At 45.8% G+C, this 144,179-nt stretch overlaps 5 protein-coding genes across 6 annotated transcripts in view; all 5 read right to left on the bottom strand.

Moving 5' to 3' along the window:
• The window catches only part of LOC119164453 (uncharacterized), a 105,416-nt gene extending 85,840 nt beyond the window's left edge, over positions 1–19,576 (bottom strand). For both annotated transcript variants that reach the window (XM_037416642.2, XM_075871766.1), the window contains exon 1: positions 18,567–19,576. The gene's annotated coding sequence lies outside the window, so the exon portion shown is untranslated. The remainder of the gene's footprint in view (positions 1–18,566) is intronic.
• Positions 19,577–22,695: 3,119 nt separating this feature from the next.
• Positions 22,696–52,007, bottom strand: LOC119165408 (transmembrane protein tincar). The gene is made up of 5 exons (XM_075871765.1): positions 51,387–52,007; positions 29,122–29,529; positions 27,852–28,126; positions 26,129–26,569; positions 22,696–25,172 (listed from the first exon to the last, which is right to left on the bottom strand). Exons 1-5 carry the CDS (start codon positions 51,982–51,984, stop codon positions 25,026–25,028), a joined length of 1,869 nt encoding a protein of 622 aa, XP_075727880.1. The 5' UTR covers positions 51,985–52,007; the 3' UTR covers positions 22,696–25,025.
• Positions 52,008–59,855: 7,848 nt separating this feature from the next.
• On the bottom strand, positions 59,856–66,489 carry LOC119164452 (uncharacterized). Its single transcript, XM_037416641.2, has 2 exons — positions 64,819–66,489; positions 59,856–61,387 (listed from the first exon to the last, which is right to left on the bottom strand). The coding sequence occupies exons 1-2, from the start codon at positions 65,414–65,416 to the stop codon at positions 60,060–60,062; spliced, it is 1,926 nt and encodes a 641-aa protein (XP_037272538.2). The 5' UTR covers positions 65,417–66,489; the 3' UTR covers positions 59,856–60,059.
• Positions 66,490–69,767: 3,278 nt separating this feature from the next.
• Positions 69,768–138,440, bottom strand: LOC119165407 (ubiquitin-like modifier-activating enzyme 1). Its single transcript, XM_075871764.1, has 25 exons — positions 138,375–138,440; positions 134,843–135,011; positions 133,391–133,525; positions 131,912–132,018; positions 129,287–129,377; positions 128,325–128,457; positions 126,654–126,751; positions 123,720–123,866; positions 119,734–119,904; positions 117,264–117,368; positions 114,758–114,838; positions 113,547–113,699; positions 109,420–109,585; positions 103,805–104,001; positions 102,265–102,329; positions 100,235–100,283; positions 98,342–98,488; positions 96,742–96,816; positions 94,869–95,061; positions 93,446–93,714; positions 91,831–91,935; positions 89,180–89,263; positions 88,297–88,397; positions 85,313–85,485; positions 69,768–69,857 (listed from the first exon to the last, which is right to left on the bottom strand). The coding sequence occupies exons 1-24, from the start codon at positions 138,437–138,439 to the stop codon at positions 85,344–85,346; spliced, it is 3,048 nt and encodes a 1,015-aa protein (XP_075727879.1). The 5' UTR covers position 138,440; the 3' UTR covers positions 69,768–69,857; positions 85,313–85,343.
• Positions 72,123–79,515, bottom strand: LOC142769011 (uncharacterized). Its single transcript, XM_075871763.1, has 2 exons — positions 78,219–79,515; positions 72,123–74,739 (listed from the first exon to the last, which is right to left on the bottom strand). Exons 1-2 carry the CDS (start codon positions 78,814–78,816, stop codon positions 73,412–73,414), a joined length of 1,926 nt encoding a protein of 641 aa, XP_075727878.1. The 5' UTR covers positions 78,817–79,515; the 3' UTR covers positions 72,123–73,411.
• Positions 138,441–144,179: the final 5,739 nt, after the last annotated feature.

Genomic DNA, 144,179 nt, shown 5'->3' with positions numbered 1-144,179 from the left:
ACACGCATGTCCGGATTATCCTGTTTTCACCAGTCATATACCTTCGTCCTCAATTGACGTCACGTAACACAAGACTTGGTATATGTGGAGCTAAAAACACAGCCGCGATTGCATCATGAAGGGTCTAATATACTCCAACATAACGCCGACGCACGCGCACGCTGTGCACAGCGACGCTATGATAGGAAAACTCGAGCACTCTATATTCTGACGCCAAGCGCGACCGACGCGACCAGCGTACGTCGACACGGCCCGACAGCAACCACCGCGAAATACGACATGCTCCATTTCGCGCCGATGTTTCACCAAGACAGCACTGCGTCTGCCTCTTTTCGTGACGGAGGGATGCCGCACGCGCTGAAACGTGCATGCGCCTAAGCAACGCAGCGTGGTGCGGCTGCGAGTGTATGGCAGCACCTGCGCTTGGCGTGGCAACGCTGGCGTGATGTGACGAAATGAACGTCGGCGTGCACGTGCACTGGCTCACGTCAATTTGTATTGGCGCCTTGACTGTGGCATGTAGTCATGTTCTCACATGAGACGCATCTCATAAGTATCATGCTTACACCAGTCACATACCTTCGTCATCCATTGTCGTCACGTAATACCAAATTTAGCATTGTCGTCACGTAATACCAAACTAGCGATACGGCCGTGAGCGCATCATGAGTGTGGCATGTAGCCATGTTGTTACGTAACACGCAAGTCGTGATTCTCATGTTTGGATGTGTCATTTACCCACGTCGACCGTTCGCGTCACATAATACCGAATATGGTGCTTGTGAAGCTAGCGAAACGACCGCGAGCGCATCATGAGCGAAGCATGTAGTCATGTTCTTACATGTACCGCATCTCATGTTTATCATGTTTGCACCAGTCCCATACCTTTGTCATCCATTCAGGTCCCGTAATACCGAATTTGGTATAAATGAAGCTAGCGGAACAACCACCAGCGCACCATGAGCGTGGAATGTAGTGATGTTGTCACATGACACGCATCTCATGATTATCAAGTTTGGACCAGTCATATTCATTCGTCATCCATTTACGTACCGTAATACAAAATTTGGTATATGTGACGCGAGCAAAATGGCTGCGAGCGCAACATGAGCATGACATGTCATGTTGCTGCATGATACTCAAATCATGATTTTCATGTTAGGGTCTGTCGCTTGCGTTCGCCATGCGATCATGGCCTAGCATACCAGTTTTTCAACATGTCATGTTAACGAAACCACCGCAAGATCAGCAGGACCATGAAATGTATATTATGACATTCACGACATACATGGCATGATGTTATGTTTTGACTAGTAAAATACGGTCGTCCTACAGTCATGCCATGTCAAGTTATGCCATGCCAAGTTTGGTACTGATACCGTTATGGAAACGGAAAGAAGAGCTAAAAGTCGTAGGTGGCTAGATAGACATATATAGATAGATACACATATATAGATAGACATACATGCATGCATGCATGCATGCGTACATACATACATACATACATACATACCTACATACCTACCTACCTACCTACCTACCTACCTACCTACCTACCTACCTACCTACCTACCTACCTACCTACCTACCTACCTACCTACATGCCTACCTACATGCCTACCTACATGCCTACCTACATACCTACATACATACCTACCTACCTACCTACCTACCTACCTACCTACCTACCTACCTACCTACCTACCTACCTACCTACCTACCTACCTACCTACATACATACATACATACATACATACATACATACATACATACATACATACATACATACATACATACATACATACATACATACATACATACATACATACATACATACATACATACATACATACATACATACATACATACATACATACATACATACATACATACATACATACATACATACATACATACATACATACATACATACATACATACATACATACATACATACATACATACATACATACATACATACATACATACATACATACATACATACATACATACATACATACATACATACATACATACATACATACATACATAGATACATAGATAGATAGATAGATAGATAGATAGATAGATAGATAGATAGATAGATAGATAGATAGATAGATAGATTTGTGGGGTTTAACGTCCCAAAACTACCATATGATTATGAGAGACGCCGTAGTGAAGGGCTCCGGAAATTTTGACCACCTGGGGTTCTTTAACGTGCACCCAAATCTGAGTACACGGGCCTACAACATTTCCGTCTCCATCAGAAATTAGATAGGTAGATAGATACGCTCAAAGTCACCGAAGTACGCTAAGAAATGGTTCGCTTTTAGAAGAAGCATTCACTGCGCCTTGGAACGCTGCATCAGATCGCATGTGCCCCCTGCCTCAGCACCGCAAGCACAAAGGAAGTCTTCCTGGCATTACGACCAGTTCCATAGTATTCCCAATACGCATTTTATGCGGCAGTTGACCTACAGAAACGCCGTCTCGTAGTTGCATGCGTATCACACGAGTTGTCGATTCGACTCGGTAAGAATATTGCTACGATACTGAGGGGACGCGTGGAAGCAGAGGAGAATGAGGTTGGTGCTAGCGGTGATCTACCTCATCCCTGGACTCTGGCCTTCATCATCTCTCGTAAATAAAGGCATCTCACCGTGACAATATTGGTGGAAGGTGCGGGGTACAGCGCAGTGATCCCAGGCGAACGATCACAGAAGCGCTACCGCAAGAACTACGCCGAAGCCACCGACTGGCTGGTCTACCATCGCTCTCTATGGATCCGGTTGCTGACGGCGACACCACACACTCTTCTTCTGGCGCTACGTGGCCCCGACACATGCTACCACGAAGCTTCTCTGGGAGGGTTGGAGAAGATGTCGACGAATAACCACGAAGAAACAATAACAACCTGGGAAGCGTTTGAGAATGAAATAGCGAGCTGCTCCGGGGAACCATTGGTGAAGATGAAGTGTGCTGAGCAAACTTTGATGCAGCGTGCTCAAGTCCCCGGTGAAACATGCACAACGTATATTGAAGAGATTCTGAAATTGTGCCAGTCTGTAGACCCACGCATGCAAGAAGTTGACAAGGTAGGGCATCTCCTCAAAGGGGTTGCTGAGGATGTCTACAGTTTCCTCATTGGCAAGGACACCTTGGCGTCTGTAGCGGGCGTAATTCAACACTGCCGCACGTTTCAGACCCTGAAGGCTAGGCGCATTACTCCCAAATTTAGTAGACTTGCCAACGTCGCCACCATTGCAAGTGTCAACGTCCCTCCAACATCATCCTGCGATCTTGCCTTGATGATCAGGCAAATCGTACGCGAGGAACTTGGACGACGTGATGTTATTAACCCGCCCAGGGCACATGCTAGCAACGCCTGGCCGCCATACGATGCAATGTGTGCTGCCGTTTATGCCGCGCTATATGATGTGCCCCAATCAAGAGCACCACAGCCCCAACCGACAACTTACATCATCACCGTGGTTTCCAGAACGCCTCCCGCCAACCAGCTACAATGGTGTCTTGGTGGGACGATCATGGGTACATGGCGCCTCGTGGAAGGTTTGGCGACGTGCGTGAGGCCTCTGTGTGCTAAAGCAGTTTCTGAAGATTCAAAGTCGAGCGTGTTATTTTCTCTTGGCGTTTCTCTTTCTTTTGGAGCTCTTTGTGAAGCTAGAATATTGGTTCACGTGACATGAATAGGCCGCATACCATCGAATCATCAATATACGTGTAATATCAGTTGGGATTGTTTTCTACGAGGTTTTGCCGAGCATTCACCCCTCCCCCTTCCTCCTTTCTTCATCGCGTCACACATTATCACGCGCGAAGAACTTTTTGATTTCGCTGCATTTTGTGACTTTCCGATTGCACAAGCGGAAATGAGAGAGAGAGTAGCCCACAAGCTCTAAATCCTGATTAGCTGGCTCAACGCTAAGTGCTCGCATATTGCACACGCGCTTTATGAAGACGTAGTGTCGAAGAAATACAGCGTGAAAAAATGGTAGTGAAGGGATTGTAGCGGAGTCCAATGGAAAACAATACCGAAGGAAGAGGCTGCGTATTATTTTTTTTTCCAACGGACGAATTCATTATAGCTAAGACGTCGCAGCTCTCCATAAAAAAAACGCCGGCCCCATTTCAGTGGTTTTTGTATACATTTTCATTGCTAGAAGAGTGTTATGAACCGTCTCTAAATGCTTTGATCTTCGTTGTCATGTTCCGTGTAAAGTTCAGCTAAAGAACTTTAGCACGCACACTGTATGCTCTTCCCGCCCAAAAAATCTCGCGAGCGCAAGCAAGCAACAGTGCTGACGCATAGATGAAACAAGCTCTCCAACTCTATCTCATGGAGAGCACATGCGCTAACCTAATTCCACCTCTGATGCTTGCCGTCTATTGCCACCTAACCGGAAAAGAAGTCATGCCAGTCTTTTGTTGGACGAATGAGCGTTAGGAGATACTCAGGTAGGAAACCTCGTGGCTATATATCCGCAACTGTGAACTCTTATTGTACGGGCGTGGTTGGACTACTAGCGTGCTCGCAATCATCAACAGGCTGGTGTAGCAAATGGCTGGTGTGCCTTTCTACACGAACAAACACAGCTCTTTTCCCGGGAGCAGCCGTATTCACATACACCAGCGTTTCGTAGTTTCGGTAGATCACATAAAAAAACTTAGTTACAGCCTAACGCACCTAAAACTTAGCCTGCTCTCCTCGAAGACCTCAGATCAAAACAGTTTTGAATTTTCCTAATGTTGCTGACACTCCCGTACTGGACGGTTTAGCCACATCGTTCGGGAAAATTTAATGCTGTAGCAAATTTTGTGATGCAAATGCGCTCCTTCGTAAGTCTCGTAGCATTTTTCTTGAATGCGTAATAAAGCATGTGCTTCATAATAGTATATATGGAACCCAAGACACCCATGCACGGTGCTTTAAAAATATAATTCATTGCACTCGTAGCATAAAACGCTTACGTGAAAACTGTCATTCCAAGTGCAATGATAATGATTTTTTTATTTAATGCATTCGAAAACAAACTCGTAGCTAAAAATAAAGAAGCTAGGAACTATTATTTTAGCAATGCCTTCGCTACACTTATGAAAAAATCTCAGCATATCAACATAGTAAATGATGATCAGTGGGGTGAACCGTTCGTGCATCCGTCCATAGACTTTTGGTGCTTATTGTCACGACATCCTGCCCGCTTTGAAATAACGCGACCATCACCACCCGCACTGGACATGCACGCACATTGGAACGAGCCCCTCGTAGGTGCATGCCGAGCGTTCGGTGCTTCTCGCGGAGAGTAAAGAAGTCGGCTGAACTACGTCTTTGGTACTCGACTAACACGCAGCTCTACGACAGCAATCACTTTCAGCTTTAGGCACATGTTCGCCCCCTTTAATAAAAACGTTTATTGTAATAGGCCTGGTGCTTCGACGTCGCTACATTATCATTACCAAATAGATTGTATAATATTGTAGAATACCTAAATGCCCACAATATACAATCACAGCACGGCTTACGTGCTGCATATTCTACTGTTAAAAAGTCATTTCAATTTACGCACGAAATTGCTTCTTCTCGCAACGACCGAAGACAGGTTTACACCATATTAATTGGCTTTTCGAAGGTCCTTGACATGGTTTGCCATGCTACACTTCTGAGCTGGTTAATTGGACAGCAGATTATTCACTGTCGTGCTCAAAACTGGTCACGTTTAACCATGCCAAGTCATCTGACGTGCGGTCTGTTTCGCACTTAGGGGAAATCTCGGAGCGCATCTCATCACGATGCAGCCAGCGCTGCAGCCGCGCGCGGGCAGGAGTTCGTGCATGCGCAGAGAGAAAGAGAAAGAGAGAGAGAAAACTTTATTTGCGCATAACGCGGAGCATTCCAAAAGGTCGGGCCCCTATTCCAGGGCTCCGCTGGTCCTAGCCATCACCTCTACCCGTTGGACCAGCCAGCGCAGATCAACAATGGCCGAGCAGGACAGCAGTGCCTCCCATTGTTCCTTTGTGTTGTTCATGTTGTGGTGTTCTCCATTGTGATGCGTACCCTCCCACGTGATGTGAAACAGTTGGTGTGGCCCCACACCACGGACATATATCTTTGTATGCTGTGGGGTAGAATACATGCAACCTCCGCAAGTTCGTGTATGTGTTCGGATTTTGCGTAGTGCCACCGATTCCATTGCTGTGAGTTTCTTATGCGGTGCTGGATACAGTTTTCTATTGTCCCCGTACTACTGGAGAATTGTACCAAAGTTAGGGTCTAGGGGCGTTGAATCCTCTATTGCTGTGTGCAAGGAAGCTCAGTGATTTGTGAAGCCTCGAGCCGCCTCATCTGCAAACTGATTCCCGATGACGCCCTCGTGCCCTGGCGCCCAGATAATGGTTTGGGTGTATTCAATCGGCAAGTCTTTTTGAGCTTCAGTTAGAATTCGGAAGGCCTTCATACATATTCTACCTTTATCGTAATTTCTACATGCAGCCTTCGATTCTGTGAATATTGTCATTGGGGCTTTTCGCTCCCTGCCCTCCTTGATTGCCAGCGCGATCGCTATCTCCTCCGCTTCTGTGATAGAGGCTTGGGCTATGGAGGCACAACTTGTGACGTTTCCTTTTTGGTCTGTGACCACGGCCACCATGTTCTTCGCATTTGCCTGAATGGTGCAGCATCAGTAATTCTCGCCGTATTCAAATATTTTGTCTTTTTATCTATGCAAGCGGCTCTTGCTTTACGTCTTCCAGCACGTAAATCGTGCATGCGCAGATGCTCAAAAAAAAAAAAAACGTGGTGTAGGACCGCATCGTCTACGACGGTGGTGCGCGCTGGCCGCATTGTGTGCAGCCTGCCGAAGTAAAGAAGCATACTCACATAACGAGTGGACACTCCCGTAGGGCCCTGCGGCCCAGCTACTGCGCTGCTTTCAGCGCCGCGAGTGGCTGGTCAGACCCGATATTGTATTTTGTATTAAGAAAATAACAAAACTTTTTTTCAGACAGTGGTACTGAACCCGTACCCTCCGTAAACGAATGTCCTTACCACTAGGCTACAAATCCATCCGTGCTGAAATGAAAAACATCTACAGCACATCTAAACAACATGAATTTATACCCTTTGCGCAAAATAAATGCAGAAAAAATACACCTTCCTGTCAAAATTTACTGTTTTTTGTGGTCAAGCATTAGGCGTCTTTAGTGAGACACGTTTTAAAGCGGATGTGGAAAATTGTACAAATCAATAAAGTTTCTTCTTTGGAAAAATTTGATGCCAAACTTATGTTTTTATTGACCTCCTGAGGCTGCTATTATATGCCATGACAGAAGAGCGGATGGATGGATGGATGGATGGATGTGGCCGTACCCTTTAAATCGGGCGGCGGCTAACGCCACCTAGCCGTGATACTTAGTGAACTAACCATTACATTTATCTTTTTTTTTCCTTTAAATAATGAAGTTGAGGATTCGTACTCGGTTCAATTTTCACTCGTGCCTTGACTTTAGCCACCAATCAGATAACCTCCTTCTAGTTAAGTCTACCCGCTTAAAGTCTATTTTGCCCTCGCTGTCCCTAAATCCCAGTGCTTTGAAAAACTCTGCGCCATCATCCTGAACTATAGGGCGAAGCCCTTTACAGAACATTATCAAGTGTTCGGCAGTTTCTTCTTCCTCTCCACACGCACTGCATACTGTGTCGACCCCATCGTATTTGGCCCGATATGTCTTGGTTCGCAGTACTCCCGTCCTGGCCTCAAACAGTAGAGAACTACCCCGAGTATTATCATAGATCCTTTCCTTGGCAATTTCCTGCTTAAAAGTTCGATAGATCTCTAGTGCGGACTTCTTAATCATGCCCATTCTCCACATGTCAGTCTCCGTTTCCTTCACTTTTTTCTTAACCGATAGTTCCTTTTGGTTTGGCCACCTGCTGTTTTCTAAGTATTTACCAGTCAACTTCCTGGTTCGCTTCCTCCATTTTGTATCGACATTCTTCATGTACAAGTAGCTGAAAACCTTCCTAGCCCAACGCTCTTCCCCCATTTCTCTCAATCGCTTCTCAAATTTCATCTTGCTGCTAGCTTCCCTGCCCTCAAATGATGTCCATCCCATATCACCTTGTACTCCCTGATTTGGTGTATTCCCGTGAGCTCCTAAAGCAAGCCTACCTATTCCACGTTGCTTAATTTCTAATCTTGCTTGAACTTCTGATCTCATGCACAAGACCGCATTGCTGAACGTCAGCCCAGGAACCATGACCCCTTTCCATATTCCTCTCACAACATCATACCTATTGTAATTCCACAGTGCCCTATTTTTCATGACTGCTGCATTCCTGTTACCTTTAGTCGTCACGTATATTTCGTGTTCCTTCAGATACTCGGTCCCATTGCTTATCCATACGCCCAAATATTTGTATTTATCTGTTATCTCTAGCGTGACCCCCTGTATTCTAAGCTCACTACCTTCGTTGTCATTGAAAATCATGACTGCTGATTTTTCCCTACTGAATCTAAAATCTAACCTATCTCCCTCATTACCGCAGATGTCCATCAATCTCTGCAAATTTTCCTTGTTGTTGGCCATTAGCACTATATCATCTGCGTAAATTAATGCTGGTAGTGCATGATCAATAAGTTTTCCTTGTTTGACTAAAGAGAGGTTGAAGCCCAGTCCACTTCCCTCTAATTTTGCCTCTAATCCTTGTAGGTACATCATGAATAATAAAGGTGACAGGGGGCACCCCTGCCTAAGCCCCCGTTTTACTTCTGCAGGCTTGGATACCTGTTTTTCCCACTTTATAACTACCTTGTTACCTTTATAGACACCCTTCAAAAGATTAGTGACTACATGTTCCACGCCTAGTGTGTCCAGTATTCCCCACAATTCCTCTTAAACCACGCTATCGTACGCTCCCTTGATATCCAAAAATGCTAGCCACAGGGGCCTGTGTTCTTTTTCTGCTATTTCGATGCACTGCGTCAGTGAGAACAGATTGTCTTCCAACCTCCTCTGTTTCCGAAACCCATTCTGCAGTTCCCCCAGCAGCCCCTTATCTTCTATCCACGCCTGCAGTCTTTCCTTTATAATCTGCATCGCCAGCCTGTAGACCACTGATGTCACTGTTATAGGACGGTAGTTGTTTATGTCAGCTTTGTCCCCCTTTCCTTTATAGATCATGCTCATCCTGCTAAGTTTCCATCCATCGGGAACTTCACCATCGATTATTATTGTACTCACTGCCTCTCTCAGAGCCTGCTTAGACTTCGGACCTAATGTTTTTATCAGCCTAATTGGAATGCCATCTGGGCCTGTTGATGTACTACTAGGAACTTTTTTCTCAGCCCTTTCCCACTCTTGTTGTGAAAATGGAGCCATTGCACCACTTGATTCGTCTTTGTCTATTGTGGTGCATAAAGTACTTCTTTGTTGAAATTTTTCTGTCACCCTTGTTCTTATATATTCAATAGCTTTGTCCCCTTCTAGCCTAGCACCTTGGGCTGTAGTTATAAAGTTCTGCTCTAGGCTCGTCTCATTTCTTAGGGAGTTTAGATGGTTCCAAAATTTCGCAGCTGCCTTTCTATCTTTTTTATGTTCTTCTGCCAGCCACTGAGCTCCCTTCCTTCTAATCTTTTCATTGATCAGAAGGGATGCATCCCTTCTACAGCTTAGAAAGGTTGCCCATTTTCTTTCCACATCATCTGTCGGTTCACCCCGCTGCTTAGCATGTCTGTGTTCCCTAGAGGCTTCCTGACGTTTTGCTATGGCTCTCTTAACTTCCTCATCACACCAACTTTTGGGTTTGTGTCTTCTTTTCCGGGGTGACTTGTCACGCGTCAGCGGAAGCGAGCATGGGCGCGCCCTCTAGCGGTTGGTCAAAGCCTATCTTGCTGGGCCGCGAAGAGGCTCGAATGGCCACTCTTTATATAGTATGTTTCTCTATGCTGCCAACTTCATCACTGTGTGGGGAATTAAATGCTAATATTCTGCACTAAACGTTTTGAGATACCAACCTCTAAGCCATCATTGGCGATAATGTGGTTCTAGAAACAAAATATTTGATGGCATACGTTGTTTGCTCTTTCGAAACGTCATTGTGCTGAGCGCGCTCACGTATATTTCTTCTTTATTTGTGCGCCACAGTATGCCGCAAAGTGAAAGACCATAATGCGCACGCAGTGTGTGTGCATACTTATTTCCGGCTAAAGAAAGACGGAGCACTCTACAGTGGCTGTCGTGCAGCTGTGCGCCTTCATTACAATAAAACAAACGAAAAGGAATTCGGGATTGGTGTGTGTTAACAACCTGAACGCTCTTTGTCTCTACGACATTTTATTCGATTAGGCAGCACTCGCTCGGCGGCGCCGAGATGCACGCCTGACGCTTCCAACTTCACTTAATAACTTCCCATGTCTCGAAGCGGCAGTGATGACGGCAGTCGTTATAGACGACATTGAGGCATACAGTACGCGATTAGCAGCATTATTTATTTATTTTTATTTACATTGCACCTACATCGCCGTTAGGCGTTACGTAGGGGAGGTACACACAATAATTTGACTACATAGTTTTCAATCGAAACAATACGTTCAACAAATAAAACAGCACTGAAAATATTTTAAGGCAAGAAAGAAAAAAAAACACTCGAATATTGGTGAGTGAAACAACGTCACAGTCATGCATTTGTAAACACCCACACGCTTCGAGACAGCAAACCATTCTTAGTGGCAGTGATTGTTGTTACAATAAAGAAAAAAAGGATTCATTATCAGTTTCATTGAGGAGATCATCCGGTAGACGGTTCCATTCCTGTATTGTTTTTACGAAAAAAGAACTACCGAAAGAGTGGGTTTTGTAACGGTATTATAATATTTTTCTTGAATGGTCTTGACGATTAGAGACGATTAGAGACGCATTGGCTGAGTTCCTGCAGTAACGATAAAATTTGCGCGCTGCCCGACAATGCGGCGAGCAAGCGCCGCCGTAACCGATGACGTGGTTCAACCACGTCTACAACCACGTGGGCGTGGTTCAACCACGTCATCAACCACGTGGGCGTGGTTCAACCACGCCCCTCAAGCACCCGTGCACGCGCGAGCTACTGCCAGCGGGCGACTGCCGTTCTGACCACAAAATGGCCGAATCGGGGTGCCACGAGCTACTAGATTTGCCCTAATTGTGAAAACGACTGTACTACCGTGAGCAATGTAAGCTGGAACACTCGAGTGCGTGCAGAATAGCCTCGAATCCTGCATCAGCTGAACCGCATGCGGCGGCCGCTGTCGGAAACAAGGCGGTAGTGGCGGTGTTTTTCCGTTAGCTGTTCACATTTCCCGCCTCGATATCGTTGTTGCAAAACGCAGCTTACAGCGTGTCACCCCCGCGTTCACAATCGATCCTCGACTCGACTTTCACCCGTCACTTGACAGGGTCGAGCACTGCGCCGCTGCTCGGCTGAAATTGACGCTGCGCTGCTCGAGAATCGCACCACATCATCGCCCATATGCAGTGACTTGCCGTGCCTGGAGAGGGCGCTTCCATCAGCTTTCTAAAGTGAAGGTGAAGCGTTGAGTGAAGGGCGGTTCTAGAATACAGGGGTCAGTGGAATGCCGCCTAGAAAAATATTTTCAGGCCTGCTCACTGCCACCGTGACGTCACTCGTCTTGGCCGAGCGCGCGCGTGTACGGGAGGCTGTAAATACATTGTAACCGTTGTCTCCCGCTAAACGATAAAGCGTTCGGGGCGAATTTTACATGCTTAACTTTTTTTAATTCTGCCTTTTGCGCCAAAAAAACACGCTGGTTTAGGTAATGCTTTACTCTTGAAAGCGCTTGAAGATTTATCTGTGAACCACTTCTTTCCACAAAAAAAAAGTATGTCACGCAGTTTATTTACGTACAGTCCTACTGGAAGGCCGAGGAACGCCAGAAGAGCGAGGAACGCCAACAGGCCGAAAATACAAAACAAACTCAAGCTCGGGTCGCGCGTGTGCACCAACACTGTGGCTTGCCGTTTCTTGCTGCTTCGTCGTCGTTCGCATAGTTCCCTACATTGGCTCCCGGTGAATAGCGTAGCCAACCTGGCGACTTAAGGCGTAGTCACTATAGCGGGGTCGTAATACGGCTTCAGGCAACTCACATGCGCAATTTCTCGGCCACGACGGCGTAAGTCATGAGACTGTGTCAAAGGCTCAATCTCATAATTGACTGGTGACGTACGGGCGAGAATGCGGTAGGGCCCGTGGTATCGTGCCAGTAATTTCGACGAAAGGCCAGGAGTGCTCGGTGGAATCCAAAGCCAAACGAGAGCACCAGTCGTGAAATTAGAGAGATGTCGGTCGGTGTCATGCCGTAGCTTCTAATGGCCTTGTTGCTCGGTTGTCAGTGAGGGCAAATCGTCTGCAATCTTCTGCGCACCTGGCAACATCAGAAATTGCTGTGTACTCAGAGGAGTCGGGCGTTGATTGATTTGATTGATTTGTGGGGTTTAACGTCCCAAAATCACCATTTGATTATGAGAGACGCCGTAGTGGAGGGCTCCGGAAATTTCGACCACCTGGGGTACTTTAACGTGCACCCAAATCTGAGCACACGGGCCTACAACATTTCCGCCTCCATCGGAAATGCAGCCGCCGCGGCCGGGATTTGAACCCGCGACTTGCGGGTCAGCAGCCGAGTACCTTAGCCACTAGACCACCGCGGCGGGGAGGAGTCGGGCGTGTACGGGAGGATAGTGTCCAGCGTGCACGGTGGGTCGTGTCCGTACAACAGAAAGAAGGGGGAGAACCCTGTTGTCGCGTGCGTAGCGGTGTTGTACGCATACATGACAAATGGAAGGACAGTGTCCCAATCGGTCTAGTCTGAAGCTGTGTACATCGTCAACATATCACCGAGAGTGCGATTAAATTGTTCTGTGAGGCCATTCGTCTGCGGTGATATGCTGTCATCATGCGATGAACCATGTTGCACTGAGCGAGCAACGCTTGAATGGCGTCAGACAAGAAAACACGTCCCCAGTCGCTCAAAAGTTCGCGGGGAGCACCATGGCAAAGAACAAAGTTGAGTGCGATGAAAAACGCAACTTCCCTCGCGGTTGCTGCCGGTAGTGCTGCTGTCTCCGCGTAACGCGTGAGGTGGTCCACGCCAACAATTATCCACCTATTTCCCGAAGACGACGTGGGAAGTGGTCCATATAAGTCGATACCGACGCGGTCAAACGGACGCGCTGGACAAGGCAGAGGCTGAAGTGTACCGGCAGGGCGTTGAGGTGGGACTTAACGTCGCTGGCATGCAGTACAAGAACGTACGTACTTGCGGACAAATGTGTACATGCCGCGCCAGTAGTACCGCTGACGTAGACGGTTGTACGTTTTGAGAGCACTGGCGCGAGCGCTTTGCGGGTCATTGTGGAAAGCAGTACAGATTTCCGAGCGCATGTGCTTGGGTATTACTAACAGCCACTTCCGATTTTCAGACGTGTAATTCCGCCGATAGAGGAGGTCGTCTCGAATAGCGAAATGTGTGGCTTGACGGCGGATAGTTCTTGAGACCAAATTAGCTAACGGATCAGTCAGAGAGGCGAGGAGTTGGGAAATCCACACATCTTTGCGTTGTTCCGATGCCATGTCTGTGAAGTCGATTGGTGTTATGACAGCCGAAGAAGGTGACGAGGAGGTTTGGTCAGCTGGTAGCGGCGAGCGGGATAGCACATCAGCGTCTGAGTGCTTGCGGCCGAATGTCGAATGAACACGAATGTAGTATTCCTGTAGGCGAAGTGCCCACTGACCAAGGCGCCCCGACGGGTCTTTGAGCGATGATAGCCAGCATACCGCGTGGTGGTCCGTGACGACTTCGAAAGGGCGGTTATACAGTTATGGGCGGAACTTCGTCAAAGCCCAGACAATCGCGAGGCACTCTTTCTGCATGACGGAATAATTACGCTCGGATTTCTTGAGGGTTCGACTCGCGTAAGCGACCTCGTATTCTTGGTATCCTGGTTTTCGTTGAGCCAATACAGCACCAAGACCGACACCACTGGCGTCGGTGTGGACCTCCGTAGGCGCATCGGGGTCAATATGATGTAGTAGTGGAGGTGATAATAATAACTGCCGAAGCGCGGTGAAGGATTCGTCGCACTCTTTTGACCAAGCAGAAATGCCTTTGGAAGTTGTGAACAGGTTGGTAAGAGGCGCGATTATGGAAGAGAAGTTGCGCGCAAATCGACGAGAGTGTGAGCACAGGCCGATAAAACTTCGAAGCGTCTTGATGAAATTGGGCTTCGGATAGTCGGCCACGGCGCGGAGTTTCGCCGGATCCGAGAGAACACCCTCTTTGCAGACGATGTGACCCAGTATATATATATATAGTGAGCTGACGTGCGGCAAAATGGCACTTCTTGGTGTTAAGTTGAAGGCCGGCAGAGGTGAGACACGTGAGAATAGCGCGAAGACAAACAAGGTGAGTCGAAAAGTCACGAGAAAAAACGACGATGTCGTCTAGGTAGCAGAGGTGCGAAGGATGGTGTCCGTCATGCGTTCGAAGGTAGCTGGGGCGTTGCAGAGTCCAAACGGCGTGACGTTAAACTCATACAGCCCATCAGGTGTTACAAATGCAGTCTTCGATCGGTCAGGATCAGCCATTGGAACTTGCCAATATTCTGAGCGTAAATCTAAAGAGGAGAAATATTCTGCTCCTTGCAAGCAATCGAGAGCATCGTCGATGCGTGGCAACGGGTACACATCCTTCCGAGTTATCTTATTGAGCCGGTGGTAGTCAACACAGAATCGGATAGACCCATCCTTTTTGCGCACAAGTACAACGGGGGACGCGATGGCTGGATGACACCATGCTTGGGCATATCGTCGACTTGTTTGTTGATAATACGGCGCTCTTCAGCTGAAACTCGATATGGTCATTGGCGTAAGGGAGCATGAGTACCGGTGTCAATGTGGTGCGTGATGTTCGCTGTGCGACCCAAAGATGGTTGAGCGCAATCGAAGGCAGAACGGAACTCTCGAAGAAGGGACAAGAGTTCCCTTCTTTGTGTCGGCGATAGCTCAGCGCCAACAGAGGGCTGGAATGAGTCTGGCGCGGGCAGTGTGGCCACAGGTGGCGCCATAGCATTGAGCTGGAGGTGAGGTGGGTGTTCGGCGAACTCCAGAGGGCGCAAGAGGTGAACGTCTTGTATGTTACCCAAACATTCTCCGCGAAGTAAGGTAACTGGCGACGATAGCGAGTTCGCGACGAGCATGGCGGTAGCCCCGGATTCCACGGTGAGTACGGCAAAGGGCAGGTGTAGGCTACGGTGGCGGGTAAATACGTCAGACGGAGTGAACAAAACAGTTCCGGCAGGAGCGGCCGTACCGGTCAGGGCTACAAGGGTGGATGTTCTCGGTGCTATCTCCGTGTCTGCAACAACGACAAGTTTGTACGCTTCAGAAAGAGAATCCACCAAACAAGAGGTTGGCAGTGGTGTAAGGGCAACTTATGCACGTGAGCAATCTATGATGGCCCACTGACGCGAAAGAAAGTTCCATCCAAGAATGACATCGTGGGAGCATGATGCCAGCACAAAAATTTCAACGGCATAAAGTTCACCTTGGATAATGACACGTGTTAGTGCACATAGCTGTAGGTTCTATGCACTGCGAGTCGAACGTGTGGAGCATCAGGCCCGAAAGAGGCGTCGTCACCTTTTTCAACTTGCGGCATAAGGTCTCACAGATTATGGAAACGGCGGCCCCTGTGTCGATAAGCGCTTGTGCGGCGGTCCCCTCAACATTGACGTCAATAACTTTTTGCGGCGAGAAAGATGGAGGCCTTAAGCAGTTCGAATTGTACGTAGATGTTGCCTCCGGAGCTGCAGCGATCAGTTTCCCTCTTCCGTAGCAGGTCGGCGACGCATAGGTGACAGGGAGCGTCGTCGGGGCGATGGTGACCGATGGTTTGCGTAGGGTCGAGGACCGTCAGTGGTGTACCTTGATGGCATCCTAGACGATGACGCCATTGGCCTGCCCACGGTGTCAACTGGAGGGGGATCTCGGCGACAGTGGCGGGCGACGTGTCCAGCGATACCACAGGCGGAACAGATGGGCCTATTATCCAGCGTCCTCCAAGCGTCTGAGCGACGGTAAAATGGAGCTGAAGATCTCGCGTAGGAATACGGCGCAGAAATTGGGGTTGTAGGCCCGACATCGGGTGGCGTGGCAGGCTGAGCATATGGCATACGCTGTTGCGTAGGCCGAGCAGCGATGGCGGCGTACGTGAGAGGCGTAGTGACTGGTGGTTGCTGATGCATCGGCGGAAGGGCCTCAGCGACTTGGGTCCGAATGACGTGTTGAAGGTCCGGTGCCAAAGCTTGCGCGGGCTCATGTGTCAGTGGCAGCAGTGACAGCTGGAGCGCTACCTATTCGCGTACGAAGTCCTTGACTGTCGAAAGCAGCGGCTGCTGATCGATAGGATGGGCAGCTAGGTGCAAGCTTGCGAGTGTGTCTGGCGTCGTGAGGGCTTGACGAGCAATTCCGCGCTGCCTACGCAATTCACCGAAGCTTTGACAGAGGGAAACGAGGACAGCAATTGTGGGGGAATTGCTCGCGAGGAACATCTGAAAGGCGCCGTCGTCATTGCCTTTCAAAATGTGCCTGATTTTTTCTTCCTCAGGCATGGTAGAGTTTGCGGTTGCATAGATGCAACACATCTTCAATGTAGCCCGTGTAGGTCTCGCCTGGTTGCTGCGCACGGTGACGTAAACGGTGCTCGGCTTGAAGCTTGCGTGCCGCAGGTCGTCCAAAGACGTCCGTAATAGCAGTCTTGAATGCAGACCACGTAGTGTCACCTGCGTGGTTATTAAACCACAGTCGCGCGGTGTCCGCAAGGTAGAACGTGACGTAGCCCAGCTTTCTTGGGTCGTCCCATTTGTTACTTGCGCCGACTTTGTCGTACCTAGCCAACCAATCTTCGACGTCCGACTCAGTGGAGCCCGTGAAGATAGGAGGATCTCGTTGAGGATACACGGCGCCGCAAGTGACATGGACGGTCGAAGGTCCCACCTGGAGAGGCGTCTCGGTGGCCATGTTCGTGTCACGTAGAGGGGGAAGCTTACGGGAGCGAAGTTCCAGGTTTGTACGGGAGTCCACACACCTCCACCAGATTTCACGCAGTTTATTTACGTACAGACCTACTGGAAGGCCGAGGAACGCCAGAAGAGCGAGGAACGCCAACAGGCCGAAAATACAAAACAAACGCAAGCTCGGGTCGCGCATGTGCACCAACGCTGATGCTGATGACCTCTGATGGATGGCGCTTACCCACAAAGGGGGATGGGCCAAGAACCGGGCGGCAGGATACTTAAATGAAATTGAAAATGAAGCCAATCTGAAAAATTAGCTTACAATAATACTACCAAAAAGCAAAAATGTTTGCTGAGCAAGAGGTCAAACCATCTTTTGTTTTTGAAAGACATAACTACGAATTATAAACTAAAGATCTGAAAAGGTAGGGGTTCACTAGCATGGTAATCTTTTAGTTGCGTTGATGTAATCTGTGGCTTGCCGTTTCTTGCCGCTTCGTCGTCGTTTGTATAGTTCCCTACAAGTAAAGGAATGTGCACTATCGAACGTGTGGCCGATGTATAGGAGCAAAATTTTATGAATCGGCAAAGTGACAATATAAGTACGGTAAGTGTTATTCGTTTTTTAGTTACGCACACACACCCACACACAATATAAAACATGCAGAGAAACCGTTCCTACTGATTTGCAAAGTTTCTGCAGTTTCATTTGTACTATTTCAAACGTCTCCTCACAAATATGTAGTCATTCAGGACAGCGTGTGCTGCTGCCACAAGCATTTTATACTTCACAATGTGAGGGTGAGGACTACTGAAAGAGTGAAAAAAATACACATGAGTAAACAAACAAGGAGTGGCATTTCTATTTTGCTCTGGCCCCCTTACAATGGTGCGTAGTCGCTCCTATAGGGTCTGGCAAAAATGTTACGACTGGGTCTACATTAAACCGTGTAGCTTTTACTGCATTGCCAGTTCTTGGGTTGATATATTAGGTAGTGGTTAATAAATATTCTAGCGTGACGTAGAGCTCCCGCACCTGAAAACCATTTAAGAAAGCACTTTACCATAAGCCTCTACACGCATCTAAATTTCAAGGAAACATATGAGGCTAACGTGCTGGGAAGAATGGCGAAAAAATATAATACCGCAATTAAGTGGTCGAAACACCGGAGAGAAAAAAGAAATCTGCACAAAACTGATGCACCAAGCTATGTAACAGCATTCGTTCCATTTTTCTCAACCAAGTAAACAGACGTAATGTAAGAAGTCAGCTGCGCTAATCGCAAGTAGCAAAATATTTGCCGACCCTGAAGTAAAACACTTCTGAAAACGTACTGCCACGCGCGTTTATCATTTAAATACCAGGACTTACTCTAACAAGTCAAAAGCACACATGGTACCTTTATTTTAGAGCAAGAACGGAAGATGAGTTGGTGCCATTCAAACAACTTAAAAATAAGTAGTGCGGATACACGTACCTTCGGGCCACGAAGAAAACGAATGTCGACGTGAGTTTGATGAACGACGCGCTCCCATTTCGTTCTTCGGTTGTCCTTAAGAAACGAGAAGACACGCAACTTCGGTCCCTTCGCCGCGACAGTTCACCACACAGTATGGGCGAACCGTTCGGATTTGCAGCCGTACTGACTGCGGATATCCAGTGCACCGAGTGAATCGCATATCCAAGCTTCGGTTCACGGACACAGAAAAACACGGCCTTCTCGAGTCACCAACAAACACGCCAGCAGGCCACTAAAACGTTCGTCAGGCTTGGCAATCCATGTCTGTCGTGCGACGAGAGGAAGCGTAGGCACGTCAGTGCTGCGAAACGCACCAGTCTAAACAAAGCGACGTCATATCCCATGGCATAAACAGTTAGCAGACATGGAATTATCTATGAGGCATTAGAAAGTGCCTGCTAGCGGTGATATTAGCTCACATTACCACGCAAAGTCAGAACTTGCAGTGCCCTGTCCGGCGGCAGCTACAAAGATGTCGGCTGTGACGTAGCTTGCCGTGATGCACAAGCCATGCTTTCATTCCATCTATAGGTGGTATTTGCAAAGTTTTGATAAGAATCTTCCAGTTGTTTTGTATTTGGTGCCTTTTTTTTCGTGTTATCATTGCCAGAAGCCGATGGCAGGCGATCAGTTGCCGTGTTGCACTAACGATCACGCGGGAGGGCCAACAGTCAGAAGAACAGCTTTATTTCCCCTCAGTTTTGGCAGCGCTATCCACGTATCACGTTATCTCGGTTTTGAGGCTATCTGCCACGCACTCGCGTGTTCGGGCTGATATTGCTCACGAAGGTGCATATCACATCAGTATAAGGGGCCACATGGTTTTATCCTTGGTTAACTTTTGTTTATTTTAATAATACAAATCACAAAAAAAACAATCGGTTACACTTGATTGATTGACTGATTGATTGATTCAATCAATCAATCAAGTGTAGCCAATTGTTTCTTTTTTTAACAGGGTTTAACATCCCAAAACGTCCATATGATTATGAGAGACGCCGTAGTGGAGGGCTCCGGCTTTTTTGACCTCCTGGGGTTCTTTAACGTGCACCCAAATCTGAGCACACTGGCCTACAACATTTCCGCCTCCATCTGAAATGCAGCTGCCGCAGCCTGGATACGAACCCGCGACCTGCGGGTCAGCAGCCGAGTACCTTAGCCACTAGACCACCGCGGCGGGGCCATCGGTGACACTCAAATTAAATTTGGAATGTACCGAGGCGACTGCGTTATCTGTAGAAGCATGTCAGGTGGTTTTGGGACGTTAAACCCTTCATATCAATCAAGCATGTCTAATACTCAAGATCAGGATGAACTGAATAGTTTTTTTCGTCATTTTGTAACGGGAGTGATACATGGCAAACATCAAAAAGGCCGTATGTTCATGATCTTTTCAAATAGGAATTAGCATGTTTATTTTACATGCAGTAATGACTATGTAAGTCTAGTGGACATTGCGTAGATCCAATACCATCACTTTAAACTAGTAAAGGCCATCCCAAGGAATCCACGTCGTGTTCTCACGGTCCGTGTCATCAACGGCGATTTGCCAGTATCCGGAGCGAAGGTCGACGGAAGAAAAATATTTCGCGCTGTGAAGGCAATCCAAGGCAGTGCTTATGCATGGCAAAAGGTAGATGTCCTTCTTCGTCATCACTTTTAAATGCCCATAATCGGCGCAAATTACCAGCTGTTGTACTTCTTTTTAACAACTACAGCAGGGGACATGCATGGACTGCGGGAAGGCTTGATAATATTCCAAGAAATCGTCTTGTCGACTTCCCGTTGGATGACGCGTTGGTCGGTATGGGAAATGCGGTGGGGTCACCGATGGATGGGACCCGCATCGCCTGTGTCAATCCGATGCTTAACAGTGAACGTTTGACCGAAAGTGTGGCTGCCAAGGTCAAAGATGTTCCAAAAGGATGCAAAGAGAGAATGTTGGATGTTAGCTTGTTGGGTTGGTAAGTCAGGCCAATCATCCTGGTTAACACTTTGCTATGACACAGTAGTAGGCGAAAGTTTCTTTGCACACGGGGTGCTGTCATAACCTAGAGTGCAAATAGGACACTTTGCCGCCGGCATGATATCCACGAGGGATCTACCAAGGACTTGTGTGCATAGGCTAAAATTCACTATTGATAGACAGGATGCATTGTTGTTATAGTAATTACAGATTGAGAAAATTCAATGTTGTGCAAAAGCAGGACTCAGTTGACTCATACAGCAATAATTATTAAAACTGTTTGACGTAAGTACATCAGGACTGGTGAAAGAACATGTTGCAACAGGTTGATATGCGCAGTAGAGATTCTTCGTACTACAAATAAAGCACAGAGAAGCAATACCGAAATAATCCCATGCACATGCAGATTAACTTGTCCGTATGTATGGTACCCAGATAGCATTGTGTCCCGGTCTGTGAGAAGTTTCTTGTTCCTTTATCTATGAGAGTGTATATGTGATATGAAACACGTGGCCACCTCTGGTTCACTTTTACGTGGATCAGCAAGCAAGAATGAAAGTAACACACCACGTGGTGTTTGTGCATTCAGTGCTGGGAATTTCTTCGCCGAAGTCCATTCTTTGCCTCAATTTTTGGCTTTCGGAACGTGGTTTCTATTTAGCCCCCACAACTTGACTTGCTCTCTTGATAAACGAGTGAGGGCGAATCAAACCCTAGGGTTAGCTTACCATGATGAACTGCACACCTAGACTCAGAGAAAAAAAATGCGTCTACTTACCAATTCAATGCTGATCATAAACGACGCAGTGTGCAGCTTATTATAAAGTGTGGCATTTTGTTTCGCTCTAGTTAACAGCTTTTTATTTTGTTTGAGTTAACCTTTCATTTTGTCATTTGCTTTTTTTGATGGATGGTTAAATGTCGAGGTAGTTTTGTAACTGAAGCCTTTTATTTTGTTTGTACTGGCTAACAGCCTTTTTATAGCCTTTTTGTTGTTTAGAGATGTATTGGTTTCAACATATACTCTAGACACCAGGCGGCAGTTTATGGACGGATGGACAATGTGCGGTTTCAGGGTAATTCGCCCCTAAAAAAAAGTTGGCAGCGTATCTGCGTGCTTTGTTGGGAAAGGTCGTTAAAAGACGATAGTCTTTTGTCTGGAGAAAGAGAATAACACGTTTATTTGACGTTCTGCGCGAGAAAATCGGCGAGTAGGTGCTGCATGAGATATGGAGGCAATCTAGCAGTAATTTGAAAAAAGGAAGTTTTCCTAGCATGCAAAGTCACTGGTAGGTAACCGCATCATGTAGTGTTATTGAAGCGTAGGAAACACCTGTTTTTTTCAGTCAGAGCGTCACACTGCCAGTGGCACGTAATACGCACTGCGCTTTTTATAAATACATATCTATGTATTTTAGAAATAAAATAACACACTATCTTATGACCCCATTGTCGGGCTGCCGCGCTAAAATATGCCTGTTATTTGTTTGTTTTTATTGACATTGTCAGCACGTCTGAACACAGAAGCCAGATCAAGGTGACTGGTCGCTTCGTCATTCTATTTAATGGAGTGACCGACAAAAAAGCAGGAAAGACACATGCACAGACCAAATTTTCTGCGTCGAAAACTTCCAAGAAAGACTATAGTGTTTAGAGTAGGCCTAAAAAACAAACGAGGGCATGTGCTTGAGCAGGCGTTTCACATGCAACGTAGCCCACAAGTTCACTGAAACGACCACGCAGCTGCGACCATTGCGATACCTGGTGAAGCCGATCTCAACCGCAAGGTTCCTTCTGTGTGGCCTCCGAGATTCGCTTCGGCAGTACGAGGGAGCATAAAACTAACACAAGGGATTGACAAGTGTTTGCAAAGCCCACCTGCGAATGACGCATCCTGACTCTTAAGTTAAGGATTAGTGTCTCTACCTTGCTTAGTTTTAATGTGTACATAATTACCACTTCAATGCGTGCGAAAGTGACGCAGTATTTTGTGCCTATGCTATTTCCATCGCCTGCGAATTGCGTCAGAGTTGGTATATTGAAAGGCCATCACGGAGAATTGTGTACCCGATCGTCCAAAGTAACGGTGATGTCTTGTTTACGGAAGGAAAAAGCTAAGAGTAGGAGTAAAATAGCACGATGAGATCTTTTTTATTTTGAGCTAGCACACGCTTTTTCAAATGTGTACATCTGTTGCTCGACATTGTATTTCAAGACGACGTCGGTGCAACAACAATTAAACAATGCTCATGGGGGCTATAACAAAATACGCTCTTGAAAAATGCAAACATACTGTACAAGTGTCTTGAAAGCGCTTAAAGCGAATTGTCTTGAAAGCCGATCAACTTGGTATATTGAGCTGTAGTGGAATAAGCAGGGTGGACAGTTGAAGTGCCTCAGACAGGCTGGCCGTCATTTAAGTGGGAGGACCTATCTTTGTCGAAGCTCCTCCTATGGAAACGTCGGCCAGCTTGTCTGAGGCACTTTCACTGTTCACACTGATTATACCACTGTGGGTTTCCATCTGTCAGCTTCCATCTCGATTTTGGATATTCAGCTACACAACTACATAAAAATGACAATCAGAAAATTAGCAAATATAAATTGTGCCCCAAACAATGGCACTCATGATGAACGGATACACAAATTCAGTGTGACAGCATAAAGTGAACATATGCACTAGCCCCACAATTAGGTATCTTCTCTTCTAGATGAAAAACATTGCATATAAAAGGAAAGTAGCAAGAATACTTTCACAAGTCGAAAAAAGTGCTCAAGCTAATTGCTCAAGAAAACTTTTCAGGTAAATTTTGTATTATGGTTTACAGAAAATTTATTTAAGATTTTATGCCTGTACAGAATTCCTCATTCTCTACTCACTTGAAGTAGAGGAAGGGATAGCTGTCATTCTATATTCAACAAAATTTAACAAAGATATAATGCATGCACACAGTTCATTCTCTACTTCGTGGGAGTAGAGGAAGGATTAGCTATCATTCTATTTTTACACTAAATTTAACAGAGATTCAATTCTTGAACACAATGCTTCATTTCTCTTCCATAGGTGTAGAGGAAGGAGTAGCTATAAATATATATTCAACCAAATTTATCGAAAATACAATGAATGCACATATTCTATTGTCCATTCCCTGGGGATAGAGAAAGAAGTAGCTATCAATCTATTTTTCACATAAAGTTTAACAGAGATTAAATCTTGCACACAATCCCTCATTTTCTATTCCATAGGATTAGAGAAAGAAGTAGCTGTCGCTCTGAAAGCATGATGTCACAAAAATACTTGGACGGACCAAGCATTTTGTAACAGCTGTTAAGGATATGATGCTTGTCCTGATATGTATGAAAACATAAAGAAAACTTATCTTTTTCAAGTGGCTTGTCCTGATATGTATCAGAACATAAGCAGTACTGATGACTTCAAGGAGGTCGGCGACAATGGTAGTACACATTTGAAGCTAAGTCGCTGGATAAAATAGTTACTAGCAGCGTAGTATGCTACTTGCAACTTAACAGTACAAAGGTGATCAGAAGGAGTGTCATCGTGATTGCTGAAAAAGTCATTTCAATTGTGTTTGAGCAACAGCGTCATAAGACTTATGAAAGCATCTTACGCTTCGTGTGTGAATTCATTCTACGAGACGTCGCTACTGACGCTGGTGCATACATGCAAATCTACAGTATATAGTAAATGTCAGCACGTTAATCACTTTTAACCACCAAAATTAGGATATTCTAAGAGGTTTTCATTAATAAATAATTGAGAAGAAACTGTAGCCTAACACGGTTGGTTATGAGGGCACAAGAAATAAGAAAATTTTGGTGCTTCAGATACGTCAAAAATTATGAATCAGGTCCTCTTCATGCTGAGATTCTTTCTGTACTTAAATATTCATGGGATTGAACTAATTGCAGTTTGCTACATGTTGAGGTAATGGAAGTAGATTGATGCCATCACTAAACACAATATTAAGACAAAGACTGTGATTATCACACTTTTAACGAAACATGAGGTAGGCAGATATATTGCCCAATACTTGTTGCGACATTCTGTTTTATTTGTTTTTCCCTCCAACAGTTCTCAGCCGCCGTCATAAACATGAAAATTGTAAAATGAGTGCAGTTGCCAATTTTGGTGCAACGAGCAGGAGCAGATAATGATGGGCATAGACACCTTCATAACATGCTTTGACAATGACGTAAGAGAAGTAGTTTTCAGGCACAACTGTCACCAAATGATAGGAAGTGGTGGTCCCTTCCTTTCACGGGCAGATGTTCTTGAGCACCCACAAGGTGGCGACTAGCATGGGAGTTCCCCTGAAGAACAGCCGAGGCGAGAAAGGCATCGCTGTGTGTGCCTCACTCAGTCCGTGCTGACACAATGGGTAGCCATATGCGGAGCATAACTATCAATTACCACACTGGTCCTTCAGAGGTCACGAGACACGAGATAGGTCCGAGTACAGAGAATAGTCACGCTCACTCTTGAACGAGGTGAGCCTGGTTACCGTAGCACGTCCTAGCAACCTTTCCTCTTGGCTGTTGCGGTGGTGGTGCGAAATCCATGGCACCGAGGGACCAGCCTGCGAAAGCAGACAAATGCAAGAATAAATAGTTGTTCACTGACAGAAAAAGAAAAAAAGAATGATACCCAAGTGCTTTGCACAAGTGACTTCACACGTGGGCCTGGTGTCTAATAACCAACGTGGCTAACCTAGTGGTAGAGTCTATCCCTGTCAATGGTTATGCAGTTCCATTATTCTTAATATGCATTTTAATTTGTGTTTAAGTTCTTCACTTTAGTTGACGATTAGTGAGTAGCGGTGTGTGCCCGATTTGTTTTGAGCATACAATCTAGGTTTTCTTGCTTACATAGCATGGGACTACTCTGATATCTCCAAGCGATATTCATTGTAGCATCACGAGTCTATTCAGCATAATTGTTTGATACCTTCAAGAAAACTATATGGACAGGTTTACAGATGAGGAAAGTAGACAAGGGTAACTTTATTGATTTTTTGTGCAATTATTCTGCATTTGTGAACGTAAGTAAACTTAGTAATAAAGAATGCACAAACAAATATAGAGAAGAATGTTGACAAAATAGGTTTGCTTAATAAAGAGCATTCATGCAAGCAATATTTCTGCTGTAAATAAATCCGAGTTTCAGTCTGCCCTTTTTTGTGTCCCACTTTATTGCACCCCGTTCGTTTGCGCTGCAAAGTTTACACTATGAACAACACAACAAAAGCACGATCACTTGGACAAGCAGATCAGCACTCGTCTGGTTGTGTTTATTTTTCATGCTTTTTTTTGGCGCTACTACAGGCTATTCGCAAGATGAACCGACCAGCCCAAACCAAGTTGTGGCCATAGCTTTCCCTGCCTGCCTTTGTTGATACCAAGAAGCCAAATTCTTCTTATTGCGTCTCTTGGAACTTTTGTCCCCTGTCTAAGACTTTCGTTTGGTGTGAGAAAATACGTTAACAGTTACGTAATCCTTTTCCACAAAGTAGCCATGCACACAGATTATCATTACCTCGTCCGGCTCGGGACGCCACACGTCTAGTAGCGTGGCATAGTCGTCGTCATCTGGTCGCCGAGCTGCCGCCACCATTCGCTTCTTCTCGCACTGGTAAGTAGGCGGGGGCGCCTTCTTCGGCGCCAGTAGCGACATGGCCGCCGCCGACCAAACGACCCACTGCACCGTCACGGCCGCTGCAGCTGCCGCCATTAGGCAGTCCCTGCTGGACGCGTAAGCTCGCACGAGATCGTGCGCCAGTGGCGCCCCGGAGAGTGCTGCGAGCACGAGGAGGACTAGAAGTAGGCCGGCGCCGGCGCCTCGCCGGCGGTCCAGCGTTGCAGTACAATAGAGAACCGGACCCGAAAGGGCGACCGACGCTCCATGGGCTACCAGTAGTAGCAGTACCGTAGCGGGGTCTGTCAGTAACGATGGCGGCACAGCGCCGGCAACATGGGCCTGCGATGAAAAAGGAAATGGTTATTGGCGGCGATAGCGTTATAGCGACTTTTTCGTCTTCCTGCATTATTAAGGACCATAGTCTTCCTTGAGTTGCTTGAATGAAATTATTTCGATCTGCCTTTTTTTCTGTCTGTCTGTCACGCAATTCAGCTAACTGGCCAAAGTTTAAGCACTTGCTGTAAGTCTAGACATCTTGAACTCGTGGCTGCTTTTATAAATTTCGAATAATGTCGATCAAAAAGCAAATATTATGCATATATCAGGGGCAACATCTACACATAAATATTAGGTGATGCGTTTCTTCACTATAGAATACACAGATACCTAATTTAAAATACATAGTGCTTATTACGTTATACTAAAAATTTAACAGTATGCACAAGAAATACTGTTGACAGGAGACAGTAATATTTCGACGACATTTAAGGCAAAGCACATAACTATACGCATCCATTTTTCAACTCAGTCCTCTCCCCAAAGCAATGCTGAGCCGTGAATAATTATGGGGTGCAGAAATATGAGTCCTTGCTGTCCTCAAACTTCAAAAGGTTTTGAGGTGAGCTTGTTGGTACATATCTATTAGCATACACAGTGCCTAATAAAACAGGTACAGATAAGACAAGAACTATGATGGGCATCGACTACCAACCCTTTCGCACCTCTGTGTGTGTGTGTATGTGTGTGTGTGTGTGTGTGTGTGCGTGCGTGCGTGTGTGTTAACATGCTATAAATGCGCTGTTTGCAGTCAGCACTTATGTGTATGTGCTGAAACTACTTCGGTTTTATATGAGAAAAATACGGAGCACGGAGGAGCTGTTTAGATTGATAGTAGCAAATTTCCTATTTCATTGTAGAGGTATAATGAAGAAGTAAATATAGCCAACTGAAGACGGAGGAAGAAAAGAAATGTAGCCTGATCATAGAGCCGTTGCACATGTCAAAAAAGAGGTGGTGTACTTCTGCAAAATGTAATTTATTTGAGCGACCTGCAATGATGCAATAGGTATTTTAATACACCACGGAGAGGCTAATATAGCCTTGAAGAAAACTCCACGCAAGCAGGCGAGCAACATCCAATCCTGAATTGATTGCTGACTCCATCGTACAGCCTTCCAATTCCACCATAACAACCAGCTGTCTACTGTGCACGACCAAGTTTAGGTTGTCATGATGAGCATCAGCACAATGAATGCTTATAAGCACATCAGCCATTCATACAAAATCTTGCAAGTGAGCTCTACTGCACGAATATCACCATGCGCCCGCTCACTGTACCTACCTTGTAAAGCACGGAGGCAGCAGGGATTAGCAGTATCCTCTGCATCGCGCAGAGTGCCATGTACAGAGCGAAGAGGAGAGAGAAACAGCGCTTAGAGTCCCAGGCCACCATGGGATAGCGCAGTGCGCACACCACCAGAGCCAGAACGTAGTTGACGAACTCCACTGAGGGTGGATCGGCATCGGAGGGAGACTCGGCCAGGTTTTCCGGGAAGAAAGCCGTCTGACGCTCGCGCGGAGACATCACGACATCCAGGTCAGTCCGCCAGACATCACCTGCGCATCGTCAGGAGTGCATCTAAGAAAAAGACTTTCATAGTTTCTATACATGCGACAATGACCCGCGACAACAGCATTCGATAATAGAGATTTGTGGGATCTTACGTCCCGAAGCCACAAAATATCTACGAAGGGCACCATAGTGGAGTGGTCCGGAAATTCTGACAACAAGGTGTTCGTTCACATGAATTGCGCTTCCATATCTAAATATCTACCCCAGCCGAAGTTTGCTAGCATGCTACCTTCGGGTCTGATTAAATGGTATAACAAGAAGCAAACTATTCAACTAAATGCAACAATTGCCGATGCAATTGGAGTATGCTTAAGATAGCGTCTTATTCAAAACATTCAAGTGATAATCATGAAAATAAAAATTAAGCCAAATAATTTTTATGACACTTTGTGCGAAGTCAACGTGCATCTAGGGAAGTTCCGTATGCGTGACGGAGTTCTCTGGTGACAAGCTTTGTAAATAGGTTAATTAAACAGTATAACGATACTAAGCTAAAACCACCTACCTACTGGCCTCAGATCTCGCAAGATTCACGTTTCATACCTGGAAGGCATTCGAAACTTTCGAGGGGCTCCAGACAAAAGGCTTCTTTGGCCTGTTAAATGATTACATACAATTAGTGATCGAGCGTAAGAATGTGACGACAAACTGGACACTTTCATGAAACTTCACCCAAAGGCAAGATGCTAGAGGCCCGTGTACTTAATCTAGGTGCACGTTGAAGAACACCAGATGGTCAAAATTTCGGAGTCCTCCACTTCATAGTGCCTTATAAAAGTACCGTATTCCTTGAATGCAAAAACACCGAATATTGTTACTAAACGACCTGGTACTAAGCGTCCTGTGTCACTGAGCGTCCTGTATATGCGTTTTCTCCGTTTGTGTGGTCGAGAATCTGGTGCGAAATTGACTATTGCATTTGAACATGCACCAACTAGCCAGCCCTACATCGAGTTCTACTATTGTCACCAAAACTCACCGGTGGGCCGCAGTCCGTAACCAATACACGCAGCATTGGCTATCAGTCGCGGAAGCAGCAGGCACAACGCCGATGCAGCGTGCAGCGCCGCCGCCGTCGGAGGACCGTGTCGCCAAAAGAGCCTCGGCAGCGACGATGACCTCTTGGCGTCCTCGTCGTCGTCGTGATCGTCTTCGAGTCCATCGTTGGCCAGGTTGCCGACGCGTACAAGCGCAGCGGCTGCCACGAACGGCAGCAGAAGCACGCCGGCACCCACGAGGGCGACGTAGGCGTGCAGCAGCTCGACCGGAGGAGACAGAGCCGCCAGTTCCGGAAAGCGCCGCACGCTGTGGGCCACGGAAACGGCACTCAAGGCCAGTGCGGCCACACAGTGCCATAGGGAGCCGAGAGTGTTGAGTGGCCCGGGGCCTGCGGAACGATTGGTGCTTAGAGAGATGGTCTCCGATAACGACCCTCGTAGACACCCATAACGGGACCGAAATAAGCACGCATAGCACATGGGGAAGGGAAATGAAAGGTCTAGGGTGCAAGGAGAGAGCAGAGTGGGTCAAAAAAACTAGTGTGGGTTTAGGATAGCGTAGTCGAAAAGAATCAGGAGGAAGAGACATGGGGAGAGCAATAAGCACTAAGGCAAGATAACCGCTGGTCATTAAGAGTCTACAACAGACCGGATACCAAAAGACAGCATGCTTATAAGACGACAATGCTTACAGGTCTTCCTCATAGGGCTTGTGATGCGTTGCAAGGTCCTTCTTTTCTAGTACATAGGGTTGTCCATGATCAAAATAATGATGTGAGTTTGCGCATTACCCTTTGTTCTTTCTAGTTTTCTGGTCCGTATCATACCTTGCATTGCATCGCAAGCATGACAAGAAGGCATGTGCACAAAGAGCAGACATAAGGTTACGTGGAATGTGAGAGGGGGGGCGGTGAGGCAGATTAGATTAGGAAATTTGCGAGAAGAAGGCGGGTGCAACAAGCGCAGGACCGGGTTGATTGGCGAAACATGAGAGATGACTTTTTAGTACAGCGGTCGTAGTCATCCTGATGATGACAGAGCGCATACATACAGGGGTTTTCCAGCTAACACGGAATAAAAATATTATAAGCCAGCGCCTATCCGTGTGGAAGGTGGGGCGTCCAAACATCAATACAAGAAACCACAACACAGTAACGAGTAAGGCGTGCAGACCCTAACCCAAGAGAAGACAATAGAGACCAGGTGGGGTACTGTACACATCTCTTTGATCCATGCTTGCGCACATCATCATCTTCTACAAAAAACCCTGACCAACTCACCCAACTTTAGTATAGTACAATGCTTCTAGGTGAGATCTCACTTTGCATATCGCAAGTTTCCACAAAAACTACCAGATGGAAGTCCGATAAAAGCGTCTCTTACTGAAGTACACCGGCTTGGTTAACCTCTACTAAAAATAGGTGTATGATGCAAGGATTTTACCTAAGCTTTAACTTGTGGTGTTGCATCTGACTCGGCTGAGAAACTCTGGTACCCACAGTGTCACCAAAGTCCCGTTGCTGTACAGCAACTACGCGTTCACGTCCTGTATGCCTACACAATCGCGCATTCGTAATAACGAGAGCAGAGCGGCAATAAAGCATTTATTTGGTGAACTGCGAGGTCACAAGTTCTACAATGGCTGCGGTATATTATCTGATAAAACCGATTTCCGACATTATTGGGACATCTTTCACTCTTGAACCACAGCTAAATAAAAAAAAAAACTTACCACAGAGTTTGTTACAAAGGTAAACCTCCCGAGTCGGTTCGCAGTATTGGCGCTATAGCCAACACAATCTGCCCTTTTATATTTCCTTTTCGTGTTTATTCCAAAGTCGAATCAGCCATGAAGTGGATAACTTGTTCCATGCAATCTAGCCTTCGTATCATGTCTGTTCCGCTATAGCCGCGACTGAAACGAAGCACGATTGTATCTTCAGTCGCTTTATATAAGCTGATTCGACATGCAAGCCGTCAATAGTACCGAATTTGCCAGCAGATTTCGACAGCCATTCACTTTGTATACAGAATGGTCATTGAGAGCATATACTTGGGACAGGCGCATACGTCTATATAAAGGTACGCTACATTGTTCGGCGCGAATGACACTAAGTACAAATTTTACTTCTCTATGCCAGGCAGATTTTCGTGGGCCACGTACTGTTATCCAAGGTGATAGTTTTTCACGCTTGCAGTCACCAAACAAAGACATGGCCTATGTCCACCGCAGACGAAATACGTGACCAGAGATCTCATTTTTCAAGCTCCACAACAGCTGCGACGATAGCGAAGATATAAAAGGTGAGGAGAAGAAAGCGCACTACTTGAAGCCGGAAGCAAACACACTCAGCCGGAAGTCGGTGGAGCTGGCGCCACGTGTTTCCTTCGTCATATATCGTCTCAGCGTATAGAGATTTCCGTCTTGCTTTTGCTTTTCACTGATAGCTCGGTGCGTGAGTGAAAGAAAGAGCGGTGCGGAATATCGGCGAAGTCGTTGCACAGATTCCTCCTATCACGATGTCTGTACGATCAAAGCGGAACGCATCAAAAGCAAGAAACCAGAAGATTTACCTCTCTAAACAGCCAGACGACAACGCACACGCGAGATTTCACCACAACAGTTCACCCGCATAAAAAAAATCAGAACAGCAGAATAATTGTCATTGGTTATTGTGTACTGCATGCCCTAATATCGTTGTCAGCGGGACTTGTGTCGATCAACATAGAATACATTACGAAAAAGGATTAGCGATAGTACTTTATGGCTGTAACTTCTTACGTTCAGTGGTGCGCCTGTGCCATTGCCAGATAACATTTATCTATAGGTCTAGCCCTGCACACGAACAACCATTCAGGAAAGAAAAAAAAACTTGCATTCATTCGTCGCGCATTGACCTGCAGCCAACGTGATACTGGGTTAAGACTCGACGTAAGTGCGGTTTGTGCCAGCTGGAGTTTACATGTTCACTGACCGACTCAAGCATATTTTATGAGGAGGGAAAGAGCAGTTAACTTGCCAGAACACACGCTTTGCAATTTGATTCTTAGCACCATAGCATAGAAGGGACCTCGACAAGAAATACGAGAGTACCCGCAACGTCAACCTTTTATGTGCATTCGGTGTTATGGTTCCAATAGTAAGCTCCGTGTGGCACCTCGAGTTACATAATAATAGTTTGGACAACAGAGAAATTATATATTTTACTCAATATCAGGTTGTTTATAGTTCGTGGTTCCATTGTTATTCTTAGAAAGGCTTCCATCGCTGCTGCAAAATACGAGCAATCCTTCCAAGCTGCAACAGAGGACTTTTGTTTCTTCAGTGAAGCATTGACTGAGACAACAGGTTTAATCAGCATGGTATCGGCGTTGATAGAAGACAGTTCATATACTTTCCCAGAACTAGGCAGTTCATTCGTGACATTTGGTAGTTCCAGTATATTGGACAAGGGCAGGCCAGCGAAAGCCGGGCCAGTATGCTTACCTTAAATTCAATATGGTGATTGGGCGAGTTGGTTGGTGAAAAAAACAATCAAATTCAAGTCTACAATGGAGCTCCACTTGTATCCAACTTGTTATATTGATGTTTGTGGCGAGAGTCAAGAAAAGTCAAGTGATCGAACTAATCAAGCTTCAATGCTGAAAAATAAACATTACTCATTACTCGTCCTTTCTGCGAATTTTTACAATCTTCCGCCAGCTGTTTCAGACAGGTCAGGTGGCCCAATTGTGTCACATGAGAATACATTCAAATCGAAATTGCGATGACGAGATAGCACTTATAGCAGTGTTTAAACTTCACCACATGCTCCGCTGCCATTGTACTTTAGGGATAACGAGTTGCTCAAGACTACAGGCCGAGTTGTAACACCGGAGTGCACTCAATTAACGAGCTCTCAGAGGCGCTAAAGCGTGCACTTTACAATTACGCTGAGAAATCAGAATCATAGGGTTTAACGCAAGCGGAATATTTTGTCAATTAGCAAGTTCTGCAGGTGTAAAACACTTTGCACAAGACAGCGGTATTTGAACGTGATACCACAGTTTTATTCTCCTCATTGAGCGTGTTTTCAGTGGTGGTGGAATGATCGGGGATTCATGCACAAGCATGTTAATATCGCCGTTGCAATCATAATGCTTTAGTGCATTTGAAAAATAATTTAATTCGTTAGATCCAGGATATTGTACAGTTCATTCGGGTAGTTCCACAGCCAAGTGTAGCCATCCCGCAAGCGTAACTCTTTTAACCGTTGCTTTATCTACCATGCGTCGTAAAGCACTCCCAGTAAACGTCTACACCATTCGCCACGACCGCGTCTTCCCCTCCCGGCTGTGTATATGAAAAAGCCAAGCAACCGATGGGGCTGCTCCAAATGGGTGCCGCAAAACAGTCCTGGTCTATCTCAGAACGGCGCGCGGGGTCCTATCACGCGCCCATCTCAGGGCGAGAGAGTCGAAAACACCCGCCGTAAAAAGAAACATCGGCACTCACCGTTTTTCAGCTGCCGCTGCTGCCGCCGTCCGGCTGCCTCGACGCACATTTCGACAATGCCCCGAAGCACCCCACGCACGCCGGCTCTGCAGTCGGTGGCAACCACGGGTGAGAGAGAGGACGCGAAGACGACAGCGGCGCTCCCCGGCGGAGCACCCAGCTAAACTCGATCGAAGACTCAACGTGTCTAGACTGGCCTGGGTCTTTTGAGTATAAAGTGGGATGGGTTGGGTTAAAACGGATATTTGCGTTGAATTGATAAAATGTGTTTCAGGGCTTGTCGTGAACGAATGAAACCAAGGGAGCGGCGCACCCATAGATGAGGAAAGGATACGAAGTGACAAGGACAAACAGCACTACTGTTTTACTTCTGGAACATATACGTCAGCAGGTATGAGCAAAAGGGGTGCTTTGACCCCTCAAGCGACATCAGCACTTGCCTATACCACCCTCCATGCACCCAAGCCCCATCAGAATTTGGGAGGGAGGGAGGCGGGGGTGCAAGCTCGCGAATCAACACAGGCGTGCAACCCCCAAGGTAAAATCCTGCCTACGCCCATGTTCAGGAACAACGGCTACACAGCAATGTCAAAAGTAAACATGAAAAGTCGTCTTCCAAGAAAGGAAACACGTGTGGCCGCGCCACACAATCGAGCGTCGACGTCGTACAATTCTATGAAGTATGTCTCAGCCAACGCTCTTACAACTGTGCCCTTGTCCTGTTTCTCCGCCTCTTGCTTTTTTACCACTAATCTGAATTAACGCGTATGAATGTTAACGCAGTAAGAATGTAAAGGTGCCAAAATTAGCTTTTTTCTAAGGAAGTACGGACGTGTCTTACAAAGCATATCAATACACTTCAGAAAATGCGGATAAATTAAGGGCAAACGCAGAGTTCAGGGCATTACGCTTAATGATGCAACTCCATACTCTTTGCTCATGCGAAACTAAAGCAAGTATTCCCAAGTAGGATCCCCGCAAGCATGAAGGGCCATGATGACTCTGTTGAGCTTTATGTATGTATGTATGTATGTATGTATGTATGTATGTATGTATGTATGTATGTATGTATGTATGCATGCATGCATGTATGCATGCATGCATGCATGCATGCATGCATGTATGTATGTATGCATGCATGCATGTATGTATGTATGTATGTATGTATGTATGTATGTATGTATGTATGTATGTATGTATGTATGTATGTATGTATGTATGTATGTATGTATGTATGTATGTATGTATAAATGAGAAGCTTTTTTTCGAAATTGGCCAGGTTCAAAACCGAAACTAGCTGGTATAAGGTTCTACTGGAACATACCTACTTTATATTTTCTAAAAAAAATTACTAACAATTTATTAACAATAATGAGGAATTTATTATAACTGTTTTAGAAGAAAGTTAAAAAGTATGTATGTGCCGAAAGAGCCTTATCTACCTCGTTCCAGTTTTGTAAGTTGGCCCATTTCGAAAAAAAAGAAAGCTCCTCGTATGTACATGATATCGATCTGTCGGCGTTTCTAACAGCCAAGCTTTTGTTGGACATCACCAGAAGATAAACGTCCATGTGAGGTGCCATGTCCAACTATGAAAACTAGCTAAGTAGTCATTCTCTCGAAACACTTGGAAACCAAAGAGCGAATGTCTGTTCATTTGCTCATCTAGCTGCTCTGTGAGTAGCGTCCGGGATTGTTCCTCCACAGCGCACAATATTTACGGGCATCGGGCAACCTTCGTCAGATATCCTATACTGAAATTACCGAAACGGATCCCGCAGAGAAAAGTGTGGGAATTGAGAGATAGAAAACTGTGGAAACGAGAGCTCGGATTTTTGAAACCTATCTATACCCGCAATATCGCACGTCAGAGTGTGGTACGCGTATCATTCAAAGCGTGGTTCTCGCCTCCTGTTGGGTGATGCTCAGCCGCGGAGGAGGTATACGTCGCTCCCTCCAATGTCGCACGCTCGCCCCGTGTTAGCTTTCTGCTCCGTTCTTCTCGACATTGGTATTACACCGTGGCCTCGACCGACGCCAGCTGAACCACTCTTTGCCTTGCGCTGTCGTTTCGATCATTTTGTCTTCCTTTCGCACCAGTTCAGTGTTCTTCATCTTTGTTATCGCTCGTGATGCCGGTAAACGAAGCCGAAGACAATGAGGAGGTACTGTGGGTGGAGGCGCGCTATGCGGTTTGCACGAACATCGAAATTCCGCCATTGTGCTGCAAGTTTTGACTTCACAGACGCTTGCCGCGGCGGAACTGAGCTGTCAGTGGTGGCCAGTCGAGAATCCGACACACCCACGGTCGCTGGAGCCACAAAGGCACTGAGTTTTTCCGATATTGTCAGACTCGATATGTGTTCCGAATCGGTATCCATAGAGTTTTCTACCAATACATTAAAAGGAACGCTGGCGCTAGTGTCTACGGGAGCTGCAACGAATGGCGCTTCAGTGATACACGGGAATGATGGGTAGTACATGGGCTTGCCTAATTTCTGTACTTTCGGCTCCATTTGGCTTCGCTTGGCTTGATGCTGTTTTTTCACGAAACGAATATCAACAAGTGTTCAGCAGTTGCACTTCCCCGCTTTGACGTTTTACGCACATCAATTTCAAATAGGTCACGAAGTTCAAGACGGTTCGTTATTTCATTCGAATCAAAACCAAAACACGGCAATAAACGAAGCCACAACTGCGTTTTAAGCCCGCAAGTACGAAGCCTAAGCAAATACCCGTACCATTCATTATTCCCATGGTCGCTGAGCTATCGCAGCACCAAGGTTTCCTCTAGTTTTTTTTTCTAGGAAACTCTATGCCCGTATGCCAACGTGAAAAACAATTAGGTGCCCCACTACAATAGGAATAAAGCTCATCACCTCCCATACTCAAGGTGGGGCATTCTATAGGTTCGATTCCTAGAGCCAAGAGTCGCACACTGAGAGAAACACGCTTAGCTGAAGGCTGCCTGGGCGCCGTCATAGTTTTCTGTGAGCTGCTGTTAATATGCGTGACCCCCGCTCCCCTAAACCTATCACTGCTGAGGCCGTGACGTTAGCTTTTGTGCTCCCGTGCAGCAACCCAGAAAGGTGGCGTCCTCGACTTCATTAAAAACCAGTATATAAAAAGAGACTTGACAAAAGAATACGTACGCGCTCGGAAAGCATTTTCCCTAAATGACTTTACACATGGACCTATTTGTTCTCGCTTAGATTTACGCTCAGACATGTATTCAGAAGGATGTTACGGCCCGAGAACGTCCACCAGTTCTAGTCACACATTGCGTGAAATGCTTACAGAACTTGCCGATATAGCCCTAGAAGTTTCAAAGCACCTGGAAACCCAATTTAAGATGGTGGACCCCGCTGACTCGTCCGAGAGAAGTGGCTTCCACGGTTACACGATTGGAATCGCTCTTAACAAGGTGGATATTTCGTTCAGTGAAATGTTGTTTGAGAACTGCTTTTAAACATTTAATTTTTTTATAAAAATACTAATATCAGGCGTCCTACGTCCCAGGTTGCCATTATGACATACGCCGTAGCGGAGCACTCCAAATATTTTGACCTTCTGGTGATTTTCAACGTGTGCCGAGCACCGTAAACAGTGTTTCGCCGAAGCTGGCAACAGTGTCTTTATTATTACTTAGATGTGTGCTCTCCAAAAGGCCAAAAAAGCACTGAACAAGCCGTCATGACTTCTTACCTCTCCACAACTTCTTCTCTCACTTTTACAAATTGCAAAGCTTCTTTTTTCGGAGTACTTAGGCGCTGAGCGCATGCGAAATGAAGTTAGCGACCGGCAGTGCGTCACGTAAGCTTCGAGCGTTCCACCTAACCACGCAGCTAAGTCTATCTATCTATCTATCTATCTATCTATCTATCTATCTATCTATCTATCTATCTATCTATCTATCTATCTATCTATCTATCTATCTATCTATCTATCTATCTATCTATCTATCTATCTATCTATCTATCTATCTATCTATCTATCTATCTAAGATCTTTAGTAGACCACGTTACGTAAGAGGTCGCATTCACAGTCGCGTAGTGACGTTGTAATTTATAATTGCACGCATAATGATCAAACTATAATTCATTGATTGATATGTGGGGTTTAACGTCCAAAACAAACATATGATTGTGAGAGACGCCGTAGTGGAGGGCTCCGGAAATTTCGACCAACTGGGGTTCTTTCACGAGCACCCAATGATAAAGCTATATTATAGTGCGCTTAACATAATAAGACTAAGGCACATCGGAAGATTATTGGGAAATCACTTGCACAAACTTAGCAACTTAGGCTGCCCAAAAATCTTCGAAAAGAAGCGTTTTCGCATTCCCTTTCTATCAACGTGAGACCCTTAATTCAGACTAGGAATCGAACTAACGACCTCCTCGTACCACAGCGGCAGAGAAAGGAAAGATGCACGAGCCGCCTCAGCGAGTACTCAAAACAGGAACGAAATCTTCCCTCCTTTCTTCGTATTCTGTCCCTGCGCATTGCGGAAAACAACGTTCGCCGCGCAGGTGTGCAGTTAGCACCCAGCGCTGCTGGAGCAAAAGACCCTGATTAGCATGCACGCCGGTACGAGGTTCCACATTTCCGTCGCCTTATCACGCACGAGATAAAATGTACAACGCGTTGCCGATATTACGCGCTAAGAGGACATCTGCTGATGAATTATTAGCGCGCCGGCCTTTGGCGGTGGTGCGCCCGATTTGGCTGGAATTTTAATTGAGCGCGCTCTCTCTCTCTCGCTTATAAGTGATCGCCGTAAACAGGTATACCGGGAGTTCTACACGTCGCGTAGACGGTCAGGCAGGAGGAAAAAGCGATGGAAACGCGGCGCACTGTCTGGCGTGTGGCGGTCGCGTGTGCGCCAGGAGAGATAGGAAGGGTGGGGGGCAAGGTGGGGGCACAGGGGGGACACACCATCTGCGCCCCACAGGCGCGCGGCAGCTGGCACACGCCGCCACCAGCTGTAGGGGGGCCACGTCCTTGTGGGGCACCAGGTGGCCACCGCCACGCGCCTCTGCTCCGTGAGCGGAATGACCGAGGCGACCCCCCCCCCCCCTGCCTATATACCCCATACACCACTCTCGGATGAGAAGAAGGAGGGTGGTCACCGTTTTTTTGGGCAGCTGGAGGGGAGTCCTCTAAGCCCCCCGCAGGTCACTACAGAAGGGCGTTTTCTGCTTTGAAGAAAGAAGGGCAAGCTCCTTTATCGAGACGTTTGCGCGCTTGCGTCGGCGCGTCTCGAGGCGCGGGGGCTGCGAATTCAATGGGCCCCAGAAAGCTGCATCTCTTTTCTCATCTTACCTACGCCCCTCTTCACGTAAAGATGTAAGACACACAGAGAGAGAGAGTGGTGTTGGGGGTCATGGCTCCAGTAGTCATCCCCGTACTGCATGCTGGGCCAATAAACTTTCGGCATTTATCGTGCTTGGAATTAAAATGGGCACGTTTAGAAAATCTTATGCACCTGCGGTTGGTTATGTGGTATGGTGTCCACCTCGATGACTTTGTTAACGCAAGACAAGAGAGACTCAATATCACTAGGTATGGCCATCATTCTGGTCTCCATGTAGAAAGCTGTTGAGGATTTTTGTCTTATAGTGACTAGATACTGTTCTTTGTCACCCGCGTCAGTACAAAACTGTAGGTGTTTACCTCTATAAATACACCACACAAGCGGGCAAGCTGTTCTATTCCCCACTTCTACCTTCTCATCAGCCCCTTTCCCTAGCTCTCAGCGCACTAGAACTACGATGCCGCTTTCAGCCATCACATTCGGTCATGACAGAGATGCCGACAGTGTTTCTGGTGGGCGGGTTTCGCTCCTTCGTGCTGATCTGTTTTCACCCCACTGCAAAGTGGATTGTGCATCTGCGAGAAGTGTCTGTGGTGGGCGACACCGGCTGTCCCGCGGTGGTCGATCTAGGCCATGCTGTGAGGTCACGTAATCAGGGAAAGATGCATCGGGCGGCCGGCTTTGGCTATGATGCGAAGGAACTTGGCGGATGCGTAATCCGAGGAAGAGATCGCCAGAATAGTCAATGAGGGCGCACATTGGCTGACATGTTTCTTGGTGCTGCTTTACCCTCACGTCCAGATAATCAACAACACCGGAAGGATTGTCAGGACATTTGTGTGGGAAAGGCATCTTTCGCGGCTTGAGCGGAATTGACAATCCCCCTTGGTTCACCACATTTTCTGCCTTAGGGATGGAATGTGTACAGCCGTTCTCATCTACGTCCGACGGCTCTGGAGGCCGTCTTCGTGACACACTGGGCACGTTCGCTGAAGGGTGCTGTGCAGGATTCTGGTAAACAGATGACGGTACGTCGACATGCGATGTCATTAGCGTCTGCGCAACACGTTTTCACTTGTTCGGAAGAACGTCACCCGACATCAATTGATTCGGCACCCCGACTTCCATTCCATCGTTCCTTGGCAAGTCGTCCATGAAGTGCCGCGGGTACTTTTCGTACGTCGGTTTTGGCCATTTTGAGGCTGCTTGTTTTCTTTGTGTTGCCTTAGCACATCTTCCTGCTCAGTTAGCGGAAGGTGGTCATCAGCGAATGCCGCCAATGGTTGCACCGCATTTTTTGAAATACATCATGCCGAAGCCTTCTTTTTCGCAACACCATCCCTGTCATACTTTCTTGGTGTTTCATTGAGTCAGTACTAAACAGCACCCATTCAATGTTTACAACTCGTTGTGTCGGTCAGGTACGACCCCTTGGCTCTCGCCGAGGGATGACACCACGAGCACGTACGCGCAAATCTTGGTCCCATTTACATATAAACTTTAATGCCATAATAATATTTAGCTCAATATGTCGCCCAACTCTCATAAGAAAGCCATGGAAGATATGCGGCCCAAAAGTTACATAGTACACGGGAGGGGGGGGGGCGGACAAAAGGGGGACTTTATTGATCTGGAGTGGCGATCGGGCAGGCAGATGTCTAGCTTCACTTTGTGCTCTGCATGCCATGGCGAAAAAACTGTTATGGTATAGGGGGAGGGAGAACGTACGGGCCTGGTGTGCTGGCCCCTGGCCACACAACTGTCTCATAGACTGTGCGCGAAGTTTTTCGAAAACCCAACGTTCGGCCTTATACTGCTTACGGGAAGTCATCCGTTTCAGTATTGAATGCAATTACGCAGGAGTGGAGATCTCTTTGAGGCATACCTTGCTGTAGGCAGTACAAGAATCTAGTGCCATCGCTAAAGAATGTGCTGACGTCGACAGGAAGACATTTTACGCGTGACCACCTCAAAGATGGAACCGTACTCGGCCCCTGAAAGGGTAGGCCGTGCCGTGAATTAAACGATGACTTATTTTCTTCAACATTTGTACCCGTTACCGGCAATCAACGAGGTGTTTGGCGAAATAGGTGCAATGACCTGGTCGCCATGATATGACGCCTGTTTTTAACGGGCTGATGTCTCAGAGAACCGTGACCGTCCAATCTCGTATTATTAATGGACAAAACGTTTTTACATGGCGCGGAAGCAATACCCTCCACCACACAGAAAACTAAGCAGACCTCTGGCTGTGACACTCAGGCTTCTTCAGGTCGTGGCGTACCCTAATCCCGCGCTATTGAACAAAATTTACCCCGAAATACAGTCAACTGTTACACGTTCCTACTGCCACGATATAGCTACCTTGGAACATATGCGGTGGCGGTGCCCCGCGTTACGTTGTGGAGAAGTCATCACGCCGTCCAAATGGGAGGGTGCTATTGCAAGCTCCGCACTTGAATAGCTATGGGCCGTCCACCTGGCCCGCGAGGCAGCAGAGACTTGGTCTTTCTGTTACAACGTGGAAGTAGCCCGCAACATGTGAAAGCATGTTCCGATAGACCAAATAAAGTTCATCCATTCATCATGAAAAAAAATAACATCGGCAGCGTTGACCAGACGAACATAAGGGTCCCAGCAGGAATCGAAACTAAGCATTGTGCGTGGCATTTATTCATTCTACCGTAGAGCTACGCCACGTCTCGGCACTGCTTGAGAAAAGTATTCGTATCTGGTGCAGTGATGGTGAAACGTCGCTTGTGGTTGCAGTGCTGGCTATCCGGTTTTGTAGACATTGAATATGTACTCCCATGACACAGCCCTCTCGTCGAGTTAACGTCAGTTGTTAAGGGTCCTCCACGGAATTCAAGTGACCGTGTCGAGGGGCGCCATCCTCGCGAGCACGAGCGGTATATTTCAGTTTTCCACTTCCCGTGTTGCTGTTGGCATCGTTGTGCAAGTGTGAACAACTGGTTAAATAAAACATGTGCGACTGTTCAATATGTCTGTGCGTACAACATTTTTACTTATATTTATCGTTATTTCATATTTCATAACGTGTCGCTCAATAAAAAATCGCAACGCATTTACCTTCCCTCCGCATGCTTTGCATAACGTCGATTCCCAAGGCACATGTATGCCATCTGCCGTATTTTTGGTGTTTATTTATAAATAAACTCACTTGCCCTGATGATCCATGGCAATACAGAAGAAAGTGGGCAAGAGCGTAAACAAAGAAACTTCAACAACAAAAAAAACTGTGATAAAAGTTTGAATGTGCCGAATTTCAAACAGTATTTTTACACCATTAGCACCTCGTGAAAATTTTGATTATTCCTGACTGAGGTGGGAGTAAATTTGGATCTATGTTCATTCAAAAATTTGTCTGCGTCCCTAAGACCGTAGGCGGTAATTTTTTTTTTGTGGGGCATTTATGTGTAGAACAGCTAACTTCGACAACTGGTGGTGGATATGAACGAGTGTCAATACTTTATTATAAGCCAAAAAGATAAAGCATCGAAAATTTTTGGGATACGTGAGATCTCTCTCATGGCCTCCCTCATTTACGGCACTGTACGGCCCTTTTATATTTCGGCCGCCCTTCAAGGAAAAAAAAGCAAGCCTCAGAAACGTTTCTTGTCGGTTAAGCAGTAAAGTTTTTCTGTGTAAAAGTTTATAAATATTTTGTCGTGAGTGTGTCCTAACACAATTTTATAGATGAATGCTTGTTCCAAGGCACGATGAATTGATATCAAAACCGTAATTATAGAACAAATCATTCAGCATAAAGAACAAGAGCATTGTGATTTTTATCGTCAACGCTGAAATGTTTCTTACGTAAGCTTGGCTAGAAAAAAAATGAGTTTAACAAAGAAACTTATACGCACAACCCATCGCGCACAAACAAGAAGTGGTGTAACGAAGTGTTTCCGAATTTTTACAATTTTTTTTTCTTTCCAGACTCTGCTTTGGCACGCATTCATTCAAATTTCGCCACTTCCCTGTCACGTGTCATGCCTGTGTTCAGCCATGCTTTGTGTGCGCCGGGCGCGATGATGAATATCTCGAGGCCCGTGAAACTATTGCAATTTCCAGAAAAAATGGTTATGTCAGTCCTGTGCGCACAGTCATATGTTGTAGAGTCTCATATGCTTTATATAAGCAGCTCTTTATAGTTGCGTAACGATGCTACCAGCATGCATGGGTATTATTAACACCAGAAGCAATAAGCTGATATGTAGCGCTTGTGATCGCGGGAATATTAGCCCTGGACGCTGCTACATAAATTACTTCAGTAGACGGCGCTTGACTACAATTTCACGTCAACCCGATTTGATAGACGTATTATAGGAGTACATAAGCTATGTTTATAAAACTGAATAGCCAGCAGGGTTGCAGCACTTACTAAGTTCAGTTTACCAACTACTTGTCACATATTTTACTAACCAGTTAGTAAGTAAAGTTAGTAATGGGGAGGTTAGAAACCGTTACTTACGCAGTTAGTAATGGTTACTAACCGAGGTAGTAAGGTTGCTGACCGAAAAAATGCAGTAGCCGCGATGATTTCAGCAAACGAATAACGTGTTTTTATAACAATCCGATTTGCGAACATCAACATTCCCATATATCATAATTTCATAAATGAGAATAGCGCATATAGACAAGTCCACGTGACGCGTACAGTTCCTATGTGGTTCCAGGAGTGTTTATAGCCCTACTTTCGGGGAACGCAACTGGTGCAGGTGGGCGGCTATGTTGTAGGATAGATGATTTAAAGGAGCACTGACATCAAATTTCAAGATCGAGATGTGCCCATCATTCGATCACTTGGTATGCATACGTCTTCCTGGCAAAATTTGAATGGCGCCTGTCGCGTCGAAGCTATTTTATTCCGACGTCAAGCAGCGCAAAATTCTAAGGAAAAAATAAACAAAGAATAAACTGCCCTGCGACATCGACACTAGTGCTAGGTGTTTGGTGTGATACATTCCACAAATACCATCCTGAGTGACGATACGCTAGTAACGATGACGTCGACGATCTCTGAGTGTGTTGGGAGACGACTCCGAGCCGTGCTCTCACTAGTGGCTCTCCTTGCTGTGTTGAAGCGTGTGTGCGATTCATCGTGTCGCATCGACTGATTTGCGTTGTGCTCCACTGCGTGAGAGTAGGATCATTGAGAGTGACAACATGTGCCAGAATGTCAGGGAACCGCTGCGTAGTGGGAACCTGCACGTCGAGGCACGGAAAAAGCGGAAAGTGCGTGGAGTTTCATGCTTTTCCAAGCAACGAACCTCAACGCAGCCAGTGGGTTGACTTCGTACGCGCTGTTGGACAGAGTGACTGGACGCCTGCGAAGAACAGTCGCATTTGCTCCCTTCACTTTGCGGCGAGCTGCTACAGGGTAAATCCTGCGTTGGCGAACCAGTTGGGTTTCACTGGCAGTACGAGGCCTCTTCTCGAGGCCGGGGCTATTCCTACCGTGTACCCTGCTGCAGCTGAAAGAAGCAATTCACCCGTCAAACGTCCGCTACATGAGGTGCGTAGTTGGTGTTCCTGAGCTCCGACAGTACGGCCGAGACTGATACGTACATTGCATTTAACGCGGAGCTTGTAAAGCAAGAATCGCCGCGCATCGCGTACCCGATTCCAGGTTGCTGTCATCATCACTAGCCGATGTTGATTACGAAGACGGTGAGGACGACGATGTTGGCGACAGAGGTATGTCTACGCCTTCAGACACACAGCTGGACTGACTGTACGTGTGCTCCTAGCAGACGAAACACCAGTGCGACGTCACCATTTTCAGTGAAAGCGGCATCAGCTGTGCAGTGGTCTTGACGTGGCCGCGAGGTGGCGCTGACAGCACTAAAATTTGGCGGGCTTTCCAACCGTTTTGAACCACGTTCAATAGCGAATATATTATTATATACTACAGATACTCATTCGTCACTCAGGTGCGTTTTAGGTTGTGAATCGCTACTCGGTGACGCAAAAATCTTGGCATGAGTCAATTTGATGTCAGTGCTCCTTTAAGATATAGGCGCCTTTATTTACGTAGCGTAAAAGTTTTTAAGGTGCACGAGGTAACGTATAGTGACGTTAAATCAAGCAATTAGTAAAAAAAAAACAAAAGTGTCAGTTTTGCATAATACCATAAGAGTGAAAACTGCGTAATAAGCTTACATATATTGTGTCAGTGAACTTGAATGCATCACCATGCTAGTGAATAAGTTGTTCAGACGCTCCTATTAATAACATCAAAGGTTTGTTCAAACAGATAGTTGAACAGGGGCAAGGCAAAACGTTAATGGTACGCGAAAGGTAATAACTGTTGCATGCATTCAGCGTCTGCTATAACGTAGGAGCAAAAAAGTCGTAAAAAGTTAGTAATGGCCTAAGAAAATTAGGAACAGTGGCTGTTACTATTTGCTCGTGGTAACAAGCTTGTACAAGCACAATTGACGTTTCGCGAACATTAGGATTCACTTGAAAATAAGTTCTGATACCTGGCGTGGCTCTGTGCTAGAATACTTGAAGTCCACGTAGAACGCTAACGTTCCATTCTCTCAGGGACTAGGAAATTTATTCTTTGAATTTGTCAGGTCAACGCTCCCAGTTTCACCATTATCTTTACCCTCTCGCGGTAAAATTACTGTTCTGTTCGTGCTGTTCTTAGGTAGATAGAAACTGTTGATTGCCTGTGGCACATACCGGCATATATATCATGTCCAGTGGTACACGAACTATGTGCCGCGAATTTCCCAAGAAAAGGGTTTGACGACGCACAAGGCGAGATTTTTGAGTTATTCATATAATGATCACGTAGACATGTTCATCACACCTCTACCCTACCATACCGATGTCGGTCTACTCCAAATAAAGGAGGCTATCACCAGAGCTCACAGATGTAAGCGGCTATATAGAATAAGAACGCTCGAAGTGCCTGAAGTTCAAGAAATTCTTGCAGTTAAAAGATGCTACAGTATTACATGACGTGGCAACTTCATGCCGTATGCGAGCAATATTCTCACCTTTGGCCACGCTTGCACCATTGGTAAACGTAAACACTTCACACCCTTGGGTTACAGCATATATCTTGTTTAACCTCTCAGAGTTAAACAGCTGCGAACAGTGTTCTGATCCTAGCGTGTTCATTTGTAAACTATTAGCACTAGCGAAGGATAGCCGAGGTATTGATATCGTTCAATATACGAGTAGTGTAGTGCAGGTTGATGTTCGGTGGTATGCAAGTTAGCATTGCGTGTTGCCGAGCTAAGTATAGAAAAATGAGAATATCGGTAAAAAAACAACTACAACGGGCCTATATTTGTCGGCTCATGTATTTACTACGTGCTTTTGTTAGCACTGTAGTTCATATTTTTCAGGTGTGCCCATTGGCAGAATTCGGCACGATGTCATCGTGGACAAGATCACCGCTCGTCACGGAAACAGGACCATTTAGTTCATTTATAGCTGGGGTTTGACGTCTTAGAATCTCAATATGCTCCTTAGAGAGGAAATAAATTAGGGCAGACGAAATTTCAACCAAATGAGATCCTGGACAGTGCACCAAATTCTCAGCAAACGAGCCTCTAGCAATTTGCCTCAATAAAAATGGCAAGAGGCTTGCAAAAAAAGTGTTTCAAAATATAAGGTATATATTATACACACATAAAGTGTGCTTAGGAAAAAAAGGTACAGTCGGGATTCCTGTACAACCCAGAATGCGAAGTCTGAACCCGGCTTCGGGAACCGTGGTACAGGTTCCTGACGAGCAGGTACCGGACGAAGGGCGCGTTGCATGTTCCGTCGTAGTTGTCGTAGTCGAAGTCCGTAATCAGTACGCAAAGGTCACCCGTGCCCACGCCGAGTGCGTCCATGCTGAAGCGGTCGTAATACTGCGTCAGCGAGGAGACCGCGTAGAAGGTGACGTTGTTCTTATCGCCTCCCAGGCGTTGGAGGATGCACGACTGCGACCGGTTGTCCTTGCAGAAGCTCTGGTCGTTGCAGGCCGCGTGAAAAGGCGCACGTCCGTAAAGGCGACCGTGTTGGGGCATCAGTACGCGACCGGCGGTCGAGTTCCACACTCCGGCTACGGTGATCGGAGCCAGCGACTCGATGACGCAGAGACTACTCGTCCTGACGCCCGAACCACCAGCGCCGTCGCTGGTAAAGTCGCGGATTGTGGAGTTCGTCTGCTCGGTGAACATTCTGCATAGTCGGTACGGGTCGGGCATCTTGGCTGGCACCCGGTAGGTGTACACGAAGTAGTAGTCCACCACGTGGGACACCTTGCGGGAGTAGTCGGCGCTGATGCGGTCGTTGTCAGTAATGACCGCGATGATCCCCTCGGTGTGCTCGGTGCTCCGGGCGAAGGCACTGTGAATTCCGAGCACGACCCGGACAAATGAAAGCCGATCATCGCCGCTTCGACAGCCCGGCCGCGGCTGAACCCAGTGCAGGGCGACACCATTCAGGCGGTACGCACTGAGGGCTTCGAGGACACTAGTGGTGAGCGTGGCCAACACGGACGGGTCGCTACCGGCTTTGGTGAACTCTGGCGTATCGGAGCCGTATCCGCCTACAGTGACCAGGATCTTGATCTCCTTGAAGCCGAGTAGGTCCGTGGTGCGGCGCAGTTGTTGCAACCCGTACAGCTGGTCGAAGACTGGCAGCCTGCTCTTGATCTTGCCCTCCTCAATGCCGACTGACCAGTAGACAAGCTTGGAGCAGACCTGGAAGGGAAGCGACAGGATCGAGTAGTGTCGGGTCGCACCGTTGTCGTCCAACAAGCGCGTGTTGTTGAATAGACACATTAGCTCGGAGGGTGACGGTGTGGCCAGGGCGTTGTTCAGCGGGTAGACGGTCGCGTTGAACGCCCCTGTGATGTCGGGAATAATTGGCGGGTCGAAGCAAATGCCTTTCGACGCTCTGGTCGTCGTGGGAGACCGAGTGGAGCCCTTGGTTGGAGACAGCGTCGGTAGAGGTACCGTTTTTGGTTCTGGTGCCGCTGCATTAGCGGGCGTAGAGAGAAACAGAAGAAAGGTTGAAGGCAAGTGAGTGCTATGCGTTCGGGGAAAAAAAGGAAAACTTTTGCTGGGGCACGTTAGCGATCTCGGTCGATAAGTTTAGCGAGCAAAGAAAAATAACGTTGTGCTTGGGCTAATTATTTGAGGCAGAGGTACACGCTAGCGAAAGAAAGCCCGGCGAGCGTGCAAAGAGTTCCCAGGGAAGCCTCTATTAGAATTTGGAGGCACTATAGCGTAGTTCAAAAAAGGTAACAAGAGCTCCCACAGATAACGTTAAAGTACGTCATGTGTAGGAGTCGGGCCGTTTAATGGAGGCAATCTAGGAGTCAGACCATCACGTTTGCGATGACAGAGAATATTATGACGGAAAATAATATTGGGTATCCCTCACCAGAGCGTTTCATAAAATCAACAAGAGGGGACTCTAGCACTACGATTGTTCAGCGACCATGAGAATGGGGTAGTACACGTATTTGCTATTCTTCATGCCTGCGGACTTCAAACGAACTTGTGGCTTTGTTCATAGATGTGTTTGGTTTTGTTTAGAACGAAAGAAGAGGTGGTTGTGAACTTGGTGAGCCGATTTGAAATGATGAGCCTGCAAGGATAAGGTAGTGATGTGCAACTGCCAACATTTACTGATTGTCGTTGCCTCGCAAAGAAGCTCCAAGCCACGCTAATACAAGTGTAGCCAGAACAAATATTACACAAATCCGTGTACTACCCACCCAATTGGACCACAACTCACATGCTCGCTGATGCGCTGTGCGTCACGGCTCTCATATACACGAGTACCAGAGTTCTTTCAGGTGTATTTACAGAAACCCCTGTGTGTGTAACTATGACGGTTGGTGGCGTCTATCAAAGACGAAAACTTGAAGTGCCTCGTTGCGCGGCTATTCGAGCGAAAGATGCAGGGTGAGTGGAGTGATACAAAATCACACGTAATCCTACGTCACTAATGCCGCAATGTTACTCCTCACCAGGTAATATCAAGTCGTGTCGTCATGATATACGATGCCTTCATGTCGCATTTATGGGCATGACATGTTTGTGCGGATTAAAATTTGAACGTGCTATTAAGCTAGTAGTATAATAGTAGTAGTAATAATAATAGTAATATTCATATTGTCAATAGTGGTGTAACATCCAAAAGAACAAAATATGTTAATGAGACGTGCCGCAATACTTTAATAGGCACACGATCCTGAAGCATTTTCACCTGCATGGAAAATGCAACCACCGGTTTACCTTTCTCGAGGCTTAAAGGTCGAGACGTTTTCGAAACCAACTGTTCGTGGGTGCACACGAGCGTGCCTATGTCGTTTCCTGAAGAAGGCAATCTTGGTATTAACATCAATGTCACTCACCGGGCAATGAAACCACGGAAAGTATAAGGACTTTACTATAACAAACCAGGTTTTTTCGAAAGTAGTAGAAAGGCGATTATTGCCACCACCATGAACAGGCATGCACAATAGCCACCCGTTGATTCTGCGCAGATGATTTACAAGAGAAGCTAACAAGATGCCGACACATCTGACATTGCGAACTTTTGTCTCTCTTTGCGCCGGCACTCTGTTTTTGCTGCTCTGCAGCACAAAAAGCCGATGTTCATTAGCCAGAAATTGTAATTGTTAGTTCATCGTCCTTGTCACTCGATCTTTTACCATCCCTTGTACGGCATTATTTGTTCTCATTTTAATCATGCACCAACGTACGGAGGAGGAGCTGAAACATGCCCACAACGTAATAATAATGTCGGGAGTTAACGTCCCAAAACCACGATATGGTTGTGCGAGACGCCGTGCTGGAGGGTTTTCCACGCAGATGCCATGTGTGTTGGGAAGCGTACTATAGATTATGCCTGCTTTTTGCTTTCACGAAGGACTTAATATTGAACCCCTGTACAACTGCGCTCACCATAACAATACGGTCACTTGGCGAAAAACAATGAACGAGGAGGCAGCAGCGAAAAGCGCGCAAACTTTAGAATAATTATTAAAACGAGTTCATCCCCAACCGCGAGGTCTTACTATCTCCGATGGTCCCGATACGCCAGACAATCCAGGTTTTGAGCATAACTCTTACTCATCCCTCTCTTTTCACAGAATATTGTGAAGCGCTATCAGCTCGGGCGAAAAATATTTCTGTTCCAGCACGCAAAGCTGACTAGACCTCAATCTTTCAGCCTGAGAATGTTACAAACGGGAGCCGCCCCGTCGAGATGAAGGTTTAGTTACTCTTGATCCGGATATCGATAACCACTACCCTGAGTGCCATTAAGAGTATTAGTCGTTAGCGCATATATGTTCGGCGTTAAAATTGCTTCTTGATAAACAATAGGACTGGGTGTAGGGCCCCAAAGGCGGCTATCTCCATGAACTAACGACTGCCCAAAGAACCTACCAACAGGTGAACGTCCACGCATGGTCTTCTGCCGCTAAAGTGGGTGCGGCCAGTAATTAGCCAGATAAAGCTTGTTGACCGACTGGCTGACTGCGAAAAGCAACAAATATATTAGCTGACATGACATCTCCGTCATGAAACGTTCTAAAAGGTAGCCTTGCCGATGGGGGCAAAAATGCTGTAGCCCCGCGTGTTCAGATTTGGGTGCACGCTAAGAAGCCTTAAGTTGTCGAAATCTCCGCAGCCCTCCACTACGGTGTCTCTCATAATCATATGGTGGCTTTGGGACGTTAAACTCCACATATCAATCAATAAAAAAAAGAACTCTCAAGAAATGAGGGAAGTTGTTGTGGCTGATACATGATTACTGTAGTAAACACTAGCAGCGCAAAAAGCCCGGCCATGAGATTCAAACATAAGAGAAAATCTCTGACATTCAAGTGAGTTTTATTACCATAAAAAAAACTCCAGGGTCAGCGAGAACCGTAACAAAGAGAACGAAAAAAAGAAAGCGCTGTCACAAAAGCAGCTAAAACACCTCTATAGCAACCTTCTGTCTCATCGTCCTGCTTTCTTGCGCTGTTTATCAGCGTGAATGACCTGATAGCCCAGTTAGTAACTCAATTCCCTCAGTTTCCATGCCTAATAATAGTCTGGGGTGCAACTTGCCAAAACCACGATATGACTTTAGGGCCCGATTTAGTGATAATTTCAATATATGGTGTTGTTCGCCATGCACCAACATTGCGCAGTACCGGGGGAATAACACATGTCAAGCGCCCAGCTGGCCCCCGCCCCCCTAATCTGAGTATCTGGCCCCCTGAATCCACGTGTTCTACCGCTCTAAACAAGTGCGATCCCGTCTGTACACAGGAATCGAGCGTTTCGTCTCCATCAAATTGGGCCGCCACGGCCGGGCTCGAACCTGTGACCATCGGGTCAGTCGCGGAGCCCCTCAACCGGAGCGCCAACATGGCGGACTAGTATCTGTACCTGTCTCTTCCGAGGGACCTCCTGAAGTGGTGGCGCTGGGCTCCGGCAACGGCGGCGATGACGGCAGCTGGACGACGGGAACATTGCTGTGGAACATGAAGGGCAGCAGCAGCATCCAGGTGGAGAACATCACGGGCGCCATGGCGGCGGCGCACAGGGCCCAGCTGCGCTTGCACTGGCGCTCTTCCTCGGGAGTCTCTCCAGGCCCCATGGACGCCCGTCGCTCGGGAGACGGCGTGTAGCCGATCAAGGGGGCTCCGTCCTGGGCGCTCGGCGGCGTCCGACGCGGCGTGAACACGATGACGTCGGGAGCGACCTCGGCGGTGCCGAGTCCTGCGAAGCCCGTGTAACGCCGCGGCGCGGCCCGATGGTAGCGGGGGGCACGTGCGCCCTCCGGCACCCTGTGTGGCACCCCCTGCGCCGGTTCGGGACGTCGGCCCAGTGGTGACTCTGGCGATGGCGAGTCCGAGTTGGAGAGCAGAGCGTCGCGAGGCATGTCGTTCGCTGGCTGGTGGTTCTTCTTGTTAGCCTTCGTTTCGCATTCACGCGCCAGGGCTCGCGCCGGCTTGCGCTCACCTGCTCGTCCTCTTCCTCGCATCAGCGTCTCTCCTGGGCACAGACGCCTCCAAATAACTCAAGACGTGAACCATCACGTGGTTCTCTTTTTTCACGTAATTTCCTGCCTTATTAGTTCAACCACACAGAGGGCGCCCATAGCGTATGAGAGTGTAATGTGTGAGACCTCACGTAATCTGGCATCCCTGTGCTCCATGTTCGAGCTAGTCGGGACGCAGTTTCGTAGTTGTTCCTAGGCGCGCGCCTGCTTCATGACTCCATTTATACCGTAGCTCCGCTTTATTAAGGTCGTTTTCACATTATCGCCGTCTTGTCTACGTTGCTGAGCCCTCACAGATGATAAATTTCATCCGCTACTCTTATCGTTCCTCTTAAGTTTGGCACACATGAGCTGTTGGGGACAGGCAATAATTGAATCGAGTGGTTTTACCAATTCATACAAGGTTGAAGGGGAACTCCGGTGGTCCATTTATACTCACCGATCTTGAAATAACATTCAGCTCATGTTCTCTTTGGCGTCCTTAAATTATGAGCCAATTGATACAACCATGCGTGATTTTGTAGTTTAGAAATCGGATTTTCAATTGGCAATGATTTCCGGATTCACATTTGTAAATGCGGGCTACCCTGCCGTGTATGTGACGTACGTGCCCTGTCTTCCTACCCCGTCTCACCCAGCAGACGGATGCAGCACCCACTTTCTTCTACGAGGCGACGACGACCCGAGGACAGTTTGTTTTGTAAGCTGCACAGTGTGTGAGTCGTTGACGTCGGGTCTTACGGTAATACTGAGCAATGAGCAGATAAATGCAGGGTAAGCCAGGAGATGGGCTTCAGGCCCCGGCAGTACGAAATAAAAAGAAAACACGATACCTCGCGGTCACATCGTAGCTGTAATACTCGCTGAACTCGGCAATGGCAAGTTCAAAAAAGGCTGGCGCAGCTTATCTCCGCGTCGGATGACACGGCCACCTTGCTTATCGCGCGATATAACGTGTGCTGTGCTTACACTTTGGACAGCCGTGGTGGCGTGTAGCCGGGGTTTCGTGGCGTCATCGTATAACCACGTGGAGCAGCTCCTATTTTCGCTAGAAGTTGTGAATATTCCTCTACGGCTAGTGGCTAAGGTACTCGGCTGCTGACCCCGCAGGTCGCGGGATCAAATACCGGCTGTGGCGGCTGTAACTTTCGATGGAGGGGAAAATGCTGTAAACCCGTGTCCTCAGATGTAAGCGCACGTTAAAGAACCTCAGGTGGTGGAAATTTCCGGAGCCCTCTACGACGGCATCTCTCATAATCATATGGTGGTTTCAGGACGTTAACTTCCACATATCTATCAATCATGTTCTTCTCACATTTCTGGCACTCGCCCAGAAAGGGGCATCGGTCAAAAACCGGCCGGCACATGGGTGGGATATGAATTCGGGTGAGATATGGATCTAAAACATGTATAGAATATTCAGTTTATGAAATCAAATCGTAAATATTGAATGAAAATACTCCACGATCTTCATTGCTTGTCTTTATTTTTCTTGCATTTTCCCTGTTTTTTACATGTGCCTTGTGTTTTCGTTTCTTAGCATCATTCTCTTATGCACTATGCTTGTTTTCCTTTCCCAATCTTTCTGTAAACGCGTTTCTTAGCTTTTTCCTTTATGCTCCTATTGTGTCGGTTTCCTTTTTTTTCTTTATTTCTGACACCCTCTTTGTGTCTTCCTCTTTTTATCCCGATCCTTTCTCTCTATCTCTATAACTCTTTAATTTATAGCAAACAATGCAAGGAGACGATAAGGAGCCACGCCAGCAGAGTTGCTTTCAACGCAACGTCTAGCTCATACAAAAGCAGGAGTAATGATGATGATAGTATTCAATCTATTCCGCAGTAATGGAAACTATAAGTCGCTTCAACTTCGCATGAATGGGTCAGTAAACAAGCTCCAATTTTTTAGATGCGGAAGCATCTTATACTCGCGCCTTGTAGTGCGCCGTCCGCGCCGTCCGCACCGCTTCTCGAACATTCGACAGCTGACGCGCGCGCATGCGCCGTCGCGCCGTCGCCCACTCTTCCACCATCTGTGCATCCCTTCCTCCTCTACACACCGCGCGCGCTTCACTCCTCCACCATCTGTGCACCCTTCCTCCTCTACACACCGCGTTCGACATCTACAATTCTCCTGATTCTCCAGTGGACGCGCATGTGGCGTCGCGCTTCGAGAACATTCAACAGCTGACAGTGCATGCGCCGTCGCGCTGTATATATACTCAAGGTCGGCGCTCGCTCGCTCAGTTGCCGCTCGTCGGTTGGTTTGTACGGCGCGTCGACGTCCAAGGTCGCGGTGAAATGAATTCCAACGAATCCACAAACACAATGATCGACGTCCCTTCGACCAGCGCCGCCCTTTCGCATACGTGTGTACGTGTTCACTCATTTAACACCCCCTCCTACAACCACGTTAACCAATTTAGCCATCGACCCAAGTAAGTCGCAATTTAACACCCCATTTCACAACCACGTTAACCAATTTAGCCATCGACCAAAGTAAGTCGCACTTTAACACCCCGTTAACCAATTATATGCTCCGCATCCTCCTCAGTGTTCCCCCGAGGGAAGCTGCGGGCAATTTTTTTTTTTACAGCTCCCAAAAAAACTCCCCAGTTAGTGCAGTAGACCATGGCAATCACATCTGCCGATTATAACAGCGCCGCACGCCATGATCATCTTGTGTTTCCAAAAGCGATTCCCGTGCCTGAGCCACCACCCTCGTACGCGTGGTGACGCAAGCATGGCCACGAGTAACTAGACCAACCACTGTGCTCGTTAATTAACCACTGCGCTCGTTTCGCCCTACGAAAGGGCATCTTGGCGCTGCTGGCATGCAGTTTCGGCCATGAAGTCTGCAATTTCGTTTTCCCGTGCTGCCCTCTGTAGTCGGGGCCCGAGACTACACAGAAAAGCGGCATTTCCAGAATGAAAGCATCCGCGATAAAGAAGCGTTTCGTTATTTAACCGCAAGAGGAAACATGCTCTGCGAGACGCGCTTCTACGGGGGAAACCTTGCTCGGTAGTTGGCTGCGCACCTATGACGTGTCGTGTGACGTTGCTGAAGTGGGTGAAGTCATGACGACAGGCTATGCCTTCCCCTCCTTGTGGCGGAGAATGCTGGCGATTACGCGCGAAAATTCGAAACCGACTGAAACGAGTGTTCAAACTCTCTAACTTCCTCATTATAGCACATATTCGCAAAATTCTTGCGGCAGCGTGTTCACATAGCAAGAGTGCGCATATTCCTCTTCACTAAATTTCTGGACGTCGGGGTCGTTTACTGGCCCTTTAGGAGGGTGAAACGCGAGGGCCGTTTTCGCCTGCCGTCCCCACCCACTTTCTCGTTCCCTTGAAATACTTTGCTGCGCGTTCGATACGTCAACCATGCCGTCATGAAATAAAAGTTTCCGTGCTTGACAATGCCTCCTGCAATAAAGGTGCTACCCGCTATATGTCACACACACACACACCATATTAAATATTATATATATATATATATATATATATATATATATATATATATATATATATATATATATATATATATATATATATATATGTACGGTAAGTGGATTTGAGGGCACCATTGGAAAAATTTCGGCGTGCCCGCATCTTTGGGCATTAGCAATCACCCCCACCAAGCCAAGCATCGCAGGTTTTGTGCTGTCCTGTTTGCTATAACACGACCTTTATGCTTTATCACAAAGACAGTCTATCTCGAGAAATTGTAGAAGCCTTTCATATCGGAAGGTGTGCTGATAAATGCGTAAGCAGCCCGTCAATTGTACTAACTGCAAGGAGTTTTTTTTTAGCCACCTTGACTTTTACATTTTGCTGCACGTTGTACATACAGCTTATCCAAAAATTACTGTCACGTTTTTTTTTTTGCTTCTTTGATTCCTTTTTACTCATAAGAGCTCTTGAGCTACCCTAGGATATATACTTCATGTACAATTTTCAGAATATTGACTTGCGAGTTCGCACCAGTTTGTCTTCTCGCGTTTCGTTTTTCGCCTATTGTATGCGCCCTGGCAATGTTTCCAATGAAGCCACATATTCTTTTGAGCAGTAGCAATCTGCCAACCAAACTTTGCCTCTCACTCATTCGGCTTTTCTAAGAATCTCGTCGATTACTCTTAATTACCATAAAATGCGCGGCATTCCCACAGCATGCGAAGGTTTCGTTTTCGACCACATTGTCCCTGACACCCATTCGTCCACTGATTCAATCTGATCTCCTCTAGTGCCAACAGGCAATACCTATCATTATTCCGTTCCTTGGCTCATCATGTCTTTCTGGTAGCCGGTAATATTTCAAGTGGCACAAATAAAAACAGAACACAATGAACTAGTAGAAGGTAAATTTGTTCGTTGTGTTAAATCAAATTGAGTACGTGGGCCACAATGAGTGCGACCTTGTCATCCGATGAAGACGCCATGCCGAGAAGGTTTCGCTGTCATGTTTGTTGACTGGAAAGTAAAAGACAAATATTCGCGCATGAATGACTTCAGACACGGTAGCAAGGCACGGATACTACAATATGACTTTTGAAGCAATGTTCCAAATTTAGAGAGCTTCTACCGCGCGCACTGAAAATTTGTGATTAAAATTCAACATTCGCAAACAGAGCAGTTCTTAATTGGCTAGCTTTTGGATTGTTGACCTGGATTGTCAATACACATATCTGTATACAGGACTTTCTATATATCACTCTAATATTCATCATAAAAGTGCGGAGAATAAATACACACAGCTCACAATAGAAAAAAAAAGTACACCATCTCCCATCTAAAGAAAACCATGATTAGCATGAGAAGCAGCGGATGGGTTGACCTATAAAAGTTCCCTTCATCAAGACACCTGGCGTTCATGCGTGCTCACAAGTGTAGCACACCATACATTCACTGTAGTTTTCGTTGCTGTTACTCGTCAGCAACTCTTTTTGGAGCACGCCACGTGGGTTAATCGCGCGTCTGCTGAATCTCGTTCCCCGACGCCATCACATATTTGCTCAAAGAGTGTAAGAGGGAGAGGTCACAATGTTTTACTTAGCCCCTTAGCCAGGCCAGAAAGCGCTAGGTGGTGCCGGTAGGTGGCTATGTTGTAGGATAGATGATTTAAAAGAGCACTGACATCAAATTTCAAGATCTAGATGTGCCCATCATTCGATCACTTGGTATGCATAGGTCATCTTGGCAAAATATGAAAGGCGTCTGTCGCGTTGAAGCTGTTTTGTTTCGATGTCAAGTAACGTAAAAAATCTAATGAAAAAAACGAAAAATGGACTGCCATGCGACATCGATACTGGTGCTAGGTGTTCGGTGTGATACATTCCACAAACACCATCCTGATGACGATACGGTAGTAACGATGACGTCGATGATCTCTGAGTGTGTTTGGAGCCGACTCCCAGCCATGCTCTCACTAGTGGCTCTCCTTGCTGTGTCGAAGCGTGTGTGCGATTCATCGTGTCGCATCGACTGATTTGCGTTGTGCTCCACTGCGTGATAGTAGGATCGTTGAGAGTGACAACACGTGCCGGAATGTCAGGGAACCGCTGCGTAGTGGGAACCTGCACGTCGAGGCACGGAAAAAGCGGAAAGTGCGTGGAGTTTCATGCTTTTCCAAGCCACGAACCTCAACGCAGCCAGTGGGTTGACTTCGTACGCGCTGTTTGACAGAGGGACAGGACGCCTGCGAAGAACAGCCACGTTGGCTCCCTTCACTTTGCGGCGAGCTGCTACAGGGTAAATCCTGCGTTGGCGAACCAGTTGGGTTTCACTGGCAGTACGAGGCCTCTGCTCGAGGCCGGGGCTATTCCTACCGTGTACCCTGCTGCAGCTGAAAGCAGCAATTCACCCGTCAAACGTCCGCTACATGAGGTGCGTAGTTGGTGTTCCTGAGCTCCGACAGTACGGCCGAGACTGATACGTACATTGCAATTAACGCGGAGCTTGTAAAGCAAGGATCGCCGTGAATCGCGGCGATACCCAATTCCAGGTCGCTGTCATCATCACTAGCCGATGTTGATTACGACGACGGTGAGGACGACGATGTTGGTGACAGAGGTATGTCTACGCCTTCAGACACACAGCTGGACTGACTGTACGTGCGCTCCTAGCAGACGAGACATGAGTGCGACGTCACCATTTTCAGTGAAAGCGGCATCAGCTGTGCAGTGGTCTTGACGTGGCCGCGAGGTGGCGCTGCCAGCACTAAAATTTGGCGAGCTTTCCACCCGTTTTGAACCACGTTCGATAGCGAATATATTAATCTATACTACAGATACTCATTGGTCACTCAGATGCGTTTTAGGTCGTGAATCGCTACTAGGGGGTCGATTGCTACTCGGTGACGCAAAAATCTTGACAGGAGTCAATTTGATGTCAGTGCTCCTTTAAGTTAGGCGCCTTTATTTACATAGCGTACAAGTTTTTTAGGTGCACGAGGTAACGTATAGTGACGTTGATTCAAGCAATTAGTAAAAAAACAAAAGTTTGTGTCTGTTTTGCATAATACCACAAGACTGAAAACTGCGTCACTAAGCTTACATATATCGTGTCAGCGAACTTGAATGCATCACCATGCTAGTGAATAAGTTGTTCAGACGCTCGTATTAATAACCTCCAAGGTTTGTTCAACTAGATATTTGAACAGGGGCAAGGCAAAACGTTAATGGTACGCGAAAGGTAATAACTGTTGCATGCAATCAGCGTCTGCTAACGTGGAGCAAAAAAGTCGTAAAAAGTTAGTAATGACTTAAGAAAATTAGTAACAGTGGCTGTTACTATTTGCTCATGGTAACAAGCTTGTACAACCACAATTGACGTTTCACGAACATTAGGATTCACTTGAAAAGAAGTTCCGGTACCTGGCGTGGCTCTGTGCTAGAATACTTGATGTCCACGTAAAACGCTAAGGTTCAATTCTTGCTGGGACTCGGAAATTTATTCTTTGAATTCGTCTGGTCAACGCTCCCAGTTTCAGCATTTTCTTTACCCTCTCGCGGTAAAATTACTGTTCTATTCGCGCTGTTCTTGGATGGATATGAACTGTTCATCGCCTGTGGCACATACCGGCATATATATATCATGGCCAGTGGTACACGAGCTATGTGCCTCAAATTTCCGAAGAAAATGGTTTGACGACGCACAAGGCGAGATTTTTAAGTTATATCAGGATCACGTAGACATATTCGTCACACCTCTACCCTACCATACCAATTTCGGTCCACTCCAAATAAAGGAGGCCATCACCAGAGCTCACATATGTAAGCGGCTATATAAAATAATAAACGCTCGAAGTGCCTGTAGTCCACCAAGAAAGGCTTGGCCGTTAAAAGATGCTGCAGTTTTACATGACGTGGCCACTGCATGCCGTTTGCGAGCAATATTTTCACCTTTGGCCACGCTTGCACCATTGGTCAACGTTAACACTCCATGTCCTTGGGGTACAGCATATATCTTGTTTAACCTCTCAGGGTTAAACAGCAGCGATCAGTGTTCTGACCCTAGCGTGTTCATTCGTAAACTATTAGCACTAGCGAATATGGCCGAGGTATGCATATCGTTGACTATACGAGCAGTGTATACGTGTAGGTTGACGTTCGGTGGTATGCAAGTTAGGATTGCGTGTTGCCGAGCTAGTTATAGAAAAATTAGAATATCGGTAAAAAAAAACAACTACAACGTGCCCATATTTGTCGGCTCATGTATATTTGTCGGCTCACACTAGCACTCTAGTTGATAATTTTCAGGTGTGCCTATTGGCAGAATTTGGCACTATGTCATCGTGGACAAGATCACCACTCGTCACGGAAACAGGACCATTTAGTTCATTTAATGCTGGGGTTTGACGTCTTAGAATCCCAATATGCTCCTTAGAGAGGAAATAAATTAGGGCAGACGAAATTTCAACCAAATGAGATCCTGGACAGTGCACCAAATTCTCAGCAAACGAGCCTCTAGCAATTTGGCTCAATAAAAATGGCAAGAGGCTTGCAAAAAAAGTGTTTTAAAATATAAGGTATATATTATACACACATATAGTGTGCTTAGGAAAAAAAGGTACAGTCGGGATTCCTGTACAACCCAGAATGCGAAGTCTGAACCCGGCTCCGGGAACCGTGGTACAGGTTCCTGACGAGCAGGTACCGGACGACGGGCGCGTTGCATGTTCCGTCGTAGTTGTCGTAGTCGAAGTCCGTAATCAGTACGCAAAGGTCACCCGTGCCCACGCCCAGTGCGTCCATGCTGAAGCGGTCGTAATACTGCGTCAGCGAGGAGACCGCGTAGAAGGTGACGTTGTCCTTATCGCCTCCCAGGCGTTGGAGGATGCACGACTGCGACCGGTTGTCCTTGCAGAAGCTCTGGTCGTTGCAGGCCGCGTGAAAAGGAGCACGTCCGTAAAGGCTACCGTCTTGGGGCATCAGGACGCGACCGGCGGTCGAGTTCCACACTCCGGCTACGGCGATCGGAGCCAGCGACTCGATGACACAGAGACTACTCGTCCTGACGCCCGAACCACCAGCGCCGTCGCTGGTAAAGTCGCGGATGGTGGAGTTCGTCTGCTCGGTGAACATTCTGCATAGTCGGTACGGGTCGGGCATCTTGGGGGGCACCCGGTAGGTGTACACGAAGTAGTAGTCCACCACGTGGGACACCTTGCGGGAGTAGTCGGCGCTGATGCGGTCGTTGTCAGTAATGACCGCGATGATCCCCTCGGTGTGTTCGGTGCTCCGGGCGAAGGCACTGTGAATTCCGAGCACGACCCGTACAAATGAAAGCCGATCATCGCCGCTTTGACACTCCGGCCGTGGCTTAACCCAGTGCAGGGTGACACCGTCCAGGCGGTACGCGCTGAGGGCTTCGAGGACACTAGTGGTGAGCGTGGCCAACACGGACGGGTCGCTACCGGCTTTGGTGAACTCAGGCGTATCGGAGCCGTATCCGCCTACAGTGACCAGGATCTTGATCTCCTTGAAGCCGAGTATGTCCGTGGTGCGGCGCAGTTGTTGCAACCCGTACAGCTGGTCGAAGACTGGCAGCCTGCTTTTGATCTTGCCCTCCTCAATGCCGACTGACCAGTAGACAAGCTTGGAGCAGACCTGGAAGGGAAGCGACAGGATCGAGTAGTGTCGGGTCGCACCGTTGTCGTCCAACAAGCGCGTGTTGTTGAATAGACACATTAGCTCGGAGGGTGACGGTGTGGCCAGGGCATTGTTCAGCGGGTAGACGGTCGCGTTGAACGCCCCGGTGATGTCGGGAATGATTGGCGGGTCGAGGCAGGGGCCTTTCGACGCTCTGGTCGTCGTAGGAGACCGAGTGGAGCCCTTGGTTGGAGGCAGCGTCGGTAGAGGTACCGTTTCTGGTTCAGGTGCCGCTGCATTAGCGGGCGTAGAGAGAAACAGGAGAAAGGTTGAAGGCAAGTGAGTGCTATCATTTCAGGGGGGGTAAAGGAAAACTTTTGCTGGGGCACGTTAGCGATCTCAGTCGATAAGTTTAGCGAGCAAAGAAAAATAACGTTGTGCTTAGGCTAATGATTTGAGGCAGAGGTACACGCTAGCGAAAGGAAGCCCGGCGAGCGTGCAAAGAGTTCAAAGGGAAGCCTCTATTAGAATTTGGAGGCACCATAGCGTAGTTCCAGAAAGGTAACAAGAGCTCCCACAGATAACGTTAAAGTACGTCATGTGTAGGAGTCGGGCCGTTTAATGGAGGCAATCTAGGAGTCAGACCATCCCGTTTGCGATGACAGAGAATAATATGATGGTATATAATATTGGGTATCCCTCACCAGAGCGTTTCCTACAATCAACTAGAGGGGACTCTAGCACTACGATCGTTCAGCGACCACGAGAATGGTCGGTAGTACACGGATTTGCTATTCTCCATGCCTGCGGACTTCAAACCAACTTGTGGCTTTGTTCATTGATGCACTTGGTTTTGCTTTGAACGATAGAGGAGATGGTTGTGAACTTGGTGAGCCGATTTGAAAAGATGAGCCTCCAAAGATAAGGTAGTGATGTGCAACTGCCAACATTTGCTGACTGTTGTTGCCTCACAAAGAAGCTCCAAGCCACGCAAATACAAGTGTAGCCAGAACAAAGGTTACACAAATGCGTGTACTACCCACCCAATTGGACCACAACTCACATGCTCGCTGAAGCGCTGTGCGTCACGGCTTCCATAGACACGAGTACCAGAGTTCTCTCAGGTGTATTTAAAGGAACCCCTGTGTGTGTAACTATGACGGTTGGTGGCGTCTTTCAAAGACGAAAACTTGAAGTGCCTCGTTGCGTGGCTATTCGAGCGAAAGATGCAGGGCGAGTGGAGTGATACAAAATCACACGTAATCCTACGTCACTAATGCCGCAATGTTACTCCTCACCAGGTAATATCAAGTCGTGTCGTCATGATATATGACGCCTTCATGCCGCACTTATGGGCATGACATGTTTGTGCGGATTAAAATTGGAACGTGCTATTAAGCTAGTAGTATAGTAGTAGTAGTAATAATAATAGTAATATTCATATTGTCAATAGTGGTGTAACATCCTAAAGAACAAAATATGTTAATGAGACGTGCCGCAATACTTTAATGGGCACACGATCCTGAAGCATTTTCACCTGCATGGAAAATGCAACCACCGGTTTACCTTTCTCGAGGCTTAAAGGTTGAGACGTTTGTGAAGCCAACTGTTCGTGTGTGCACACGAGCGTGCCTAAGTCGTTTCCTGAAGAAGGCGATCTTGATATTAACATCAATGTCACTCACCGGGCAATGAAACCACGGAAAGTATAAGGACCTTACTATAACAAACCAGGTTTTTTCGAAAGTAGTAGAAAGGCGATTATTGCCACCACCATGAACAGGCATGCGCAATAGCCACCCGTTGATTCTGCGCAGATGATTTACAAGAGAAGCTAACAAGATGCCGACACATCTGACATTGCGAACTTTTGTCTCTCTCTGCGTCGGTACTATGTTTTTGCTGCTCTGCTGCACAAAAAGCCGATGTTCATTAGCCAGAAATTGTAATTGTTAGTTCATCGTCCTCGTCGGTCGATCTTTTACCATCTCTTGTACGGAATTATTTGTTCTCATTTTAGTCATGCACCAACGTACGGAGGAGGAGCTGAAACATGCCCACAAGGTAATAATAATGTCGGGAGTTAACGTCCCAAAACCACGATATGGTTATGCGAGACGCCGTGCTGGAGGGTTTTCTAAAAGTCTTACGCCGATGTCATGTGTGTTGGGAAGCGTACTATGGATTATGCCTGCTTTTTGCTCTCCCGAAGGGGTGAATATTGAACCCCTGTACATCTACGCTCACCATAACAATACGGTCACTTGGCGAAAAACAATGGACGAGGAAGCAGCAGCGAAAAGCGCGCAAACTTTAGAATAATTACTAAAACGAGTTCATCCCCAACCGCGAGGTCTGACTATCTCCGATGGTGCCGATATGCTAGACAATGCAGGTTTCGGGCATAACTCTTACTCATCACTCTCTTTTCACAGAATGTAGTGAAGAGCTATCATCTCGGGCGAAAAGTATTTCTGTTCCAGCACGCAAAGCTGACTAGACCTCAATCTTTCAGCCTGAGAATGTTACAAACGGGAGCCGCCCCGTCGAGATGAAGGTTTAGTTACTCTTGATCCGGATATCGATAACCACTACCCTGAGTGCCATTAAGAGTATTAGTCGTTAGCGCATATATGTTCGGCGTTAAAATTGCTTCTTGATAAACAATAGGACTGGGTGTAGGGCCCCAAAGGCGGCTATCTCCATGAACTAACGACTGCCCAAAGAACCTACAAACAGGTGAACGACCACGCATGGTCTTCTGCCGCTAAAGTGGGTGCGGCCAGTAATTAGCCAGATAAAGCTTGTTGACCGACTGGCTGACTGCGAAAAGCAACAAATATATTAGCTGACATGACATCTCCGTCATGAAACGTTCTAAAAGGTAGCTTGCCGATGGGGGCAAAAATGCTGTAGGCCCGCGTGTTCAGATTTGGGTGCACGCTAAGAAGCCTTAAGTTGTCGAAATCTCCGCAGCCCTCCACTACGGTGTCTCTCATAATCATATGGTGGCTTTGGGACGTTAAACTCCACATATCAATCAATAAAAAAAAGAACTCTCAAGAAATGAGGGAAGTTGTTGTGGCTGATACATGATTACTGTAGTAAACACTAGCAGCGCAAAAAGCCCGGCCATGAGATTCAAACATAAGAGAAAATCTCTGACATTCAAGTGAGTTTTATTACCATAAAACAAACTCCAGGGTCAGCGAGAACCGTAACAAAGAGAACGAAAAAAAGAAAGCGCTGTCACAAAAGCAGCTAAAACACCTCTATAGCAACCTTCTGTCTCATCGTCCTGCTTTCTTGCGCTGTTTATCAGCGTGAATGATCTGATAGCCCAGTTAGTAACTCAATTCCCTCAGTTTCTATGCCTAATAATAGTCTGGGGTGCAACTTGCCAAAACCACGATATGACTTTAGGGCCCGATTTAGTGATAATTTCAATATATGGTGTTGTTCGCCATGCACCAACATTGCGCAGTACCGGGGGAATAACACATGTCAAGCGCCCAGCTGGCCCCCGCCCCCCTAATCTGAGTAGCTGGCCCCCTGAATCCACGTGTTCTACCGCTCAAACAAGTGCGATCCCGTCTGTACACAGGAATCGAGCGTTTCGTCTCCATCAAATTGGGCCGCCACGGCCGGGCTCGAACCTGTGACCATCGGGTCAGTCGCGGAGCCCCTCAACCGCAGCGCCAACATGGCGGACTAGTATCTGTACCTGTCTCTTCCGAGGGACCTCCTGAAGTGGTGGCGCTGGGCTCCGGCAACGGCGGCGATGACGGCAGCTGGACGACGGGAACATTGCTGTGGAACATGAAGGGCAGCAGCAGCATCCAGGTGGAGAACATCACGGGCGCCATGGCGGCGGCGCACAGGGCCCAGCTGCGCTTGCACTGGCGCTCTTCCTCGGGAGTCTCTCCAGGCCCCATGGACGCCCGTCGCTCGGGAGACGGCGTGTAGCCGATCAAGGGGGCTCCGTCCTGGGCGCTCGGCGGTGTCCGACGCGGCGTGAACACGATGACGTCGGGAGCGACCTCGGCGGTGCCGAGTCCTGCGAAGCCCGTGTAACGCCGCGGCGCGGCCCGATGGTAGCGGGGGGCACGTGCGCCCTCCGGCACCCTGTGTGGCACCCCCTGCGCCGGTTCGGGACGTCGGCCCAGTGGAGATTCTGGTGATGGCGTGTCCGAGTTGGAGAGCAGAGCGTCGCGAGGCATGTCGTTCGCTGGCTGGTGGTTCTTCTTGTTAGCCTTCGTTTCGCATTCACGCGCCAGGGCTCGCGCCGGCTTGCGCTCACCTGCTCGTCCTCTTCCTCGCATCAGCGTCTCTCCTGGGCACAGACGCCTCCAAATAACTCAAGACGTGAACCGTCACGTGGTTCTCTTTTTTCACGTAATTTCCTGCCTTATTAGTTCAACCACACAGAGGGCGCCCATAGCGTATGAGAGTGTAATGTGTGAGACCTCACGTAATCTGGCATCCCTGTGCTCCATGTTCGAGCTAGTCGGGACGCAGTTTCGTAGTTGTTCCTAGGCGCGCGCCTGCTTCATGACTCCATTTATACCGTAGCTCCGCTTTATTAAGGTCGTTTTCACATTATCGCCGTCTTGTCTACGTTGCTGAGCCCTCACAGATGATAAATTTCATCCGCTACTCTTATCGTTCATCTTAAGTTTGGCACACATGAGCTGTTGGGGACAGGCAATAATTGAATCGAGTGGTTTTACCAATTCATACAAGGTTGAAGGGGAACTCCGGTGGTCCATTTATACTCACCGATCTTGAAATAACATTCAGCTCATGTTCTCTTTGGCGTCCTTAAATTATGAGCCAATTGATACAACCATGCGTGATTTTGTAGTTTAGAAATCGGATTTTCAATTGGCAATGATTTCCGGATTCACATTTGTAAATGCGGGCTACCCTGCCGTGTATGTGACGTACGTGCCCTGTCTTCCTACCCCGTCTCACCCAGCAGACGGATGCAGCACCCACTTTCTTCTACGAGGCGACGACGACCCGAGGACAGTTTGTTTTGTAAGCTGCACAGTGTGTGAGTCGTTGACGTCGGGTCTTACGGTAATACTGAGCAATGAGCAGATAAATGCAGGGTAAGCCAGGAGATGGGCTTCAGGCCCCGGCAGTACGAAATAAAAAGAAAACACGATACCTCGCGGTCACATCGTAGCTGTAATACTCGCTGAACTCGACAATGGTAAGTTCAAAAAAGGCTGGCGCAGCTTATCTTCGCGTCGGATGACACGGCCACCTTGCTTATCGCGCGATATAACGTGTGCTGTGCTTACACTTTGGACAGCCGTGGTGGCGTGTAGCCGGGGTTTCGTGGCGTCATCGTATAACCACGTGGAGCAGCTCCTATTTTCGCTAGAAGTTGTGAATATTCCTCTATGGCTAGTGGCTAAGGTACTCGGCTGCTGACCCCGCAGGTCGCGGGATCAAATACCGGCTGTGGCGGCTGTAACTTTCGATGGAGGGGAAAATGCTGTAAACCCGTGTCCTCAGATGTAAGCGCACGTTAAAGAACCTCAGGTGGTGGAAATTTCCGGAGCCCTCCACGACGGCATCTCTCATATACATATGGTGGTTTCAGGACGTTAACTTCCACATATCTATCAATCATGTTCTTCTCACATTTCTGGCACTCGCCCAGAAAGGGGCAACGGTCAAAAACCGGCCGGCACATGGGTGGGATATGAATTCGGGTGAGATATGGATCTAAAACATGTATAGAATATTCAGTTTATGAAATCAAATCATAAATATTGAATGAAAATACTCCACGATCTTCATTGCTTGTCTTTATTTTTCTTGCATTTTCCCTGTTTTTTACATGTGCCTTGTGTTTTCGTTTCTTAGCATCATTCTCTTATGCACTATGCTTGTTTTCCTTTCCCAATCTTTCTGTGAACGCGTTTCTTAGCTTTTTCCTTTATGCTCCTATTGTGTCGGTTTCCTTTTTTTTCTTTATTTCTGACACCCTCTTTGTGTCTTCCACTTTTTATCCCGATCCTTTCTCTCTATCTCTATAACTCTTTAATTTATAGCAAACAATGCAAGGAGACGATAAGGAGCCACGCCAGCAGAGTTGCTTTCAACGCAACGTCTAGCTCATACAAAAGCAGGAGTAATGATGATGATAGTATTCAATCTATTCCGCAGTAATGGAAACTATAAGTCGCTTCAACTTCGCATGAATGGGTCAGTAAACAAGCTCCAATTTTTTAGATGCGGAAGCATCTTGTACTCGCGCCTTGTAGTGCGCCGTCCGCGCCGTCCGCACCGCTTCTCGAACATTCGACAGCTGACGCGCGCGCATGCGCCGTCGCGCCGTCGCCCACTCTTCCACCATCTGTGCATCCCTTCCTCCTCTACACACCGCGCGCGCTTCACTCCTCCACCATCTGTGCACCCTTCCTCCTCTACACACCGCGTTCGACATCTACAATTCTCCTGATTCTCCAGTGGGCGCGCATGTGGCGTCGCGCTTCGAGAACATTCAACAGCTGACAGTGCATGCGCCGTCGCGCTGTATATATACTCAAGGTCGGCGCTCGCTCGCTCAGTTGCCGCTCGTCGGTTGGTTTGTACGGCGCCTCGACGTCCAAGGTCGCGGTGAAATGAATTCCAACGAATCCACAAACACAATGATCGACGTCCCTTCGACCAGCGCCGCCCTTTCGCATACGTGTGTACGTGTTCACTCATTTAACACCCCCTCCTACAACCACGTTAACCAATTTAGCCATCGACCCAAGTAAGTCGCAATTTAACACCCCATTTCACAACCACGTTAACCAATTTAGCCATCGACCCAAGTAAGTCGCACTTTAACACCCCGTTAACCAATTATATGCTCCGCATCCTCCTCAGTGTTCCCCCGAGGGAAGCTGCGGGCAATTTTTTTTTACAGCTCCCAAAAAAACTCCCCAGTTAGTGCAGTAGACCATGGCGATCACATCTGCCGATTATAACAGCGCCGCACGCCATGATCATCTTGTGTTTCCAAAAGCGATTCCCGTGCCTGAGCCACCACCCTCGTACGCGTGGTGACGCAAGCATGGCCACGAGTAACTAGACCAACCACTGTGCTCGTTAATTAACCACTGCGCTCGTTTCGCCCTACGAAAGGACATCTTGGCGCTGCTGGCATGCAGTTTCGGCCATGAAGTCTGCAATTTCGTTTTCCCGTGCTGCCCTCTGTAGTCGGGGCCCGAGACTACACAGAAAAGCGGCATTTCCAGAATGAAAGCATCCGTGATAAAGAAGCGTCTCGTCATTTAACCGCTAGAGGAAACATGCTCTTCGACACGTGCTCCTACGGGGGAAACCTTGCTCGGTAGTTGGCTGCGCACCTATGACGTGTCGTGTGACGTTGCTGAAGTGGGTGAAGCCATGACGACAGGCTATGCCTTCCCCTCCTTATGGCGGAGAAGGGTGGCAATTACGCGCGAAAATTTGAAACCGACTGAAACGAGTGTTCAAACTCTGTAACTTCCTCATTATAGCACGTATTCGCAAAATTCTTGCAGCAGCATGTTCACATAGCAAGAGTGCGCATATTCCTCTTCACTACAATTTCTGGACGTCGGGGTCGTTTACTGGCCCTTTAGGAGGGTGAAACGCGAGGGCCGTTTTCGCCTGCCGTCCCCACCCACTTTCTCGTTCCCTTGAAATACTTTGCTGCGCGTTCGATACGTCAACCATGCCGTCATGAAATAAAAGTTTCCGTGCTTGACAATGCCTCCTGCAATAAAGGTGCTACCCGCTATATGTCACACACGCACACACACACCATATTAAATATTATATATATATATATATATATATTTGTACGGTAAGTGGATTTGAGGGCACCATTGGAAAAATTTCGGCGTGCCCGCATCTTTGGGCATTAGCAATCACCCCCACCAAGCCAAGCATCGCAGGTTTTATGCTGTCCTGTTTGCTATGACACGACCTTTATGCTTTATCACAAAGACAGTCTATCTCGAGAAATTGTAGAAGCCTTTCATATCGGAAGGTGTGCTGATAAATGCGTAAGCAGCCCGTCAATTGTACTAACTGCAAGGAGTTTTTTTTTAGCCACCTTGACTTTTACATTTTGCTGCACGTTGTACATACAGCTTATCCAAAAATTACTGTCACGTTTTTTTTTTGCTTCTTTGATTCCTTTTTACTCATAAGAGCTCTTGAGCTACCCTAGGATATATACTTCACGTACAATTTTCAGAATATTGACTTGCGAGTTCGCACCAGTTTGTCTTCTCGCGTTTCGTTTTTCGTCTATTGTATGCGCCCTGGCAATGTTTCCAATGAAGCCACATATTCTTTTGAGCAGTAGCAATCTGCCAACCAAACTTTGCCTCTCACTCATTCGGCTTTTCTAAGAATCTCGTCGATTACTCTTAATTACCATAAAATGCGCGGCATTCCCACAGCATGCGAAGGTTTCGTTTTCGACCACATTGTCCCTAACACCCATTCGTCCACTGATTCAATCTGATCTCCTCTAGTGCCAACAGGCAATACCTATCATTATTCCGTTCCTTGGCTCATCATGTCTTTCTGGTAGCCGGTAATATTTCAAGTGGCACAAATAAAAACAGAACACAATGAACTAGTAGAAGGTAAATTTGTTCGTTGTGTTAAATCAAATTGAGTACGTGGGCCACAATGAGTGCAACCTTGTCATCCGATGAAGACGCCATGCCGAGAAGGTTTCGCTGTCATGTTTGTTGACTGGAAAGTAAAAGACAAATATTCGCGCATGAATGACTTCAGACACGGTAGCAAGGCACGGATACTACAATATGACTTTTGAAGCAATGTTCCAAATTTAGAGAGCTTCTACCGCGCGCACTGAAAATTTGTGATTAAAATTCAACATTCGCAAACAAAGCAGTTCTTAATTGGCTAGCTTTTGGATTGTTGACCTGGATTGTCAATACACATATCTGTATACAGGACTTTCTATATATCACTCTAATATTCATCATAAAAGTGCGCAGAATAAATACACACAGCTCACAATAGAAAAAAAAAGTACACCATCTCCCTTCTAAAGAAAACCATGATTAGCATGAGAAGCAGCGGATGGGTTGACCTATAAAAGTTCCCTTCATCAAGACACCTGGCGTTCATGCGTGCTCACAAGTGTAGCACACCATACATTCACTGTAGTTTTCGTCGCTGTTACTCGTCAGCAACTCTTTTTGGAGCACGCCACGTGGGTTCATCGCGAGTCTGCTGAATCTCGTTCCCCGACGCCATCACATATTTGCTCAAAGAGTGTAAGAGGGAGAGGTCACAATGTTTTACTTAGCCCCTTAGCCAGGCCAGAAAGCGCTAGGTGGTGCCGGTAGGTGGCTATGTTGTAGGATAGATGATTTAAAAGAGCACTGACATCAAATTTCAAGATCTAGATGTGCCCATCATTCGATCACTTGGTATGCATAGGTCATCTTGGCAAAATATGAATGGCGTCTGTCGCGTTGAAGCTGTTTTGTTTCGATGTCAAGTAACGTAAAAAATCTAATGAAAAAAACGAAAAATAGACTGCCATGCGACATCGACACTGGTGCTAGGTGTTCGGTGTGATACATTCCACAAACACCATCCTGAGTGACGATACGGTAGTAACGATGACGTCGCTGATCTCTGAGTGTGTTTGGAGCCGACTCCCAGCCATGCTCTCACTAGTGGCTCTCCTTGCTGTGTCGAAGCGTGTGTGCGATTCATCGTGTCGCATCGACTGATTTGCGTTGTGCTCCACTGCGTGAGAGTAGGATCATTGAGAGTGACAACATGTGCCAGAATGTCAGGGAACCGCTGCGTAGTGGGAACCTGCACGTCGAGGCACGGAAAATGCGGAAAGTGCGTGGAGTTTCATGCTTTTCCAAGCCACGAACCTCAACGCAGCCAGTGGGTTGACTTCGTACGCGTTGTTTGACAGAGGGACAGGACGCCTGCGAAGAACAGCCACGTTGGCTCCCTTCACTTTGCGGCGAGCTGCTACAGGGTAAATCCTGTGTTGGCGAACCAGTTGGGTTTCACTGGTAGTACGAGGCCTCTTCTCGAGGCCGCGGCTATTCCTACCGTGTGCGCTGCTGCAGCTGAAAGCAGCAATTCACCCGTCAAACGTCTGCTACATGAGGTGCGTAGTTGGTGTTCCTGAGCTCCGACAGTACGGCCGAGACTGATACGTACATTGCATTTAACGCGGAGCTTGTAAAGCAAGGATCGCCGCGAATCGCGGCGATACCCAATTCCAGGTCGCTGTCATCATCACTAGCCGATGTTGATTACGAAGACTGTGAGGACGACGACGTTGGCGACAGAGGTTTGTCTACGCCTTCAGACACACAGCTGGACTGACTGTACGTGCGCTCCTAGCAGACGAAACACCAGTGCGACGTCACCATTTTTAGTGAAAGCGGCATCAGCTGTGCAGTGGTCTTGACGTGGCCGCGAGGTGGCGCTGCCAGCACTAAAATTTGGCGGGATTTCCACCCGTTTTGAACCACGATACTCATTCGTCACTCAGGTGCGTTTTAGGTTGTGAATCGTAACTAGGGGATTGATAGCTACTCGGTGACGCAAAAATCTTGGCTTGAGTAAATTTGATGCCAGTGCTCCTTTAAGTTAGGCGCCTTTATTTACATAGCGTAAAAAGTTTTTAAGGTGCACGAGGTAACGTATAGTGACGCTAATTCAAGCAATCAGCAAAAAAACAGAACTGTCAGTTTTGCATATATACCGAAAGATTGAAAACTGCGTACTAAGCTTACATATATTGTGTCAGTGAACTTGAATGCATCACCATGCTGGTGAATAAGTTGTTCAGATGCTTGTATTAATAACATCAAAGGTTTGTTCAACCAGATAGTTGAACAGGGGCATGGCGAAACGTTAATGGTACGCGAAACGTGATAACTTTTGCATGCATTCAGCGTCTGCTCACGTAGGAGCAAAAAAGTCGTAAAACGTTAGTAATGGCATAAGAAAATTAGTAACAGTGACTGATACTATTTGCTCGTGGTAAGAAGCTTGTACACACACAATGGACGTTTTGTGACCATTAGGATTCACTTAAAAAGAAGCTCCCATACCTGGCATGGCTCTGTGCTAGAATACTTTATGTCCACGTAGAACGCTAAAGTTCAATTCTCGCTGGGACTCGGAGACTTTTTCTTTGAGTTCGTCGGGTCGACGCGCCCAGTTTCGGCATTTTCTTAACCCTCCCGCATCAAAATTACTCTTCTGTTCGTGCTGTTCCTGGGTAGATATGAGCTGTTGATCACCTGGGGCACATACCGGCGTATATATATCATGGCCATTGGTACACGAGCTATGTGCCGCAATTTTTCGAAGAAAAGGGTTTGACGACGCACAAGGCGAGATTTTTTTAGTTATATCAGGATCACGTAGACATATTTGTCCCACTTCTACCCTACCATACCAATTTCGGTCTACTCCAAATGAAGGAGGCCATCACCAGAGCTCACATATGTAAGCGGCTATATAAAATAATGACGCTCGAAGTGCCTGTAGTTCACCAAGAAAGGCTTGACAGTTAAAAGATGCTATAGTATTACATGACGTGGCCACTGCATGCCGCTTGCGAGCAATATTTTCACCTTTGGCTACGCTTGCACCATTGGTCAACGTTAACACTCCATGTCCTTGGGGTACAGCAGATATCTTGTTTAACCTCTCAGGGTTAAACAGCAGCGATCAGTGTTCTGACCCCAGCGTGTTCATTCGTGAACTATTAGCACTAGCGAATGATGCCTGAGGCATGCATATCGTTGACTATACGAGTAGTGTATACGCGTAGGTTGATGTTAGGTGGTATGCAAGTTAGGATTGCGTGTTGCCGAGCTAGTTATAGAAAAATTAGAATATCGGTAAAAAAAAAACAACTACAACGTGCCCATATTTGTCGGCTCATGTATTTACTACGTGCTTTCGTTAGCACTGTAGTTGATATTTTTCAGGTGTGCCCATTGGCAGAATTTGGCACGATGTCATCGTGGACAAGATCACCTCTTGTCACGGAAACAGGACCATTTAGTTCATTTCATGCTGGGGTTTGACGTCTTAGAATCCCAATACGCTCCTTAGAGAGGAAATAAATGAGGGCAGACGAAATTTCAACCAAATGAGATCCTGGACAGTGCACCAAATTCTCAGCAAACGAGCCTCTAGCAATTTGCCTCAATAAAAATGGCAAGAGGCTTGCAAAAAAAGTGTTTCGAAATATAAGGCATATATTATACACACATATCGTGTGCTTAGGAAAAAAAGGTACAGTCGGGATTCCTGTACAACCCAGAATGCGAAGTCTGAACCCGGCTCCGGGAACCGTGGTACAGGTTCCTGACGAGCAGGTACCGGACGAAGGGCGCGTTGCATGTTCCGTCGTAGTTGTCGTAGTCGAAGTCCGTAATCAGTACGCAAAGGTCACCCGTGCCCACGCCGAGTGCGTCCATGCTGAAGCGGTCGTAATACTGCGTCAGCGAGGAGACCGCGTAGAAGGTGACGTTGTTCTTATCGCCTCCCAGGCGTTGGAGAATGCACGACTGCGATCGGTTGTCCTTGCAGAAGCTCTGGTCGTTGCAGGCCGCGTGAAAAGGCGCACGACCGTAAAGGCGACCGTGTTGGGGCATCAGTACGCGACCGGCGGTCGAGTTCCACACTCCGGCTACGGTGATCGGAGCCAGCGACTCGATGACGCAGAGACTACTCGTCCTGACGCCCGAACCACCAGCGCCGTCGCTGGTAAAGTCGCGGATGGTGGAGTTCGTCTGCTCGGTGAACATTCTGCATAGTCGGTACGGGTCGGGCATCTTGGCTGGCACCCGGTAGGTGTACACGAAGTAGTAGTCCACCACGTGGGACACCTTGCGGGAGTAGTCGGCGCTGATGCGGTCGTTGTCAGTAATGACCGCGATGATCCCCTCGGTGTGCTCGGTGCTCCGGGCGAAGGCACTGTGAATTCCGAGCACGACCCGGACAAATGAAAGCCGATCATCGCCGCTTCGACAGCCCGGCCGCGGCTGAACCCAGTGCAGGGCGACACCATTCAGGCGGTACGCACTGAGGGCTTCGAGGACACTAGTGGTGAGCGTGGCCAACACGGACGGGTCGCTACCGGCCTTGGTGAACTCTGGCGTATCGGAGCCGTATCCGCCTACAGTGACCAGGATCTTGATCTCCTTGAAGCCGAGTAGGTCCGTGGTGCGGCGCAGTTGTTGCAACCCGTACAGCTGGTCGAAGACTGGCAGCCTGCTCTTGATCTTGCCCTCTTCAATGCCGACTGACCAGTAGACAAGCTTGGAGCAGACCTGGAAGGGAAGCGACAGGATCGAGTAGTGTCGGGTCGCACCGTTGTCGTCCAACAAGCGCGTGTTGTTGAATAGACACATTAGCTCGGAGGGTGACGGTGTGGCCAGGACGTTGTTCAGCGGATAGACGGTCGCGTTGAACGCCCCTGTGATGTCGGGAATGATTGGCGGGTCGAAGCAAATGCCTTTCGACGCTCTGGTCGTCGTGGGAGACCGAGTGGAGCCCTTGGTTGGAGACAGCGTCGGTAGAGGTACCGTTTTTGGTTCTGGTGCCGCTGCATTAGCGGGCGTAGAGAGAAACAGAAGAAAGGTTGAAGGCAAGTGAGTGCTATGCGTTCGGGGAAAAAAAGGAAAACTTTTGCTGGGGCACGTTAGCGATCTCGGTCGATAAGTTTAGCGAGCAAAGAAAAATAACGTTGTGCTTGGGCTAATTATTTGAGGCAGAGGTACACGCTAGCGAAAGAAAGCCCGGCGAGCGTGCAAAGAGTTCCCAGGGAAGCCTCTATTAGAATTTGGAGGCACTATAGCGTAGTTCAAAAAAGGTAACAAGAGCTCCCACAGATAACGTTAAAGTACGTCATGTGTAGGAGTCGGGCCGTTTAATGGAGGCAATCTAGGAGTCAGACCATCACGTTTGCGATGACATAGAATATTATGACGGAAAATAATATTGGGTATCCCTCACCAGAGCGTTTCATAAAATCAACAAGAGGGGACTCTAGCACTACGATTGTTCAGCGACCATGAGAATGGGGTAGTACACGTATTTGCTATTCTTCATGCCTGCGGACTTCAAACGAACTTGTGGCTTTGTTCATAGATGTGTTTGGTTTTGTTTAGAACGAAAGAAGAGATGGTTGTGAACTTGGTGAGCCGATTTGAAATGATGAGCCTGCAAGGATAAGGTAGTGATGTGCAACTGCCAACATTTACTGATTGTCGTTGCCTCGCAAAGAAGCTCCAAGCCACGCTAATACAAGTGTAGCCAGAACAAATATTACACAAATCCGTGTACTACCCACCCAATTGGACCACAACTCACATGCTCGCTGATGCGCTGTGCGTCACGGCTCTCATATACACGAGTACCAGAGTTCTTTCAGGTGTATTTACAGAAACCCCTGTGTGTGTAACTATGACGGTTGGTGGCGTCTATCAAAGACGAAAACTTGAAGTGCCTCGTTGCGCGGCTATTCGAGCGAAAGATGCAGGGTGAGTGGAGTGATACAAAATCACACGTAATCCTACGTCACTAATGCCGCAATGTTACACCTCACCAGGTAATATCAAGTCGTGTCGTCATGATATACGATGCCTTCATGTCGCATTTATGGGCATGACATGTTTGTGCGGATTAAAATTTGAACGTGCTATTAAGCTAGTAGTATAATAGTAGTAGTAATAATAATAGTAATATTCATATTGTCAATAGTGGTGTAACATCCAAAAGAACAAAATATGTTAATGAGACGTGCCGCAATACTTTAATAGGCACACGATCCTGAAGCAATTTCACCTGCATGGAAAATGCTACCACCGGTTTACCTTTCTCGAGGCTTAAAGGTCGAGACCGGTTGATTACGAAGACGGTGAGGACTCGTAATCAAAACGTCTCGTGAGGAATCGAGACGTTTTCGAAACCAACTGTTCGTGGGTGCACACGAGCGTGCCTATGTCGTTTCCTGAAGAAGGCAATCTTGGTATTAACATCAATGTCACTCACCGGGCAATGAAACCACGGAAACTATAAGGACTTTACTATAACAAACCAGGTTTTTTCGAAAGTAGTAGAAAGGCGATTATTGCCACCACCATGAACAGGCATGCACAATAGCCACCCGTTGATTCTGCGCAGATGATTTACAAGAGAAGCTAACAAGATGCCGACACATCTGACATTGCGAACTTTGTCTCTCTTTGCGCCGGCACTCTGTTTTTGCTGCTCTGCTGCACAAAAAGCCGATGTTCATTAGCCAGAAATTGTAATTGTTAGTTCATCGTCCTCGTCACTCGATCTTTTACCATCCCTTGTACGGCATTATTTGTTCTCATTTTAATCATGCACCAACGTACGGAGGAGGAGCTGAAACATGCCCACAACGTAATAATAATGTCGGGAGTTAACGTCCCAAAACCACGATATGGTTGTGCGAGACGCCGTGCTGGAGGGTTTTCCACGCAGATGCCATGTGTGTTGGGAAGCGTACTATAGATTATGCCTGCTTTTTGCTTTCACGAAGGACTTAATATTGAACCCCTGTACAACTGCGCTCACCATAACAATACGGTCACTTGGCGAAAAACAATGAACGAGGAGGCAGCAGCGAAAAGCGCGCAAACTTTAGAATAATTATTAAAACGAGTTCATCCCCAACCGCGAGGTCTTACTATCTCCGATGGTCCCGATACGCCAGACAATCCAGGTTTTGAGCATAACTCTTACTCATCCCTCTCTTTTCACAGAATATTGTGAAGCGCTATCAGCTCGGGCGAAAAATATTTCTGTTCCAGCACGCAAAGCTGAGTAGACCTCAATCTTTCACCCTGAGAATGTTACAAACAGGAGCCGCCCCGTCGAGACGAAGGTTTAGTTACTCTTGATCCGTATATCGATCACCACTACCCTGAGTGCCATTAAGAGTATTAGTCGTTAGCGCATATATGTTCAGCGTTAAAATTTCTTCTTGATAAACGATAAGACTGGGAGTAGGGCCCCAAAGGCGGCTATCTCCATGAACTAACGACTGCCCAAAGAACCTAGAAACAGGTGAACGACCACGCATGGTCTTCTGCCGCTAAAGTGGGTGCGGCCAGTAATTAGCCAGATAAAGCTTGTTGACCGACTGGCTGACTGCGAAAAGCAACAAATATATTAGCTGACATGACATCTCCGTCATGAAACGTTCTAAAAGGTAGCCTTGCCGATGGGGGCAAAAATGCTGTAGGCCCGCGTGTTCAGATTTGGGTGCACGCTAAGAAGCCTTAAGTTGTCGAAATCTCCGCAGCCCTCCACTACGGTGTCTCTCATAATCATATGGTGGCTTTGGGACGTTAAACTCCACATATCAATCAATAAAAAAAAGAACTCTCAAGAAATGAGGGAAGTTGTTGTGGCTGATACATGATTACTGTAGTAAACACTAGCAGCGCAAAAAGCCCGGCCATGAGATTCAAACATAAGAGAAAATCTCTGACATTCAAGTGAGTTTTATTACCATAAAAAAAACTCCAGGGTCAGCGAGAACCGTAACAAAGAGAACGAAAAAAAGAAAGCGCTGTCACAAAAGCAGCTAAAACACCTCTATAGCAACCTTCTGTCTCATCGTCCTGCTTTCTTGCGCTGTTTATCAGCGTGAATGACCTGATAGCCCAGTTAGTAACTCAATTCCCTCAGTTTCCATGCCTAATAATAGTCTAGGGTGCAACTTGCCAAAACCACGATATGACTTTAGGGCCCGATTTAGTGATAATTTCAATATATGGTGTTGTTCGCCATGCACCAACATTGCGCAGTACCGGGGGAATAACACATGTCAAGCGCCCAGCTGGCCCCCGCCCCCCTAATCTGAGTAGCTGGCCCCCTGAATCCACGTGTTCTACCGCTCTAAACAAGTGCGATCCCGTCTGTACACAGGAATCGAGCGTTTCGTCTCCATCAAATTGGGCCGCCACGGCCGGGCTCGAACCTGTGACCATCGGGTCAGTCGCGGAGCCCCTCAACCGCAGCGCCAACATGGCGGACTAGTATCTGTACCTGTCTCTTCCGAGGGACCTCCTGAAGTGGTGGCGCTGGGCTCCGGCAACGGCGGCGATGACGGCAGCTGGACGACGGGAACATTGCTGTGGAACATGAAGGGCAGCAGCAGCATCCAGGTGGAGAACATCACGGGCGCCATGGCGGCGGCGCACAGGGCCCAGCTGCGCTTGCACTGGCGCTCTTCCTCGGGAGTCTCTCCAGGCCCCATGGACGCCCGTCGCTCGGGAGACGGCGTGTAGCCGATCAAGGGGGCTCCGTCCTGGGCGCTCGGCGGCGTCCGACGCGGCGTGAACACGATGACGTCGGGAGCGACCTCGGCGGTGCCGAGTCCTGCGAAGCCCGTGTAACGCCGCGGCGCGGCCCGATGGTAGCGGGGGGCACGTGCGCCCTCCGGCACCCTGTGTGGCACCCCCTGCGCCGGTTCGGGACGTCGGCCCAGTGGAGATTCTGGTGATGGCGTGTCCGAGTTGGAGAGCAGAGCGTCGCGAGGCATGTCGTTCGCTGGCTGGTGGTTCTTCTTGTTAGCCTTCGTTTCGCATTCACGCGCCAGGGCTCGCGCCGGCTTGCGCTCACCTGCTCGTCCTCTTCCTCGCATCAGCGTCTCTCCTGGGCACAGACGCCTCCAAATAACTCAAGACGTGAACCGTCACGTGGTTCTCTTTTTTCACGTAATTTCCTGCCTTATTAGTTCAACCACACAGAGGGCGCCCATAGCGTATGAGAGTGTAATGTGTGAGACCTCACGTAATCTGGCATCCCTGTGCTCCATGTTCGAGCTAGTCGGGACGCAGTTTCGTAGTTGTTCCTAGGCGCGCGCCTGCTTCATGACTCCATTTATACCGTAGCTCCGCTTTATTAAGGTCGTTTTCACATTATCGCCGTCTTGTCTACGTTGCTGAGCCCTCACAGATGATAAATTTCATCCGCTACTCTTATCGTTCCTCTTAAGTTTGGCACACATGAGCTGTTGGGGACAGGCAATAATTGAATCGAGTGGTTTTACCAATTCATACAAGGTTGAAGGGGAACTCCGGTGGTCCATTTATACTCACCGATCTTGAAATAACATTCAGCTCATGTTCTCTTTGGCGTCCTTAAATTATGAGCCAATTGATACAACCATGCGTGATTTTGTAGTTTAGAAATCGGATTTTCAATTGGCAATGATTTCCGGATTCACATTTGTAAATGCGGGCTACCCTGCCGTGTATGTGACGTACGTGCCCTGTCTTCCTACCCCGTCTCACCCAGCAGACGGATGCAGCACCCACTTTCTTCTACGAGGCGACGACGACCCGAGGACAGTTTGTTTTGTCAGCTGCACAGTGTGTGAGTCGTTGACGTCGGGTCTTACGGTAATACTGAGCAATGAGCAGATAAATGCAGGGTAAGCCAGGAGATGGGCTTCAGGCCCCGGCAGTACGAAATAAAAAGAAAACACGATACCTCGCGGTCACATCGTAGCTGTAATACTCGCTGAACTCGGCAATGGCAAGTTCAAAAAAGGCTGGCGCAGCTTATCTCCGCGTCGGATGACACGGCCACCTTGCTTATCGCGCGATATAACGTGTGCTGTGCTTACACTTTGGACAGCCGTGGTGGCGTGTAGCCGGGGTTTCGTGGCGTCATCGTATAACCACGTGGAGCAGCTCCTATTTTCGCTAGAAGTTGTGAATATTCCTCTACGGCTAGTGGCTAAGGTACTCGGCTGCTGACCCCGCAGGTCGCGGGATCAAATACCGGCTGTGGCGGCTGTAACTTTCGATGGAGGGGAAAATGCTGTAAACCCGTGTCCTCAGATGTAAGCGCACGTTAAAGAACCTCAGGTGGTGGAAATTTCCGGAGCCCTCCACGACGGCATCTCTCATAATCATATGGTGGTTTCAGGACGTTAACTTCCACATATCTATCAATCATGTTCTTCTCACATTTCTGGCACTCGCCCAGAAAGGGGCATCGGTCAAAAACCGGCCGGCACATGGGTGGGATATGAATTCGGGTGAGATATGGATCTAAAACATGTATAGAATATTCAGTTTATGAAATCAAATCATAAATATTGAATGAAAATACTCCACGATCTTCATTGCTTGTCTTTATTTTTCTTGCATTTTCCCTGTTTTTTACATGTGCCTTGTGTTTTCGTTTCTTAGCATCATTCTCTTATGCACTATGCTTGTTTTCCTTTCCCAATCTTTCTGTAAACGCGTTTCTTAGCTTTTTCCTTTATGCTCCTAATGTGTCGGTTTCCTTTTTTTTCTTTATTTCTGACACCCTCTTTGTGTCTTCCTCTTTTTATCCCGATCCTTTCTCTCTATCTCTATAACTCTTTAATTTATAGCAAACAATGCAAGGAGACGATAAGGAGCCACGCCAGCAGAGTTGCTTTCAACGCTACGTCTAGCTCATACAGAAGCAGGAGTAATGATGATGATAGTATTCAATCTATTCCGCAGTAATGGAAACTATAAGTCGCTTTAACTTCGCATGAATGGGTCAGTAAACAAGCTCTATTTTTTTACAGCTCCCCCCCCCCCAAAAAAAAAAAACTCCCCAGTTAGTGCAGTAGACCACGGCGATCACATCAGCCGATTATAACAGCGCTGCACGCCATGATCATCTTGTGTTTCCAAAAGCGATTCCCGGGCCTGACCGACCACCCTCGTACGCGTGCTGACGCAAGCATGGCCACGAGCAACTTGACGAACCACTGTGCTCGTTAATTAATCACTTCGCTCGTTTCGCCCTACTAAAGGACATCTTGGCGCTGCTGGCATGCACTTTGGGCCACGAAGTCTGCATGTTTGTTTTCCCGTGCTGCCCTCTTTAGTCGGGGCCCGAGACCACATAGAAAAGCGCCATTTCCAGAACGAAAGCATCCGCGATAAAAAAGCGTCTCGTTATTATACCGCTAGAGGAAAGATGCTCTTCGACACGTGCTCCTACGGGGGAAACCTTGCTCGGTAGTTGGCTACACGCCTATGACGTGTCGTGTGACCTTGCTGCAGTGGGTGAAGTCATGACGACAGGCTATGCCTTCCCCTCCTTCTGGCGGAGAAGGGTGGCAATTACGCGCGAAAATTTGAAACCGACTGAAACCAGTGGTCAAACTCTCTAACTTCCTCATTATAGCACGTATTCGCAAAATTCTTGCGGCAGCGTGTTCACATAGCAAGAGTGCGCATATTCCTCTTCACTACATTTTCTGGACGTCGGGGTCGTTTACTGGCGCTTTAAGAGGGTGAAACGCGAGGACCGTTTTCGCCTGCCGTCCCCACCCACTTTCTCGTTCCCTTGAAATACTTTGCTGCGCGTTCGATACGTCAACCATGCCGTCATGAAATAAAAGTTTCCGTGCTTGACAATGCCTCCTGCAATAAAGGTGCTACCCGCTATACGTCACACACACACACACCATATTATATTATATATATATATATATACGCGAAGTGGATTTGAGGGCACCATTGCAAAAATTTTGGCGTGCCCGCCTCTTTGGGCATTAGCAATCACTCCCACCAAGCCGAGCATCGCAGGTTTCATGCTGTCCTGTTTGCTATGACACGACCTTTATGCTTTATCACAAAGACAGCCTATCTCGTGAAATCGTAGAAGCCTTTCATATCGGAAGGTGTGCTGATAAATGCGTAAGCAGCCTGTCAATTGTACTAACTGACAAGTTTTTTTTTTTTTTTTTGCCACCTTGACTTTTACATTTTGCCGCACGTTGTACATACAGCTTATCTAAAAAATCACTGGCACGTTTTTTTTTTGCTTGATTCCTTTTTACTCATAAGAGCTCTTGAGCTACCCTGGGTTATATATTTCATGTACATTTTTCAAAATACTGACTTGCGAGTTCGCAACCGTTTGTCTTCTCGCGTTTCGTTTTTCGTCTATTGTATGCGCCCTGCAATGTTTCCAATGAAGCCACATATTTTTTTGAGCAGTAGCAATCTGCCCACCAAACTTAGCCTCTCACTCATTCGGCTTCTCTAAGAATCTCGTCGATTACTCTTAATTACCATAAAATGCGCGGCATTCTCACAGCATGCGAAGGTTTTGTTTTCGACCACGTTGCCCCTAACACCCATTCGTCCACTGATTCAATCTGATTTCCTCTAGTCCCAACAGGCAATACCTATCAATATTCCTTTTCTTGGCTCATCATGTCTTCATGGTAGGCGGTAATATTTCAAGTGGCACAAATAGAAACAGAACACAGTGAACTAGTAGAAGGTAAATTTGTTCGTTGTGTTAAATCAAATTGAGTACGTGGGCCACAATGAGTTCAACCTTGTCACCCGATGAAGATGCCATGCTGACAAGGCTTCACTGTCGTGTTTGTTGACTGAAAAGTAAAAGACAAATATTCGCGCATGAATGACTTCGGACACGGTAGCAAGGCACGGATACTACAATATGACTTTTGAAGCAATGTTCCGAATTTATAGAGATTCTACCACGCGCACTAAAAATTGGCGATTAAAATTCAACATTCGCAAACAAAGCAGTTCTTAATTGGGAAGCTTTTGGATTGTTGACCCGGATTGTCAATACACATATCTGTATACAGGACTTTCTATATATCGCTCTAATATTCATCATAAAAGTGCGCAGAATAAATACACACAGCACACAATAGAAAAAAAAGTACACCATCTCCCATTTAAAGAAAACCATGATTAGCATGAAAAGCAGCGGATGGGTTGACCTATAAAAGTTCCGTTCATCAAGACACCTGGCCGGATGTTCATGCGTGCTCACAAGTGTAGCACACCATACATTCACTGTAGTTTTCATTGCTGTTACTCGACCGGAACACTTCTTGGAGCACGCCACGTGAGTTCATCGCGAGTCTGCTAAATCTTGTTCCCCGACGCCATCACATATTTGCCCAAAGAGTGTAAGAAGGAAAGGCCACAGTGTTCTACTTAGCCCCTTACCCAGGCCTGAAAGCACTAGCGCGAAAACTGGTTCTGGCAGTGCTTGGGCCAGCTGCTGCACATGCTCAGTAGTGGGGTTACACACACACAGGATTGAGATCGACCATAAGCTCCTTCGCATCTATTAAATGCCACTCGACGTCGAGTTATTATCAGGCCATGCGATGTTGCATACGGCGTCCTGTGTCCTTTATGTTTTATTTCTTAGTTTTGTGCTGTGTCTCATTTGTGCTGTGTTTCATTTGCGCACCCTTTAAAAAATGAACCTGGACTAGCTGATTTGATTCTGATTTCAGTAGTATTGTTATTGTTCTAGCCCAGATAGATAGATAGATAGATTTGTTAAAAGAGGTCGCTAGAGATGCCTCAAACTGAAAGTTCGCAACTCAAAAGATAGTCACAGAAGCATTGGCTTACTTTCTTAGATTTCACTGAGTAAGAACCAGGGAAGTTTCTGAGACCGCTGTGTTTCCTTTTTTTTTTTGAAGTCGTGCTTTTCGAAGCCGTAAGCGTGACGTGCTTGTGGCTAATATTTTTTTCAAACAGAGTGGCCGCATGCAGTTGAACTCAGGGTGCTGACGAACAGTTAAAATGAAGTACGAAATGAGGGGCCACAGTCAATGATTTTCACATCTTTTTGTGCGGCACGCGGGAGAGCAGCCCTCAACGCGGAAGCGTCCAGAGAATCCGGACGAGTGCACGGTCACATTGGCCCCGCACGAAGACACGACGCCTTACCTTGGATAGAAGTTCTGCGGAATCTCGCAAGATGGCAGAAGGGTTAGGGCAGAGGTGTAGGCCCCCTTTTTGCAATGTGTTGCAGCTCCGCACCACTTAGCCATAAGGAGGTATATGCGGATTTATCCGACAGAAGGACCCTTATAGTTACCGAGAAAGGCATCTTCGTGTGAGAATCCGATCCGGGAACAAGGCTTTTCCGGGGAGGTCACACTACTGTTCCGCAACTATGTATTTCGCTAACCGAATGGTAATATATTGTGTCCATGCGCTTAATGTTGTCGTTTACCGCGCCCTCACGTTGCCAGTTGCTAGCTCAATTTAGCGCTACGTTAATTGGATACAGCGACTGCCAGTGATGGCTTTGGTCCCAGACTGGATTCTCAAATTATAGGACCAATTTTCGGCCACGGGAAGCTTCCTGTCAGGGACATTTTAAAGCTATTTTTTGTAGTATTTGACAGCCGCTTGGCAATGTGTGCATTGTTTAATGAGTGTCTGTACGCTGTTTTTGAATTTCTCTTTTTGCTCTATTATTTATTCAATTTATGTAATCCTGAATCTAAGATGTAGTGAACTGATTTTTTTTCTGATTTACTCAAGAATACAAATCAATGCCCAGATGCCTTTTTATATGTGCTCTGCTGATTATAGATGCCGACGAAAGGGTTTGGAGTCTCACCAAGCTGCTAACAAGGCAGGTTTATGCTGTTATCCTTGCATTTTTTTTCCCACATATGTTGCAAGGAAAATGCTAATTAATGTCGAATTGAATGGAATTGAAACCTGCATGGATTTATTTGCGGCTTCGAGCTACAAACAGGCGGTCGTCTATCTATCTTTCTTAACTCTGCTTTCCTTGCGAATCGCGATACAAAAGCTCCCGTTGTTGGGCTTCATAACAGGGTACTTCCACATTTAGCCAGTCGCGGTACGAGTGGTCAGCCCCATAGAGTTCTCCTCTAAGTACACTAAAGAAAATTGTGGCGCTATGGTCTATGGAAGCTGCATCGCCACGATTTTCAGCGAGCATGGCAATGATGGGTATTACGCGGATTCGTTTAATGTTTTTTCTTCCGGCTCTGCTTGAGTTTGCGTAGCTTGAAGCTGCCTTGTCACAAAACGGCAATCAGCAAATGTTCAGAAGTTGCAGTTCACTTTAACCTCTCAGGCTTACAATTTCAAATCGACTCATGTAGTTTATAACCGTCCATTTTTTAATTAGAACGAAAATCAAAACACGGCAATAAAGAAAGCCTCAAGCGCGTTTGAGTCACGCAAACACGAATACTAGGCTAATCCGTGTACTACTCATCATTTCCGTGGTCTGATGTAAGGAAACTCTACGGTAGTCTATGCACAGGCACTGCTCGAATACGCGAGGCTCTGGTCAACGCATGAACATACCACGCGCCATGGCTTGACAGGCGGCTGTTCTTCACTTGGGAAGCAGGTAGTGGACGGGCGGCATGTCCTCGATGTCCTCGCCGTTCTTGTCGTTGCACAAGAGCTCGAATATCAGATTGCGCACGTGAGGCTCGATAGGTTTCTTTGACACCTGGGCCACCACCTCACTCATGCTGGGATGAGAGCAGAATGATTGAAAGTACGTATACTTTTGTTCATACCGACTTGAGGTGCAAAATAACCTTCCCCGAAAGTCAGTTCGGGAATCGGCCAAAGGAAAGCTACCCCCAAAAACCCCTTGTGGAGTTCATAGGAAAAAAAAACAGTTGCTGAAGTCAAAACTAATTACGCAGCAGCTAGAATACACATAATACTGTTCTTCAAAATTGTTTTTCTATTTCTTGAGTGGTTTTTAAGAAACTTGGTGAGTTTACGTGTATTTATAGGCTGATTCCCCTTTTGCAATTTACTTTTCTTGTATATTGTGAAGTTTTGAAAATAACAGGTACTCCACGTGCCTTTTGAAGAGCAGAATTTTACTAAAATCAGAGAGCTGCAAAGGAAATTAGCATACGACAATCTGGAATCATAGCTGATTGCATTGCAATCAAAATGAATGGTCTAAATGTATCTGAACAAGTTATGGTACCGTGAACATTTGTGAGTGATTCAATCTCAAGCTGAAATTTCACTGGCAAATGTTCAACATACGGTAAATTTTCTCTTGCTGGGTTAGAACATCTCTTTTTTCGCACAGTAATTAGCAATGCTTGCAAATTATTGTGACGTGCTAATGTACCTTCCAACTTTCTAAGTTTAGACAAGAACGTGCTCCCCAAAAGGCTCTTGAAATACTTAGTATTTTATACCCTACATTATACAAGAAAAATAACTGACTACAAAAAAATCAGCAAACAAATGCACATAAACGCACTAGGGTTCAACGAAATGAATCAAGAAATGAAAAAAAAAAGATGTTTAGCTGCCGTGTATCTCATAAATGGAAGTTTTATTATGCAGCTATGAATAACCATCCTGAAGATAATGCAATTCTGAGCTTTGTAGCATGGCTGCCAATGTAAGAGCCACCCGTTACAGAGCCACCCGTTACATTTCTAGAAACTATGACATCAATTCCAGTGTGACTCAGCTTAAACTCCATCATTCCCTCCAAGCATTAAATGTTCGTCGTCACGTGTCCTTGTTATGCCTATTTCATAAGTACGTCTACAGTAACAAAACATCGTCGTTGCACCTTCAACGCCCGCTCTACACGTCACGCAGATTACATAACCATCTCAGCTTCACTCGCATTTTTGGAAACACGAACGCGTTCAACACATCCGCACTACCACAAGCCATCCGCATGTGGAATGATCTTCCCGACGATATCGCCTCTGATAGCAACCCCAACACGTTTCGGCAAAAAGTTCAGACGCATTTCCTTAATATTTCATCTTGACGTTCTTTTACTTCTTTTCCGAGGGTTTTTATGTTACGGAGTGTTCTTATATACTTCATCGCCATGTTTACGTATTGCTGACTTATTGCTTTGTTAATTTTTTTTTTGTTATTACTAACCGACATTGTACCGTTTTTATTTTGAAATTTACATGCGATTTTTCACTGTAACCCCCCTTACTCAATGCCTTCTGGCCTGTAAGGTATTTTCAATAAATAAATAAATAAATAAGAGTGCGCCATGAATATTCGGGAAGCTGTGTGAACAATTGAATACTATGCTTCTCGCGATGTCCGATGAACAAATCGGACTTCCTCAAAGAAAGTAGTTTTGCTAGGGCTGTTCTCGATCATGCAGATCATAAAAGGTTACGATGATGACGTGAATCAGTTCCAAGAGAAGACTTATCAACCAGCCCAGGCACTATATTGCAGATGTAAGGTTCATGCTGTAAAAAACTGCGTTTTACATGTAAAGCAGACACTCTAGCTTTTATTAGTCCCCAAGAAATCAAACTTTTCCTTTGAAGACTTTTTTCTCGCCTCTACAACCCTCACGCCATTTTCATTATGCCAATTTTGTACAGGTGTATAGCAAGCCGCGAAAGAAAACATTTCAGAAACCCATCCGCACTACTTAGCGATTTCTCAAGCATATTCACTGCAGGACATTTCAAAAATAAACTTCTCGTAGAACAGGGAGCTGCAGTCAGGCGGTTCTTTCGACACTCGTCTACTATCCTGTAGTAACTTATGTATAAGCATACTATAATGTACAAAGTCGGGATCTTGACTTATCCACTGCTGAAGTTGTCGAATCGCCGGGCTCTGGTATTTAGTGCTGTCTAAAGCCACTAATGGGTGGCAACACTTGTTGGCTTATCAAATAATGCTTCAATACACTGCCGATTGATGACAGTAGTTACCTATGTTCATTTTCTGATTACCCCTGGCGTATATTTGTTGTTTACCTTTAAATCGGGGTTTGTCGTGGTTTTTTCTATTTCTCAAGTGGTAGAGGAAATTACGGTACCTTGCGCCTTCAATACTCTGCAAAGTCAGATTACTGACAATTCAGTTGTAAATAATCCCTGAAATCATTGCCGAACGTGAAGGCCCAGTGATAAAATAAAAAGTGGGAGCCACTGGAGGTAAAAAAAACTATAGTGGTGCCCACCATGCACATGCGTGGCCTTAACTACTTTTGCTCTTTTTTTTTTCTTCCAATGTGCTGCTTTTGCAGTGCAATAGTGGGTGCATGACCGACTGCGACATGTTCAAATCACCGAATGGCTGCTATAACGGCTCTGATGAGTCATTTTTGAGCTTCTACAGTCACTTTTCGAGACAAAAGAAAGCAATTATAGCCGACTTTGAGAATTCATGTTGAGTACATGGCCACTTGACCCGCTATATCATTCGGTTCGCGGGTTATGGAGAGCCTCAACTAGCGATTATCATTGTTTGCTGAACATGCCCAAAAAGTTCTGCTGGGCCCCTTTAAAGCCAGAAACGACACTCACGGAAGGTCAAGGCGTTCGCTGAGCTTTGGTGGAGGCAACGTGAACGAGTAGACCATGGACAGTCCGTGAGACAGCATGGTAATCTCGACCTCGTACTTAGTCTGCAAGCACCAGAAAGAAGGCAGTCGAAAAGCCGACCTCAATAACCGTATTTCTGGAAAAGTTTTGAGACAGTCGCACGAGACAGAGAAGTCAATTGCACTACAACTCAGTCTTCATAACTACACATGACAGATACTAAAAGCACGGCAGCATAAACGTAGCGTTCTGGGCGTGCTGGTACGTCATACCATTGTTTTCTATAACGCACACATGCACAAAAAAACAAAAAAAAAACGCGGACAGTGATAGACGAAAGAGGCGCTATCTGGCAACAAAATTTATTCCAAAAAAAAAAAAGATCCTACATATAGGCAGTATCGCTTTTCAGATATCATGACTGCACGAACTTTGTGAATTCACAGCTCTTGACGTAGATAGGCTAACTCCTTACACAAAAGGGCCGTTGACGGTTTAGAAATACAGTTATCTGCCAGCTTATTGACAATTTCAGCTTCAATTATCTCCCTGATCAGCTGACCTCCGCTGGTGTAGCGACAATTGAATTCAATTGTCGGTATACCAGCGGAGGTCAGCGATTTTTTATGAGTGTTACACTCACGAAAAATTGGCACTGCAAGTGACAGTGCAAGTGACGATGTCTGTACCATGTGCATGTCGATTTATTTTACGAATGATACACCTTCGGAAATTTCTAAAAATGACCACACGTGTGGGCATGAGCCACAAGTGAGTTTTGGTGTGCTCGGCTCTGAAAACCGCGATGCCTGACGCCAATTTTTTGCGTCGTTTCTACCTACGCGTACTTCCATAAGACACGCACCTTGAAGTAGTCCAGAAATTGTTGCAACGTGAGCTCGCCTTCAACTTCGATGTGGTCCCAGAGCGTGTACTCACGGCCGTTGATCTGTCCGAGCGTGAAATAAACAAAACACGCGCGCGTTGACTTGTTATTACCTCTTGTGCTCTGTCACTCTGCACTCGTTAAGTCGAGCACGACACACAGAGTTATTACGTGCAGTTCGGTGCAGGATCATTCATACTATGAAATGAGTTCAAATTCTTTTCTGACGGGCTACATCAGAGCCCGCATTTTTGATACGTAATGCCTACTGTATCTCGGACACGTTTTTTTTTCTTTAATGTGGAGCTACTCGCAAATCTAGCGTCGATAGTGTCGTCTACACACCCAGTGCGCATGCTCGCGTCTCGTGTCAACCTTCACTCCCACCCTTCCTCTCTCCTTTCGCAAGGTCGATGCAGGCAGCGTCTCCTAGTAAAAACCGAATGCTCGCGCGGCACAACCGTTCACTGGCCACCCCGTATATGTAAAGCACTGGATCGCACATCAGTGTACCACCACTCGTTGAAGGCAACACTTCTGCTACATTCAATAAATAAGAATAATAATGAAGAAATAAGAATTAAGCATGCCCAGAGCATATACAATTATTCAACACCCACGTGATACCCCCCCCCCCCCACTTTGCGACGCATTTACTCGAGTTTCTCCCCGTGGGAAGGTGCGGGTGGCTTTTTAGGGCCGAAGCTCCTTAAGCCGTGGGTCGTGCGTCTACGGCGTATGCATTAGTAGTAGTAGTAGTAGTAGTGGTGGTGGTAGTAGTAGTAGTAGTAGTAGTAGTAGTAGTAGTAGTCGCAGTGGTTGTCCTCGTAGTATTAAGAAGGCACCTCTCATTTAGTCCTTGGAATGTCCTCCGGAAAGCGGTACTTCTGCATGATAAATATATGTGATGAAAAGCTGCGAGATGGCGGTACTTGGAGTGTTCCCTAGATGGACAGACGAATGCACTGACGGACAGACAAGCAGACGGACGGATGGACGAACGGATGAACATACAGAGAGGCAAGGACGAATGCACGGACGGATGAACGAACGAATGGATGGACAGACGCATGGACGAACGCATGGACGAACGCATGGACGAACGCATGGACGAACGCATGGACGGACGCATGGACGGACGCAGGGACGGACGCAGGGACGGACGCAGGGACGGACGCAGGGACGGACGCAGGGACGGACGCAGGGACGGACGCAGGGACGGACGCAGGGACGGACGCAAAGAGGGACGGACGCACAGAGGGACGGACGCACAGAGGGACGGACGCACAGAGGGACGGACGCACAGAGGGACGGACGCACAGAGGGACGGACGCACTCAGGGATGGACGCATGGAAGGACGAATGCAGGGATGGATGGATGCCCGGACGGAAGGAAACGGGGATAGACTGACGCACGCTTCACCCCGCTCATCATCATCCACTCCGTGCGGATATGCTGTGATTTTTCTATGGATTCTTTCGAATGGCCACAGCAACATCACGGACAGCTCTCATTGGGTCTCAGTAAACTTTTCAGTAGTTAGTCATTGTACTCCTCATTTCTCGGCACGTGCATGCATGCACAATTAATTGGGGAAATGTGTCGCGTCCCACTCTTATCTGAGCACGCTTTTCCGCATGACAACTGTCTACAACAGAGGAAACGACTTCACAGGTATCTACCACATGGTAGGCCAAGAGTAAAAAAATTAGATCTTTAGATCTTTATAATTTTACAACGCAAAGAGCGTGAGTGAGCTCTGAAGAAAGAAAGATGTTTCCTTCATTAGTGATTCACAAATTCACAATAAAAAAATACCATGCACGCTTCCCCGAGAAGACGCTTGGTGAAGCAGAAAACGTACGAAAATGTGTGGATGAAAATGGCGCACATCGAACTGAAAGAGGCAATAGACATACCGCTGTTACAAGGTCTAGGAAATTTCATTGAGCAAATGGCACTAAAATACGAAAAGATACCTTTTAGAGATTTCGGCTCACTGTTGAGCGAAGAAACATTGACCTTCATTTTCTGCTGTATTAATGAACGTATGAAAGCACAAGCAACACCATTAGAGTTTTCACAGTTCAATTTATCTAAGCCGATTCGTTCAATAACTTTAGTGTCTATTTAAATCAATCTGCAAATAATTTTAGGGCTATTTTTTACCGGATCAGTGTGTTTGTACAAAATCATCAGGACCATATCAGGGTCCTCTTAAAGAAAGAACTGATCAACTTGAAATCCACTCGAAGCGCTGCGCTCATGTGATCTAGCTCATATGTTAATACAAGTCTCATGTTAGATACATCTTTATATTTTCACTGAAAATTCCGATTTATTACTATTCTCCTTGAGAACGACGTGGCCAATAGGAAATGTATACAGTAACTGTTATTTAGCTATCCTGTATAGTTATAAACGCAAGAGTACTTAATAATTAGGATGACACAAAACACGGAATGAATCGACCCAATTTCACTTTACTAGAACGTCATAGACAAAGGTACCTTCAATACATATGTCTGAAGAATATAGATGCACAGCTGGTGATGAGTATAAATATTTTAAATTAAATACTCGGACCTGCATAGCATCACGAGACTTAATATAAAGACTGCTTCCTCACCGTGCTCTTCTTCGCGGCAATCGGCTCTGTGAATCCGAAGAATGGCAATGCCAGGTTGACGAAGCTGTTTCGGTACAGCTCCAGCTTGTTGTGCCCCTGTACCAGCTGCGCAAAAGTTTCAAGCAAAACGTATATCGCTGTATACAGCTCCTTATCATATTTGCTAACTTATATCAATTTGTAAAATACGCATTGTTACGCAGTAAGAAATAAGGACGAAGTTGATACCTTCCGTTTACAGTAAAAAAAAAAGTTTGCATGCAGGCATTGACACAACAGCCGAGTAACAAGTGAGAGAGAACAACCGGATGGAAAACCAAGTATGAATAAAAAGTCCTCTGCGCATGTGCAAGCATGCCCGATACCTGTCACTTTGGAAGACATGGGGACTTGCGAAAAACCAGTCATGCAGTTCATTTCTTCTTTCTGCCCGTTAATCGACTACCTCGCGTCCCAATAAGAACCAATTAGGATATACACTTCACAAGTGATATTTCACAATGAAAAAACAATAAAACCCAAATCAATGTGCTTCCCAGAGTGGCCAACCAACCAACCGAAATCAGGAAGATGTTGAGAGGACGAAAAATTCTGAAGCTTGGGGTGTCACTAAGGTTAATGTACCGACCGTTGGTCTTATCTTTTCGTTCTTTCTCCCTCCCTCTAATCACTCATCCCCTGCACCTCCGTTTCCACACTTGTCTTTCCTTCACCCTGTTTCGTGGTTAAGGAAGAGAGTAGGTTGCGTACAAATGCACGCGCTAAAGTTGCTATCATGACGCAGAGAAGACCTTTTGTCGAAACGTCCACTCCGGTGACTTCTTGTGTCAATGAATGAAGATTAATCCGAGGGATAATTTTGCTTTGTTAGGCATAACAAGCTTAATGAGAGCCTACAAACAATGATGGCAGTGAAATTTTGGGACAGCTATTTTTAGCAAATAATTGCATATATGTATTGAAATATGACCAAATTTTCACCCATTCGCAGCACGTGCATTGTTCTGCTAGTACGTTTAAAAAATGAGTCTTCCACACTCGCCATCATGGCTACGAGCAACGCTGAACAAGACCCCCCCCCCCCCCAGGTATAAATGGAGAGACATACTCCTTAAAACTAATGGGAAGACGACAGTTGCTGTAGTTCAATTTGTTGAGCATCCGATGGGTTTTCCGATAGTTTCAGGTTGGGTCCTGCAGGTGCCAAGATGTATTTTTGTCCTCTTTATTTTTGCATCTTTATATCATCAATAGTACAAACAAAGACCTCATTACTTTTCCTAGTTTGATTGTTTGTTGTCCCTCGTATAGTGTGTAGAGAAAAAAACGAGCCCTTCGATTCTGCTTCTCCATTTTTAGTCCGAATACGCATCCCACTACCCACCAATGCCCCAATTCTCACCCACCACTCGGCCCACTCATCTGCACCACTAGTCGGGTCATATCGGTGACTGGAGTTTTCTTTGCGATCACTATAACATCAACGCCTTCATGACTCGTTTTATACAAAGTTCGTTTCTAAACCAAGAAATTCTAATCAGTGGGCTTCTTACAATGAGTAACTAAAGAAACCTAAACCAATATGTGTCTTACAACTAATCCAAATGCACTTTACCTTGTAGAGCTCAAGGCAGACGAGACCAGCGACCAGAGACGTGGTGGTTGCAATGGCCGGAATGATCTTTCCCGCGATAAGCTTGCTGTGGTGCCGATCTGCCGGTTGAATGTCGTAGTTGGCCGCACGAAGGTTGGACGCTGCCACAATGAAGTCCATGTGAAAGTTGGTGTCGTCGTCCTTCTCAAACTCCTGCGGCATGATGCTAACGTCCACCAGCTTGAAGGGCGGAGGTAGCTCCTTGGCGATGTTTGTGGCCCGGTCCGGGTCTTGCAAGAAACATAGAACCAACTGGCCATCACAATGATTTTGTAGCCATTATGGTAGTTGCAGTTTGTGGCCATTACCAGTGGTCATTGCAAGTGTACATGTTAAGGGGTAGCAGTTTTGTACTACAGTTCAATTCAATTCCAATATTTAAGAGATTTCTTGGAGGAGCTGTATAAGGCATCTGGAGATGACCCTAATGCTTACTAGTCTAGGATTTTCCGACTCGCTCATCGCTTCTCATCGCTCATCGGCGCTTGTATGGTCTGGTGTAGTCCTTCGATTAATTTTTTTTTGTTTCTAGCACCCTCTAAAAAGTTCACGGAGGCAACGTATAACGAGGCGGGAGGTTGAGGTCTGCTCCGGCAGGTTCCGCGATAATTCCAGATGCTCACGAGAGAAGCGCGCCATATTTCAATAAACTTGTTCGATTCATTTTCATTAGCTATCTCGGCCATTATTAGGCCTCTGTCTGAACTTAAGGTCTAATATCGCATGCTTCATGTAACTATTAACTTAAACATGATGCAATCAAGACGTACAGGATTTTTTTTAAAAATTTAGGTTAGGTTAGGCTAGGTTAGGTTAGTTAGGTTATCTTAGTTAAGTTAGGCTAGGTTAGGCTAGTTAGGTTAGTTTTCTGCTCGAGCGCTTGAAAGAGAAAGAAATGTGTCACACTTGTCGTGCCGCTGACTAGCTGCCTCACGGTGGCTTTTCGAGTCAACACAGCTAATGTTGTGAAGATAGAATGTGCTGAAGCTTCTGCATTATTGAAGCAAATGCTAGTGCACCCACAAACCTCCGCAAATATGTATAAAACACTTACGTGCACACGTAAGGAAAGTGATTCGCATTATTTAAACATGGTGTCTTCGCAACAACAGGACCACAAATAAAACTAATGATAGCATAAGTACTTAACAGGTACTAACACGGAAGCTCCAGCCGAAGTTTTTGCATCAATGAAAGGCCAAGCCTTCAAGGGACTGAAAAAATATATATTGCCGAGCTTGAGTACACCCTGAAAAAAAATTATTGGAGCCTGTTTTTAAAGGCTTTGCGTGTTGAGACCCTGCTATGCGTTCCTTAAAGCACGGTTTCCGAGATCAGTAAATGGTGCCATGAAGCTAATCTTGGAGGCCACACTTAAACGTACCATCAAGCCCTGCAGCCCTAGATGGTGCGTCACTTTCAGTCACCGATATCTGCACGCCCGACTTCGGCACGAACAGGGGCACCTTGACGCGCTCGAGGATGCGGCCGATCTCTTGTCGGTCCGTGCAGTTTCGGATGCCGTAGACGGCTGCTCGCAGGTTGGCTGCGGCGACAATGTAGTCCATGTGAAGCTCCTGCGACCGACGCGCATATGACAAGCAAGTGGCAGTTGATCACTGTTCTGCCCTCTAATTCTTGAACCCGACTTCTTTCTTCCCAGCCTGCACACGTATTTCATGCACGTGCGAACAATAACCCCTAAAGGGGTGGTCTGTACAATCGCACACATTAACTTTGCAGACGCCTAAAAAAAAACAAGGCTTTTTTCAAATGCCTTGACACCCAGTATGAACATCATGGAGGCTTCTTCAGTGGGCAGCTAGTGTTCATATAACTTCATTTCACTGGGGTTTGCTGCAGCTAAAGTATCACGTTCCCGGGGATCCTGCCACGTTCGAGGTTCATTCGATGTGCCGCGTTGCAGGACCAACGTCAAGAATATTTTATTTCTTTGCTTTAAACGAAATTAAGAAAAACGAATTTCGCACGTATTTTGCGCCTACTATTGAAATTGTTTTATGCAAAGATACAAGCAGTTTATTTGCAAGCTTTCAACTGTTTAAATAAACATTGTCATTATTACTGAACCCAACTCAAAACAAACCATTCGTTTATTTTATTTCTTGCAATGTAGTACTGGCTGCCTTGTAATCATCCCATGTGAATTTGATGCACTTGCTGACAGTGTCTCATAATTCGCGCCTGAATCGGGATTTATACACACATACAACGTCGGTCTTTCGCTAGTACGTTCATAGGAGGACAATATTCTTCTGCGAGACAAGGATCGCTCTGTTAGGCAGTTAGATTTCAAACCAACTACAGTCAAGGAGCACGCATTTTGTCATCGAGCAGAAATCGAGGAAACTGGAGTTGCTTAAACAGAAGAGTCGGTTGAAAGGCAGTGCGTTCAATTTCGTTAGTTCCGCATCTTGTGTGCCAGTTCCTGAAATATATTTCTCCGAAAACTAATCTCCTGTTAGATTCAGAGCTACACCAAACACGAGAGCTTTCAAAAGAGAACCGGCCACAGAGCCGGATGAGACAGCCAAGACGCGTACTATTCGTGAGTATTGAGTACCAACTAACTACGAACAATGCGTTGTTAAGTTACATAGAGTTTATGAAACATGTTCGTTCAATGCACGCAGGTTCTCTTTAGCAAGATTGTGTTTTACTAGGTGGGATGAATGGAGACTTCAGTCTCGAATGAAAAACACCGGAACACAACATGGGACCCTTTTATTATGATTTGTTTATGCGCGTACACGCACTTGCTACCATTATTAAGTTACCTGCAAGCCCACAGTCAAAAGGGCTGCAAGTAACTCACCCTCCTCGGCCCTAAATTTGAAAGGGGCTATGTTCCTGAGAGTAGATTAACAGTTTTTTTTTCAAGGCTTCCAAGTGCACATGGATTCGCTATTGTTCAACATAAGAGCGACCGACAGTGCTTCTTCATTTTAGGATCATGAGCGATGTTCTAGACAACAAGCCTTATTACATACCTTATCTATATAACGAATTATCGGTTATAACGAAGTCAGGAATAGCCTGTTAATTGATGCAGCGTTGCGAACGTACTGTTATTTCGAATTCGCTCACACAAGTGAACCATTTTCACGCTATAGATGTGTTTGTTTTATTGGACATTCACTGCAGTACCACTCGATACCAATACAAAATTTACCTTGTGTAAAAGTGACCCCACCTGCAAACACGTCTTGCACAGAGCGAGAACAATGTATACGCACCTCGCCGGCGTCGAATTCAATGGGATGGGGACAGCGCTTGAAGCCAGACCAGAATAGAGCACCTGTGGAGGTTTGCTGCGAGTGTAAGAGGAGGAAAGAACATTCATAGAATCACCAGGAGCAGGAAAGACAACAGCTTGCGACGTCATACAAGGTTTTGTGTTCATAGGCATCAGCACAGAGACGCAGAGGTGGTGGCTGACCCCCTGAGACGTTCCAAGAGAAGCGCCAATACGGCCCCATTTATTTATTTAGTCGAGCCTGTCTTATCGCTAATTAAACCCTGTATATCTTGTTATTTCGACTCAACGTGCTATTTTGTTTTAAATAAATAAATACAGTACTGGGTTATCGCACAACTGGTTTTTGACGAAAATGAAAGCCGAGCTCACGCTATACTTCACTGTAAAAACTACTTACTTTCCAAAGTTGCGCGCGTAAAGGGGGCAGGGGCGTTGCGATAAAACGGATCTCGCCCGTTTTATCAATAAAAAGGACCTCGCCCATGCCTATGGTTGCATTGCATGTCAGATGGCTATGCAGCAGCTTAAAGGCCCCCTAGAATTCAGATGAAAAGGGGTGTTTTGAAACATTCCACAGGTTTCCCTCCCCACGGCAAAATTTTCTTTCTATGGCCGTGGCCAGCATCTGGCATGCATCCGCACAATGGTCTGCGTTGTAGACCAATACTTCAGAGAATTGCAGGTGGAAGCGTGCGCACATGGACTCATATACATTATCCACAGCATTACTATCAGCTTTACCAGGAATCACAGTTACACACACGTCTGCTAACACCTATACAGTGTCGTTCACATACCATTGAAATATTTGTTGATCATAAGCACAAGTTACTTAGGGGGATGCCTTGACCTCCTCCCCTCAACTCTTTCAAAAAAGTTCTTGATAAATGTATAATATGTCGACATATTTTTCAAGAAGAATGACCTTACTAGCACTTATAGCTGGTATTCAAAGGTACTAACTATACCCAATAGTTTCAAAATGGACACCCATTACGTAGGATACCAGTGTTAAAGAGTATTATTACCATTGTCAAAACCGATAATTTATGGCTAACGGACTTATGAGTCGACTCACTTGGATTCACTCAAATTCAGATCAAACAAAGAGGCTAAGTGAGTTCCCCAAAGAAAAAATTCGGTGAGTCTGAGTCCGAGTTAGTGCGAAGCGCAATTTATATTTAATGAGTAAGTCTGAGTGAGCTTCACATGTTTGATTGATATGTGGGGTTTAACGTCCCAAAACCACTATATGATTATGAGAGACGCCGTAGTGGAGGGCTCCGGAAATTTAGACCACCTGGGGTTCTTTAACGTGCACCCAAATCTGAGCACACGGGCCTACAACATTTCCGCCTCCATCGGAAATGCAGCCGCCGCCGCCGGGATTCGAACCCGCACCCTGCGGGTCAGCAGCCGAGTTCCTTAGCCACTAGACCACCGCGGCGGGGCTAAGCTTCACATGTTTCACCGACCTGTGCGAGAGAGTCCTATTTGATGCCCCTGAGAGAGCTATAGTAATCTCGGAAGTTTAACGAAAAGAAGCAAACGCGAAAACAACACGTGGGTTGCCTCACGTGATCCTTCGGAAAGTTGTAGAGGAGCTGCTTGATCTGGTTGCTATACTGGCTTTCGAAGTGGAGCCTGGCCCACGCTACGCAGTCGGCAAATGACCTGGGCCTCTCGTCCACGAGTTCCTGCTTCACGCTTGCAAGGATCTCCACCTACGCAGTACGTTTTGCGACAGTACAGTGCTAAAGAAACTGCCAGGCAAAAGGTGTGCGTGATATAGAGAAAAATTATCACGGCATGAAACATTGCACGAGTTGACGAAATATTATTTTCTCCTCTTGCGTTGATATAATTTATTTCCTTTATTTTTGTTTCTTTATTCTTCTCAGCCCTTAGCGTCAGAACTATAGAAACTTATTTTATCAAATTCCACGTCATGCCTAATGGCCTTGCTCGCACCATTTTGAATGATATCCATAAGCGAGTTAGCGAAGATGGTATAGCGATTTCAATTTCCAACAAAACGAAGAACGAGTTGAGTTGTCCCGTTTTATTCAATTATCAATAAATAACTAATATGCACTTACGAATGCATTTTTATTCGGAATATAGAGTTAATGAACTAGTGTAATATTGTGACATTGGTCAACAAAATTTCTAAAAAACATAAAGAGAAAGAGAGCCATCACTCTAGCTCTCAACTTATGTACTGTGACAATTACAATTTTTGTAGGGAAAAATAAACCTACGCCACCGACAACAAAAGCGGTCATTAGATAGCCTAATGAGACGGACCCAAGGTACACCCAGCGCCTAGCACCCAAATGCTGTGACAAAACACACACATTTTGAGAGGCGGAGTGAAAAAGGGGAAGCCTTGGCAAAACCTCGAGCAGAGGTTTTGGCAAAATGCTTTTAATATGTATCACAACTGTGGCTAAAGCCGATCGTTGCCTCATTTGAATGTTTGTTATACAAGTATACACTGCGAGGAGTACTACAGTTTACAGCTTATACGTTTTTTACAACTACAATTTATACGTTGCCACTTCCTGTCATTGTTCATTGAGTTCTTATGTGTTTCGTTTGCCGCACAGCTGTCTTTTCTACTTGGCCAATTTTGCTGCTGGACTTTGTAGGAGGCCAGATATTTACCAAGCCACTGACTGTATTGTGGCTTTATTTCCAGCTAACCCCAATTTTTCAAGGAGAAATAAAAACAGATTTATTTATTTATTTATTTGCTTATTTATTTATTGCAGCTCTGAGGGACACTACAAAGCAATCGTTTGATTGATTGATTCATTCATTCATTGATATGTGGGATTTAACGTCCCAAAATTACCATATGAGTATAAGACGCTGTAGTGGAGTGCTCCGGAAATTTTCGACTACCTGGGGACACCACACGGTGCTCAACGCGGTGCCAGCGTACAACGTTTCATTTGTCACTGCCGCAACGCAACAATTTACTAGTGCCAGTGTACATTAGAAGTAATTAGTTGATAACATCAAACCCTATTGAATCAGTGGGGAAACAGAGCTATACGTATTCTTACTCGGCTTATCAGCCCTTACAGCCTGTCACTGGTCCAATAGTGTGAGGAAAGAACAACACACTAAAATATGTCAATGAAGAAAAAAAACAATCACATCTGTTCTGTTCAATTAGCAATGTGAAAATGGCAAATGCTTGCTCGATATAGGATACAAAGATACAGCATGAAATACGCTTCACCTTGTCTAATTCATTGGTGGGCCCGTGTTTATTAGTAGGTAGTACCGCTATAACCTAGGCAGCAGCGATGCGGAGAGATATATTGAACGTAAATACTGACCGAAACTTTTAAACGTTTCTCATACAAAAGAGCACCCAACAAAGTTTTTTGATATAGCCTGCATGGACTAGCTTATCATTATCCTTATAACAATCTAAGGAAAGAAACATCGGTACTTACGGGCTGGTCACTCTGAAGTTTCAACGTGTTCTCCACAAAGGTTGGATCTCTGGAAGAAGGGCAAACACATTGGCAACCTTTACTTCAGTAGCCTTCCAAAAAATAAAAATAAACGTCAGTTAGATTCTTTCAATCACCCCCTGGTGAAGCTATGGGGACGTGGAGGGAGACGTACAAGAATTCGCAGTTTTATATGTGTATCAATACACGCTCCAATATAAAACAAGCACAAACATGCGTAAAGGATCATCGAACAGCACACGAGAAACAAAATAATTCTTGGCTAGGCCCCTGATGGGGAAGGGGATGCGGTAGAAAATTTTTAATGAGATTGTCTAGCCCACCTTGAACGTTCTCTATCGCGTGCCGTTATTTCAGCGCAAAGTCTCGTTAGGTAAACTCAGCCGGTGCTTCAGTTTTAGATTATCCGAGCGCAAGTGTAGAAAATTATAAGCGAGACAATTGAGCGCACTACTGTGCCTACTCCGTGCGGGCGGGCGTGTCAAGTCGTACGCAGCATGAAGAAGCCGTAGTGGAAACCAGTTTACACCCTAAAGAGTGCTTTGTGGGTCTATAACTAGCACCCTCTATACAATAAGGGTGTTTTAGAAAAGCAACACACCCACGTCATCGGAGTTTCGAAACACCCATGACGCCAATTTTTTGGTTTGTCAAAACACCCTTACCATGGGGTGTTAGTTATGAACATGCAGAGCAACCTCAGGTTGCAAACTGGTTTACAGTAACAGAATGGGCACGTGAACTTGTGGAGGCTGATGTAATGTTAGAATTAATATTATGAATACCTTTTATTTCTTGAAAAAAAAAACTGCAAATATGGCCAGGCCTGCTAAAGTCAAATGGAGGCTTGAGTGGCAGGGCCTTGCAGGCAGAAAACAAATGCAATCGCGTTAATGGCACACTAAAAATATAAGACTGAATACCATGCGCATTAAATCAAAAGCACAGGGCATATAAACAGTAATCATTCCCATTATACAGCAGTCAGAAAAATTAAAAGTGAACAAAAAGCAGAAAACAGTGATACTTCACAAACAAAGTATCTCACTAAATTTTTTGCTCAGAAGTATGCTTGCAAACTAGTGCGTATAATTGTGCGTACACCAGGTGCGCATAACTCGTGAAGACAAACATACTGTAGCCATTTTTTATTTTTATTTCGCCTTTATGCAAAAATGCTTGGGGGCAGTATATTGAAATAACTTGGAACATGATGTGCTCGTGTCGAAGATATATACCTTCCTGAACATCTTGGTCTCCAAAGACGGACTTTGGACCTTAGTGAACGGGAAGTGACATACGTAACTGGAAATTATTTGGACCACAAATGTTTTAAGACAACCGTTTGTAATAACAAATCATCCAAATGAGGCATTACCAGCATTTGAAAAATGTCTCTCTCAGAGTTAATGTTGAGGTCAAAAGATATAATTTTTTTAAAAATCAAACGTAATGTGTACTGTCTAATCCGCTGTCCCATCTAACCGCACAATGTCCGTAAATAGTTATTCCGAAAGGCAGTATACTGTAGCCTAGAGCTCGTGTTATCGTTTTTCGGGCTGAAAACAGCATATAGTATCTTATATTATATAGCAAACAGGACACATACAGAGTCTTTTGCAAACATAAGTGACATGGCTATTATAAGAAAGGCAAACTCGGTCATCAGAGTGTAAGTACTCCCTTCCATTTTTTTTTTGTTGAAAAAAAAAGCGATTTCTGTGCAGGCTGATTTTCTAGGTGGCTTGCGGTATCAGTGCAAGAGAGAGAGAGATAAAGATGCAAGGAAAGGCAGGGAGATATTCTTTGTTTCTTCGAAGATTAACCATTTGCAACAAAGCGCCTATGTGTGCCTAGGTGTTCGTTCATTCCATGCGATGCTATTACCATCATGAGTATAAACAGGGCTTAGACATTAATTCCCTGTTCATTGTTTAATTGCTTATTACAATAGGCACACGAACATCGTGGCGATAAAAATGGCTACAGGTTCATCAATTTGTACTTACTCCAGGTACTTCAGCGCTTCTTCAGGCCTTTGCTTGAACAAGCCTTCGAATTCATCACGGGCCCACTGTGAATAACGCAGACAATGCTTAATATTACATTGCGGGAATATTGATTAACATTTCGCCACATAATGTATCTGATCAGGTCAAAGTGAAATTTCGCTGCAGATAGCGTCTTTGTGGGTCGCCACCTTTCTTAAAACTCTTTTCAGATGTCCACCGACCATTGATAGCTCCGTGTATGCCTTAAGGACGGCAGATGAAGAGACACTTCCGAGTTTGTACGAAAGTTAAAACCTATTATGATATACTATTCAGAACTGCCCAAAATACGCTTCTCACGATAAAAGTTATCACTAGCAATCACGCCACATGAAAAGAAAGTGGCTCAGAAATAGTACAGTTGTATACAATAGGCTTTGCGAATAACTAGGAGCTGTGCGCTATCATAAATATCAGGTAATCATATTCCAACAAACAAAGAAAGTGTATTCAAGGAGTTCTTTCTTTCTCGGTGTATAATAAATATAATATAGACAAAGATGTGAAGTAAACACGTTTCGTGAGAATGGAATTTAATAACGTCCAAACCTCTTTATCACTTCAAATTGCAGTAGTTCTTTCCACAGGCTCATCATGAAGATCTCGTTAGAAAACCTTGACTTATTCAAATGTTAGAAGCTCTTGCGCAAATAACAAATAATAATAAAGTTCCAGGAAATCATCATATCGCAAAACGTGCCAATTTACAGTTTCAGGGCAGTTAAAACAAAAGATCTTTTGAACATTGTCATTAGAGATTCAAGTTTTCCATGCGCTATGATTTCGAACGTCTGTAAAATCTTGTACTGTAACGTCATACCCACCCCATCTGTCATTTCTGTTACAAAAGCTGAATTCAAAGGACGAGGGCATAGTTTGAAAGGGCCGTGCAACACTTTTTCAAGTAGCCATAGAATGGCTTCACTAAGGAAAGTTATTGCTACACGGTTCACTAAGAAGGTTATCGCCGCGCTGAACCACCACAAATTTTTTCATAATCCATCCTGTTGCAGAGGTTTTTCGCATGTTGCAATTGCATTCTCTTTTCTTGTCCCGACGTGAGTGCTGCAAGGTGAACCGAGAGCAATGACACGGGAAAGGAAAATACGCCACTCGCGCCTTGTAACCGTGAGCGCTTTTTCTCTTTTCTTCTTCGAATACGTGGCTTTTCATGGCCTCCCGTGGCCGCTCCTATAACGAACGAGTACGTAATGCTCAAATCAGCCAATAGCTGCTACAACGGCTGTGACGAGTGATATTGAAGTTTTTAGTGTCATTTGTCGAGACAAGAGAAACCAATTTTTAGCAAACTCTCAGAAGTTATTGTAAATTTCAGGCAGCGTGCCATTCTATAATAATTGGCTTGCGTGTTCTCGGGAGACTCGACACCCGACAGCCTGTGCTTTCTGACCGACAAAGTGTTGCAGGGTCTCTTTCATGGTTACACACAGTCACCAGCATAACGGCCGCTCAAATGGTGGTTAATGAAACCACAGACCTGCAACGTGTGCTCGATGGCATTGGGGAAGTGCTTGAGCGTGCAGATAGGGATGGATTTCTCGGGCGGGTCGTGCGAGGAGGAGTACGACTCGGACAGGCGGGGAACCACCACCTGGACGTTGCCCTTGGTACCCAGCGTACCCGACTCGAGGAGGGGCTTGTTCATCTGGACGCACCGGAGGTCGATGTAGGTGCCTACGACGACACCGGAGTGATTCAATCCGGTGCGTTTACCATATTTATTTATTTTTATTTATTTATTACATACTGCGGACACTAAGTGGTCCAAGCAGGAAGGGCAGGTCACGCATACCGCAGGCGTAATGACGTACATTATACGAAAAACACACTTTGTTTTACACGCTACAATACACTTCGTTATTTAACAACATCACGCTTCGCTCTGTACACTACAATAAACTTCAATATGCAAAGCAACAACACACCCGGTTCTACAACACTACATTACACTATGTTCCACAACACAAGTAGTAACTTACGCCAAACAACGACAATACATTGCATACCTTATACTTTACAATACGTTACACATACGTTACAATGAATGAAGTTCGCATAGCTTGTTCCAGTCCGACACTGTTCGCGGAAAAAAAGAATACATAAAGGCATCGGTTCTCGCAAAAAATGGGGTTAGCAAAATGGGATGATGATGTCGTGTGTTTCTTGTTGACAGAAAAGATAAGTAAGGCGATGAATCGATTGCGAGTTTTTGATTAAGTAATAATTGAAGGAAATCCAGCCGTTGTTCGCGTCTGCGGGATTCAAGGGTCTGAATGTCGTTTGCAGACATCAGCACGGAAGGTGAATCCGACGGTGAGTATTTTGAATATATAAACCGAACAGCTTTCCATTGAACCGCTCAAGTTTGTTAATATTAAGCTTAGTGTAAGGGTCCCATACAATGCTGGCGTATTCCAGTTTAGGTCATATAAAAGAATAATAACTAAGAAGCTTTACATTGGCAGAACAGGTACGCAGTTTATGTCTTAGAAAACCAAGTTTCCGAAAGGCAGCTGAACATATGTTGTCTACATGCATGTTCCAAGACAAATTACTAGTTATAGTTAGGCCCAAATATTTGTAGCTTGTAACCTCTCTAAGAGTTGAAGACCCAAGCTGGTACGTATTATTTAGTGGAACTTTCTTACGTGTCAAACGCATGCAGACACTCTTTTCTGCATTAAGGATCATTCCCCACTCATTGCACCACAGATGAATATTATGAAGGTTTGAGTTAAGTTCATTTTGATCATCTAAAGAGTTAATATCCCGGAACAAAACACAATCGTCTGCAAATAATCGAATTTGTGCAGAAGGGGTGATGACATTTACAATATCATTTATGTATAAAAGAAAAAGCAATGGCCCTAGGACGCTTTCTTGGGGTACACCTGATGTGACCTGTAGAGACTGCGAACGCTGGTCATTAATAGCAACAAACTGTTCACGGTTATTTAGATAGTCAGCAATCCAGTTTACAAGGATTTCGGGAAGGCCAATACGTTTAAGTTTCAAGATCAATTTGTCGTGTGGAACCCTGTCGAATGCCTCACTGAAATCCAAAAATATTATGTCAGTTTGCCTGTTGTTATCCAGGTTAAGTGCAAATGAGTGGATTATTGTAACTAGTTGCGTCACTGTCGAATATCCCTTTCTAAAGCCGTGTTGAAAATTGGTCAGGATTGAATGTTGAGTCAAAAAATTTCCAGTTTGTGTAGCAATTATGTGTTCTATTAATTTGCAGCAGGGTGAGGTCAAGGATATGGGTCGGTAATTTTGAGGCGACAAGCGATCACCTTTCTTAAATACAGGACTTATGCGTGCGGCTTTCCAGTCACATGGTAGCCTTGATGACAACAATGAAACACGGAAGATTTCATGCAGGAATTTAACGACATGTTCGGCATATCTTCTTAGGAACACATTTGGGAGATTATCAGGTCCACAGGACTTTTTAAAATTAAGATTCAGAAGCATCAAAAAAACACCAGAATAAGACACAAAAGAGACTTCGCATGGGTCGAACACTCTACCGTTTGGAACATAAACACTAGAGCCGGCAAACACACTTTGAAAATACGCATTAAGATGATCAGCAATCTTTCTTTGATCGGTTACAATCACGCTATCAATTGCCATTTCGGTGAGAGGTTTCTTTCTGTCACCAATGTAGTTCCAGAATTTAGTCGGGTCAGTTTTTATGAAGTTGGGCAGCAGCGTCTTAAAATAGCAATCTCTGGATGAGCGTATAGCCCGTGCAAGGCTGTCTTTGAGGACTGAGAGGGAACGAGACTGCGCATGCTTCTGCCTTAAGCGTTTTATCTTTCGTTTTAAGTGAATTATATCTCGCGTTATCCAGGGAGTTGTTTTGTGCACTTTTTTATGTTTATTCGGTATAAAACGATTGATGCAATGATGACACATTTCTTTAAATTGATTCCACATTGTCTCGACATCGCCCACCTCAAAGACAGCAAAACACGACTCCATGTATTCTAATATAGATACGTCATCTGCTCGCGGGTAATCTTTGAAGGTACGCACTGAAGATTTTGTATTACGTATACGCCCACCAACTGCGTATATACTTAAACTTACGTATGTACGTGTACTACTATAAATTTATACGCACAGGCGCTGCGCACAAGTGGCTTAGCCTGAAAATTTTGAGACGTTGGAAGGAGAGAGGGGAGATGTGGAAAGCCGGTTCACCCAACGTGTTTTAGCAGAGGGTCGAAAACATCAAGGGTAACGCCTGATTAGCATTCAAGCAGGTAAAATAATAGTTTTTTCACTTCACGAGTTCGAGTTCTGTTATACGACTTGTAACCTTGTTATCGAGAAACAGCATAATAACAATTTCTGTTATGTACTAAATATGCTTTTGTGACGAAAATTAGAAGAATACACTGTTCGGCGATTTGGCAGTTCATATCTGTATATATAACGCAAAAAATGAGCCACAACAAGAAGAAAACTGCAAGGCTGGTACGTCTATGAAGTCTTGGAATTCTAATGACACGCTCGCTTCAGATGTGGATTAGCCTACAGGTGCACGATTTTATATGCATGCATGTATACGTACCTGTAAACTCAAAAATTAATTGTGGCTGAAAGTGGTGGACAGTTGGGCAATAGAACTAAAATTTCGATAACAATTTTACAGACCACATTTCAGATTACAGTAGAGCCCCACTGTAACGTTCCTCTTCGTCACGTTTCCTGGCTGTTACATTGTTTTACGGCGGTCTCGGTACAGCTACCGCTCAAATGTAATGGGAACCCTGCTGTTACGTCGCACCTCTGAGACCTATCCCGTTAGATAGGTGGTTGTGTGTCCTCCGAGCCAGCATGGGATTAAGCAACACTGCGGCCATATTGACTTTTAACGCCAGTTGACTCCGTTTGACCATCAGATTACGTAAATGAGAGACGCAAATAACAAAAGCTTAGCGTTCAAGATACAAACCGAAAACATGGCGGCTGTGACATAATTGCTCGCGAAAGTAAGGCCTTCGACAATGGCATTTCCTTTCGTCATTGCGTGGGCCAGGGCCAAAGTTATTCGGGGAGGAATTGAAACTAGTTGGGGTTGCGCGGTTCGACTCATCGTGCAGGTGTTTTCGTGTGCGCTTATTTCTTTCCCGCCTGCATTTGATGCTGCCACGATAGTTACATACGCACGCTGATCACAGAACTAAGAATGATGCCGTTCCCAGCATAGTTTCCTTGAACTACCCAGAGGGAACTCTCGCACTACGATCCCTCAGCAACGATGGGGTTTATGGATAGTACATGGATTGGCCTAGTCTTCGTGCCTTTGGGTTGTGAACCCACTTGTGGCTTCGTTCTTGCAATGGTCCCGTTTTGTTTATCAGAAAAAAAGATACTGATATGAACTTCGTGACCCGATTTGAATTGATGAGCTAAAAGGATTATGTTGTTAAAATGGGTTAAGGCTGATTGTCGTTTCGCGACAGAGTCGCTCCAAGCCACGCGAAGCCAAACGAACCCTATACAAAGATCAGGCAAATCCATGTACTACCCGTCATTCCCATGCTCACCGAAGCGCCAGGCGTCGCAGCTCCCACATACACTAGCGCCAAAGTTCCCTCTAGTCTAGTTATAAAAAAACTTTCCCAGCTCCCCGTTTCATTCAGTCGGTTTAACTGTTTCCGAGTGCGCCACTGCACGCACCAATGACGAAATTCAGTCGATGGTGCCGGGAAGACAATCACGTTATGGGGGTGCTCTCACATTCACGAGGCTTTCGACTGCCTAGTATGAGCCATGGCTGTACGACACTACACGAACAGTGCTACGTCATCGCCTCAAGATGTCTGCGCACGTGGGCAGTGCCACAAGTATAGTACACAGAAAAAGACAGGGCGCCGACCAAGGACTTGTCGAAAATATAATAAAAGACGTTTCGGCTTCCCCACGAGAGCCTTGTTCACTAAGCTGAGAAGCTGAAGCTTATAGCTTAAATAAGCTAAAATAATCGCTTGCGGCATTTTGCATACGTCAGAGGTAGATTGCTGGCGTCCGGCGTTCGGGTTGAGCGTGTTGCTCGTTGTCTGGATACCTAAAGATTCCAGATATTGCAGTTTTGTGCAGTTCTTTTCTCGGACAATAACGGAAGCACGGTGCCAGTCGAAGCAGTGGTGCATTTTTCCTGCGTGCTCTGTGAGAGCGCTTTTACCGAGGAAGAGGAAAGCTCTCAACGTCTACCTTTTCTTTGCGTAGGGGTACAGCAATACCGACAGCGTCCGTCTTTCAGTGTTCATAGGAAGGACACACACAGCGGGCGGTATCTTCATTTCGCGTCGTTCAACCCTGTAAGCCACCAACAGTCTGTGACCTTTTCTTAAATAAGAAGGGCTTGAAGAATTCGCACTAATCTAGATGACTTCGACTCAGACCCAGCATGCATCCGACGTGAACTTTGACACCCTCTTCGTCTGCATCCTGTCTTTTTCTGTCGACTGTGCCATTTCTTCCCGACCAGACGAGATTTCGACCAATTAGCGACTTCGGCGCCACAAGTGATCGCCTGCCAGGTGTCGGGCACAGTGGCCTTATATTTAATAAACAGACATGACTTTGCATGTTCTCCGAAAATGAATCTTGCTGCTCGAGCAAAAGTGTAGACTCCACGTAACTTTGCATGGTTTTTTTTATAGCGTATAAGCAATGAAGTAAACTTCTGCATCACTAAACATTCTCCGTCTTCCTCGGTTTTCGCGTATCGCGGCTGTGAAGGTTGTATGTTGAGATCTTTTTAAAAACGTTGAAGAGGGTCTCTATACTGCCCAGAAAACATGTGGAACACCCAACCAGAACGTAAAACGACTGGGTGAAGAACCCTATGTTCTGTTTCCTGCTCCTTCTTAGTTGTTCCCATTTTCACATTACCGGGCACTTACAAAATGCTGGATGACGCTTCAGCTTTGCCTCAAGCCTCTAGGACTGAATCCAAGAGTCGGGCACAGTAGTATCAGCAATGGCACATGCACAGTAAAGGTGATCACGCCGCACACTATATTGAACTGCGTCATATGCCGTTTCTCAACTGAAAAAGAGCCGACTCACGGGAGTCGACATTGTCTAGCGCGTTGGCCACTCCGTCCAGGGTACCGAAGAAGTCGTCAGTGTAGATGTGCTCGGAGTCAGGGCCAACACGGTGGCAATTAGAGATAATTTTCACCTCTGGGTTCATTCTGGCCACGGCCTTCGCTGCAGTAACAGACTTCAGTTGCTGGGGAAAGAAGAAATGATTAAGGAAATTCGATTGCCATTCTGAAAGAAAATGTATCGGTAGTATTGGCTGACTACACGAGTGATTGTTCTAACGTGTAGACGTTAGAACGTCTAGGGGAAGTCACTACATGCAAGTAAATAGTGGTGATTCTTGGCCAATGGCGATGTATACTTGGATATTGGCGGCTAAATAGGGAGTCGGGATCGTAAGACTGCTGGCATGGAAACCACCGCTGCTTTCATTAGTGAATACAGAAACGAGACGGCAAACAAATTGGGGCACCTTTAAGCCCCACCTCTAAAAGTTGAACACGATAGCGATATTTTTTTCCTAGTGCGTACCCTTAAATGTTAGTGTATGAAATTCCTTCGAACTTGCTATGCACCCACTACGTGGTCTTATGGGTGCTGTAGCGTGAGTGCCTTTTGTAGTGGGCGACTGGCTCTAAACTATGAAGTCTATTTATTTATTTATTTACAATACTGCTAGCCCTTGCGGGCTGTAGCAGGGGTGGGAGGTGAACAGGTGAACAATACACAAACAATGTTAGGCAAAAAACAAGTCCAGCCGTCGTTGAAAATCTTGTGAGGATCTACATCCTGTAAGTACCTCGGGAGGAAGCGCATTCTAGTCAACAATAGATCGCACCAGAAACGAAAACTTAAATACATCCACCCGCGGTACATAAGCTTGGACAGAAAATAAGTGATTGGTACGAGCCGACACTCGTCCTGGGGGGCGCAGGTATACACTGGGATCCAGCTTGTAGTTCTTATGATACAGGTCATAAATAAATTTTAAGCGAGCTATTTTTGTACGTGTAGCTAACGATTGAAGGTCAGCCCTAGCAAGCAAAAGTGATACAGACTGTGTTCTCATGTAATTTGAATAAATAAACCTCGCGGCCAATCTTTGTACTCGTTCAAGTTTGTTAATTTCAGTTTTAGTATGCGGATCCCAGATGATAGCTGCGTACTCCAGCGTTGGTCTAACAATAGTCTTATACGCCAACAATTTAACAGAGGGCGTTGCATTACGAAGTTTCCTTCTCAGAAAACCCAGCTTTCACTTCGCCAGTCCTGTAATGTTGTCAATATGATTGTCCCACTTTAAACTGCTGGATATAGTAACACCTAAGTATTTAAACTCATTAGAACTCTTAATTTCTCTATTGTTTATTGTGTATTTATAGTTAAGGGGGGGTTTTTATTTGAAATTGTCATGCAAACAGTTGTATGAAAATTAATTTTCATGTCCCATTTTTCACACCAGTTGTCAATACATCGAAGAGCATCATTGAGGAGCATTTGATCAGAAACACTTTGCACATGACAAAACAAGAGACAATCATCTGCATATAACCTTACATCAACAAAAGGAGGCACAACCGTTGCAATATCATTCACATAAATTAAAAAGAGTAGAGGTCCCAACACGGAGCCTTGTGGCACACCTGAGGATACGCGTAAAAGAGAAGAACGTGCGCCACTTATTTCAGCAAACTGCAACCTATTGCGCAAGTACGCTTCAACCCATCTTACAATTGCGGGATCAATACCAAGTATTAACATTTTTTGAATAAGTTTCGGGTGACATACTCTGTCAAAGGCCTTAGAGAAATGAATTGCTATGACATCGACTTGTTCTTTTGAGTTTATCGCTGTAGCGAAAGCATGAACAGATTCAAAAAGCTGAGTGACGGTTGAAAGGCCTTTTCTAAAACCGTGTTGCTTATTATAAAACAGATTATTGTTTTCTATATATTGAAATATATATTTTGAAATTATATGTTATATTACTTTGCACGCCGTGCATGTGATAGAAATTGGACGGTAATTACAAACATTAAGGCGGTCACCAGCTTTGAAAATGGGCGCAACTCTTGCTAATAACCAATCAATCGGAACAGCGGCAGTACACAAACATAAATTAAAAATTTTAACTAAGAAACTAGAAACCCAATCAGAGTAGCACCTCAAAAATTCGTTGGGAATCATATCCGGACCAGGTGATTTTTTATGATCCAATTCAAGCAGTAATGCCATTACGCCCTCTTTAGATACGGTAAGAAGATTGGAACTAGTATCATCGAACGTACAGCCTTTTTTTTTTAATGATCAATACTCTGCGAAAAAACAGTACTGAAGTAATGATTGAGTGCTTCGGCAATCTGAATCGGTTCGCTATAGGAGGTCCCGCCTATAGAAAGCCCAGTTATTTCAGACTGCGAACTAGACAGGTACCGCCAAAATTTCTGGGGAGAGTTGGATATGTATTCAGACAATATATTAGTTAGAAAATTACTTTTAGATTGCTTGACTTCTCTTCGTACCTGAGCACTAATGTGAGCAGTAACAGACGAGTTTCTTGGTATTTTCTGACGGGCGCGACATAGTCGCCGTTTTAGGTGAATGATACTTCTGGTAATCCATGGGTTAGCTTTTGCAGTTCTCTTTTCTCTTTGGGGAACAAAACGTGACAAACAGTCGTTTACTACCTTCTTAAAGGTAGTAAAGTCGTTATGAAAATCCCATGTTCTGACGCCCGATGGCAGTGTACGCCTGTACCACGCATTATTACGGCAATATTTAATGTATTGTGAAGCATGTATACAAAGCACCTGTGTTTTTAAAGCATGAAATGTACTTTTACTGCACTTTCAAGCAGGGGAAGGTATTTTCCTCGAATTCTCAAGCGGAAGCGGGGATTTGCAGTAAAACAGCCGCTTCCAACGCAGACCCAGAATTTTTCAACATTTTATTTGCACCTTTTCTATATTTTTTGGTCACGCAAAGATGATTTTTCGTTCACCACCAATAAAGCCAACTTCAGTATTTTTTTGTGAAACGAGCTTTTTAATGCTATTGCGTTAAAATTAAACTGAAGTAACTTAGTCCATCAAACGGTTATGAAAGCCTTAAGGGTCATGTGCAACTTACTCGTCGCACATTTATTTGCAGACCACGCTGTCGTGGTGTAGCAGTAATGGGGCTCGGGTGCTATGCCAGAGGTCCCAGGTTCGATTCCAGCCTCAATGGTTACATTTAGATGGAGCTAAAGTGCCTTAGTGACGTGTGCTGTGTGACGTAAGCGTGCGCTAGGACACACCAAATGGTCTACATTTGCGCAGCCCTCCACTACGGTTTCCCCTACATAATCATATCATGCTTTTGGCACGTAAGACGCTTGATGCTAATATCACGCTTCAGTGACTACTGAATGATATGTTCTGTTGGACAACGAAACAGACTGCCGAGTAAGACACATCTTGTCCTCTTTCATCAAATTGTATGCCTCAGCACTTACAGCACACCACTGATGCTATCTTCACAGTCTTGAAGGTTTTACTTTTTTTGTTAGCACCCGCAGGAATTCACCTAAGCATTACATATGCATGCATTATTTGTCGCCATGACATTGCTGCTAGCAACCCTGTAAGGTAATACTGTCGCCTATAGCCTTGGAGGCTGTCTGAGAAGCCAGAGATTTTGTGTCGGGCTTGAGTAGTGTCCTCCTGGCAAGTAGTGATAGGGGTGGTTTTTCTTTTTCGTTAGACCACTAAAAAGATTGCGTCAAACACAAGAAGAGCTCCAGCATATCACAAAATTCGTTATTGACATATAAGTGAAACAATAGACATGGTAAGCACATTGCTTTTTAGTCTGCAATAACCAGTAATCTGCTGCAGCAGTATTCATTATATCTAGGCCCTAGTGTGTTTCAGCCTCAAAAATGGCTGTTTTCAGTATCTCATAATTAAGCGTTTGTCTGTATTATTTGAAATCATATTATCCTAAACGCAGGTTTTTAAGTAGCACTATTTTAAATTTCGCTTTTCATACAGCTGAAACAGGACTTTGTATGCTTCTAATATTATACAGAGCAGTGTGGTAAGTGATTGCAGGTACTGTAACAAGGGAAGGCGCCTAGACAATTAAAGCGGCCGATTCATACTCACACCAACGTCCCACGGTCGGAATAGAAACTGCCGGTTCAGGTTGGAGCGCTCAATTATGTCCATATCCGTGACGTAGACGCAGCCACCACCCGTGCCCAGGCCCATCATAGCGAAGTTTTTGAGCAGTTCGCAACCGATTGCCCCCGCACCAACCTGCGTTTGAATGTACACTCTTGATCACGTACCTCATAATGTGCTAGTTATGACCGGGAAACTAGATGAAAAAAGGCGTAGTGTCCTAAATATATCCTGCACTTTTTGCAAGACATCATTAGGAATGTAATGGCACTTGTACTCCTTTCTTTCCAGTCTCATGTTACCGTCCCTACGCGAAGTCACTGCTGCCTTTGCGCTAAACCCGCCCAATCGATGGGAACTGTCTAGATAATTTGATAACTGTCCGATGAGATTGCGTAATCAACGCGAACATTAAAGTCAGTTCTGGCGCTTACGTGCCGCTAGCGATAACGCAGCAATTTTCGACGATCACTTCAAGTTATAGAAGCCGATTCACTTAACCGCTTGTCAGTTTTTCGACGCCAACTCCCTGTTCACCGTTACAGTGTACCACGTGCATTTCTAGCTTGCAATTTAAGTTTTCTGATTTCCCGCCATAAGTTCGGGCAAATATAGACTCACGTACTTCCAGTTCCGCTGCAGTTTTCTGCACTATCACGACGACACGACAATACTTCAATGTATTCGACACCAAAATCGTCGCTGCCGTACACTCAAACAGTCAGAAAATCTGCTTCCGCTAATGAACCTAACTCAAGTATGATGTATAGGTGTGCTAATCAATATTTCGTACAGCGCAAATGGATAATTGCATCAAGAAGGCAGACACAATTGTGTTGTGCGCTTAACTTTTTTGTCCAGTGTCCATCTCTCCACGCTTGAAGTATTCCTCGAGTACCAAAGGGGAGAGTTCTTTAACGGCTTGTTAAGGCCATATTGATTCACGGTGGGCGACGCAGTTGTATACAAAAACCTCGATAGAAAGATGCCAATGAACTTCGCCCAGTTACGCTTACCACTTTTTATTAACAGATCAAAACGTTTTCGTTGTAGCTGATGTCAGAGTACCAACGATCCTCATCTAAGACCTTGGGCTTCGATATCACGCCCTTATCGTTCATCATGACCTACATAGAACAAAGGAGCGAATACCAATCCTCATCTCTACATAATTATGGTTGAACTATACTCACCAGAAAGTACTTCTGTGACGCTAGTTTCTCCTGCACATCTGCTCCAAAGACGCATGCTTGAGCAGCATACCGCGTCTTTGCCTGGGAAAAAAAAAAACGCGACAAATTAGGAGTCTTCGCATATGGTTACAAAAGTTACAACCTGCACTGAATCTTGCGCTGTATATCCGTCTCTTATCTGTATTGGTCATAAGCCCTCAAACTGCATGAGCTGCACTAAGTTTTATTCTGAAGGTCAAGACGTGACCCAAGTTTCATGGGTAGGGCCCAGGATTAACTTCACAGCCCATATGTAGCCTCAGCTGCATTAGCCACTAATATACCCCAACATTCGGGGGTCACTTGCACAAGTTTTTTTTTTTTCACACAGTTTTTTTTGCTGTCTTCATCACTAATACTATATATTTTTTTATTATTTTCTATATATGTTTCCATAGTAGCCTTGTTTAATCATTCTTACCGTGGTTTTTACGTGTTTTGCTGATTTGTTCATGCATTACGTATATGGTATGCTTCTGTTCAACCGCTGTAACTGCTCATTTTACGAGGCGGCCAGGTTTCCCCAAGCTGCTCAATCCAGCTTTCTTGCCCGATCTCCTGGCAACCTTCTTGCAAAACAAACTCAATTAAATTTTATTTACCGATATTCGACTGCCGCGTATGCCACCCGTATTCGATACTGCACGTGCCACAATATTCACGGATGCGAGCAGCCGTAGTTTGATGAACCGCGAGAATGTAATTAACATTCTCATGGGTTACCTGAACGAGTATCCAAACCTTCATTGGCTGCGCACGGCCCGAACTCGAGCGTTGCACAGCCCTGTCATTTCAAGTGGGGCAGCACCTTATTTTCCTATGTCACATGTACATCAAATCTAATGTGTGAAGTATTGAACCGCCTCGAACTACAGGTTCTCAATTATTAATGTTGATGCATAATGTAAGTGCAAGAAAAACAACGCAAAAGACGGAGCTCTACAAAAAAAAAAAAAACTGCCAGGCCTGCGCGCAACGCGCATCACAGTCACAGCGAATGCTGAAAGAGCCGCCTTTCAGAGCCTTTTCTTATCTCTCTTTCGGTAACTGCTACAAGCACGCTTGCTGGGTACCCACTACGCCATAAATATTCACGATTAACGTGTAGTAGGCCGGCAATCACTATGCTATCGTTCGTCATGCTTCGGAGAAGCGTAGTATCTGCTAAACACTTGCAAGGAATTTTGTGCCAATTGTTCAAGCAGTGGCTGACGACGATGAATAGTTTTGCGTGAAGTTGGTATACGCCTCAGTCAAAATGTGATCAAGAACCAGTTTCCTGATGCTTTGGAGCATTCGACGACCCAATTGTTACGCAATTCATATTGTGTGACGCCTGGTTGTTTCTTTAATATTCTAAAATGCTCTATTACTCATATTAACGCGATTCCTTTCCCGACACCAAGCCTGCCTAAATCAAGTCTGCAAGCGAGTTCCAAGCACCGACGTGATTCAGTGGTAGAATACTGGGCTGGCACGCAGGGTACTCGGGTTTTAATCCCACTGTGTCCTTTGTGCTTTTTATTTATTGAGTTATGTTTTTTTATTTCGTGCAATCTGGTTACAGACACCGGCGGCGGTTGGTGCCGGACAACTAAGGCGCCGAACGTGACCCGTCTTGTGATCTGATAACAGATTTCGCTGTAAAGCCGGTGTGTACGCTAGTGCCCATTGCTCCCGCTAGAAGCGCAGCTGTGCTCTTCGTTTCAAGAGCGCTTACTAGATGGCGCGCCGCTAATTAGGTGACTCGTTCCATGCTCGGCACGTGCTCTAGTTTGGTTGGAGACCACTAGGTGGCCGCGGCGCGCTTCCTTTCTCTTTCGCCAAACATCATCCAGTGCGTGTCGATACCGCTAGTTGCAGTGAACACCGCTCAAGCTGAGGTGGCGACGTGGAGGGCTCGCAATGCGACTGCAGCGTGGGCTCGCCATGGGGACCCTCCTCAAACTTTCCACTACATTCTCTATTTCAAGATAATCTGGCTTTGTACTTTACGGATCACAAAGCCATTATACCAAAAGGAAAACGTTCCTCCGAGCCTAATGTGATCCGTGAATAGGCTCTTGATCAAAGTGTATACACTGCGTCAGTACGCAAATATCTGGATATAGTACAGTCATATGTAAACAATAAACAGTGTGTGTATAACGTGTATATACAATCACACCAAAACAAATCTCGTGTCACGTCTTAAATGGTGATGATTGAGTTGATGCACAGAGGACTGGTGGTTTACCGGATTTAACCTATGGAGCGAGCTTCATCATTCACTTCGTAGATATGCGGCAACCATTTAACAATGATTTTCATAATCGATGAAGTTCTTTACCAAAGGACGTGTCTTTCATTGAAAAGTGTTGGGTAGAGAATGGACAATTTAGCTGAGTAAAAATCGGTATAATGGAAAGAAGTCTTCTTAGGCTAGTGAGGAAACACCAATAAATAAGATAATAAAACGCGAACTCACCAACGCATTCGCACTTCTTTCAGTGATGTCACCCGTCTGCGGAAGGCACTCGAGAGCATCAAAGTAGAACCACTGTTGGATCGGCATAAACTTGCTACTGCAAGCCTGAACAAGTTAGAAAGTAGGTAATCACTAATCGTGGTAACCCACGAGTGAATCCAAATTCATATGTAGTCATCTTCCACTGAACAACTAGTGTACAATGGTGGGACCCAGCGCACACTGAAAACTTCATCTGAAGTACGAATCAAGTTCCCATATGAATTCTATATCTGTCATGCTTTACAGCTATTCTAGTTAAGCGGAGAAGTACCAATCACGGCAAGCGGCATGCACCCTTTCAGATCTCACCCTGCCTAAAAGCGCGCTTAGAACTTATTAGGTACTAACTACCGTAAACTGCAACTTCGCATCACGTCAAAATAGTGATATTTGTACAAGCCCACAGAAGTGTGTACAATGCAATGAGCACACAGACATCCCCAAACACTGCGCTGTAAAGCTTCAGACGTTCTTGTGGCATTATTTATTATGCATTAGGTTCTTCAACTTAAAGGGACACTAAAGAACAAAATGATTTTCCCCGTATTAATAAAGTACTATTGCACAATTCCTAAAGCAACACTCTCACCACGCCACGACGCATAGTAAAGTAGAAAAGTCGCGAAAAGGAAATGCGGGTCGCGATGGATTCCCGCACCAAACACCATGACGTCAGAAATTTCGAAGGCGTCTATTGGGTCCTACGTATCTTCCAGTCAATAAAAATAAAGTACACTCTGGTTAGCATAGAATCAGCATATGAAGTTTGAGCTGATTTTATCGGACCAATGCCAGAAAAATACCAGAAATACAATTTCAAATTTCCCACGTCACGCGTGATTTCGGCGCAAATTTTTTAAAGTAAAGTTCAACCTGCATTCTTTTCGACTAATACTCAAGTTATGATAGTGAAACATATAACATTAGAGTTCTCGGATTGCAGTTTGTGAATATAAATGAAGCCATTGCTCCTCCTTTAGTGTTCTTTAAGCAATCGTCGTTTTTAAAGCCCACTGCATAAGAAGCCATTGAAAACTCTTGGTTTTTACCTTGAACGCAGTTATTTGAAAAGTCAGAGCCGCTTTAAAGAATGACGTTGGTTTGGCAAATCATTTTTCCAGCTGGGCTTTACTTGCTGGTTGAACTGTCACACATTGTGCTTTTATAAATGAAGGAACGAGAATTCTTTTCGCTGTAGTTTTGACGTTTCTAGAAAACAATAAAATTTGTGTTTAGCTTGATAAACCGGCGTTATATTTTTGTACAAGGATCAATGAGGTACGCGTGCTTCATTCGCAAAGTTTAGATTTTTCAGAAATATCCTTCCTGGCAGAATGATATATTTTTGCACTATCTGCATTTTTTATTACTTTCGAACGGGGTGCCAATACAGAAATTAAAAAGAAACTTTACTAGCACTTCACCTTCTTTATTACGTTGAAAATGCTTGACTCCTCAATGCCGATCGTAACGTTGAATAAATAGTATAATAATAATAATAATAATAATAATAATAATAATAATAATAATAATAATAATAATAATAATAATAATAATAATAATAATAATAATAATAATAATAATAATAATAATAATAATAATAATAATAATAATAATAATAATAATAATAATAATAATAATAATAATAATAATAATAATAATAATAATGACGCTTAGAAGAAGACTACACTCGCCTCCATGTCTTACTTTTTTCTGGTGAATCACAACATTTATTTGTCGCGCTGACCCTTGGATTTGCTTTCACCGTGTTTACCTATATTTTCTACGAAAGTCATTTTCCTTCACCGGGGAAAATGGCACTTGTTTGTCTTTTGAGCTCTCGTCTGCATATTACCTCGCAACGATTCTCGCTTGAAAGATTTATAATAAATAGAACTTGAAAATGAAATACTCAGTATGCGAGAGAATATCGGTCACCTGCCATCTTGTCAATGGATCAGGTACTACGTGACGCCAAACAGGCAAGTAAGAGTGTTCCGCACTCGTCCTAATGGCAACAGGTGGCACTGACTGACGCTTCCACGTTTAACTGCACATTTGTACCCCATAATGTAGACAGGGAGATGACCACCAGCGTAGCTCAGTGCCAGAGCATCGCACGTGTTATTATAAGATAACAGGATTATATCCTGCTGATGGTGGCCAGGTGTCTTTTCGTCCACTTGTCTATTTTTCACATTTGCACTGCTACTACTACCTTCCCTGCTTTCCCCTCTCTCATTTTCCTTCCTTCATAATAACAACCCCCATACTTTCCATGGCATTGCCTGTAAGTTATCAATCATATCGTTTCTTTAGAGCAACTCAAATCTGCTCTCTGATTTAAATCTGCCATCTGAGAATCTGCCTCCTGATTTGGATCAGGAGGGTTTAAGTATTTAAGAAAGCTGGCTGGCGCGCTCCTTGCCTTCATGAGTTCCTGGGCAGCAATGCCTCCGATGACCGCCTGAATGGGACACAGGGAGCCAGCCGACACGCAGGCCATCGTGGTCAGTAGCTTCTCGTCCAACCCCGCCAGGGGCGAGGACATCAGCTCATTCTTCGCTTTGGCCATGCGCACCACCTCAGCTGCGTCCTCCTGCACCGAATAAATGAAATTTGGGTCGCTCAAGCACACCGAATTCTCCGTAAACAGGAATCACCGACACTAAATGACCACGTAGTTGAAACAGCAGTGCCCCAACCGGTTGTGTTCGGCATCAGCCACACAGAGAGGTCGAGGGGTGCAGTCCTTCATTACACGACGACAATTAGCTAGAGGAGACTGCGGCACTGAGAATGCCGGTAGTACATCCATTTTTACAGTCCTCGTGCTTCCGTACTTTCAGTGCACATGTGACTTTGTTTACTGCAGTGTTTTGGTTTTATTTCCATTAAAATAACAGATTGTTTTGAACTTCAAGACCCGATTTGAAACAGGGAGCCTAAAAGGTCAAGGTGGTGAAGTGAAACTGGTCAACATTTTCCTATTTCCGTTTGGTGAGAAAGCAGCTGCAACCCTCGCGAAGCCAAACGGAGCCCAAAGTGCGCAGGTCAGACAAACTCATGACTGATATGTGGCGTTCAACGTCCCAAAACCACCCTATGATTATGAGAGACGCCGTAGTAGAGGGTCCTGGAAATTTCGACCACCTGGGGATATATATATATATATATATATATATATATATATATATATATATATATAGTCATGCTTTTGGAGTGGGCGTAGTAAGTAGTCAAGTATATCCTCCGTGAGCAGTCACAACGTGGTTTATTTCGACGTTTCAGCCTCAGGAATGAGGGTGCAGTTTGTTGGTGCTCAGCTTTACACAATCCTAAATGAGAGAGGGTACGCGAAAAAAAAGAAGGAAGAAAGAACAGAAAAAAAAGCAATGAGAACATGAGGTAGACCCCCCTCCCCCCGGCCGCCTCCTTCCACCCCTTTTTTTTTCGACGATCCCCTTTAAAATGCCCGTGGTCTGCGTATGCAGGTATGCGAAGGAAGGCTACGCAGACTACGGACATCTTAAAGGTGATCGTCGGAAGAAAGGGTGGGAGGGGGCGGCCGGGGGAGGGGGGTATACATCATGTTCTCATTGCTTTTTGAAAAACGATAGTCTTTTTAGGGGACCTTCGGCGGAAAATTCTTGGTCTGTCTGTCTGTCTGTCTGTCTCTCTGTGTACATTTGTCTTTTTGTTTGCCCTTAACAATTTTCTAAAGGCCAAAATGGCAATAAATAATACTACACACGGCCGACTCCATCCGCAGCGTCCACCAACTTTGCTCAAGATTTAGCGTTCATACTTGTGCGATTAACAAATAAAAGGCAAATATCGCGCATAGCAAAGGCACTATAACGACAAGTCAATATTCTGTATGTGCGCCTTTTTACTAGAAAAGGCATACTTAAGTCATTCCAAGGACTGTAGGGCTTATCACGTTGCGCTGACGATGCAACGTTTGCACGAAAAGGCGAATGTTTCCTACGCTTTGCTAATATGACTCGGTGGTGCCACCTACCCGTCGCCTTGCGTTCCACATTTTAACGCTTCAGAGACGGGCGCGCTTCGTTTTTCAAGATAACTGCCAGATAGCGCTCATGTCTCACGTGTGACGTGACATGATGCGCTCATTCGCCTCCGGTGCACACTCGAGGCACTCTGACGCAGCGCCTTCAAAAACCATTCACCGATTTTCTTGCGCAGAACGTCAAATAAACGTCTTGTTCGTTCTCTCCAGACGGAATCGTCTTTCGAAGACATTTGCAGTATAACATGTCGATACGGGGCCATTTTTGATTTTCTTTCTTTTTTTCTTCTTTTTTTCGCGTACTCTTTTTCATTTAAGATTGTATAAAGCTGAGCACCAACAAACTGTATTCTTATTCCTGATGAAGGCCAGACTCTGGCTGTAACATGGAAATAAACGACGTTGTGACTGCTGAGGCGGCCAGCACACACCAGTAAACCTGGGAGTAACGTATTTCTTCTATACCGCAAATTCTTGGATACTGAGAATCTTTTTCAATCATCAGATCCATCTTTAAAAGGAGTAAACAAGTTTGTTACGTTCATGTAATCAACGTGTCGCGGTATCTGAGCTTAACTTGAGAAATCTAGGACTCCTATTTAATATTTTTAACTGACGCAGAAGTCAATATTGGTATTTAGGACACCTCTGGCTCATTAAGTCAATGTGCTTTCATTTGACCACGTGTATTAGACTTATTCCTTTCTCGGTGTTACGGCATGAGTGTCTTTCTTAGAGGTGATGGTTTGCAATGAATGATGACCAAAAAATGCAATTTTTTTCTTTTGAAAAAAAAAGAGAAAATCTTGTGATAATCAATGCCATTTATGCCGAGAAGAAGTAGAATGATAGCGCTGCCGATGCAATATTTATGCAAGCCCAGGCCGGGTATTGATTTTAAGAGTCAAAGAACCAAGAACACCGTGGCGTTCGTGGTGTCTTGGCAGACAAGGCTGAAGAACGCCAAACGGTGCAGAGTCCACGTGATCGATTCGCTTTGTCCTAACAGGTACAAGAGAAATGCACCAGTTGTTGCAAGTTTTAACCCACCTGTTGGGGCACCGGTTCGTCATGTCGCAGGAAAATGGGTACGCTTTGCTTAAGTTACACTGGACGGGACGCGTTCCGTCAATCATACTGCGAAGGGCGCTGGATAACATTTCGCAGTCTTTACATCATTTTAAAATTTTGGAAGCATTGTGGCTGGGTTTCACACCGCCGTATTCTGACTTGCCTTCTCCATATTCAGTGCCTGTTTTGATGAGAAAACTACACGTAACAATACCTGAACATAGTAGTAAATCGCGATTTTTTTCAGTTCTGCATTAGTCAGACAGACTTTCTTAGTCCGAATTGGGGTCTAGGCAGACTGGGCGAGTGAAGTAGTTAAGGGTGTGCGCAGACTAAGTCTTACTGTTAGTGTACCGGTGTTGCTTTGGCATTCTACCATACCAACATGTACTTGCGCTCCTAGGTGTCCTAGACTTAATCTGAAAGTAACCACCTTCCTGCCTCCATCGCAACCAAAGCAGATCATGCATCATTCAAGACTGCCATGTAACTCCACTCCTCTCTTTAACGTCGCTTAAATAAAGAATATATAACTAAAAATAAATAAAGCGCCAGGTGTGCGCAGAAGGCGCAGTGCAGTCACAGCGAAAGCTAGAAGAGCGACCTTTCAGAGCCTTTTCTAAACACCCATTGAGCAACTTCTGCAAGCACACTTCCAGGGTACGCACTAAGGCATTAATAATAGTTATTTCTGGGTAGCTGATCAGCATTTGCTAAGCTATTTTTCGTCATTCTCCTGAGAGGCCTTGTATACGCTAAACACTTGCAGAAAATTTCGTGCCAACTGTTCATGCAGTGGCTTACGACAATGAGGAATTATGCCTGAAGTGGGTATGCGCCACAGTTAATAGGTGATCGAAAACAAGCTTTTGTAATGGGTTGGAGCATTGGACGACCCACTCGTTACGCTATTCGCATTGCGTCGCGCCTCGATCGTTGTTCCTTAGCTGTTCTAGAATGCTTTATTACTCATATTAACGCAATTCCTTTCCCGACATCAAGCCTGCCTAAAGCAAGTTTGCGAACAAGTCCCTAGCACAAGCATGGCTCAGTTGTCAATAAAGAAAGAAAAAACAAGCGTGGCTCAGTTGTAAAATACTGGGCTGGCACGCAGTAGACCCGGGTTCAAACCTACACTGTGTCCTTGGTGCTACGTTTTTTTTTTTTCTAATTTCGGACGATATGGTTACGGACACCGGTGGTGGTGGACAACTGCGGCGCTGAGCGTGACCCGATTTGTGATCTCGTAAAAGCTTTCGCTGTAATAAGTGATGAATAGTATCAACAACTATTGCACAAAAGGCACATACCTTGTCCCAAGGGCGCGGCAAACGGGAGTGCTTCTTTTGGAAAGCATGCAGAGCTTGGAAACCGACATGCAGCAGGGCTGGGCGATCTGGCTTGGCGAAGCTCGGCGAAAGAAATACGGGAGACACTAGGGACTCCTTCAAGGGTTTCTGGAAAAAAAGTTGTCATTCGTGCAACCTTTCAGCCATCCACTATGCATCACTACTGAAGTGCTTTTTGTCACGTATACAGTCAAATCATGTTAAAGAGCTTTCTTTCGCGGAAAATATATTTTTTTACTCGAGCACGGGCTGCAGTTGTGCAGCGCCTGCACCTGAACCTTGTAGTTTCCAAATATGAACAAATAAAAAGAAGCTTCACTAAGCAGGCAGCAAAATTATGGCAACTTTCGAAATTAATGAACACTATAGATTCCGAGAAACATGATGTATATAACTACAGAGCAGGAGAAGTTCTTTACAGTGACTAAAGCTGCTTAAAAATTGATTGAAAAGCGACAACGTGAGAATACGGCACGGATAGTTACTCTCGAGCAGTGTTGCATGCATATTTAGTTGTAAGTATAGTACACCCGTACGTCATCGTACCAGTCTATTTGATATGCAACGCCACCTGGGTCTCTCACTAACCGGTGATCTATTGAAGAGGGGCTGGAGTGCCTGCGGCAAACATACTTAAGTTTTGGCTGGCCACTTGCCGCGGCCCCTAAGGCGGGAAGCGCATACTCGTAGCATTGCGCAAGGTAAATGCAATTACTCTTTCATATGGTCGTTTTGGGACGTTAAAACCCACATATTGGTCAATCAATCAATCAATCAATCAATCAATCAATCAATTATTCTTCGTCTAGGTTAAACGTGGTCAAAACCTTTGCCCACTGTGGGTTACATCCCTAGTCGAAGATGCTGCGAATCATCCTCATTTGCTTGTTGACCTGGCTTGCCTTGTAGCGTGGGCTCTAGAGTGGGACTGATAAGGCGGGCCTGCCATTGCTCGGCGGCTAGTTCGCTAATGGGCTGTACGTCAGTGACGTCATCACCACACGTGTGACCTAAAAAAACTATGACGTAAAGAAACTTGTAATCGCAATAATTGTAGTATCTCATCGCAAGTGAGTTTTGAAAGACGACAAAATTTCATGGGATGCCTGAAGAATGAAATTTCTCTATGACTATCTGTCTGTCTTCCACACAAATCAGTGATCCAGCTAAAGTTCAAGCACTTGCTAAATACCCAGCCATCTTGAACTGGCGACCGTGTTTGTTCTTTTGACTTTCGATAAAAAAGCGAAGATTACGCGTATCTGCGGAGCAATATGAGTATTTAAGTATTCAGCGGTGTGATCCTTCACTAGAAAATACTGAAACACGTAGTTTAAAGACCCCAATGTTTCTTAGGTTGCGCTGAAAAAGCGACGCTATGCACGAAAGAAGCGCACCGCGGCTGACGACTATTGTCCTATGATGACATTTGCTGCGAAGCATATGGATACATAACCGATTTTCAACTAGTGGACAGATGCCCTCCCTTCCTTAGCGAGCAATCTTAGCTTTCTGAGCACTCTCCTAGACTGCCATGTATTTTGGGCAACGAACTAAATAAGGTTGTTCGCGAAGAATACAAAGGCGCAATACAGAAAGCCAGGAAACATACAAGGGCTAACTTTAAACTGCCTAAAATGCTTGTCGGCTATTTGTAACCAGACAAGCTGCATTGTTTACAACATTCATCCTGAACTCGCAATACAGTATTTTGCTTTTCTGTTGGGTTTTTTGCAGAATAGGAACATTTTCTTCAATAACGCAGGCCCAATGCGATTTCAAGCGGGGTGAGAAAATAAAATAAAAACTAATGGAGCAAACATAAAAGTAGCTTCTACCGCGTAATATAATCACAATGAGACGGAAGGCAAAAATTATTCCAATATTCCAGCTCGAGGGAACAAAATAAAATTACAATGTTCACGTCAAGGCACAGTTCGATTAGGATGGTGGTGGCGGGTAAGTTTTTATGCTGAACATGGAAGAGAGGATTATGGGTTCATCGTTAGTTTACGATTCTATAGCAGGTAACGAAATTGTAAACCTTAACTTAGATGGCCAATATTCACTGTTTCTCCATCAACAAGAGTACATAGTACAGCCACTGTTTGTCGGTCCTGTAGGTGCTGCCGTGGAAGACAAGCTTGTGGAGCCCACAGACAAAAACTTGCCTCAAAAGGTACCTTGGAGTGTAGTTTTAGCAACGGTTCTATTCTGTCGGCATGGAAAGAAATCATTCTAATCGCGTCCTTACAACCCGAACGCGTAATAATATCCGTAATACAGAGTGCGAGTTCTGGAAAAACTGCAGACTACGTGCAACTTTTTATAACAATAAATAATTCGCTTTGTGGTAAGTGACAAGTTTTCTGCATCATTTTTCGGTTCGTTTTTAGTAGTAGTAGAAGTGAGTCTTCGTACAGTAAAACAATGGCAAACGCTCGAATATATCAAGATAAATATACTGGGTTAGATGTCAAAATTCAACTGTTCATACTATGACGACTCAAATTTACACAAACAGGTCTTACTGTATTACCACATATAGGGAACAGAAGAAAAAAAACAACACAGAAAGGATAACTACTACATTTATTTCAATATTTACATTAAATGTTTGATACAAAAAACACAGCTATAATGAATTACTGGATAATAAAGAACAACAGAAATATTGCACATGCAATATATATTTGTTTTAGTAACCCATGAATGTAAAAAGACGTTACACGCTATAATGTAACTGTCATTGCGCTCCACTTCTTGTGTTATTGATGGCAAACTAAGAGCAGTGTTTTTAATCTTGGAATAGAATGTTACTCCAAAGAAATCCAATGTGTTACGAGCAAAGAAAAATATCGGCTACCCTGAAGGGTGCGATGAAGCTTAACTCACAAACTCGATGTCTTTCGGCATCTTGATCTGTGTTGCCACGCCACCGCGACCACAATCTTTGAACCGAGTTGTGTCTCCGACGCTGAAAGTGAAAGGGCCTAAACAAACCCAAAGAACAAAATATTATCAGAAAAAAAATTATTCAGGAAGTCAGCAACAGCACCTACAAAAAATGAACACTTCTTGAATAAAAAAAGGTAAAAAAAAACGTCTGAACAAAACATTTCAGTAAGCGGCATCATAAGTCGAGGTTCTCTTCCCATAACTTCCACCAAAAATGTGTAACGTGAATTCTGATTTTCGCAGCTTTTGAGGTTGCGGAGCAAGCTCTTTCCCCCATTGCGATAAGGAGCAAAACGAAGCGGAAACAAACGAGAAACTTTAGAAAGAAATACACTAGCACCATACGTGAATATGACAGATATTTAGGAAACAAATGTGTGCGTTAAGTGAACAACTACAACGGCGACACAATTCTTTTTGTCAATATTAATGCGTGTTGCATTTTCATTCAGGTTTTATTTACTTGCAGAACTTGCAAGTGCGGTTAATATGAAACAAAAACAAAACAAATGTAGCATTCTATGATCGCACTGCCTTTCAATACTGTGTGCTCATCATAGTTTCTGTAGCAGAGACAATTAAGGCGAAATGCACTGTGTTTTAACTTACAACTGAAAAGATTGAGTTGAATTTCAGGAGTGTCATGATAACGTGCCTGTCGTTACTGTGTCGGGTGATAACAGGGCTTATCAAGACTTACGTCTCTCGATTAAGGGCATCTATATCGCGAATAATTGTTACTTTACCTGAATACTTTGTGGGAGATGAGTATATTACAATGAAGGAACCATGGCAAAGCCACAGATGGTAATTGTATCTCTCTTGATATCAGTCGTCAAACATAACCCAAGCAGTGTACACATGAACTCAGAAATCGATGTGCTGTAAGTCACCAAGCACTTAGTCTGCTAATTACCGAGATAAATCTGAGAAGCCAAGCATCACATGTCATTACCATGTCATGCGCACTACAGGTCGGCGTTTTCAGGGCAGCATTTTTTTTTTTCGTATACAAATGTGCGGGTTTCACGTACATTTCGTTTAACTTCCACGCATCATTGAAACTCAAAATTTGCACGGACGACCTTTTGAGATCCTCCATGTGGGACTAGGCCTTTACGAGTAACTGGACTACAAGTTACGAGTAAGCCTTACATGTGATGACTAGGCTATGTGAGACGTTTTACGTAGCATTGCTATGTCACATGACACGTGGTACACGAGATCACTAGGTCATGTGAGAAAACGCCTTATGTTTGATGACTAGGTCATGCGAGGCTGTTCTTTGTGCGTGATTGGAAGACTATGGAAGACAAACTGTTTCGGCTGATAGCTTTTCAATGGCGTAGGTCAAAGCACAAGATACGCTCCTCAGTATGCCTAATACTGTTCTCCAGGGCGTGGTCTTATGAGCACTGCACTGGTATCATTTAGTATTATATGAGCGTCGACCGGAATGAGAAAGATAGGTCCAATGTATTACATACGAGAAATTAAGAACTGACGAATCGGTTGCAGTTATTTAGACGCCTTTATTTACCTCTGTGTCCTCGGCACTACTGCATTGCTTCTTTCTCCAACCATTTTTAACCGCTGGGCGCTACTTACCGAGGACTTTGACTCTCATTGGCAGGCACTCGTTGATTTCAGTCATGCCCTCGACTTCCGAGAAAGCGACGAAGTCGCCATCTTCCAGACCATGCCGCACTTCGTCTAGGCACGTGACGACAGCCTCTTTGTCCTGGGTAAGGGACAAAGTCGGGCTCAAAGGACAACAATCATCCTTTACTTCGCCCAATGAAAATGTGAAGTCAGAGTCGCTTACAGCGATTTACAACATAAGTCTTGAGCTTGCTTTGAATTCTAATCTAATGATGGATGGACGCGAAACGTTATTTCAAGTCCTGAGGTACATGACAACACGCAGCGGGCCACTCTCACGTTATTCGTTATTCACGTTATTATTATTATGTTATTATTCACGTTATTACTATATAATAGTATAACATGCGGTTCTACCTTCCAAAAATACGACATGAATATAAGGTACAACATGGTGGAAGCACCTTCAATTTAGACCTTCTTGTGTTCTTCAACAGAAACCGACATCGCAAAGCACAGGGGCATATGTCTACCTTTTGCAAAAAAAAAACACCAGTGACTTTCAAAACACTATTGTTATCTATTACGCCTGCGTGGTTCAAGCGTTTGTTAGCAGTACTCTTATAGCAAATCACTTAACCCATTTACATTAGGTAACTCTCATGATAACACTAAAATAACGTTACTGATTCATAGCCTGGTAAAACGACGTAACCCATAGTCCCGCTCATCCTCACAGAGTTTATAAACCTCCCCTTTCTTTCTTTTTTCAATACAAGATTCTCCATCCATCTTACACAACTATACATATTCGTAAGCGTATACGTATCACTGTGCAATAGCTTCGATGAAATTTCAAGGTTCAATATATTAGATATTGTTCATATCAAATATTTGTCGTATAGAACTAAGTATGTATCAGCATTCGCAGACGAGAGAGCTTTTTTTCCAAAACGCGTGTCACGAACCTTGGTGATAGAGGCGAGCAAGACAGAGATGGGCCGTTCGCCATTGGAGTCGAGTACGCGAAAATTCTCGCCGAAGTCGCAGAATATCTGCCTGTAACACGACAGAGATCGAGACGTGAAGAGTTGCAATTTTATCAAGCACCATATGGAGAACAGGTATACTATGGCTCATGTGTGCAAAGAGTTTCGCATACAGCAAACTTTGAGCAGCTTCCCTGTTTGAATGCACGCTCCAGGAACCCGTACAACAACCAAGCAGACAAAGTAACCGAGCGCACATCGTTGCTTGGCAATGAGGCGAATTCTATGGAGCCAAAGCGTACTTATCATAAGTCTCTAATGAATGTGGTCCTTCAACCGCCTCCGTATTTTCTGTGTGAGATATAAAAACCGCGTAATTTAGGCACGCAGCTCCTTGAGGCCGAATGCAAGTTAACAATTGAGACAATTGTATACTTGCTCTGCTTGATATGTTCGACATGGTGTTTTTCAATTTCCGTGTGCCTCAAACGCTAAGCCACGTCTGCGTCGATATAAAACGCTGATTGGTCTCAGCGATTCCTTTATACTGGGTTGTGAAAAGCGTGCCACAACGGGAGCTCTTCTTGGACTGCTATACTCGTAGGAGATACACATGCAGACGTACAACACCGTACATTTTGATCAGTGCAAAGAAAAGTCGGCGACAACTTTTCTTTACACTGAACGAACAGCTACTGGGGTGGAGCTTCTGTACATGTAGTATACTAAGCGAAGGAGTCCAATTTGGCACGCACCTTGTAACCCTGTGGAAAGTGACGAGAGCACAACATCAGCGTTTCACGTAGACTCAGATGCCGCGTAGTGTGTGAGGTACACGTAATTATTCTCTGGTTCGAACCAACTATATATAACCCGTGTTACGCACAACGCTCACTGATTGGAACGCGTCAATTTCGGGCTAAGGGACAGCAGCGCGATCGTTCACGTCATTTCCAGCATGCACTTTATTGGCATAATTTTAACTGCAATTGAAAGATCAAGACCAACGTAAACCTTAACGACCGAATTCATAGAGACATGGCTCGGTTACCTCAAGTATGTGCTGCCACCAGTCATGAAGCCACGTTTTAATCAGTGGGCACTGGAATTAAAAAAATTGTTGCACTCGCTTTAACAAGTTCATGTTGAAAGAGCTTAAAATGAATATGCGAAAAAATGAAAGGTGACCCTAATTTTTGACTTAGGTGGCTGGCACCCAGATGCACCCACAAAGATTTGGATGCACCCACATGCACCCGGATGTGCGTTCGCACATCCGGGTGCATGTTTCCTAGCAGAGGTCACGTAAAAAGAAGTGCGTTGTTGAGGTCCGCCCCGCCAGGTGGAGCACTGATCCGAAAAGCCCGCAAGAAAATCACGGGCTTTTTAATAAGCCAGTCAGACTATTTTTGAGAATTACCCTTATAGCCGAATGACCTTTGCTCTCAGTGAAGTAATGCTGCAATGTTATATATACCGGAAACAACTCATTCACTTCGACCAGAAGTGAAGAAATGCTGCAAAGTCGTGTATACCCGAAACAACTCGTTCACACCAACCAGAGTCGTGCGTTTCGTACCAGTATTGTCTTCAGAATACTTTTTTCATAATAATTAAAATAGACGAAAGTGCTTGACCGGAAGTGTCTGGTAGAGAAGTTAAAGTACTGCCACGCGGTGCTGGTGCCTCAAGAGAACAGTTGTAGAAGAGTCTGGTATTGAACCTGTAGGTAGGCTTGGCAATCGTAGGCTTGGCAATCGGACGCCTATTTGCTTTAAAAAAACATGCATGTAAAAATTCAGCGCAGGCACCATCTCATTACGTTTGTCTAAAAACGTCCCCTCTTATCGTGATATATAAATGGCAGGTACGCCTATACACAGACTCTGTTTTTTATTCTTCATTTGGTATGCCTAATTACTTTCTTGTCGATTTATGGCTACCAATAACCTCCTTGGTGGCTTCCTAACCAGTGTCGTTAAAAATGGCTGAACACCCGCATTCTCTACATTTCGCAGGCAGGTTCATGCGTCCTGCTCGCGTTCTCACTCTGCCGCATCAATTGTCACGTGTCCACCATTCTCTCTTCCAAGACATCATCCAGGCCACATGTGCGTCTTGGGTTTACGTTTTCGAGTGGTCATTTCATTAAACTGTTGCGAGTTCGTGGCGTGTGTGGTCGAAAATTCGCTGGATTTGAGTACATGTCCTTGAAAGCTCATTTTGGTGAACGGACAGTTTGCAATATTCTGCAGGGTGGCTCTCCTGTATAGTTTGTTTTCCAACCAAAAAACTCTCGTTCACAGACTGCTGTTCTAGCTCATTGTGTTGTACTCGCGAGCTCGCGTGCCATCGCTTGAATTCGGAGAGGTGACATTTTCTTGTACTCACTTGCTCGCGTGCCTTCCCTGTACAATGAGCGAGAAAAGAAGTCTGCCAACGAAGGTTTTTAGTTGGAAAACAAGCCTTACAGTAAAGCCTACGTGCAGGTTATTGCAAACTGTCAATTTTCAAAGGAACAGCCTTGAGGGTCAGCAACGCAGCTACCATTCAAGGGGCGCCAGTGTCGACAGTAAAAGACATTGTGGTCACCGCGGAACTCACCCACAGAGACCACGCGTGTCAGCCACGACGAGGGCGATGTTGTTGGCGTGCGTGAAGGCCGAGATAGAGAGCTGCTCCTCGAGGGGAGTGTCGGTGAGCACCACAACCTGCGGGAAAAGAAACGCGCGCATAGCTAACGTTGGAAGTGCCCCATTTTCAAAGACGATAGTCTTCCTTGGGACACTTGAACGCCGAAATCTGGGCCTGTCATCCTGTCAGTCTCCCAGCCAAAGTTTAAGCACTTGCTAGGCGCCCAGCCATTCTGAACTGGAGGCTGCGTTCACACTTGTGAACGATGTCGATCAAAAAGCAAATATTACGTACATCTCAGGGGCAACACGAGCACATAGTTATTCGGTATCGTGCCCCTTAAACAGTAAAATACGTAGAAACGTAATAATATATACTGTTTATGTTGAGCTGAAAATGCGACGCTATGCACCGAAACCAACTTTGCCAGTAATATGGTGCTGCAACCTGGCTGTGGTCCTGGGTTCTGCACAAGCTCATGTTTCCCGACGCCACTGCTAGATGGCGTCGGGAAACAACACTAGCGCAGTGACTGGGCGTGTACACGACCTACCCCGAGCATTTTGTCTAAACAAGGAGGGAGAATGTGGGGAGAAGAAAGTTGGCTACGGTGCAACCGCATATGTTAGCTGATATGGCGAGCGAAGGCAGCGCTCACGTGACCCCCTCCTCCTCACCTCCTTGTGCACAAACGTCGGATGGCAGGGTTTGCGCATGTGCAGTAAGGGTGGTCATGCCGCACGCACACCGGATTGAACACCATCATAAGCTGCTTGACATATAAAATGAGTTTTTGCAGGTCTTGCTTTGTGTCAACTTAATATCGATGATCCTCTTCATGCAGGTTTGGAGGAATGGAATAGAACCGACTTGAAACACAAGCTTAAGAGGTTGGTGTTGGTTGTGCAGAAGAGCCCGGCAAAGTAGCTGTTTTCTGCGAATGCACAATGCTCATGAAAATGAGGTCAATTTTGTGTGATGAGACACGTTTTCTATACAGCCTTTCGTATCACTTTTCCATACTGCACACTACACCGAACTGATGCATTAATTGTTTTGTAAGCGCGGCATGAGGACATTGAGGTGAGTGTGTGAAAACAATGCAGAGTAGGTGCTAAAGTTCACAAGGCAGCGGCTGGAAATCGTTGCCGCCGGTTTATTTGTAAGCTTTACCTCTCTTGACTACTACATTTAATCTACCTCTTGGTGACGAAGGATCTCAGGTACTTCTTATGCCTGGTCTAATAATAATAATAATAATAATAATAATAATAATAATAATCGCTTAAGTTGTAAGCCCTAAAATAATTATATGACTATGGGAGACGCCGTGGTGGAGGGCTTCAGAAATTTTGACTGTCTGGTGTTTTTCAACGTCAACTGACAACGCACAGTAAACTGCTCAGAACAACGAGTGTTCATCGCAAAAAAAAAAAATGCGACCCTCACCCGAAAACGTTTCAAGAAGTCGTTGGTCAAGGGCTCTGTGTGGGCCGTCACTGCGACGTAGCTGTTAAGCTCGGCAAGCGATTCCACGCATGCCTTGGCGCGGTTCTTGCCAAGACTCTCCTCATTCAGGTAGAACTGCGAAAGCGATGGCAAATTCAAAACATAGCTCTGGACACAATACTATAAAAGTAAATCCAAATACGGAAGTTTGCGCATATCACTACATGTGCCAGTGCAGAATCAGATTTATCAACGCTGCATTTCTACTCGCTCAAGTGGATATTAATGTCATAACGCAGAAAATTAGGGAAAGGTAGAATCTTGAAGACATGAAGAATTCTTGAACACGGGGTATCTCTGGAATCGATGCTCGGACAAGTGTTCCTGCTTTCTAGAAGGCAGTTGTTGCCTTTAGGAGACAGTACCACACGTCGAAACGGAGGCTGAAAAAAAAATCACAGCATATCCACCGAGCGAATGATGATGAGAGGGGCGAAGCGTCCGTCAGCCAGTCTGTGCTTCCGTCCGACCGTTCGTTCTTGCTTCTGTCCATCCGCGTGACCATCTGTGCGTCCATATATGCGCCCGTCTGTCTGTCCGTGTGTCCATCCGTAAGTCCAACCATCCGTCTGTTAGTGCATCCATCCGTCCGTACGCCTGTGCGTCTATCTATCCGTCTGTCCATCTAGTGCACACTCTAAGTACCGCCACCTCCCATCTCGCATCCCCTGTGGCACGTACCCGCTCTAGAGTGGGTGTGCGCCACTGGTGGTTTCTTACTACGACTGCATACATCGGACGATGTACAGACCCACGCCTTAAGGAGCTTCGCCCCTAAAATCGCAGCATATCCACGGAGTGAACGATAATGAGAGGGGCGAAGCGTCCGTCAGCCCGTCCGTGCTTCCGACCGTCCGTTCGTTCTTGCTTCCGTCCGTCTGCGCGACCATTCGTCCGTTTCTTCGTGCGTCCGTCCGTGAGTCCGTCCATCCGTCTATCCAGCCATACGTTCACACGTCCATCCGCCTATCTGTCTGTCTGTGCCAGTCTGTCTGTCTGTCCGTGCGTCCGTACGTTCATCTAGTGCAAACTCCAAGTACCGCCATCCCCCATCTCGCATCCCCTGTGGCACATACGCGCTCTAGAGTGGGTATATGCCACCGGTGGCTACGTACTACAACTACATACATCGGAGGATGTACAGACCCACACCTTAAAGTGTTTCGCCCCTAAATGTACGGTAAAGATCAGACACATCGTCATTTCAGACTAGGATTCTTCTACCGAAGAAATGAGCTTGGCCCTTTTAGCTTATATCTCAAAATGAATCTTCAAGTGCGATAAGCCACCAATCCATCAGCCAGAGGTCTCTGGTTGCACAGTCGCACATGCTTTCTCCGGCATTGTACAAATAAAAAAACTACAACTGAGAGACATAGAGGAGGCACATACCTGCGCAGACAGATCTGCTAGGGTGCAGTCTCCCTGGTCGTGGATTGTCACCGATCTGACCCCGCTGAGGATTACGTTCTTGGCGATCTCTACGCCTAGGCCCCGCATCCCGCATATGAGGACATCAGATCGGGCCATCCGCTCCATGGCATCGTGTCCCAGCACGTAGCTGCGAAAAAAAATCTAATGGCCATGTGACGTCTCCCACGTTGCGCAAAGCATGCCTGGTACATGCTAAATGGCCATGTTTTGCCTTTCAGCTTGTGGAGGCCGTCCCAGCCAAAGCTGTAATTTGTCCCAGCTGTTCTCTTAACATGGCTGTGCCATGCTTCCTCATCATTTAGAACAATGAGTAGATCGCTATCTTCAAACCACTACTGCCACTTTACATCTATTTTTTTTCCAGTGGACTGATGCTGCATTTGTATTCTAATGTTCAAGTAAATATTTCTCCGTAATCTTTAGTTACGAGCCACGACGTAGACCAGTCACAATATTCTACAAATATGTGCACTCTGATAGGTAATGCCCATTTCATCGCGATGTCCCATCACGAACACGTGAGATATTGCATAACAATTTGAGTCATACACACATATATTGTACTACTTTAACATTTAATTGATCAGCACTACGATGTGCTATTAGATTATGAAATAACCTGCCTCAACACATCGCTTCGTTGTCCAGCCCTGACACGTTCCATCACTAACTGCACAGATTAACTAAGATCGTTCATTAAGAAAGATAAATTTGTAATACTTTGGCAGTAATATGTAACTACCATGTTTTTATTCAGTGCGCCCTACGCATTATGTACGCCATATCTACGAAGTGTCGATAAGTTTTATGCATGATGTATGTTGTTTCTTTCTGATGTTTTATACCTTTACATTTTCTTCTGATTGATGTAATCTTAGAACCCCTTTTTGACAATGCCTAACAGGCCTGTAAAGAATTGCAAAAAAAAATGATTCACTGTGCGAAGTGTAGCAAAAGCAGAGTAGACTTACCGCAAAAGCGTAGCAAACATTATTGTAGCAGCAAATTAGATTGTGCCACGAAAAACAGTGAGCAGCGAGATACTTCAGTTATTCGATCAAATGCAAACGGTTCACGAAAAGAACACACACGCGTAATGAGCGCGAACTATAAACACTCACAGCTCGGCACTCGCTGCGCGCTATCAGACACAAAGTGCGCATACCAAAGGGACACACTGGTGTATACACAGAACGAATGCGAACGAACAACTATCTCAGTTGTTGCTTTTTTGTGTGTGTGATCAGCATGCCGCAAGGGTCGACTGTGCGAGCGTCTCCCTATTGAACGCCGTGACGCATTCAGTGACCCCTATTGTGACTCCTTGAGTTATTCTATCATACTAGTAGCGAAACTGCGTTCCAAAACCCGAACACGCGATTCTCCCGATTTCGTGACAATTAGCAGACTATCGTGCCACCTGGGAGAAACAACGTAAAACAAAATAGCTCGTGTGCCGATCAACAGGTGGCGGGAAAATCTGCATACTCCCGAAGTTTGGGCCAACGCCGTGACCGCATTTTGATATCGCGGGATCAAACCCCGGCTGCGGCCGCTGCATTTCCGATGGAGGCGGAAATGTTGTAGGCCCGTGTGCTCAGATTTGGGTGCACGTTAAAGAACCCCAGGTGGTCGAAATTTCCGGAGCCCTGCACTACGGCGTCTCTCATAATCATATGGTGGTTTTGGGACGTTAAACCCCACAATCAATCAATCATCATTTCGATACATGTAGCCTGTGGGAATCCTGTGGGGAGTTTCGCAACTCATATGATTGAATAACTCTGTGCGACTAATGCGGCGTGTGGCATTCGAAGCGTCGCTTGTCCGGCGTTCCACATCGCGGAGGGGGCACTAATACAGTTGTGGATGACACTTTAGTGCGCGTCTCAAAAGCACTTGACACAATACGTAAGAGCGTTGCTTAAAAGAGCATCATTTGAAGCACACCCTCCTCGCCATCTAGTAGGTAGTACTAATCAGTGATCACGCACGCACAAGTACATCGAGATTTTCGTACCATCAGCAGTAAATGGCGACGAAGGCGAAATTCGGTCGAGTGTGTACAGACCAGACCATTTTCATAATTCGTAAGTGCGCTTCTCTGTACTGCATAATTGCCCGAGTAATGGTTGTTCAAGCGGACACGCGGTCAACGTTTTTGTCTATTATGATTGTTTTTATCAATATACTACATTTTCTAGCTTATTGCATAAGGAAACCGCGCTAGAAACGGGCTAGTAAGTGACTAGCCACCATTATTTGTTCAAACAGCCTAGAAGCAAATGATATTTTCCTATTTCCAAAAGGGTCTCTTGGTATCGCTGTAAACATATGCGATTCTCTCGCGGGCGCCTATGTAACACAGCAATCTGTCGCAGGGTGGAAACAATAATACACGTAACGGTTTCCGCCTTCAGCTCAATGGAAAACGGAGCTAAAGCGCACGCGAATTAATGTTGAGCTGAGGGCAGGAACCGAATTGGTTGGCACGGTCGTGATTGCAGCCAGTAGAAACACTAAATACAGAGAGAGAGCGAAATCACATACACAGAGAGCACTCTCTGTGTGCTCCGGCGTTTTCACTTTATGTTTTTGTGCTTCAACTGCCTCAAAGTATGCGTTATTCCTCCGTGGGCACCACTGCTTTCCTCGCCTCCACTAATAGAGTTTGCAGTTGCCTTGTTTCATATGTAGTTAAAGGGACACTAAAGGCATCTATTAAGTCGGCTTCGATTGTTGAATTAGCAGTCCAGAAATCTTGTAGTGTTACTTTTGTGCCAAGAAATTAAAATCACGTTTTAGTGGTCCGCATCGGGTTAGCGCACTTCAAGTTATCCACCTCAAGAAGCGGACCGACCGGACCGACACACGTCACTGTTGCCGTTCACAATGTTGCCCGGCTTTACTGCGCCAGCAGACCGAAAGCAGTGGGAGCCACATCAGCAACAACGGCCATTGGTCAATTTCCCGCCATTGGCTTCAAGATGGCAGACGTTTTTTGATTCAACTGCATCTCACTAGATGACACCACATGTCCCGTGTAACCACGCGAAAATTGAATTTTTGAACCACTCGCGCCATTCCCCAGTAACATACGGCGGTTTTTTTTTCCATGAATCAAACAAAATCAAACAAGTAGCATTTTATTGCCTCTCTTGATGCAAGGAAGATTCTTTATTTAGTGCAGGTAGATCGATTACTAGTGATTAATTGTAGGCGGTCCGTCTGATGTAATCGGGATCATTTTGAAAATGTCCTACTGTGGCGCATGTGTTCTTGTGCATTTACCTTGATTTCTCATTAAATAGGGCACTGTTGTTGATAATGTGGTCGTTTTAGCGGTAATACATTGAGCTTTCACTCTGACGCAAATTGTTATTCGACTTTAGCGTCCCTTTAAGGAGCTGATGGCTACTCGAAAGGGCAGTGGGTACGACTCATGCCCAGATAAATTGGTTGCCCGCAAGCACAGAAAGCATGCACTTACAGCTGCCTAGAGTACAGGCCCTCGTCGATGCTGGGCTGATCTTGAGCGGGACCATGATTTGCCATGAGTGTCTGCAAAGAAAGACAGGTGGTCGGTAAAAGGCGATCACACGTGCACAAATCTTGAAAACACTAAGAATTCACGTTCTTTATTTATTCAATCAAAACACTTTACAGGCCCCTGAGGTGCTGCGAGAACGTCAGAAAATGGTACACAGTTATAGCACTTTCCAGTTAAATAATAACCAATAGCCAAACGTCCAAGCAAACGACCATTTTTGATAAGACAAGAAACCAAACATCAATTCTCAGACAGCGTATAGTTAGGCACGTAAAGTCAGTTGTGCCTCGAGCGCAAAGCCCTGAGTGCGATAGAACAACGTGGAATGTAATACGAAGCGAACTAAGCGTAATCGTTTTGGTATTAAGTGCGCTTTAATAGAACAGAGGCATGGGTGCTCAGCTGCTGACCCCAAGACCGCGGGTTTATTATCGGCCGCGGCAGTCGGATTTCGACGGAGGCGAAACGGTGTAAAAGCCTGTGTACTGTGCGAAATTAGTGCACGTAAAAGAACACCAGATGGCTGAAATATCCGGAGTCCTCCCATGGCTCTCTCATCATGATATCGTGGTTTTGAGACGTAAGAGCCTCGATAATATCAGTGATTCCGTATTAAACCTGGCGCCAATACACGGGAAAACGATGGCGTGAGGAAACAGGAACACAGTAAATAGTAGGGCATGCATTGTGTCACATACCACCTCATCGAAAAGCGAGAGGTGAATGTACGGGGCTTCTGCCGATCCCTGTAAAGATAAAGCACGTGCCACCATTGGATGAAAGTTTCGTACACCTCCTTGAGTCCTTGACGTTAAGAAAAACGGCCGAGACGTTCTCTTCCCGCTTGAGCTAAAAGGCGAAAACTCCCCATACCTCCCACGTATTCACTAGACAAAGGCAACGCCATTCTTACCACTGGTGGTTGCCAGGCATCGTACTAGAAATTAATTGAGAATACAAAATTTCTCACATGACAACGCTGGTGATGTCACTAAATAGAAGGAAGGAACGAATAAATTCATAGCATATCCTCGGAGAGAATGATGAGAGGGGCGAAGCGTCCGTACGTCCATCCGTCCGTCCGTTCACACACCCGCTGGTCCGTCCGTGCGTCCGTCTGTCAGTCTGTGCGTCCGATCGCATTCGAGAACGCTGACGGCACGCGGGTAACAGCGACGATCTAGAATATACTCACTCAACAGCAGTTAGTGTGTACTTGTATGAGACAGCGCTGTCTATTATACTGTTCGGAAGATACTGCCTTTCCTTTTTTTTTTTGGCTCTTCTCTCCGTTTCTTGTCTCTTCTTCTTTCGTTTACGCCACACGCAGGAGAACGTTAGAATAAGTCCCGTATTCAGAAACGCTCCTTAACTTGAACCAACGCTTCCTAGAAAAACTATGCCCGGAACGGAGCTCTTTCTTCAATTGGTAGCTTGCTGCCAGCACAAATTCTTGGAGGCCATGCCTCCTACCGCATGTTGTGATCATCCGCCGCGTGGGACAGCTCGTCTCCGTACCACTCTGTCACGTGACATTACCGTACCGCTCTGTCACGTGACATCACAGCTGCTGAAAGGCAACTGTGAGAGCGTTGCTGTATTCGCAGGGGGTGACCGCCACAGGCATTCGCCTCCGTACCGGAGGGTGAGGGTAAAATCTGAGGGTAGGGCGGCGCGTTCGCGACTCACGTTCCAGGCATAAGGAACGTGACTAGAGACTACCTTCACTTCTGCGCACTTGAAACGCATCTGTGCGTTTGTGCTGCCTTGGCACCACCTAAATACAGCGCACTCGAAACATGTTAGTGCTGCATTTAAGTCGGTGACAAGCCAGGTTCAAGTCAAGCAGCATTTATGAGTACAGAGAGAGAGAGAGTTCAGGAAAGGAAAAGACGCAACTTCTGCAGCTCTAATTGGGAGCACGGCTCAGCGCCTATTGGGGCTGGGGTGAAGAGGGTATTAGAGATGTGAAGAAGAGAGAAGAAGAGAAATGGCGTCTATGACCAAGGACGTGGCAGGTGGCTTCTATAGCCAGTTGTCTAGTCTAGTGTCCTCAACGAAGGGAAGAACTGCCTTGGATACCTGGGTGTGGGGCTGTACAGGAAAGAGAAGGTCCCTCTGTGTAGCCGCGGGCAGACCGTGGCGACGGAGTGCGGCGAGCAAGTCGCCACGTTGTGTGCGAAGCGCTGGGCAAACCTAGGTGATCCGGATCAGTTAATAGAAGAGCTGAAACAACGCTACACAGGAGAACGCAAGCGAAACGTTAGCCCAACACCCAGTCAAGAATACAATGGAGAACCCAACACTGAGCTCGACGCCCCCATAACCTTTGCGGAGGTTTATGCAGCGGCTCAAAGCTTCAAAAGAAATACAGTGCCCGGATTGGATGGCATTACAAATGCCATGGTACGGAACCTCAGCGATGAAGCATTACAAGCCATCACAGACCACTTTAATCAAGAAGTCTGAACACCGAGTGGAAAGATACCTGCAGAATGGACACTGGCACAGGTTGTACTCATACCTAAACCAGGCAAACGGCGAAGCCTTGATCAGCTACGACCAATTTCTTTAACGTCATGCATTGGCAAGCTCTTCGAAAAAGTTATACTCACTCGCCTTGACCAATACACAGAAGAACGGGGACTTCTACTAACATCTATGTACGGATTTAGGCGAGGAGTGTCTACCCAGGATATCTTCTTACTGCTCAAAGAGGAAGTGCTTAACCCAGCGCCAGGTAGTCTCAACAATCTACTCGTTGCACTCGACATCGAAAAAGCATTTGATAATATTGCGCACTCTACCATACTAGACGGTCTTGCAGCCATAGGATGCGGACAACGCATATTCAACTATGCCTCTGATTTTCTTGGAAATCGCAAGGCGCAGATTCGCATAGCTGGTACCAAATCATCACCATACGACCTCCCACTGAAAGGCACACCTCAGGGCTCCATCTTGTCTCCATTTTTATTCAATATCGGCCTCCGGAAACTAGTCCTCCAGCTGGAGACTGTACCAAACCTGGGCTGTGCCTTTTACGCGGACGATATTACGCTATGGGCAACAAAGGGCTCCTATGGAGAACGACAAGATGTACTGCAAACCGCTATAGACATGATTCAAGGCTACCTCACTGCTGCAGGCATGTCGTGCGCACCTAGCAAATCGGAATATTTGCAAATAAGACCCCCACGCACTCGGTCCAACCGTGCACCCGCGCTGCAGCTAGAAATTGCCGGACAGATCATCAACAGGACCCCAGTAGCTCGAATATTAGGCATGCACGTGCAAGAAAACAGCAGCGTAAAGACTGCAATAGGCAAACTCAAACACACCGTAAAGAGTATTGCATCCCTTATAGCTAGAATTGCGCGAAGTAATGATGGGATGACAGAGGCCGACACAGTACGCCTTGTACATGCCTTCGTTCTCAGCCGAGTCACGTTCGCTCTTCCCTTTCAATCAACACGCAAGCCCGAAATAGAGCAGATTGACAGACTCATCAGAATTGCGTACAAAGCAGCATTGCGACTTCCGAACAGCACAAGCACAGAAAAATTCATGGGACTCGGCATGCATAATACGTATGAAGAATTGGCCGCCGCCACGCTAATCGCACAGCGAGAACGACTCACCACTACGCTCCAGGGAAGAACACTGCTACAGAGGCTGGGATACCCTCTCACCCCTCAATATTGTGGTGATGAGACAGTCATTGTACCCAAGCAAATACGTGATCAAATAATCGTGGAACCAGTTCCAAAAAACATGCACCCGCTCTACAACAAAAAGCGCCGTCAAGCGCGAGCACGAAAACTCCTGCAGAGAAGTAGCGATCCAGACGCTTACTTTACCGACGTCAGTCTTTATCCCGCGCCACCACAAGGCTCCAGAAAACAAGCATATGCATTGGCAGTGACTAACCAAAGCAAAGTCGTGGCCTGCGCGTCCCTACGCACCAGATCAAGTGCCACCGCAGAGGCAGCAGCCATAGCCTTGGCAATCAGAGAAGCCGAAAGAAGGGGGCACTCAGCGTATATTTTGACAGACTCACAAGCTGCATGTCGCTTATACCTTAGAGGCACACTTCCAAGGTGCGTCACTGTTATTTTGGGGTCCATGTTGATGGAGGCACATGGCGTCACTTGGTGCCCAGGGCATGACGGCCTGGGGGGGGAACGAGGAGGCAAACTGCGTAGCTCGCGGACTTACTGGCCGAGACGCAGGACTCTCCTCAGGACACCTCACAGGGCATCATGAAGAGCAAAGTGTAACAATCGGGCAGATATTGGAAAACCAACGCCTTACAAGACGCACGTACGCCCCTCCACATCCGAACTTAAGCAGCCAACAAGCCCGGGATTGGCGCCGCCTCCAAACGAACACATACCCCCACATACCAAAACTACACGCAATTTTTCCACAAATATACACAACAGGGGTATGCCCATGGTGTAGTAACCACACAGCCACACTTACACACATAACCTACCAATGTACCGAGCGGCCCGCCAATGCAGTATCTAGGTTGGTGCGCTCACTACAAACACTCACAACGTGGTCTTGGGAGGCACGGCTTTCCGGGCTGGCACTGGGGAGCCAACTGGTGACCCTAGACCAGGCCCGGCGAGCCGCTGTGGCCAGTGGGGCTCTACAAGAGGGCTCCACCTGGGATTAGTCACGTAATTTCAATTCTTCAATAAAGTTTATTCCTCCTGGGCAAACCCACAACAGGTGCTCGATGGTTTCATCTGCCCCGCACAAAGTACACGCAGGGGACGAGCTCTGCCAAGCCGATGACGCCGGGCCACAGGCCAGGAGCAGCCGACGCGTAAACGAAGTAGCAGGGACCTCTCCTTTCTGGTGAAACTCTGGTCAGGCAGCCGGGTTAGTGTTTCCATCTTCGCTACACATCAGGTTGGCAGCTTAGCAACAGCCTCGTCAAGTGAGCCTCGAAAAGTAATACCCGTGACACACGGGCAAAAGTAAAGTACTTTGAAGTAAACCCCTTTTGTCGCCTAAGGGGACCATTTGCAGAAAGGAGTGGCGCTGATGACACACGGCACCGGACTACTGCTTTAGGCGGTGCCTCAGAAGAACGCTGCAGAAAAAATGGCGCTGTTTGTGGAAGCAGCAATATTGGAAATGTTAAGAAGAATCTGCGCGTGTACATCACATTCAGCGACGCCTGAGCATAAAACCGTTTTTTTTATTGTCTGGTGACTTATAATGCGCCTACCTGTAATTTTCTTTCGCTTTTTTTGCGTTTTTAGCAGCGACTTAAGTTCGTCTGGCAACTATGAGCAGTCGGTGTTTTGCTGTTTTTGTTTTTTGTCGTGCTTTTTACATGGTTGCGTCCAGCTGGGTCAGTGACGGCGTGCCGCGTTTCATCGTGGTCATGCGATGTCTCAGCGCAGAGACAGAGATAAAGCAACAGTTGAGGTGGGCCTGAATCTTGTCGCCCTCGGCTCCATCGAAGATGAGCTTAACGCTGCGAAGGCAAGAGTGATGAGCCTCGTCATGAACAGCTTCATTTTGACTGCTTCCGCACTGTCCCCCCGAGCCATCAACCGCGAAAGTTGGGCCTGTGCGCGCAACGAACGCTGGTTCGCAGACACATTGCCGTTATTAGGCGACGGCCACTTTAAGCAGTGTTTTCGAGTGAGCCCGACACAGCAACTGCCGCTGCCAACCCTAACATGATCGCGCTAGTGACGTAATGCAGGTGTTTGAGAGTAT

This window comes from Rhipicephalus microplus, chromosome 8, assembly GCF_043290135.1.
Source record: "Rhipicephalus microplus isolate Deutch F79 chromosome 8, USDA_Rmic, whole genome shotgun sequence".
Classification (NCBI taxonomy): Eukaryota; Metazoa; Arthropoda; class Arachnida; order Ixodida; family Ixodidae; genus Rhipicephalus; species Rhipicephalus microplus.
Note: the sequence above shows the minus strand (reverse complement) of the source record. Positions and strands in the feature narration are given on the sequence as shown.

Bases quoted from the DNA above. Each gene is read 5' to 3' on its own strand.
- LOC119165408 (XM_075871765.1), bottom strand. From the start codon at position 51,984: ATGCGAGGAAGAGGACGAGCAGGTGAGCGCAAGCCGGCGCGAGCCCTG. The intron at 29,530-51,386 runs GTACAGATACTA...ATCGTTCCGCAG, and splicing joins AGGTCCCTCGGAAGAGACAG to GCCCCGGGCCACTCAACACT. The intron at 25,173-26,128 runs GTAATGATAATC...CTGCTTTCGCAG, and splicing joins GGCGTCCCGAGCCGGACGAG to GCTGGTCCCTCGGTGCCATG.
- LOC142769011 (XM_075871763.1), bottom strand. From the start codon at position 78,816: ATGCGAGGAAGAGGACGAGCAGGTGAGCGCAAGCCGGCGCGAGCCCTG. The intron at 74,740-78,218 runs GTACAGATACTA...CCGCTAATGCAG, and splicing joins AGGTCCCTCGGAAGAGACAG to CGGCACCAGAACCAAAAACG.
- LOC119165407 (XM_075871764.1), bottom strand. From the start codon at position 138,439: ATGGCAAATCATGGTCCCGCTCAAGATCAGCCCAGCATCGACGAGGGC. The intron at 129,378-131,911 runs GTGAGTTCCGCG...GTCGTGTTACAG, and splicing joins GACACGCGTGGTCTCTGTGG to GCAGATATTCTGCGACTTCG. The intron at 114,839-117,263 runs GTGAGTTCGCGT...TTTTTTTCCCAG, and splicing joins AAAGAAGTGCGAATGCGTTG to GCAAAGACGCGGTATGCTGC.
- LOC119164452 (XM_037416641.2), bottom strand. From the start codon at position 65,416: ATGCGAGGAAGAGGACGAGCAGGTGAGCGCAAGCCGGCGCGAGCCCTG. The intron at 61,388-64,818 runs GTACAGATACTA...CCGCTAATGCAG, and splicing joins AGGTCCCTCGGAAGAGACAG to CGGCACCTGAACCAGAAACG.